General features: G+C 29.6%; 14 protein-coding genes and 2 non-coding genes across 45 annotated transcripts; 9 read left to right on the top strand and 7 right to left on the bottom strand.

Annotated features, from left to right (window-relative positions):
* Positions 1-3,229: 3,229 nt before the first annotated feature.
* Positions 3,230-3,301, top strand: TRNAP-UGG. Its single transcript has one exon. It is a non-coding gene; the product is annotated as a tRNA-Pro (tRNA).
* Positions 3,302-4,504: 1,203 nt separating this feature from the next.
* LOC113852995 (keratin, type I cytoskeletal 9) lies at positions 4,505-7,299 on the bottom strand. The gene is made up of 4 exons (XM_027483425.1): positions 6,989-7,299; positions 6,648-6,898; positions 5,053-5,278; positions 4,505-4,712 (listed from the first exon to the last, which is right to left on the bottom strand). Exons 1-4 carry the CDS (start codon positions 7,065-7,067, stop codon positions 4,600-4,602), a joined length of 669 nt encoding a protein of 222 aa, XP_027339226.1. The 5' UTR covers positions 7,068-7,299; the 3' UTR covers positions 4,505-4,599.
* Positions 7,300-13,812: 6,513 nt separating this feature from the next.
* Positions 13,813-16,933, bottom strand: LOC113849945. Of its 2 annotated transcripts, none has more exons than XM_027480213.1 (7): positions 16,779-16,933; positions 16,437-16,494; positions 14,762-14,821; positions 14,588-14,635; positions 14,374-14,436; positions 14,032-14,109; positions 13,813-13,948 (listed from the first exon to the last, which is right to left on the bottom strand). In XM_027480213.1, exons 2-6 carry the CDS (start codon positions 16,482-16,484, stop codon positions 14,056-14,058), a joined length of 273 nt encoding a protein of 90 aa, XP_027336014.1. In that variant the 5' UTR covers positions 16,485-16,494; positions 16,779-16,933; the 3' UTR covers positions 13,813-13,948; positions 14,032-14,055. The 2 variants fall into 2 exon arrangements, with proteins under 2 accessions (XP_027336014.1, XP_027336024.1); XM_027480223.1 differs by having other exon boundaries at positions 14,047-14,109.
* Positions 16,934-19,270: 2,337 nt separating this feature from the next.
* On the bottom strand, positions 19,271-25,266 carry LOC113862522 (putative beta-D-xylosidase). Of its 5 annotated transcripts, none has more exons than XM_027495619.1 (7): positions 23,429-23,527; positions 23,284-23,334; positions 22,444-22,725; positions 21,679-21,848; positions 21,137-21,585; positions 20,618-21,031; positions 19,271-20,291 (listed from the first exon to the last, which is right to left on the bottom strand). In XM_027495619.1, exons 3-7 carry the CDS (start codon positions 22,699-22,701, stop codon positions 19,696-19,698), a joined length of 1,887 nt encoding a protein of 628 aa, XP_027351420.1. In that variant the 5' UTR covers positions 22,702-22,725; positions 23,284-23,334; positions 23,429-23,527; the 3' UTR covers positions 19,271-19,695. The 5 variants fall into 5 exon arrangements, with proteins under 5 accessions (XP_027351420.1, XP_027351433.1, XP_027351407.1 ...); XM_027495632.1 differs by having other exon boundaries at positions 23,289-23,328; positions 23,429-23,501; XM_027495606.1 differs by lacking the exons at positions 23,284-23,334; positions 23,429-23,527 and adding an exon at positions 24,815-25,266 and having other exon boundaries at positions 21,679-21,899.
* Positions 25,267-39,298: 14,032 nt separating this feature from the next.
* Positions 39,299-41,351, bottom strand: LOC113852948 (chitinase-like protein 2). The gene is made up of 3 exons (XM_027483368.1): positions 40,909-41,351; positions 40,536-40,695; positions 39,299-39,980 (listed from the first exon to the last, which is right to left on the bottom strand). Exons 1-3 carry the CDS (start codon positions 41,279-41,281, stop codon positions 39,560-39,562), a joined length of 954 nt encoding a protein of 317 aa, XP_027339169.1. The 5' UTR covers positions 41,282-41,351; the 3' UTR covers positions 39,299-39,559.
* A 6,771-nt stretch (positions 41,352-48,122) lies between these two features.
* On the top strand, positions 48,123-56,996 carry LOC113852943 (calmodulin-binding transcription activator 5-like). 5 transcript variants are annotated; one of them, XM_027483347.1, is made up of 14 exons: positions 48,123-48,198; positions 48,352-48,487; positions 49,738-49,863; positions 50,299-50,414; positions 51,044-51,132; positions 51,326-51,371; positions 52,010-52,124; positions 52,528-52,644; positions 52,727-52,785; positions 53,452-53,841; positions 54,067-54,764; positions 54,982-55,528; positions 56,263-56,571; positions 56,648-56,996. In XM_027483347.1, exons 2-14 carry the CDS (start codon positions 48,424-48,426, stop codon positions 56,732-56,734), a joined length of 2,763 nt encoding a protein of 920 aa, XP_027339148.1. In that variant the 5' UTR covers positions 48,123-48,198; positions 48,352-48,423; the 3' UTR covers positions 56,735-56,996. The 5 variants fall into 5 exon arrangements, with proteins under 5 accessions (XP_027339148.1, XP_027339149.1, XP_027339147.1 ...); XM_027483348.1 differs by having other exon boundaries at positions 48,129-48,487; positions 49,738-49,812; positions 54,067-54,809; XM_027483346.1 differs by having other exon boundaries at positions 48,129-48,487.
* Positions 56,997-61,856: 4,860 nt separating this feature from the next.
* LOC113852949 (GTP-binding protein SAR1A) lies at positions 61,857-64,495 on the bottom strand. Its single transcript, XM_027483369.1, has 3 exons — positions 64,055-64,495; positions 63,846-63,977; positions 61,857-62,416 (listed from the first exon to the last, which is right to left on the bottom strand). The coding sequence occupies exons 1-3, from the start codon at positions 64,181-64,183 to the stop codon at positions 62,096-62,098; spliced, it is 582 nt and encodes a 193-aa protein (XP_027339170.1). The 5' UTR covers positions 64,184-64,495; the 3' UTR covers positions 61,857-62,095.
* Positions 63,093-63,216, bottom strand: LOC113853406. Its single transcript, XR_003502578.1, has one exon. It is a non-coding gene; the product is annotated as a small nucleolar RNA snoR83 (small nucleolar RNA).
* Positions 64,496-66,867: 2,372 nt separating the features above from the next.
* LOC113852950 (60S ribosomal protein L29-1-like) lies at positions 66,868-67,578 on the top strand. Its single transcript, XM_027483370.1, has 3 exons — positions 66,868-67,012; positions 67,114-67,217; positions 67,351-67,578. Exons 2-3 carry the CDS (start codon positions 67,116-67,118, stop codon positions 67,429-67,431), a joined length of 183 nt encoding a protein of 60 aa, XP_027339171.1. The 5' UTR covers positions 66,868-67,012; positions 67,114-67,115; the 3' UTR covers positions 67,432-67,578.
* A 1,546-nt stretch (positions 67,579-69,124) lies between these two features.
* LOC113852947 (dihydrolipoyl dehydrogenase 2, chloroplastic-like) lies at positions 69,125-74,885 on the bottom strand. 2 transcript variants are annotated; one of them, XM_027483366.1, is made up of 15 exons: positions 74,422-74,885; positions 74,088-74,234; positions 73,843-73,977; positions 73,629-73,737; positions 73,093-73,217; positions 72,749-72,874; positions 72,591-72,671; positions 71,765-71,827; positions 71,612-71,686; positions 71,452-71,530; positions 71,266-71,366; positions 70,968-71,081; positions 70,297-70,410; positions 69,818-69,889; positions 69,125-69,717 (listed from the first exon to the last, which is right to left on the bottom strand). In XM_027483366.1, the coding sequence occupies exons 1-15, from the start codon at positions 74,710-74,712 to the stop codon at positions 69,670-69,672; spliced, it is 1,680 nt and encodes a 559-aa protein (XP_027339167.1). In that variant the 5' UTR covers positions 74,713-74,885; the 3' UTR covers positions 69,125-69,669. The 2 variants fall into 2 exon arrangements, with proteins under 2 accessions (XP_027339167.1, XP_027339168.1); XM_027483367.1 differs by having other exon boundaries at positions 69,125-69,721; positions 74,422-74,764.
* A 6,806-nt stretch (positions 74,886-81,691) lies between these two features.
* LOC113852945 (serine/threonine-protein phosphatase 4 regulatory subunit 3-like) lies at positions 81,692-100,184 on the top strand. 20 transcript variants are annotated; one of them, XR_003502466.1, is made up of 25 exons: positions 81,692-82,034; positions 85,376-85,456; positions 85,780-85,879; positions 85,989-86,073; positions 86,186-86,235; positions 87,467-87,546; positions 89,720-89,779; positions 90,556-90,655; positions 90,744-90,821; positions 90,980-91,047; positions 91,170-91,238; positions 91,338-91,415; positions 91,502-91,597; positions 92,842-92,912; positions 93,091-93,253; positions 93,528-93,605; positions 93,693-93,786; positions 95,826-95,924; positions 96,971-97,204; positions 97,298-97,412; positions 98,182-98,313; positions 98,392-98,499; positions 98,570-98,673; positions 98,754-98,858; positions 98,949-100,083. XR_003502466.1 is itself a non-coding variant. In XM_027483356.1 (25 exons), exons 2-25 carry the CDS (start codon positions 82,029-82,031, stop codon positions 99,484-99,486), a joined length of 2,616 nt encoding a protein of 871 aa, XP_027339157.1. In that variant the 5' UTR covers positions 81,703-81,874; positions 82,014-82,028; the 3' UTR covers positions 99,487-100,114. The 20 variants fall into 20 exon arrangements, 14 of the variants coding, with proteins under 14 accessions (XP_027339164.1, XP_027339155.1, XP_027339154.1 ...); XM_027483356.1 differs by lacking the exon at positions 93,091-93,253 and having other exon boundaries at positions 81,703-81,874; positions 82,014-82,034; positions 96,984-97,204; positions 98,949-100,114; XM_027483359.1 differs by lacking the exon at positions 93,091-93,253 and adding an exon at positions 82,989-83,039 and having other exon boundaries at positions 81,705-82,034; positions 96,984-97,204; positions 98,949-100,184.
* A 1,554-nt stretch (positions 100,185-101,738) lies between these two features.
* LOC113853051 (outer envelope pore protein 16-2, chloroplastic) lies at positions 101,739-103,501 on the top strand. The gene is made up of 7 exons (XM_027483496.1): positions 101,739-101,876; positions 101,959-102,010; positions 102,216-102,293; positions 102,478-102,509; positions 102,610-102,643; positions 102,870-102,937; positions 103,358-103,501. Exons 1-7 carry the CDS (start codon positions 101,739-101,741, stop codon positions 103,499-103,501), a joined length of 546 nt encoding a protein of 181 aa, XP_027339297.1.
* Positions 103,502-125,088: 21,587 nt separating this feature from the next.
* On the top strand, positions 125,089-130,839 carry LOC113852695. Its single transcript, XM_027483039.1, has 3 exons — positions 125,089-125,346; positions 128,804-128,891; positions 128,999-130,839. Exons 2-3 carry the CDS (start codon positions 128,862-128,864, stop codon positions 129,431-129,433), a joined length of 465 nt encoding a protein of 154 aa, XP_027338840.1. The 5' UTR covers positions 125,089-125,346; positions 128,804-128,861; the 3' UTR covers positions 129,434-130,839.
* LOC113852693 lies at positions 125,092-126,659 on the top strand. The gene has a single exon (XM_027483037.1). The coding sequence runs from the start codon at positions 125,124-125,126 to the stop codon at positions 125,892-125,894; it is 771 nt and encodes a 256-aa protein (XP_027338838.1). The 5' UTR covers positions 125,092-125,123; the 3' UTR covers positions 125,895-126,659.
* A 2,586-nt stretch (positions 130,840-133,425) lies between the features above and the next one.
* Positions 133,426-134,330, top strand: LOC113852694. The gene has a single exon (XM_027483038.1). The coding sequence runs from the start codon at positions 133,449-133,451 to the stop codon at positions 134,208-134,210; it is 762 nt and encodes a 253-aa protein (XP_027338839.1). The 5' UTR covers positions 133,426-133,448; the 3' UTR covers positions 134,211-134,330.
* Positions 134,331-137,886: 3,556 nt separating this feature from the next.
* On the top strand, positions 137,887-138,749 carry LOC113852985. Its single transcript, XM_027483415.1, has one exon. The coding sequence runs from the start codon at positions 137,935-137,937 to the stop codon at positions 138,616-138,618; it is 684 nt and encodes a 227-aa protein (XP_027339216.1). The 5' UTR covers positions 137,887-137,934; the 3' UTR covers positions 138,619-138,749.
* Positions 138,750-144,179: the final 5,430 nt, after the last annotated feature.

The following is a 144,179-nucleotide window of genomic DNA, read 5'->3' as shown; positions in this document are numbered from 1 at the left end:
GTTTCTATTCCTTTACATTATGTGACGGGGAAATTTAATGATAATAATAATTTCTAAAATTCACGTATCAGTTTAAAACATTGATCTTCTCATGCATTTTATATTCTTCTAAGTGTAAGTAACCAAATTGGGTTCCATTGCTTGCACCGATGGGCCAAATAAAGGACCTACAGTGATGTGCTGAGCAATAGATTACAAAACTAAACATAATATTATATCTTCATCCAAAATCTTAAGACATGATTCTGTCATCTCAGTTTATTTTTAACTGATATCGTCAAATCAGCCATTTGAACTTATTAGTGGTTGAGACTTAAATTGATTCGGGAAGAGAGAAATAAAACATGGCCAAACACTAATAATAGACATTTGGCGCTATAGTTACGACAGAACATGTGTTATCCATGGGTTTAAGCGCATCAGCATTTGAGATTATTTAAAAACAAATTCTTAAATATTAATGTCCAAATTAAGCTTAGATAATTATGGGTAAGAGAATTGAAGTACAGATTTTCTAAGAAAATGAAACAACCCATATATTTCAAATGCAAAACTATTAAATATAATGTTTTGTCAACATCTATCCTAAAACTCAAGTTAAGGAAATTAAAATTCTACAAATATTTATGATAAACGTATATTCTCAATAAAAGCTTTTTACTTTTATTAACCAACGGTTAAATATGATATCCTAACAACCTTTGTGAGTCCACCTTTTCACCCAAGTCCACCCACAATTTTGCCAAATCACTTTTGAAGCTTTCCACTTCTCTCTCTTCTCAATCAATTTCAAGCTCAAATCTTGAATTCTCACCTCTAGGCTCCTCTTTTCCTCCTCAAGCTTGTTCATTTTACTAATTTTCTCCACGTAGCCTTTCATGCTAAGAGCAAACTCCACTTGGGGTGCAAGCCATGACAAGTCAAATCCAAACACCTGAACTTCATCCCACAACAGTTTAAGGCAATCACATGCGTCCTCATTCATTTGTGCCACCTTTGTGGTCTCAAGGAAATGCAAAACCCTGCCAAGTGCATTAAAAGCCCAACTTGCATACTCATTAGTCCTTTTCCTTTGGCACTCTAATAATAAAGGATGAACATTGCAAACTTCTTCTAGCAAAGGAACATACACCGTGTCTACTAGTCCCATCCCTTTGTAGTCCACTTGTTCACCATGAACTTCAAAATTTGCTAACAGATTTAATTTAATAACGGTATTAGAATCTGCTCTTGGGGAATGGAAGCATGTTGGAGAATCAGGAATTGGAGGAGCTGAAGGTTGAACAGAAATACATGTAGCAGCTTCATGTGATTCATGGAGATTCTCATAAGGAACAAGGGGAAGAAAACTCATATAATCAAAATAATCACTGTGCTCTTGATGATGAGGATCAAAATCATTGGAATCAGCTTGAGCTAGGTCCCTTCTCTTCAACTTGAAAAATTCTAATATATCTTTATAGGCACTTCTTAAAGCAATTCCTCTACGTTTCATTACAGGATCTATTGGAAAAATCTTGTCTATAGATAACATCATCTTCTGCAGTAATATAAAAAAGAAACCAATGTAACATGCAATGTAACGCTTACCATAAATGTTGACCACATCAATCAAATTAATTGGGAAAAAATTAGCACACGTTACCTCCGTAAATTTCTTGTTCACGAGGGTCAGCTTCGTAATCTTTATGATACAGTATAATCTTACTCCACAATCTAGAGTTAATAGAGACAAAAGTCTGTAACATGTATTATATCACTAGTACTTAGCTGTTTCAGCTTTTCCATTCCCTCACCTTGAATATGTAAGTGACATAATGTGTACACTTTGAGTGTAGACTCCAATCCGCGCTCATGCAGAAGCTATTATTGGTAGCATTGTTACAAACGTGAATCCAATGTCTATTTAACGTGGTTCCAAATACGTTAATACAATGACACAAATATAAACAACACCTTCTCTTACTTAAAATAAAAAGAGCCTGAGAAGAGTGGGAGGAGAACACTTCAATTCCCTCTGTTTTTTGGACAGGAAAATGAAAAATCTAAGTTTGATGAACACAGGAGAATAATGTTGAGCAAATCAATTAAGTAATGATGTTACCATTTTGAAGAATTCATGATCAGCTAGACAATATTAGTCAGGGAGAACAATTTGATTGTCTCCCTTCGGTAGTTATTGAGAGATCCAATTGAATATATCATGAAGGTTCAACTTTTCTGTAGCTGGTGATCAACGGTGCTACTCAGGTGTTCACGAAACCATCAAATTCCTTTGCATGTAAGTCAATTAATTACACTGCTATCATCATCTACATGTTCACCTAATAATAATAATAATAATAAGAGCCTGATACGGGAAAGGTTGATAAAAAAAAGTTACATGGGATTATAGTAGTTGCGTTTCCAAAGGAAAATGATACCTTTTCAAAACTAATTCGATGGCTGTTTACATTTTTAGATAACCTGCAAAATTTGTCATGTTTAGGGGACTACGACCACGAAGTCAAGGACCACCAACATGCGCATTGAAAAGAAAAAAGAATTTGAATTTGAATTTAAGAACTTAATATAAGTTGTACGATAATAATTTTTTATTTTATTAGCCCAACCACCTGGGTAAATTAATCGTTTTCAATTAAAAACTTTAGAATTCTTAATCTTCCTTGTCATACACGTCATTATGAGAATAGTCCTTTGTAACATTGGACGGTTCTCTTAATCCTGCATGGTTCGTGTTGCATCTTTTTTAATTTTATGAATCATATGATATTATTTAAAATATTTTCATAGCATTGCTTTTTTTTTTCTTTATTTTATAAATCATATAAATTATTTTATATATATATATATATATATATATATATATATATATATATATATATATTCTATCAAGAACACTTTTCTGGTAATAAACAAAAGATCATTTATAAGCGGAATAAATTAAACATTTTAATAATGCTACAACTGTCACCAAAGGACATGATAATTTACAAGGATATCACCAAGCTACACAAGTCTAATTTAGAAGAACCAAAATCAAGATGTGTCTATGGGCTTACGTATAAGGAAATAAACTATACAACATATTGAGACTTCATAAATAAATTAAAGCTAAAAATATAAGGTGAATAAAAATAATAATAATAAGAGATGAGTGACCCTTCTCGATTGTCTAAGGCTTGGCGTACGATTTTAGTTCAATTTAGTGAATTACACTAATAAATGAGGGCATTTGGTCTAGTGGTATGATTCTCGCTTTGGGTGCGAGAGGTCCCGAGTTCGATTCTCGGAATGCCCCTGATGACGTGTTCACATTTTTTGTCAAGAACGATAAGTTTAAGTATGGTTTTTTGTTTTGTGGACTGCGTTGGTTGGGTACTTTTCTGGCTTCTTCTCAAACTCATATTCTGGTGTTAGCCCAATCCATTTGCTTAAACTCTGATTGAGCAAATGGTTTCTTTGGACCAAAACAGAATCCGGTTTCTATAATTCGCGAGCACAAAGTGACAAAACACGCTTGCATTCAGAGAACACGTTAATAAATTTTCAGCTCTTCGATTTTAGGTTGAATCCCAAAATTCAATTATACATTAATTGTGAAATGTTACAAATGTCACACTATATTAGTTGTGTCTAAAATAAATTAATATTTAACATAGTTGACATTGTGTGGTTTTAGGGACTGTAATAGTTTTTCTTTATATTTTTATAATATTATTTTTTTCTTTTTATAAAGATTTATTTAGAATTTCATCTAAATTAAGCGTAAATTTTGTTTGAATCCATTGTTTTATTTTCAGGATAACTTTTTTTATTTATTTATATTCACTAAATTTACCTTAAAAGTCGAAAAGCAAAAATTGAAACCTTTTATTACAGTATTAATAATTTATTTTTCTCAATTCACTTGCTCTTTAGAGAAAGTTATGCTAAGTATGGCAATCAAGATTTGAAGGGATTAAATTATAAACAATATTTCGCTGCATGAAATCTAATTCCACGTTACTTATATTGTAAAAGTTATTTTCATGTTATGTTTTCTCTCTCTTACCTTCATGTCTTTATTTTTTAAAAATTCATCAAAATTTATATGCATATTAGTCGTACCAAATAACTATACTCTTAATATATTTATTTAAGAGGGCTCAGTGTCGTTAGACTAAAAGACCGTTTGTCTAAAAATAAATAGAAGATTTAGAACTTTGTCTACAATTTTAGTTTCTTATACTTGTTACTACGCGATTTTGACCTTATTTTAATTTAAAATTATAACATTTTAAAAACTACAAACACACTTGCACAGATACACACTAATTAGAGTCATTGGAACCAAGGTATCAAAATATAGGGCCGTTTGCAAATGTAAATAAACCTGTAATTAAACTAAAATATGCATAGTTGTTCGCTTGTTATGACGATGGGTCTTACACACTAAAGTTTATAAATTATTAGTGATCAACAGATACTACAAAGTCCACATTTTCAAATAATCTCTCTTGTATAAGCATTAGTATGACAAAAAACAAAAAACACTAGTATATCAGTGATTAAGAACACATTAAAGTGACAAGCACAAATAATTCTTCTCATATAATATTATATAAAAATCAAAGACATTATGATAAAAGGAAGTCCCATTAGAACATAGCTAGTGGCCTTTGGAGCTTTGCTTTCTTCAGTCTGAATGTGCTCAGCTACGTTGAAGTCTCCTGCAAATGCAATTCCCATTTATCAATTATTATGTGAATTAAATTGCGTAGAATATATTTTTAATCCTGCAATAATTTTTTTTACTAGTTTTAGTCTTTATCTATTTTAAAATATTTGATAATAGTCCTTATTCGCCATTTCCTAAGGATGCAACATGCATGTCACATTAAATTAAGGTCACTAACATAACAGGAGACATATCATTATTAAGTGATAATAGGAGACATTTAGAAAAAAAAGACTATATAGGAATCAAAACTAAATAAAATAAAAGACTAAAATTTAAATTTAACTAAGGACTAAAGTATAATTAAACCAATTAAATTTAAAGCATGTTACCTCTCTCAGGGCCATAACCACATGCAGCTTCAATTGTTTCTTTGATGTCCTGTATCGTTGCTCGGTTGTAAAATAAGAAGTTGCTGAAAATGTTATCCAAGCAGCTAAGGACCAAGTTTGTCTCTGACAGACATGGTCCTTCACAGAATTCATTAGTTTTCTCTAAAGGCACATTCAAGTTTCCATTAGCGTTCAATCTACACGATTCTTCACAACTCTGATAAATCTGAGACCCCATCAAATCAATAAACACTTAGTGAAATATTATAATTATGTTGTACAGATACAAGTGATCATATATGTACATAACAAAATTTTATAAACATAAAAAAAGAACACATAAATTTCTGAACATATCATAATATAGCATGAGTAAAATATATAATGCCTACTATGAATAGAAATTAACAAATTTACATCGCTGTGTTGTCTTCATTATTTGGGACCTCTCCCAAACTCAATGTCACTACCATGAATTGTTAAAATATGAATGAGTCTCATTGAGTAGAAAAAACAAAAATGAAAAAAAAAATTATTAGAAAAAACGTAAAAAGATACTCGAGTAGAGTACCCAAGTAGTCAAGTACCCCCTAATAATAGTAATAATAATAATGCATACTTCATAATTGATATATATTCATGTATACCACACTCTATACTCATACCAAATAAATGTAAAACTCACAAAATGAAGTACTCAGACTTCAAAAATTCTAGTAGTACTCTTTTGTAAGTTTTAAGGGTAAATTATACTTTATTCTTTATTACTTCATACTTTTCTAACTTTTATATACCACTAAACCTTTTCTCAAATTTAATTTAAAATAAAATTATTAAATTTCTTAATTTAGATCCAGTTTTAGGTTTATTAATGAAGGTTTCATCTGTAAATATAATTTATCCTTTATTACTTAAATTTTGGAGGATTTAACAAAATAGTTTTGTTTACTAAGTTTAAACATCTAACTTTTTTTTTAAATTACACATTCTTATATTAAAGTTATAAAAGTACAATAAATATTTTTTTACTAAAATTTTACTATTATTAATTATTTATATTTAGCTCTTAAGATTAATGTTAACAATTTTTTTAACAAAATTATATATGTATATATGGAAAAAATCTTCTTACACTAATATAAGTCTAAAAACTCTTATACTCAATCTAAACCTTTCATTTAACTTACATCTACCGGCAAGTGAAATAATAAATTATAACTTATTAGATACAAGTTAAATAAAAAGTTTATATTTGACATAAAAGTTTTTAGACTTATACCAGTGTAAGGCAAAATTTAAAAAAAAATATTTTATCATATGTTTAAATTTATCGTACCCATAGACAATGAATTAAAAAATACATCCTTAGTGACTTGGGAGGAAATAAAGAAAAAATTTGATACATGTAATGAGGAGAAAAAAATGAAACGAAGGTAGAAAAAAGTATTAAATGGGTATACAAATTGAGATTTAAAATTTTGAGGGAAAAAAACCCTCAAAAAAATCAAATTCTTCTTCAAATTACTCTTTTTGCTTACATGCACTTCAAGCCTCCTAGAAAGGTAAATAGAAATTTCAATTTGAAGGGTACTCACGTATTTATCATTGAAACAGAGCAAAGCTTTGGAGATAATTTGAGAAGGGTCACCAACCCCACCACCACCACCACCGGCTCCAAAGCCACCAGCGCCACCGCCACCGGCTCCAGCCCCACCACCACCCCTAGCACCACCGCCAACTCCACCCCCAGCACCACCGAACCCACCACCAGCGCCACCGAACCCAGCCCCAGCACCACCAAACCCACCACCATTTTGGGCCTCGGACCCATCATCATCAGCATTTCCTATCAAAGTATGGCTTAAATAGGCTTAACAAATACAAAGTAATTTACACCACAAAAAAATGAACCTGTTTAATCTTGTTAATAACATACCAAAGTTTTTCCCAAATAGACACACATAAAGGAGAGCAAAGGTTAAAATCCAACGTCTAACACTGACACTGAATGCCATTATCGATGCTTAAGGATATGATCTGAATTTCATATTAAAAAAGTTTTGAATTGGTGCACATTATATAGAAACAAGGCAACGTTACCCTTGTTTGCACTACACTTACTAGACATATAGTTAGTTAGTTGCTAAATTCCTTGCTAATTCCAATACATTACCAACCACTACCATTTGGTTACTTGATCAACTTAATAAAGTGAGCGTGCGTATGAATGTTCCTGTTCCTTGCAAATAAGTCTATGACATGTTTATTTCTAATGAAGCTTAACCCCCAACAGGTTAAACGGTTTTGAAATAATTAAGTGAAATGAATGAGTTTTTGCATGTGGCACACAATAATGGGTGTAAATGTTGGGTGGATTAATTTCATTAGAAAGGGAAAGTAGTCAAAGGGTTTGATGCCAGTCACGATTAATATTTATGAAAGACAAGACTATAAAATAAGGACAGGGAAGTGGTTGAAATGCAAGCCACCAACTTCTCTTTGTTATTAGTCCCATAATCAAACCTAAAATTGTTTCACTTGCGTTGTAATACTTTCCTTACAATTGTTGCTGTGGAAAAACAAAAGCATTTGCTTATTTCTTAATCACAAGTTTTGTGTTCGGTTTCATAATTTTGAAATGTTTTTTAACAATGATTCAGTAAGTTTTAACGAATGAAATTAATGTCGTGCATTAACTTTACAGAGTAGTTTTTCAAAGTTTCCCATGTGACAATGCATGTCTATAACACACAACAATGTAAGGAATAAAAAGGTTTGTCCTTGAAGTGTGATTAAGTTTTTAATTAATTTTAAAATTTGTATTAAATCTTTATAAGATTTTAAAATTTAGTCCCAATTGCATGCTTACTTTGCATCTCACATGTCTAATTAATAATGGACAATAACTTTTGATTATTGTTATTGGGTTGCCACATGCGGTTGTGCTTATTTTAATCTTAATTTGTCTTAGATTTTAAGTATAATCCTTCTGGCTTTGTATCAACCTAAGAATATTAATGATAAAACTTAGAAGAGGGAAACCATATTTGAAACCTAGAAAAGGTTTTGAGTCCAAATTAATTGGTTGATGGCTCAATCATCAAGTTTATTTATCAAACAAATTATTTTAGAAGCAGTTTTATTTATGAAAATTTTATTTTTTTTAATTGTTTAAGAGTTCCAAATTCAAACTTAAACAAGAGCAGGGAAAAAAAAAACATTGAGGTGAAAAAATTTATGCCAATAAAAGTTAATCACTTCTTTAATTATTGTGGCAAGATGACTAAAAAAAGGCCAGGCAAAACGCAACATTTTTCCAATACTTGTCTCACTTCTTTGCATTTCAGTCTTGCTTTCAAAAGATAGGTAGAGTAGATGAGTTTGTGAGATTAAAATCGAGGCAAGAATCATCTTTAGAAGATATTCTCAAAATCCTTCGCGCCTATTTTACATCATTAGTAGTATACATAAAATTATATTTGAATTGTCTCTTTGAAGATTAAATTTGTTCCAAGTCCTTTTGTTTAAGTTGCCAATTTGCAAATCTGTCTAAAAGACATATTCTTAATGGTGTTCTAATGGTGAATGAAGGCGTGGATTATTGAGAAAAATGGAGGAATTGGATTATTGTGTGCATCAATCTATTCTTTATTTGTATCACTTTTTTAATTGTACTCTTTCTATATGTCTCAGATCCATAAGGAATTATACAAAACTTTAGCTCACTTTTTTATTTCCTAATGTGGTCAAAGGGTTGATTGGTTTGTTGACAAGCAGGGGTAGAGCCAGAAATATGTTTTAAGGAAGCTACGACTACGTATAATTATATAGTCACGGTTTATATCTTTTACTAGATAAACCCTATATATATATATATATCCACAAGTTTCTAATTTATGTTGGATATAAATACATTACTAAAAATATGTGAATTACAGATAATTTTTTTTATCTATAATACAAATGGATTTATAAATGAAAAATTAAAAAATAAATTTTTTAAATATTTAGAAAAATCTATTTGTATTTAAAGAAAAAAAATATGTCTATAAAATCCTATAAATATAGGTAGTTTTTTTTTTCTTTTTATATCACAGACAGATTTGCATAGATAAAAGAAATCGCTTCTAATATTATAGACAAAAAAATTAGTCTATAATTTTAGAGATGAATTTTACAAATTAATTTTTTTTTTGTATTACAGACAGATTAACAGATAAAAAAAATTGTCTGTAATTTTATAGACAAATTTTATAGACTGATTTTTTTTCCTATAACAGACAAATTTACAAACTGATTTTTTTATCTATAATTTGAAATTAAGGCAAGAAATATTAGACGCAAATTAAATCTGTCTGTAACTGCATAAATAAAACACAATATTCTATGAATTAAGTTATAGACGAAAAATTTATCTATAAGTCAAATAATAAAACGCTACGTTTAATCAATACATTTACAGACAAAAAAATTTGTCTGTAATATGCAAAATAAAATAAAAGTACATCTCCTCCTTCTTCTTCCTCATTTCTTTATTTTCCTCTCTCTGGATATCTCTATAGCATTTTTGTTTCCTTGCACATTGCTCCAATTTGCAAACAAATTGTGCTATTGTATTTTTGGTATTATACTTTGACTTTTAATTAGTTTTATTTTTTAATTTTTGGTGTACCATATAGACTTATTTATTATAAATTATTTATTACAAATGGATCACACGAGAGAAAGTGCCAATTGTGAATGTCTTGTTATCAAATTAAAGAAAGGTAGAATTATGGAGGAATAATGAGGTTGGAGCAAAAAGAAAAAAAGTATTGGAGTGTGAAGAAAATAAAATGTTTGAGAAAGGAAGTGGAAGAAAAAGATGTGATTGATGGAGTAATATAAGAACTATAAATAAAATAATTATAAATTAATTTATTATAGACAAAAAATTATATTTATAATTTTATAGACGTTAAAATTTGTCTATAATAATAATATATTTAATTATAGATAAAAAAATAAATTTATAGACAAGTTTACAAATGAATTTTTCTGTCTATAAATTATAAATGAATTAAAAAATTTGTCTATATAAATTACTGACGTCAAAATTACAAAAAAAATTTTTATCCATTTACAAATTCATTTGTAATATTAAAATTTGTCTGTAATTATTTAAAATCTGTCAATAAATTTACCTATATAATATAAAATTATTGTAGGGAATGAGTGTTAAATTCCTTTTTATACAATAGCATAAAAATATAATAATATGGGCATGATTATGGCACCAATTCGTCATCCCTTCCCACTACTCATGTTTGGAAGGAATTTTGATATTAGAAAGATTTGAAATTTAAAGTTACCCATTTTCATTTATAATACGCTAATGATACCATATCAATTAGTGAATGTAAATGAAAAATTTTAAATTCTAAAAGCAGTTTTACTTTAAGTCATATACAATATAAAATTATTTTTAATTTTTTTATTAAATAATTATCTTATTTAATCAATCTAAATATATATTTTTTTCATTAAATAGAATTAATTTTATATTTTAATTTTTTCTTAAGTCATATTTTTACTTTTAATAAATTAAATAACTAAATATTTCTTCAATTTATTATACAAATTTTTACAATATCGATATATAGTTTACATTATCTTCAATTGTCTAATAAATCATAAGAAAATTATGTATAATTTATGCTATCTTAACTTTTTTTTCAACGTGAATCATAATTTAAATATAAATTTAAATATTTTATTTAACTAATATATTTTTTTAACAATTTACAATATGATTATATAATCTTTCTTCACTTTCCGTATTATTTGTTTCTCGTAAGATACATGTATAAACATGTTATCTTATATCTTAAACATTATAATTTTATAAAAATAATTTTAATCTCAAAATAAAATTTTTTTATTAAATTTAATTTTAATAAACCAACTTCAAAATTTTTATGATAGAATTAGTTTGCTTTAAGTTCCCTATTACACTTGTAGATACTAGGAGTGAGAAATCAAAACTATTTTTAAAATAATTTTCACTTTACTAAGATATCAGTTAATATTTCAACAAATAAATTTTTTTCTTTAAAAATAAAATAGCAATAATTATTATTTAGGGGTTAAATAAATATTTTCAAATTAAAATAAATTTACATAATTAATTTAAACTAATTGTTATTTACATAGACACCTTCTCAACACTTAAACAACTCCTAAACTTATTTTTTATTTCAAAAATAGTATTATTTAAAAAAAATTCAAGGTTTTCTTACATAAATTTTGATGACTCCTTTGATTTTTGAAAAATATTTTTTATTTTTAAGAGATTTTTTTTAACATGTTTTTACCGTACAATTGCCACCTCTGATTATTACAAAGTCTGGATAAAAATATAGGTAATATGGGGATGATCATGACACCAATTAGTCATCCCTTCCCTCTGCCCATGTTTGGAAGAAATTCTGATATTAAAAAAATTAATAAATTTAAAGTTATCCATTTTTATTTATAATACGTGAATAATATCATATCAATTGACGAATGTAAATGAAAAATTTTAAATTCTAAAAGCAGTTTTAAGTAATTTTGAACTCGCTTCAAGCCTAATGGTTAATTTTCATGAAAGTAATTTTATTGGAATGAACTTGATAAGATATTCCTTTTAATGGCCTCAAATTTCTTAATTTGTAAAATTGGGGATATTCTATTAATTAATTAGGTTCGTCAGTTGGAGCTAATCCTAGAAGGCTAAATACTTGGGCAAATACTATTCTATGAGAAAAAGGTTAGTTGCATAGAAAGGTAAATATTTGTTTCCTGGACGTCCAATTGCACTTTTGAATTGTGTTGATAAATCTGCCATTGTATTTTCTATATTTGTTTAAAATTCCAAGAAAATCTTAAATACACTCATGGTTATTCAAATTATTATAATTTCTATGGGGAAGTTATGAGGACAAGAAAGATTGCTTATATTAGCTGGGATAAAGCCACCAACCAAAGGCAAGTGACAGTCTCGGAAAAAAGAAGAAGAAGAAGCTAGAATGATTTAATTTTAGACTTATGGGTAAACAAATTCAGAATTGTAGCAATTTCTTGTTGAAAAAGAAAGTTTTTTGGTGTAGTATATTTAAATGCAGATGGGAAGAGTTGAACAATAATTGGTGGAATCCTAAAGTTTCCTCTATATGATGGAAGGAGTGGAAATATAAAACCAAAATAGTTTCAAGAAGGAATAGCTAAGAAAATAAGGGGTCAAGAAAGAGGGGAACTTTAATTGGCATGAGGCTTGCATGTGGGTCAATGAAGGTTGAAAGAGTTATTCATGGGAAGATAACCATGCTTGTGTAGCCCATACAAGGGGATTAGACATTAGTGTCATGATGGTCAGATTTGGAAATAGATATAGAGAAGGCGACTCTCTGTGTGAGAGGATGAGTTACTCGCTGATTTAATAAACTTCTGGCTTCAGTCTCTGTTTGCAAAGAAAATTCTAATGAATGGATATGGAAATCAGCAACTCACAAGCTTTCTTTTGTGAGATCGACTTATTTTCTCCACGAAGTCAAGATAGTGGTCATGCTTTTATTAATCCCCTTGATGAGACTTTCAAGAACTTTTGTAAGTATTTTGCTCCAAATAAGGTGCTAGTCTTTTCATGGCAGCTTTTGATTGATAGTTTGCCTACAAGGATCAACTTGATTAAGGATCGTATCAGATTTGTTAGAGATTATGTGGTAATCATCAAGAGGCATTGTAAGCACTTTTTCCCATCTATCAATCTTACGGGATTTGCTCCTTTTTTTATGCTTGGGTTGGATATTTTGTTGTTTTTGCTTTCTATTGATAACAATGAGCATCATCCTGGCTTGGAGAGAAGAGAAAAGATTTGATACACTTGGTGACCCTTCTAACATTCAAATATCTGGAGTTTGACTCATACTAATATTTCATTTAAATTCAGTGTTTGTCTTAGCTTCTAGCTAACGTAGGTGTTATATATCTTCGTAGAGGGTTTGCTTGTAATTGTAAGGATTGAAATACACCTTATACTCCATTTAATAATATTGTCATTATTTGCAAAAGAAAACGATAAAGATTGTGATAAATGTTATAACAAATTTAAAAATAATTGACAGTTATAAATTTACATTTTATTATTAAAAATGCTTTTGTTAATCGTTATTATACAGTAATCAAATCCTCTTTTTAAACTAAAATTTGGTTACATATATTATTAGCACATAATAAAAGTAAGGGTAAGTTTATTGTCACTCTTTTTAAAATAAATTTTATTTAAAATATTTTCTAATTAAATTCATTAATAATAAAATTTTAAATAAAAAATAAATTAGAATAGGAATAAATATTCTTTAAAAGTAATAACTTTATTAGAAAAATTAAGTTCAAATACTTCGCGACCAAGTATTGGCGCATAAGAAACTATACATGATCTCCCAATATAATAAAAATCTTAAAATGCAAATAATTGATGCATTCTCTAGTCTTATTGAAATGGAATGTCATGTCATGATAAGAATTATTGTATGGTTTAGAATCACCACGTGTTCATGATTCAAATTAATCATGATATTTGATCAATTTTTTAAATTAAAAATGAAAAAAAAAAAAACTGTCATTTTATGAGTGACCGAAACCATCAACACCAAATCCCACGGCCATACAATAATTTGACCATGTTATGAGCCGCATTCTCCATTCCCTCTTAATGGAAGAAACAAAAGGAAAGTGAAACATAGTTTTTATTGAATTGCTAATAGAAAAAAGCATCAAGCGAATTGTAATATACATAAGATCAGGAACATTATGAGATTTGTAAGAGTACAATTGAGCGAGCAAATCCTGGTTCCGCTTCTTAATGCTACTCTCTCTGCATGACAACAAATGTAAAATTATTGAACACATGCATAGAGTTATAATTCAACACTGCATATACTATTAAAATAAGAGTACATACTATTAACTCACGAAATCATTTCAACCAGATGTGCACGCAGGTCGTCTTGGTGGAAGCTGTTGATGTGGGGTTCTCTGTTTTAAAAAATATAGAGGGAAAATGGTTACATGTTTAAAGAAAATAAAATCGAACATAAACTAAAAGTTATTAGTACAAAACACCAAAATATGTGGATCTGGATCTGGAAAGGGTGCAATTAATTGATGTAGCACAGAGTAATGATACTAGTTAATACTTTGTATTTTTAAACTATATATAATTTGTACAAATCACAAAGTGTTAATATTCTGCGTTTGACTGGTTTCTAGGGGCACTAAATCCAGATACAAAATGTGTACCTGTAGCTTTGGTCGCAGGGTCTCCACGGCTGCTGTAGATTGTTGATTCACTCCAGCACCTTGCTGTTTAGATTAGACACCAACAAATTATAATTATGAAAAAATTAATAATCAGATTTTGGCATACATTTCACTGTTTAATTTATTTTGATGGTTTAGGAATGATTAATATCAGAAGTCAAGTTTGTTTTAAACATATGAATTTGTAAGATACCTTGCATAATGCCCAGTCAGCCGAATCAAAGAATGCCCTTTCATTATCCTTTTAACCCCAAAAAAACGTAAACTAAATTAAATTAGATTCTATTGGAACTTGTCAATCTGAAAGTAACATATGGATGTGTTGCGCATTGTCTGAAAAAATATGGTTTTTCTTGTATGGGCTTACTTTGGAGATCAAAGGCTTCTTCTTTGGGACAAGCCCACCATACTTCTTTCCAGCAGATGGCTGATATTAAAGTGTTAAATCCAACCAAAAGAAATAAAAGAGAATGTTAGATTATATAAAATTCACTAGTGACTACAAAATATATATTAAAAATACAATAGATGTTACACTTTGAATTTTAGGGCCATGTCTCACCAACCACCAAATGAAATTGTCTTCAATAAGAAAAATCATGATATCACATATTAGTTAGTGCAAGAAAAAGGTTTTCATTATAGAATAATCAAAGTTGGTCTAGTGGAAAAATGATTTTACCTAAGATGTTATGCATTTGGACTATTAATCTGAATCATAAATACATGTAAGGAAATAATCCAGGAAGTTCAACTTACATATTTTTCCACTAGGACTAGGTCGTGGTAGTTCTGGTTTTCTAATTTACATAAAACTAGTCATTACCCACCCATACAATACTTAAACGACTTCATGAAATGTTTCTAATAAAAGAATGCATTTGACTAATTCTACCTTTAACCTAATAAGAACCTAATCTACCCTTTGATATCATCAAATTCAAAAGAATATCGAAGTTAAATAATGGTGTAATTCAGAACGAAATTCTTTTCACTTTACTAGAGAGAGAGAAAGGATATTCGAGAAGAGCTTAATTACATTCTTTTTTTATTATTATTAAAAAAAGTGAATTGATGATGGCCATGAGAACCTCATGTTTGGGAAGAAACGAAGTTCACATGATTTGCTTGACAGCCCAACAGCCAGTGAGGCTTATTTTGTTTTGCATGGTGAGTTTTATAAGCTGTATCGTCCCATATTTTTAACTTTTAGGTACAGTCCCCTCAAAACCTATAGCCGACAATTTTGGATCCCCTAAAATATCTCCACGCTAAAATCTCCCATCTTATTTCCTTTTTATTTTAAATCCAACCTTTACTAAATTTCAAAGTTGTAAATACTAAGCATTTCTTAGAGACACTTGGAAATAATCAAAACAATAGATGAAATAGGTGGGAATTGAATTCTTATAATATTCTATTGCCCACATTTTATTTGTTTGATATGACTGTTACCCACAATTAAACATCCAATAATAATCGCAGAAAAGAAAAGAAAAAACTTAGGTACCATATGATAAATGCAACAAAAGTACATGGTACAAACATGATGGAAATTGGAAAACGAGTACATTGGTACAAGGCAATGTACACAAAGGAAAATCGACACGTGCAGTTACGTCATTCAATCAGAAATTGACAGCTAGATTTGCCGTCCGATTTTATTCCCTTTTAATTTTTGGTACATTTGCTTGACGTGTGTTAGTCCTAGTCGCAAATTTGCAATGCCATACCACACAACATTAACATTATTCACCCTTTTCATGGTTTAAAAAAATTCATAATTATCACTTTGCACTAGTTAGAAGTTGCTGTCAAAGAAAGCCTTCGTTTTCCTAATTGATAGTACCCACTAATCACAAATTATTGACAGCACCACGTAATGCAACTGTTTTTCATATTCATAGGTCGTATATAATAATGTCGTCATATTATAAGAAAAAGAATTTGAGGGTAGAAAAACCATGACGATATATAAAAATAATAAAATGAATATTAAAAAAATATAAAAATTTGTGAATGGTTGGAGTTTGGTGGTGTACCTCAGCTTCCGGGGCAGCGAAATAGTCTTCCCCGTTACACCCTGCCATCGCCGTTTACCTATTCAACAAAACGAATTCATCACTAACATATCATAAGAAACTAATAATATATTCAAAGTTAAGCTATTAATCAATGAAATATAGAAATGTAACCTTTAATTCGAGTGCAAAGAGAAGAACAGAGAAAGAGAGAACAAAGAATAAGAACTCTCACAATCAAGCAAGGAATCGCTAGCTACAAGTGAATGGTTTACAAGCATACCCGAATTGTAAAAACAATGAAAACACAAAAAAAAAAATGATACAAAAAGAAGACATAAAAGGGAGGGTGCTGAGAAATACCTTGTGGAAAGAGGAAGGTAGAGATGCAAGGAAGAGAAAGCGAGAGAGAAAGTGTTAAAGGGAAAAAAGAAAGGTAAGAGACGATGAGCTAGAAGAAGGGGTTTGAGTGAGAAGGTTAGATAAGAATATGCATCCACTACGCATACCAAGAGATTTCATTTATACGAGGAGAGGCTAAGAAATAAGCTACCAAAAAGAATAATTATAATAATATTAATAATGACCATTTAATTTTTGGATCCTTTATGTCAAATATCTGAGTCTCAAACACTTTTATGTGAAGGGGTTTACGTGGATGTTTTGTAATGGCTAGTGAGTATAATTTTAAATTTCTTCGGGGAATATTGTATTCTAAAGGGGACAAAATAGAATTAAATAAAATAATTATTCTTGTGTTTCATTTTTTAAAATTCAAAGGGCGAAGAAGAGGGAGTGAGAGGTATGTTACGATTGGATGTTATAGTTTGAGACGTTAGAATATCAACATCAATTGGTCCATCTCATACCCCCCAACGTACAATTTTCTCATGTGCTAATCATCCACATTACCGACACTTTCCCGCCTACGAATTTACGCTATGTAATATCTATCAAATTATTTCCCCCTTTTTATTTTTTATTTTTACAATTTCTTCTTTATCGTTTCTCCTCTTAATTTCTGGTGAATTTCTCATTCATTGTTGTATGCTCCGCTCTCGCACTTGTTACTCATATTCTCTAATGTTCATAGTTATTTTGACTTTATTAATTTGTGGTGAATAAAGTATGCTCATAAATTTTTTAAAGGGCTGAGTTTCCTAGTTCAATCTTACTAATTATCTCTATTATATTATACAAACCTATATACACTCCTTTTATATGATTCAAAGATTGATATTTATCATGTTGATTTGAATTAAAGAAGCAGTTTTGAATGCGAGCCTGAACTCGGACCCAAAATTGCAGACATTTAGTGGCTCATGGGTTGATGATTTGAGTAGGATAAATTTAGATTAGCAGCTGTATTTTCCCATTCATCCTCTCCTGTTGTCTACAATGAATAAGAATTTGTCTTTCGAAAAGTTGAGGTAAAGCTTTTTCATGGTATAATTCAAAAGGTTTAGAGGTGGAAAAAATAATTTAATAAATATACTTTTATGAATTAAAGTAAATTTTAAATGATTATGTATATTTTCGATTTTATTGGTCTTAGTTCTTAAGATTAATTTCAAGTATATAAAAATAATAAAATTGATATTAATAATTTTCTTGTTTTCTAATGTCAAAATAATTATTAAAGGATATATTCAAAGTCAGATAAATTCTTTTATGTAAATAATATAAATATAGATTGACATTTAAAATAAATCTTAAATGTAATATTTTCTATCTAGGAATGGTCAAAATAAAATTAGGTTTTCTCATACTCTTTCCTTATATGATTTATATTTTTAATTGAATAAAGAAAAATATATTTTTCCTCAATATATTTAACTAGTTTATATTTTTTCGTAATATTTTGTGATAGTTATTTTTAAATATTGGTTGCTAAATAAATTTAGTGCTTATAAATATATCTTAATTAAATTTTTATGTTCAATTTTAAAAAAAATTTAGTTGACATATTAATTTTTTTTCATTTAGTAGAATAATTTAATTTTTATTAAAATTTTAAAAATATTTTTCTTTGCTATTATTTAGAAAAATAAATTTAATGCACTGTGTCTATAAAATAACATTATCAACTAACTTGACAATTAAAATCATTACATACTTTTAATCATATCAATTTATGTATCAACTTTTATTTTTAATTAACTTTAAAACTTTTAACTAACTTATCATCTTTTCTCGAACTTATCCTTAGTTACACAGCAAGATCCACCAGCTATTTGTAAAATTATGATGTGATTGATTTAATTAGTACAAAATCATTGTCTTATTCTAATCCCTTGTTTTTAATAAACTGCAAATGCATAGCTCTCACTATTTAAAGAATTCCATTACAAGTAAACTATGTACGTGACGATGATACTTTACCGGTGGCGATATAATCGCTTTTACTTTAGTTTTTAATACAAATTTCGATAAAAATGCATCTTTGGAAGCGCTGCGTAACTCGTGAAAAACACTGACTGATTCCTAAAAAATAAGACACCTGAGCTATATCAAGTTATCAACACACGAGTATTTATTTGTGAAATAATGAGCCCAAGTCAACCTATAAAAGAGAGTGTTATTTGTTTTTTATTCAAGCTATTATTCCCCAAAATCTAAACTTTATTTTTCTTAATTTTTATTTTTATTTTCTTTTTCAAGCAAACGAAGGGCCCAAAAAGCCCGAACAAGCCCAAAATGCTAGTTCAAGCCAGCTTATTGTGAGGACGTAGCCCAAATGTCAAGAAACAAATGTGGAGGCCAGCAACAGCACTGAACCTTAACACATTCATTTTAATACATTTTTTTCTTATGAATTAAAATTGTAAAATTATAAATAAAAATCATTATATTAAGAGTGAATCTACGTATTTTTATAATTTTTAATAAATTTTAGTCACTTCAAAAAAATATGTTAAACACGAGCATTCAATTTTTAGACGACAGATTGAATGAGAAAAAAAAAAAAAAAAACTAAGTTCAACTTCCAAGACCCTTTTTGAGATATATGAAGTATGAACAATACACTTGCCACTATAACTGGTTTACAAATTACAAATGTCACCACTATTTCCTTATTTTACATTTGCAGTAAGAATGGCAACTATGTTGCAGTATAATTGACTTACAATTACAAATGACCACCTATTCCTTAATTCTTATTTTACATTTGCAGGCACGCCACTTCATTTTTTATTCTTCGTATTTGCAACTTACTAAGGAATCATTGCTATTTGTAAAACTTGGGTGTATCTGTCAAATTTGCTTGACAGTTATTCTTCTAGTGTTTGATTTCATCCAGAGTTTGGACAGAAATGGAATGTTTGACATCACCAATGTGGAGTTCATGCTCACCCATTGGGATTCTTCGAATCCCAAACTCGTCCACAATGGAAAGGTGATTGCAGACATGAACACCAACTTTGACTCGTTGTTTTGAGCCAGCAGGAACATGGGTCTTGTGGAAGCCGACCAACTGTTTAACTGCAGACCATTTTCCAGGTGGCGGCTTTGAGAAAATGAGAAGGGTGTGGGTCCCATCCATTGACCCTTCATTTTTGACATCAATGTGAAATGCCATCTCCAATGCATCACAATTGGCATGGCTCACCCTCACTGCTTTGCTTGAAAAGGTTGAGTTTGAGAGTGCTTGGAGGCTTACTAAAGGCACTGAGACCTGTTTTGGTCCAAGTGCTAAGCTTTGAGAGAATCTGGAGTAACTCAGGCCATGCCCAAAAGGGAACACTACTGGACCTTTGTAGAATCTGTAGGTTCTTCCTGGGTACCCAGTTGCTGGGTTTGGACGCATATCCATGTTTGTCATTGGCACTTTTGCCAAATACCCCTGTGGGTACCATGTCATAGGTAATCTTCCTCCTGCAAGATATACCAAATCAAAAGAATAAATCACATGTTGTTGAGAAAAATTAATTTGAAGTTGTCAAATATAATTAAGATATGTACATAACTCATTTAAATTACAAATTTTTATTAAAATTAACGTGTGTATTTTTATTAGAAGGTAACATAACTAATTTTCTAAATTTTAAACAAATAAGCTTCTAAAGTTGTCCATTCTTTTCATAGTTTAATTTAGAAAATTTATAACCAATGTTATTAGAACACTGATTGGCCGGATATTTGAATTAAACTGCTTGTCTATTCTGTGATATAATAATAACGATGATGAGTGGCTACTTTACCAGGGTTACTTGTGCCGAAGATCACATCAGCTATAGCAGTTCCCCCAGCTTGGCCAGGATAACCGGCCCACAAAATAGCACTTATCTTGGGGTCATTTTTGGCAAATGTAACATCAACTGGGCCACCAGACATTATAACCAAGATAACTGGGCCTCTTGAGGCCCTGGCGACCCTAGACACAAGCTCTTGTTGGTGGCCTGGTAAGAGCAGCCCAAGTCTGTCTCTTGTTTCAGCTTCTATGGACTGGTCAAGGCCCATTACCAGCACAGTGGCGTCAACTCTTCTGGCTACAGTTTCGGCTGCTCCAAATAGTTGGTTTCCACCGCAAGCCACTTCCCTACATCCGACCTGATGAACGGTCTTGACGTACCTCGCAATCCCTTGCAACGGCGTCGTATAACCACATGCCACACCTATCCCCAAAATACAAAGACAAAGAAATCACAAATTAATATGTGATACGGTGTGTTTCTTTTTTGGCAATGAGAGATGTAATAAATTAGCGGTGATAAACTAACCGGCATAGTTCCCTATCATTGTAACAGTAACATCCGAATTGGGTCCAATGACTCCTACGGTGCGGTGTTGCACAGGGGATAGTGGCAGGGTGTTTCCTTTGTTTTGTAGAAGGACAATACCCTGTCTAGCTGCCTCGAGGGCCAGTTGTTGATGGGCCGGTGTGCACACGTCTCTTGGGCCCAGGTTTCCATATGGTTGGGCCGATGGTTCCCCATCAAACATGCCCAATCTCATTTGGACCGTAATAAGGTTGGCTAAGGCAAGGTTAAGATCGTTTTCGGAAATGAGCCCTCTCCTAATAGCAGAATCGGTGTGGAGGGCCAAGAATGGACCACAATCGAGGTCCAGGCCTGCTTTTATAGCCTCTGCGGCTGCCTCTTCGGGTGTTCTCGTGTAGTGTTGGTTGTCATAGAAAACCCCAACTGAGTCACAATCCGAGACTATGTACCTATTTGATATGACCAAAAAAAAGAAGGCATGTTAAGATTGGTGAAAGTGAACAGTGAAGGTGAAAATGAGTGAAATTTGGTATTGGACTTACCCATTGAGGCCCCATTGGCCACGAATAGTGTTGCGAAGGAGTTCAGGATCAGCACACGTGGGCCTGCCATTCACCTGATTGTAGGAACACATCACACTCGCCACCTTCCCTTCTAACACACAGGCTTTAAATGGTACGTCATAAGTGTCCGCTAAATCCTGCTTGCTTACCTGCACGCCCATCAATACCCCAAGCCATTTTTCATCATCATAATCATGCTTCTACTTGGGCTTTTAATATTTGCTTTGCCCATACCATACCACACCAACAACACCAAACCGTTTTCATTTATTTATTTTCCATTAATGTCGCATCGACACAAGGGACACCATGATTAATAACAGCGAAAATAGAATGGTTTATGGTGCGTAAGTAGTGATTTGGTAGTTTGAATGCCATGGTTGTGACTTATCCTAACTAATTTGCAAGTGGGCGCAAGTCCTTGTCATCAACAACTAGCATCGGTTCCACTTTAGCAAAAATGGCGTTAATTCTTCTCTTACTTTACCAAAGAAATGAGAAGGGACAAAAACAAAAGAGAGATCCGCTATATATAGGCTTTCTTGCTGGAAATAGTAGATAGGTACACCCATGTGGCATGAGTGGCAATTCGAGAAGGCATGGACGCACATGAAAAGTGAGCTCAATGCACTCATCATAGCGTAATCAACTTCATGCCTAACGACCATTTGGGCTATTAACTAATAATTATTAATACTAAATTTCTTATAACGAAAGGAATGAAAATACTTGGAGCATACATACCCTGGCGTTGAAATGGAACCTGTCCATGCCATTCCAGTTATCAAGGTCATAGGCAGTGTAGTGTTTGCAACAAGCAGCAACCTTGAGGCGGTTACCGCCACCGTCGCCTTGGAGTCCTTGGACATAGCTGGCGGCGTATTTTGCGGCCAAAACTGGGTCTTCTCCGGGAGTCTCTTGACCACGGCCCCACCGTGGGTCACGGAATATGTTCACGTTAGGACTCCAATACGTCAAACCTGCCTGTCCCCCATTGTACATTGCTCTTCCTTCATCGGATACCACCTGCGTTCCATGTACATAAATTCAATCTTCTATCAATATAATTATATTTTATAACGCTTAAATTTACACTAGTTGCATTTGCTTTTTAAAAATTAACCCATTATTTTTTCAAATAAGTTCAACTAAATACGTACCTTTTATTCATTATAATAAATATATATCTAATTTTATTTTTAACATATATTAAGTATTTGATTGTTTAAGCATGACGGAATCTCTTCAATTTTTTTTTAAATATAAATATTTATAAAGGGAATTTAAAAGTATGCGCCTCTTAAATCTACCTCCGTCACTTTGAATGTGCCTGGTGAATATTTTACTTGTGTTGGAACTGTTCTGGTTCAATTGATCTGTTTTTTTCGGCTCTTCTTTCTCTATTCATGTCATTTCGCTAAATTAACTACAGGAATTAAAACAAAGTAGTTTTTTATACTAAGGGACAAACTAGACACTCCATTGTTGACATTTTTGGGAATCCAAACGTCAACTAATATATCCAAACGAATACGGAAGGGATTTCTTTATCAATATTACTTTATCTTAAGAGAAAGAGATCACCTAACCAATAATATCGCATCTTTGGCTAATGCGACTAGGCGATTACTGGACCTTGTAGTTGCAACAAAAGCAAGTTATAATGATGACTTTATACATCAGATATAGCCCCAGGACCAAAACCAAAAAGAAAAGAAGAAAGACGCACGTAGTGGGAAGGTTGACGCAAGTTTTTGCTACTTGCAAGTAGAGTTATTAATGGTGGGCAACATCAAACACCTAGTGTTTGGTCAATTATTCACCAAACCAATAATTAAAGATGCAAAGATGATGAATTTTTATGCTTCACTAAACGCGTCAAACATGCAAAGATGATATAGATTTTTATGCTTCACTAACCGTAATTAAGTTTGTATGGAAAAATCTTTTTTAACCGAAGAAACAATTTGAAGTATGAAAAAGATCTACTAATTGCCACCAAAAGTGTAATTAATATTATTCCGATCTGAGTACATACATATTGAATTAAAATGACGTGAAGAGGGACTATGCAACGGGAGAGAAAGAGCAAGGACAACCAAAACCGGCCACCCTCCCTCTGATGACGTTGTTGCTTTCGTAGTTAATGAAACAATAGCGTAATGAACTATCTTTTAACCTCTAGTAGCTGACAAAGTAAGTTGGTGATTTTTCCACGCCATCATTTTCTAAAACATTTAAAATGACCCGATTGACTAATTTCACATATATTTATATTTCAAATGCATGCAAGGCACATGGAAGTTGGGACACAATTCGTCAGCTTCTATGTAAACCACCTAAAACAGGTGACTAGCGAGTAGCCAGCAGCACCATATTTTTAATAATATTTTCCCTTTTTTCATTTCTGTATGCATGCACTAAAAACAATTGTCTTCGTGATTGGAAAATAAATACAAATAATTGATTTATAATATGCAAAAACTTTTTTTTTGTCGTCTGATAAAAGACCTTCTGTTGTTCTTCAGACGTTTTTGTAATTATAATTCTAAAAGAAGAAAAAAAAATCTTGAGCTCCGTTTTCAGACTCCTTTTCATTTTCATTGAGGTCCCAGGACCTGATTATATTATTATTACTGAGTCAAAGTACGAATATGTATTATCTGAAAATAAAAGAAAGATTGAAAATTCATAAGAAGAAACTAAAATAATTTTTTTATAAATTAAAACCAAGCTGTGGATTCATTTGCTTAATTTAATTATAGAACATATAATAATTTAATTTATCTAAAGGTAACATAGAATCAAAAGAAATAGATAATTGTGCGTACTTTTATACTCGTATATATGTAAAAGTCGTTTACCCAATTGGCTGGTGTATGTATTCCAAAGACAACATGAAATATATTAGTTGTGAAAGATGAATGGATAAATGATTAATTTTATCGTGAATGGCCGAAAAAGAGAACGAAGGAATCCACTTTTGATTATTTATTAGCCGACCAATGGATGAAATGAAAAAGTTGATGTTATAAGTTCATGGGATATGAATATGAATATATGATAATAGAACAAATATAATTAATCAATCAATGAATGAATCAATTGATCTCACCTGTCCAATTTCTTTCCACAGTGATTGATTGAAGGAAGCAGCGGTTGTGATGACTTGAGGGAAGCTAGTGGCGCCAGGGAAGGCCCCACCGAACTTGGTACCGGGCCCCACATTGGAAACGCCGTGTAGTGCTTCTGACCACCACTCATAGCCTTGGATTCCAAGCCTTGGCACCGCAATGGCATTGTTCACCACAAGCCTTATTTTCTCAGGCAATGTGAGCCTTCCTATGAGGTCTTGCACCCTCACGTGTATAGGCACGTTTGTTCTACAAAACTTGAACCCTCTTGTTAACCCATTTTTAGGGTCACATGCAAAGGGCACCCTCCCTTCCCCTACCCTTATTAAGGTCAGTGTCACACAAATCACTAACCCAAAAGCCAATAGGCTTTTGCCATTGCAATAACCCATATAGATTTTGAATGAAAATGTGGTTTGATGAGAATGAATGATTGAGTGAGGAGCGAGGGAGAGTGGGTTGTGTATATATAGAGGGGAGTTGCGTCTTTTAAAGAGTTTGGGTAACTATAGGGGGCAAAGAAAGAACCTTTCATGATTGGATTTCCACGTCGATTAATTGAACGATTAATTGGATATATAATATTCATATGTATCAAGCTTATAACGAGTGGGAACTCAACTTGAATGCTTATTTACTTCATCGGGAGAGAGTGAGTCATTGTAACACGGAGTTAGGCTCAGTGGGTGGTGGCTGGGTTGGTCCCTCTGTGGACTACTAGCATCGTAGTAGATGCTAAAATAAATTAATTAAAATATATTATATGCCATAACATAGGAAAATAAATATATAAAGAAAGAGAAACGTAACAAAAAGTAAGAGAGAGAAGGGGTGTGATTAATTTTTTTTTTCATATTTTATTTACTTTTAATCTTTTTTGAGAAGTGCAAGTTATGGACATTCACGGACCAAGGAATCTCTGGCTTGCTTACTTGTACCGCGAGCGAGCGAAGATGGCATATGGCTAGCTTTCTCGTGTTGCATATTCACTAGTTTTTTTAAAAAAATCCACAAGCTAGCTGGTTATTAGGCTTCTATTTTGACTATCAAAACAAATGCTACGTTCTCAAGACTTAAATAAACAAGCATAATTTTTTTGACATAAATACATTAGAAAAATAGAGAAGTCAAAATATTTGACTGTTTCTGAAGGTTCTCTCCACCAAGTACAATGACTTCACTTGAAGACTGTTCAAAAACCCCCGTTATTGGGTGTTTACCAATGATCCATGAAATAACGCTATCAACCCCCCGTGATGTTACTGGAATTGACTAAAGCACCATAAAGGAATATCAAAACCCGTGACTCTATTTGCGGAAAATATATGTATTCTTGTCATGTTTTTACTGCGGTTTCCATCGCCCCCATGCCACTTGCAAGTGCTTGAAGTGGAATGCTAGTTCTTCTACTTTTTATATGTATTTTTCTATTACTATTTCTACCAATGTTTAGCGCACTTTTGATCAAGATATGTCTCACTGTTTTTAATATGTAAAATACACAATAACTTCACCTCATTTCAATTTTTTTAACAACTCTGATTATTCTGCACAGGTGGGTGAGAAGTACAAGGCATCAATATCCTAATATGAGTATTACGGTCAAGTTCTTTAGTCTTTACTTACCCCAGAAAAAAAAAATGTAATTAAGCATCAGTATGTTGTGATACATGCATGCATGTAAAAAAATTCCATGCCAACTTGTAAAGGGCCCACGTTCTTTGAGAAGTATATATATATTGATGAGCATATAGACATTTTGTGTGTGTGATTGGATAAGGAGATAGACAAATGATACCTATTTTGTATATATTTTCAAACGCAATAAGAATAATTGAGAATAAAGTATAGCTCTTCTAAATTTTATTAATAAAGTTCCAAAATAAAAAAATTATATCATTGACCAACAAATTTATTTGAAAGGATGCGAATATCCTATCATTTCATTTTTTGACAATTAAGAAAAAAAAAATGAAGCAGGAGAAAGTGGGCTGATTCCAATTGTAAACTACATATGTGATAGCCTACCAACTGTCTTGAGAGTACGGCATGTGAGGTTCATAAACAAGATTCCCATTTCCACATGCTACCATTGTCTCAGAACAGTTAACAAGTGTTTAATCAAAAATGGAATACAATTTCTGGTGGTAAATTAATTTCAAGTGGTCATCTATGTTAAATATTTTATCAAAGCATTATATACATAAGATTGCAAAATCATACTCATTAATTAGTGAACCATTCATGCTTGAATGTGGCGAAATAAAATCTTTTTCAAATGAAAAAATCAGGAAAAAAGCGATGAGTGTACGTAATGGTTTGTTCCCTTTACTTTTTCAGTGAATACGGGTAAATAACCTTTCCTAGTCCAGACAAATAACTATAAGCTACAGGTAATTAAAAGTAAAAAAAACTTGTTGTTTGTTTAAACTTTAAAAGTTAAAGTTTTAATAACTTGTTAATTAAGACTGTTTGTTTAATATTTGTTGTTTTTAATTTACATAAAAAATATTTTTTGAGATTCTTTTCCAAACATTTATTTAATTATTAATAAATTTATAAACACATTCTCACACAACACAAATTGAAGGGCAGTAAAAATAAGAATGATTACTTCTGTGAAACCTATTTATTAGTGACTAATATAGATCGTAACTACCAAACTCTTCATGCAGCTGATGCCAAACCAATCTAGCCTGCAATTAATATACTATTAATACATATTACAGAAACGATAGATAGTCCATTGATTCGAAGGGAGCATCATTAAGATTGAACTTCTATCCTTTAAAAAATCATGGAGTATTTTTTTAAGATGTTGTTGGGTCTTGTCATTTTCCTTAATTCTGAAAAAATAGCATATGTGATCCCCTTTTTTTTTAAGATGAAAATATTGTTGGAGTGACAAAATTTTGAATATTTTACAACATCGAAGACGTTAGAAATGAATATTAAATCCTTGATATATGTCATCTACTACCAGCACGAGCTTTTGAGATAATGAGTTTGTAACATAATATCAGCAATCAGTTTGTACCTTTTCTGCGTGTTATGTGAGCAATTAATATAATAAGCTATACACTAATTCCCTTTCAACATCACCTTGTTTCCATTATACCAAATATTTTCTCTCCTTTAAATGCCATCCCGTTGTCATCATTATTTGTGCGCAATACGGATACAAAAGGAATTTAAAAATACAACTTTGCAGATACTTTTTAGTATTATTTTCGATAAAAATTAAATTTTATTTAGGTAAAAAAATTCACATTTTATATTTTCAAAAATTACTGATAAAATTACAATTTTAATTTTAAAATAACACGAAAATCATTTGAATAACTACACATAAACTTTATCTTTTATCTAAAATTACTATCCCGTCATCTATGGTTCCAGTTAAGCGTAAAGAACTTATTGTGTTGATTAGTGGGTAAATGAAGACAACGCTTGAACAAATGATAAGGGCCCACCAATGGTTTCTTGAGGGAAAGCTTCAATTTGAAGCACAGCATAAGCAATTATGGTAAAATTCTTTTATAGTTGAACTTTTGTCGTGAGTTTTTGGTCTGTGTATTCATCATGCATGTTGCATGTATAATCTTTCGTGACTTTAACTCTGATCTCTCGTCGAACCAGAAATGGAACAACAGACAATTAAGACAAGCTATAAATGCTACCAGGATGATTGGAAAATTTTAGTAATGGTATCTTAGCATTTTAATTATATCTATTTTCACATACTAATAATAAAGACATGGTCAATATAAATGTGAAACAAAAGGAGAGAAACTCTTATATATCTATACGTGAAAGTTAACAACATCATGTAAAGTAAAAATAACAAAATCTTATATGCAAAATCATATGATTTTGTATGTAACATACTTTTTGATAAAAATTAAAATATAAATATAAATATTACCAATTTATACTATATATAATATTATATTTGAAATTATATTAATATAATGCATCACAAGTTTATTATAAACTCACAACCTATATATTATATTTGAAATTTTATTAAGTAAAGATTATATCAATGGAAACAATCATATCAGCTCAAACTTTTGTGTTCTATTATTAAATGATACCTTTTTCCTTTTTTCGTTTGCATCGTATGTAATCAATTTCAACCTTATACATTTTTAGGCTGAAGGTAATTTTATAATTTCTAAATGCTTGTTCAGATAAAACTAGCCAAATTTTGTACAAAATATACGTGTTTTAATGTAACTAAGAAAATACAAGTAGCTTAGGATATAAGTAATTAAGATTTAGGACAAATAAAAGGAACTTTTGCTATAAAAAGCAAAGCCAGAATTTGATAATTAAAAAATAACATTGAAAAAATACCAAAAAATATAACATAAAAAAATTAAATTATAATATTTTTTAAATATAAAAAATTAACAATTTTTGTTATGTGTTTCAACAAAAAAGACAGTATGCTAGGAAATACTCTCACTTTTAGGTTTAATTAAGAGTCCTTTATTTATATTTTTATTTTCCATTTTCCAAATACTATAAATCATTTTTTAAAAATGTAAAGAAATTATCAGGATCGCAAAACTTCAACTCCCTTTAGCATCGGTGCATCTAAATTGAAGTCCACCAAATCGTCACATACAATATTCTAAATTTGTAAATTTTACTATCAAACAAAACATATGAATGTTATAATTTTTGAAAGACTTAAATTTCTTGTACTGATTAATTATTATTCTTGGTATAATGTACTGATATTGTTAAATTAAACGTAAATGGAAGAGAAATTAATGTCAAAGACCAATAAAAACCAATGTTTAATTTAAAAGATATGAAAGATTGGAATTATTAAGATTTAGCATACAAAATTTATGGAGAGGAATAGCTTCAAACTTTACTTAACAGGCAAGAGACGAAAAAATCTTTAGGAAGAATTTTATAAGATAAATTCTATGGTATCTTTAAAAAAATTTAGATACCGTACATAAAAATTTCAACTTTTTAAATAATAAATTTATTTAATAATAAATTATTATGTTTGCATCAAAATTAAACAAATTAAAATTAAAAAATAAAATAATATTATTTTATTAATATATTTTTTATATTTTTAATTTTATAATTATTAATATTTAATAATTATATTAATATATTATGTCATAATTTTTTTATTTATAAAAAATAGAAATTATATTCTATTTAAAATTAAAAAAAATTATACATGTATTTAAATAATAAATTTATTTAATAATAAATTATTATATTTAATTAAACTGAATAATAATTAAGTATTTAAATAAAAATAAAATAAAATAAAAATTAAATAAATTAAAATTTTAAAATAAAATAACAATATTATATTAATATATTTTTATATTCTTAATTTTATTATTATTAATATTAAATTATTTAATTATTATATTAATATATTATGTTATAATTTTTTTATTTATAATAAATTGAAATTATTTAAATATAAATTATATTTTATTTAAAACTAAAATTTATAAAAAATTAATAAAAAGTAAAATAAAATATTTAATATAATAATAATAATAATAAAATCATGTAGTAAATAATATAAATAATATAATTTTAAACAAATTATATATAATAATATATATTTTGACTTGCTATATAACTTTTTTTATTAGTATAAATTTTTGGTACGATACCCATAAAAAAATTTCACAATACCACACCCTGAAAGTTATGATCTGAACGACTATTACTTGCTGTTGAATAGTCATTTATTCCTATAATCAGAACAGCAGTAAATAAAGTGTTATTTGCAAATAAAATAGAGAATGATTGTTATTTGCTATTGTCTAGTTTTAAAAAAAAAAAAAAAACAGACGGCTGTTCCTTGCATTATTTTTTTATTTATTAAGTAAAATAAATGATTTCTATGTTATTAATGTTGGACCGATTCAACCAGTAATTTTATTTTTTGTATCAGTTTCGAGAATAATAACTTTATAAAATTAAACAAACCAAACAGCTGATTAATTATTGATTCAACCGATTTTGGTAAAATAATGAGGAAAAGAGAATTACCTATGAATTTAACTAAGGTTGTGGTATTTATGGAGTAGGGGCATGAGTGAGTTACAAACGTGCGTCTACAAGACAAACTATACAATCACTCTGACTGTTATTGTGAATTGGAAAATCTTTTAAAATCAAATGTTGAAGACAATTAAGAGGAAGCAGGAGCAAGAGACAAGCTTCTTGGAGTGGAGTTCTTAATCAGGATTAACCCAATTTAACTAATAGGCTTCGTTACATTAATTATTTTTGTTTTTCTAGATTAGATAACACCTAATTTTAGTTTCCTAAGTTTTTTCCTAATCAATTAAGTCTCTCAATTTTTAAGTTTTGGCAAATTTGGCCTTCATCTTGATCCATTTTTTTATTTAAAACTTTCAATTTTTCATTTTTATTAAAAAATTGTATCAACTAAATTATTTCTTTTTCGAAACATATCAATCAAAATATCAAATTTAATTTGACCAAAAATAAAAAATTTCAAAATTTCTTCTCCTCAAACTATAATTTCACGTTTTATAATACTCATCAAATTTTATCAATTTTTCACAAACTTTACTTTTAAACTTTTAAAATTATTCAATTCTAATTTCATTACAAATATCCTAAAAATTAGATTAAAAATAAAAATTTAAGAGTTGTAACTAAAATAAATTAATAAAATACTAAAATTGTATAATTTTAAAAATAAAAAACTTAATCAAATAAAAAAAATAAATTAAACAGTCCAAAGTAAAAGAAAAAAAATATAATTAAAACAAATAATTTTAAGTAGAATCATTTATTATGCTAAAAAAAATTTTAACCATGCTAACCTTTTTTAATCTTCTAGAATTAAAATTTCAGAAAGTATTAATTACTTACAAAAATAATTTCTAAAAACATCCATAAATAATCTCCAAATGTTAATTTCCAGAAGGATCATGCAGAAAGAAAAAAAAAATTAAGCTATTATGAATCTCAACTCAATGGTGAATCTCAGTATTGTCCAATCCATTTGCAATTGGGGGGTCACTTCAAAAGAATTTCTTTTCTATGATATGGTTATAAGCATATCCACACAAATGATGATTTTACGTAAGTGTGTGTTTGGTTCCTTCTTGCATCAAAAAAGTGATGAAAATCAAGAGTAAGGTTATGTCGGGTGGACCATACTGTTTAACAGAATTAACAGAGACCATATAACGAATTCAATTATATGTCACTAACGGGCACTCAACTATTTTTTTTTCTCTTGAAGGAACCAAAAAAGAAATATTAATCTCTTTTTTTTAATACGAAATCATCTTCGTATCTTTCACTCTTTCAATGTTGAACATGCATGAAACAATCTGAATGTCTTATTAAAAAAGAAACAATAATATCATAAGCCTCTCGTGTGTGTACGTTGTTAATTAAAAAACAAAAACACTACTTTAGTTTTATGTGTGTCTAAAGGAAGGAATCGGATAACATTGAAGTATCAAAATAGTGGTAAAGAAGGAAGCTTGGTGAAGAAATCAGTTTGCCAAGATAGTAAGCAATTTGAGAGTCCAAACGGAAAATATTAATCCAAAATTTTAAAGTGTATATATATATATATATGAACCACGTTTCCAGATAAGGATACATTATAGTGAGTAATAGAACATCCATTGAATCTCCTTTAAAGCAATAATTTAACTGATTGTGTAATATTTATTTTATAAAAACATGTGTATGTATGGTTTAAATTCATCACTCTATAATTAGTGTAAATTTGTTACGCTAGCTACAAGATAAATTATTAAAACTAAGAGATATGAAAATTAAGCATCATATTGATGTGGTGACTACCAAGAGGTATCCATAGGTAGTATCGTAGTCACTCTTGCGTACAACTTTCATGCATGTTGTGTTGGCTATGTCTGGCGGTGTCCAATAAGATAGAATGAATGAAAGCGAAAAGGGGAAGTGGATAGACTGTTGAGGTGGCAAACGCAATGGGCCTGAAAAAACCCAACTGGATCATAAATAAAATGGACCCACAAACCCTATCCATTGAAAGTGTGGATTTTGACGAAGAGTTTTAGATTAGAACAAAATATTATTAGCTTTGAATGTACCAAAGAAACCAAATCCATCTTTTGATTCATGGCTTCTTGGCCGGTTCATATCAGATAGATGAGAACCAGATCCACCTCAGCAATGAATGGATCACAGAAATGCTGCTCTAACAGTCTAAATGAACAAAGTACAAACAGTGGCATGGTATAAGCATGGTGTAGTTGCTGATTTTTCTGGTATACATTCTTATCCTTAAACCAAAGTGACGTGAAGACTTTGCTTTTCCTAAACAAAGTTAACCAATTGGAAGTTTTCTTGAAAGATGAAGTTAAGTCATGTTAAAACTTGAAGGATTAATAATTTATTAATTACATGGTTTGAGTTATCAAGTATGAATTATTATGATCACAACTTTTCTTTGATCCCAAACTTAGAGCTGACTTTACAAAAGTTGCATTGCACCTACCTAATTTTGAAGCTTTGCCCTATCATATGCAGTTACTTAACTTCACCATTTTTTTTGTGGTTCCCTGTTCAATTGTTTATTTTCAATTTCATATGCAAGTGTTTATACAAACTGCAGTCATAAAATGCAGCTAAAGGTAGAGGAATTATTGATTTCCTTTACTATATTCCAATGGAATATAGTGGGGCCCTTCTTTATGAGAATTGGAACTTAAGTCTAAGGATATATTGCAAGGAACACCTTTGTGAGGGTCAATCAAATCATGGTAGTTAAAAGATTGAAATTATGGTACCTTATACAAAGAGGATCACTTTGAATAACCAATTGGCAAGAACCTCTGCATTATCCTGGTAGCTAAATTTTATTCTACGCGACTTCATTTTTCAAAAATTTTAAGCTTCTAGATGTTACAGGTCATGCTAATATAATAAAATATTATCAGTTCTTGATGCTTGTCCTCAGGAAATGATAAAGATTTTTTATGAATAAGTAGACAATTTGTTGCCAGAATTAAATCCTTGATGAGGTAGGGGCAGACAATAAATGGTTAGTTTGTGACTTCCAGCACATTTTGGATCTTGGATTTCTTGCAGTTATCCATTATTGCTCTGATATTATAATTAAATATCATTTTTCCCTCTCTCTTTAATGTTTATCTTTATTTTTATTTTGTTCAATTTGTTTATTATTTTCATATTCCGTTAATTTTTTTTATCCTTATATTAGTTATATAAAATTCAAAATTTGATGAAAGAGTGAAAAATAAAAAATAAATTCATTTTTGTTTGTCCGTGAGCTATCATCCATGCTTATAAGAACTTATCAAGTTTTCTAATCCTAGTTTAGATACATTGTAATTGTGAGTTTATTTACAATTTCTTAAAATAAACTAACTCGCATATACTGTTTAAAGAATGATACGAACTTGAGAATTTTATTAATATGTAGATGTGACAAAATATATTCAATTTACTTAATTCTCGATTTTATAAAGTCACAAATTTCCTTAATTCGCCCCCACCAAACTCACTAATTGTGATGTGAGATGTCAAGAATAAGAATAAGGAAGGCGATTTAATTTGTTAAATTATTCATGGGTCATGGTAATTAGTATTATAAAGATATTAATTAAAGAAATAATAAATAATAATTTTTATTAAAATATATTAAAAATTATAGAAGTGAGTATATAAAAATATATCTAATGAAATATTTTTATTTTAAATTCCTTAGTGCTTACGGCAATTGTTATCATTTTTCTTTCTTTATTTACTTATTTGTTTTAAGTTCAAATATATAAAAATGAAATATTTTTTTATTTTTTATCTTTATTTTTATTCATATTATCACCACTCATCTTATTTATTTTTCTAAAATGATAACTTATTTTATCTAACTCTCAAAAAGTATCGAGATTTGTTGTCATGAGCAGATCCTTGTCTTTTGATGAATAATATTTTTCTTGAAAACCAAATAAGGAAAATGAAAAAAAAAAGAATTATTTTATTAAAAATGAAACTTCTAATTGTTGTTCTTAAAGACAATGATTAAAGAATAAAAATATATTTTTATTAAAAATTAGAATATTTATTTAATATTATCAATATATTTTTAATAAAAAATATTTTCCAATTCGTTTAATTTTCTGTTATTAAAATCTCTATTTTCGTTTCTCTATGTTGCTTTCAACAACAAAAAATTGGTCAAATAGTATTAACTTGACTCCTACAAGCAAGTGCTTCCGTGTCCTCCCAATCCTTTTGTCGTTGGCAACGTTAAGAACACAACTGATTTTGGGATCCAATAAACAAGAATCTTGGGCCTGCACAACCCAACAACATTTGTATTATCCACTCCGTTGATAGAAAAGAAAAAAAGAAAGAAGTAATAATAATAATAATAATACCAACAACACCTAAGAAAGTATACCTAAATTATGGCCTCAGCAAAAGCCATCTCATTATATTCCATGGCAATGGACTGCACCCTTTGTCTTGCATTGAGTTGGAATAGCTGTTGAAGGGGAAGTGAGTCCCACTCTGGCTTCCATGCACATACTTTGGTGGAACCATAACTTGGTTCGAGACTATATCTGTATGTGTGAATGACACAAAATTCTCGTTTAGAAGAGCTGATCCAGCTGTGTTCACATTTACAGCACCAGAGGTGGTGGATATCTATAACAGTCACCCAAGTAGATGTAAAGTATATAACATTATTGTTAAAAAAAGAGCACTGTACTTAAAACAGATATGCTTCAAGCACCACATAGCTGAGAATTGTTCATTTGAAAATAAAGTAAGAACATGTATGTTTAAACTTCCAAATAAGAATGTTAATCATATCAGTGGTCACCCTACCAAAATGTAAAAACGGCAAAAAGATTATTTTGATTCCGAAGAACTCTGAAATCCCGGTGAAATAATTTTTAAGCTCAATCTAACAAAATCTATATTTTAAATCACTCCCATAAGTGCTCAGCAAAACGATAGAGACAAATGTCCATCAAAGAGCTGCCAGTGTGAAGTGTCCAAGTATAGCCCTAGCCATGGCAATGAAACATGGGAAGTGTGTCCACAGATATACTCCACCTTCGTTTATTCCCCAAATATTAGTTTAATTAAGGGTATGTTTAGGAGTGGAATTTTGAAGATAAATGGACTCAAGCACAAATGCTTTTATTCTAAATAAATATTCTCTTAGTTAATAATTTTTAAAAATAATTTGATAATTCATTTTCAATAAATTTTGATTCCTAAGCCTGTAAACTTTCCAATATTTTTTTTTCCTTTTTTAGCTATCCTTATTAACTAAATTTTGTATCTTTATCTTCTGCTTAAATTTCTTCCCTCTCCTTCCTTCTCTTACCTTTATTTTCTTTAAACCAATGCATTAAAATGCATAGATTATCAAAGTGAATTTTATCCCTGTTTATAATTTAATTTTATAGGTTTATGCATGTAGCCAAAATATATCAACAAGTTAAATCTTTAAATGTTCAGTTTAGGTAGAATTCAGATAAGCACTTATAGAAGAAAAAGTAGGAGATACACTTAATTATTTTTTAAAGTTAAAATAAAATTATATAGTTTAACTTTTAAAAAAGTTGAATGGAATTTTTTTTTTTAAATATTAAATTGCATAAGTTAATTAAAATTTCTAGGACAAATTTAATTTACCTTACTTTTTTTTATTTTCTCTTGTTAAAAACATTTATTAAAAAAATATCTAAATTAAACAAATCGAATTAAACTATTGCTTACAAAGATAGCCGGCAAAGAACACCAACAAAAATAATTCATGTTAAATTGCTAAGTCCAAACCTAGTTAAACTGTTATTTATAAAGACAAACAATGAAGAAGACCAACAATAATATCTAAGACTGTCTATTGGATCGGGTTAAACAGTTTTGGGTGTAATTAAACCACAAAAAGTTCAAATCGATCTCTATATTATTAGAGTCGTAATCGTTCGCTTAATGGGTCTATTATACAGATTTTGGATTAGCGAATTTCGGGTTAAGCATGTCAAACAAGCAGTTTGGGCCAAAATCATTTATTTATCAAAAATCTTACAAACACAACACTCAAAACACATTCAAATCAGCACATACCTCACCTAAAAAACCCAACATCAAATCAACCGTTCCAAAAAAAAAAACATTTACCTTTCGTACAGCTTCTCAAAAGTGTCACTTCGCAACCTCTTCCTAAACAATCCGTTGGCACACTGACGATCCTTCCAGAGTTCCAATCCACCAATGACGATTCCAGGCACAAAAACCCTTGGGTGCTTCACTGTCAACTCCTCCTTCCTCTGAGGAAACGACACTGACATTATACTGTATAAAAACAGCAAAAACTACTAAAGGGAACATATAAATTCTATTGTCCAACAACAGCTATCCATACATGTCCATGTCTTTATCTTTCCACTCTTTTCCTTCACCTTCTCTTCCTTTTGAATATCATCTTGAATATAGAAGGTTCATTAAGATTGGACCTTTTAGCCCCACCCACCAAACACACCGCTATTTTCTGTGTTTATTTTTAATATTAATTTAATATGTAATCAGGTTGTTTCGAATCTTAATTTTCTTATCCAAATTTAACCATTTTTAACTATATAAATTCGTTTTTACTAATCTGAATTTCTCCTAAATAAGTCGACTGACTCTATTTGTGTTTTAGACATTCGGTTAACCCGATTTTTTATGGACTTCGCATTTTTTGACAGTCTTAATGATATCCTTGTTAAAAATGCTAAATCTTTTTTATGAAAACACTAGGATAACTAGAGATAAGCAATTAATTTAAGGTTGTGGTTTGATAGAGTGATATGGAAGGTTCATTGAGATTGGACCTTTTAGCCCCACCACCGCCATTTTCTATGTGTTTATTTTTAATATTAATTTAATATGTAATCGGGTTGGTTCAGATCTTAATTCTTTTATTTAAATTTAACCATTTTTAACTATATAAATTCGTTTTTACTGATCTGAATTTCTCCTAAATAAGTTGACTGACCCTATCTATGTTTTGAACATTCGGTTAACCTGATTTTTTATGGACTTAGAATTTTTAGACAGTCCTAATGATATCCTTGTTAAAAATGCTAAATCTTTTTCATGAAAATACTAGGATAACTAAAGGTAAGCAATTAATTTAAGGTTGTGGTTTGATAGAGTGTTCCTTAACAGCAAACTCATGTTTGCATGTTATTGGATGCCTGAATAGACCAACAACTTCCTACAAAGATGGAGGGTAAACAAACCAATTCATTCCACTTTGTTTCCCTTACGTAATCAAAAGAACTTACGAGAAAACAGTTCTTAAAAATCTTCCAAGCTTAAAAAGACAAAGGTTTGGGCCTAAAACGTCTAACAAAAAAGTTTTGGGCCTAAGAAGTATTATGTTGACTCCTATTTCTCAGGGTACTGCATTGTGACAGAAAAAAAATGGTACTGAAGGCATTGCTTGATTTGTTAAGATAAATGAGTTTGGGCATTACCCAAAAACTAAAAAGGTAAACATGAGTTTTGACCAAACAAAAGGTAAACATGTGTTGACTATCTATTTACATGGACATGCTAGGTCATACTAGTTAGACCCTAGTGATGACTAGTGAAAAATTATGTTAAACACCCTACGCATGGGAGAGCATTTTCTCTTGTGAATAGGTTATGTGCAAATTTCGTATTTATATATATTTTCATTTATTTAATGTCTATCAAGAATAAAAATACAAAATTTATATATAATCTTATTAAATAAATTTTCAACATGAAAAATTGTATTCAGTAAGCATAGATCTACGAGGAAGTCATACATTCTGAGTTAAATGTTGAAATATAAAAAAATAAAACAGTTCAAGTTTGAAAACACTAACGCCAATGCTTAACACACATCAGGGAATCAAACGAACATTTACATATCCAAGATAAAAAAACTGATTTTGATATCGTGCATTACCAGGAAATAACACCGAGAAAGGAAAACTTCCCTGACATCTTTTTCAAGACTAGAAGAGGCTTGCACAAATCATTGTAAAAAAAGTCATATTTTCTTTTAATTGTCATTAAATTATTGATTTTGTTGCAATACGGTTTTTTATCAACAAATATCTTAACATGAGTGAACCATCTTCTCATTGAATAAGAAGAATGACGTTACAATTTCATTAACAAAATCATAAAATATTTAAATTTAAAATTATAGAAACCTGCATAACTTTTCATTATAAATTAACTGTATATAAAGATTAGTTTTTGTTACATGGGAAAAGAAGAACACTGCATATGAAGATTTAGAGAGAGAGAGAGAGAGAGGTTCAACCTATGCAATAATAGATTGAAATCAGATTATTAGAATGAAACTTTGTACCATTTTGATCAGCAAATTCATAACATACAAATATAACAAAATTTTTCAGACAATCCATAGTGATCAAATATTCAATTGTATACATTGTGCCAAAATATATTCAAAATTATACAAGAATGGACAGAAAATAACAGAAGCCAAGATATATATAGCAGCTTAATAATCTATACACATTTAACTATGATTGTCCACTCCAAGCTCATTTCACTCTCATGTGAAGGCAAAAGTAGTTGAAATATTCTCTACTAGCCCTCCTTTATTAAATTTTGCAGGATTCAAGAATGGACCAGCAAGAATCACAACAAAGAAAAGCTCAATTTGTAGAAGAAGATGGTGAGCCAGTGGGCTTAAAAGCAGCTTGCTCAGCACAAGAGAGCACTTCATTAGGCCCTGCCTCTTCTCTGCCAACACCCATGAGATCAAGGTAATAAAGATAATGGGAAATAATATTGTTCATTTGGTCATTATCAGATCCTTCGCCACACGCTTGATCACCATATAGCAAATTTATGGTGGCACCAAATCCAGGTACCCTTTTGGACAATGTGTCATTCTTGGTGGGTTTCCAGCTGCCAACAAAAACATCATGGGGTGAAGGTAGGTTTTTTTCAGGTGGGGTCATCCACTTCCATATTGCTGCCTGAAAGGCCAGGGTAGCATTCTGTTCTATGTATTCAGGATGGTCTAATAGATTCACCTTCAAGGCTTCCCCAATTTTTCCATAGTTGTAGTTCCTGTTATGATAAAGACATCAAGAAAGAAAACACAAGGGGTTTTTATCACAAATTGCATATGAATTTGGTGAATTTTTTGCATTTAATAATTTACCAACTTATGAGAAGGAAAAGAGAGTGAAACAAATATGTTTTATCAATGAAATGGAAATATCAAGAAGCACTTCCTTAAGGGACTTGTATGAAGTGTGTTTTTCTTCTGAATTTGAATCATCTCATGTTGTTGAATACACGTAATATAGTTATGTTGGAGAAGGAAAGATATAATTTTTATCAAACAAAACACACCATGATTGAATGTAGAATCCATTAATTAAATTTGATAAAAATTATGTCTTTCTTTCTAACATGATCATATCATGTTCCCAATATGAGAGGATTCAAATCTATTTCTTTCTTAGTAGATCAATAAAAATTTCTGAAGATTACTAAAACCAGTCTCTCAAATTAAAACAAAATATGTCGAAATAAGAAAAAAAAGAAATGATACATCGATGCTGGATCAGAAACAGGGTGAAACTAAGGGATACTCAAGAAATCTCAAAATACGAATACCAGAAAATTGGCAGGGCTCCACGGCCGTAGTATGCCACACCAGGAGTGCATGGGTAGGTTAATTTATAGTTTTCATCACAGTAGTATTTATCAGGACTCAACTCCTTGTTGTAGCATAAGCCCCAGGCCAAGGGTCCCCCTGTAGCCACCCCATAACCACCTGAAATATTATTTCAAGGAATTATTACTATACAATTTCATGATCCTTAAACAACACCTTACTTAAAATATCTAAGATATTGAGATCATGTAACTAAGCCATAATTCAACAAGAAAACATAAAATTATAAGAAAAATAAGGCACCCCCAAGATTTAATATCATATATTATATCATAATTCATATAATGTGCCAAATAAATGTGTCACACTTACAAGAGGTCTTGCTACCCACATGACCAAGGAAAGCTGCAAGCTCTTTCATTCCACTGGTCTTGCCTCCAGTGTTGCCAAACCCAAGAGGCTGATACAGCGCTGCAGCTGTAATAAAAGAACGGTAGTCCCAGAATCCAACAGCATGTGCCACTGGTGAATTGCGCTTTGAGAAGAGGTTCTCAAATTGGTAGGTCTGAAAATAGTCAGAAATAGTATCATTGCAGCAATAAACAGACCACCCTTTACATTCCCACCCTTTGTCACATAGCTTCTTTCCCTTCACTGTCTTCACCAATGTCTTCACTGATGACTGTCCATTCCCAACGACTAACATTGATACAATACTCAACACAAAAACCCATGTTGGATTCATCTTTCTTTTCTTTTTTTTTTCTTCTCTTGAATACTGATATGTGGTGTGTTTAATCTGAGTTACATATAGAGGTGGACGATATTTGTGGCATATAAAAAGAGGGTTCTAGAGATGATGTAATGTGGAGTGAAAGGAATGGAAAGCGAATGTGTAACTTATTAGGAGGAAGAGATTTTCAGGTTGGAATTGGTGGAGCTTTTGCTTCCATTTTCATTCACGTTTGAGTAGAAGGGAAGTAAAACTTGAAGGTACGTAGGGGTTCCATCTAATTAATGTGCACTTGATTAACCCGCAAATAGCATAAGCTACTCCAAGCATTGGACCAAAGCCCAAAAGTGTGGTTTGTTTAGATTACCACACATAATTTGGACCTTAGTGTAAGAAGGGGTATCCTTGCTCAATTGGGATGTTTACTTTGTATAAATGTAAGTCCAAGACTTAGCCTTGTGCGTCCTTTGAGTAAAATGGTAATGCCTCATCTAATGCAAGCCTATCACTATATGCCTTATTGTAATTTTTTTTAAAGATCCAAAGCATGCACCAGCCACCCCAGAAAGGGTAAAAAGTAACTTGTTAGAGGATGAATCCTTCTACATCAATATCACATTTGCTGTTGAATAATTGTGTCATACCCGTTACAGATTCAACTAGAAACAATGAATTATATAGAAATGCATGAGCCTATAGTTAATGCAAACAATGAAATATTTTGGGCTTCAAAGACTCTCGTTTTTTTTATGTCCTTAAACATGCAGGTTAGGTTCCATTCCAAGTTGTGTACGTGGGATTAATCTATAGTTATTAGCCATAAGATATTCGTGGTGTACATCAAAAAGTTAAAATGGTCAACCTATTAAATATTGATTAACTAACTAACTTTTAGCTACAAATGTTAATAATTTTTTGAAAAAAATTAGCAGTGTTTAATTGATATAGAATAGCTGTTCGTGTTTCTTAAGCTAATTTATAGCCAATGTATTACTATTATGTATTAAAATATTTAGAGAAAGTCTAAAGAATAAGTTTTCAACTTTGTCGGTAAAAATGTAGGAAAATTGTTAATGCACTGAAATTATGTAAGACAAATAACGCATAAAGTAAGGGGCATCTTTAGTTTGATATATAACTTGTCTCTTCCTTTTTGGTTCAGCACAATCTTCTTTGGTTCAGTTCAGCACAACATAATTTTTTTGTTTATACTAATAATCAATTGTGTTTTGTTATATTAAAAATGAGATACAATCTTAAGCAAATTTTACATTTGATGTTAAGAATTCAAATCTTGAAATTGTTATGCTAAGAAAAGTTTTACCTAATAATTTGATTTAAAAATGAATCTCACAAATATACCAGTAAAAAGGCTTAATCAAATTAGCGAAAAAAAAAAAGGCCTAATCAAAGAAAAGAAGAAAAATTATTTGTTTAATGTGAATTTGGTATTGTTCATCAAATACAAACGAAGCATTTAGGTCTCTTTAATTTGATCTGAGAAAACAATTTTTTATTTAATTTTGTGAATATTATAAAATGAAATATTAATAAATATCTTTAAAATTCTAATTAACAAAACAGTTTTTTATGAAAGATAAAAAAAAAATATAATATTTTAGAGATTTCATAACTTATTTAAACCTAAAAAAATGTAAGATATATTGTGAGATTTGATCATATAATCTGTTGTATTTTCACAGTTCTTCTTTTTTTCTTTTTTCTTTTTTTTAAATGAACCCTATAAAATTTTAATTGATTTTGCATTTTTGGTGAATTGAACATTGAAAAGTGGTTTGTAAGTACACTTTCGGAATTTCTGCATAGTTAGATTTCATACAAGACAAATGCACAACTCTATATTCAAATATTTTACTTAATTAAAAATAATAATAATAATGGAGATAACCTTCGATCAAAGTATGCTAACTGGAAGAAGTTACATTTCGAAGCACAAATCTGAAGACAACAAAAGAGAAACGATTGTTTTTCACTTTCTAGAAAATGTTTTCTGTGATTTTTAAGATTTTAAAAAAAAAGTCATTATTTCTATTTTTTTAAGATTTCAACTGATTATTTAAACAAGATAGTCTTTTATAAGGATTTGGCACTTGGCAGCGAGTTATTTAAAGGTGATTAAGAAGAATTTAATATATTATTAAAAAATTTAATTATTTTAAAAATAATTCTACGTTTATATATTCTTAATATAATAAATATTTGTATTTAATTCAAATATCAATCCTTTTAGTCTTTTGTAGGAAATTAAAACTACAATGTTTTTGTATTTTTGACGGTCTAAACTCAAATAAAATTTTTATACAAACTAAAATAACATAATTGTGATATTTTCAAAAACCGAAAATTTATTAATTTGTTTATCTCTTTAAAATTTCTTATGAATTTCTCTCATATAACCTATTTTAATGGCAAGTCATCTTTAGAACAAAAGACTACAGATACTGTTGGAATGGACAGCGTAACAAATGGAGAATACTTTTGGTAGTGTGTGGCTGTGTTTGAAGTTTGAAGTTAGAAGCAGAAAGTCCCATGTGGAAGGGACAAGAAAACTAATTTCAGCAATTACGGAAGGGAAAGGGAATCTGATTTGGCCTCACTCATTATTGATTTAATTGTAACTTTATATTAGCAAACTTCAAATAAATCCTTTATCATCTAAACTTTCTTGTATTTAAGATCATGTTTATTTTAATAATTGTTTATATAATATTAAAAAGATATTTTGAAAAACTTTATAAAGGTGATAGTTTATAATTTTTTACGAATATTTTATTATAATTATTATAAAAATTTATGCAATAAGTTCTTATGAATAAGAGTTTATTTACAATACCCTAAATTTATAATTTTCTATTGAATTATGACAAAAACAATAATATAATTTAAATATGTATAACCACTATTAAAATATATTTTATAACTGTAAAAAATTATAATAAGTGATTCTTTACTCTGTTAAATAATGCCTATTTCAAAACAAATTTTAAACTATTAAATTATAAAAATTATTATATTTTTAAATTAGCATATGTTTTGTTATATATATATATATATATATATATATATATATTGGATTCACTTATTTTTAAAAATAATTTTTAGTTTGTTTACTTAATTTTAGACTAAATTTTGGCTTATTCATTCTATTTAATATTTTTATAAATATTAAATTTTATTAATTTATAATTATAAAAAGGTAAAATAAATTTCTAAAAAGTACTTGATATTTCGTTAAATAATTTTATTTTAATGTATAATATATTTTTATAAATATAAATAAATATTGACTAGAAAATAATATACATATAAGTGTTTAATTTAACTAAAATTAAATATATGATTATAAAAGTAATATATTGTAATTTAAATATTATATTAATATAATTTATTAAACAAAATAGTCAAACAAATATTTTTAAAATAAGTAAATTGTTTTCTCTCTCTGTGTGTGAGTGAGAATTGATGTATCAAATAACAAATTAAATAAGCGAGTGAAAATTAATCTAAAACTTTTGTTAGGATGTTCAAAATTCAATTATATCTCTTAACTTGATTCAAAGTTTCAGTACTTTAATTTGATTTTATGTCTCTAATATAAGAAAAAATCTCGCTAATATCTAAAAAAAATGATACAGTAGCATATTTATAATACATTTATTTGTTGATTAGATAAATGTTTTAACTTTTAAATATATTTTAAAAAAGTATTATTAGTCTTTTCATATATTAAATCATGATTTAGCGTCGTCAAGACTAGTTTAAATGGATACACAAGTTTGTTATCTTTGTTTTTTTAGGGTCCACACGAAATATAAAAATAATTCAACAGCTCATTTACATCATAATCTTGTAAACATGTACATAATATACATTTTAAATTATTTACTGTTAAGTATTATATTAATTAACATCTTATGCATTTATTATTCTCTATTAAAAAATATTAAGAGTAAAAGTGTAAATTACAAAACATTAATTATTCAGTTTATTAAATAAAATATAATTATTATTTTTAAATATCCATAGGTTGTAGAGAATAAATTATGTTTTGATATACTCACATTAATTTGTGGCTCCATGTTCAAAAGCTTTAGGGACGTTCATTATAAGTGGGATCGAATATAACTTCATATCCATTGCTAGAACATATAGATAAAATTGAATATCTATATATATATATAATGTCTATTTTCATAATTTAATTGTACATATAAAAAAATTCGACATTTGTATCTATAATTTTAGAAGATGTTACTAAAAGTGACCATGAGTATCTTGTAAATTTATTATGTCACAATCTAGGTCAATATGGTACCATTATACTTAGGTCCCCCTACACATCTTTGTACTTAGGTCAGCAAAGTCTTTTAATGTGGAGAAGGGAAGTTTGGATGCTTTGTGAATCAAATAGCAGAATTATATTAAGAGATCTTTTAGGTGATTAATGGAAATTCTTATTTTGACAGCATTGTCCAATATTGTAGTTTTTTTATTAAATAATTTTCTGTCTTTCTCTGTTACTGTACATGTTAGAAATATAGAAAGAATGACAGATCATTTAGCAAAGTTTGCTTTCATTAATTTTAATTTTATTTTGGGTTGAAAAAGACTCTTTAAAGCTTTATTTATTACTTCTTTTTCATGACAAATATATACAATGACTTTAATTAGCCAAATTTTCTTCCTTTTGAATTTATATACGCATATTCAAGAAACATGAGAGTATAGAATAAACTGTCCATCCCACCAACACCATTAGTCATAATAATAACTTTTTTTTAGAAATACTTGCTAAGAAAGAAGGGAAATAAAATATTAAATACAAAATATTCAATATATTATATCTTTGAAAAAATATTTTATTTAAAAGAATATTTATTGTTACGTATTTTGTTGTTGTTTTTAAACAATTATATTTTTTCCTGAAATATTATTTATTAAATATTTAAGTGGAACTTTAATCAGTAATTGGTTAAAGATATTCAAAATTTAAAACATTTACAAATAAGTTGCAAAAAATAATTAAATATGATAAAACGTGCATTTTAAATTCTATAAATTTTTGAGAAAATGTTTTTGACATATTTGTTAGTAAGACCTTAAAGATTAATGTGCGCGTGAATTTGGAATGAAGGTGTAGGTAGGGTGGCCATGTGTGACGTGTGTGAGAAAGGGTCACTAACGTGAAACTCGAGACTCGAGAGAGACCCACAGCCACAGTTGTGTGTAAATCAATCGATTCATTGAACGAAGACGGTTCAGCTGTGTCAGTCACATCTAAGTTTCGCCTTTATTTAAAACTATAATTTATTAATATAAATTATATTCAATATTATTGTAAATTATACAAAATCAATTTTAATTAAAAAAATATCATTAAAAATACTTATATTGTTAAACATTAATTTGTATGGCATCTAAATATCTTCCAATCAAAACCCAACACGCGTTTCCTCTCTTCAACAGCTATTTCTACACTTTCACACATAACCAAACCCATCAAGTCTAACTTAGAACATGCTTACCTATTACTTCTACATATTTTTTTGTATTCATTCAAACATAGTGAAGTTTATTTTAATGAAAAACATGTCAACTGAACTTTATTTTAATAGAAAACTAAACATGCATTTAATTGTTTGTTGCATGTTAACTTCATAGATCCTCTGGAATCAAATCAAGTGTGCGTTTTGTTTCTCTTGTAGGCTGTTTATTTATTAAAACATAACACCTAAAACTAACTAGATTAATTATTAAGACAGGAAATTATGAGAATACTATGTACATAGTAAAGAAAAACTATAAATTCACTACTTCACAATTATAGCTAGGTTAAAACTCATGATTAATTGATTATATTAATTCCTGCTAAGCCTGTTTATAAAAATCTCTCTTACTTATGGAAATCATCTTTTGCAATTACTATTTTTGTTTTTCTTCAACTACCCAATTTTTGTAAAAAAATTACTTTTAATTTTTTAATCAATAGCTTTAAGAATTACCTTGTTGAAATATATATACAAAAACTTTAAAAAGAAACACGAATTTGAGAGACAAATTTCATTAAGTCCTCCAAAATTTATGAAGCATTTTTCCTAAAAACTATTGAGAGATTTATTTCATGTATATATACAATTACCTACACTATACATACCCAAAAATCAAAGTGGGGTTAATTTATCAAAAATTAAAAAAAAAAACTTTATTAATATCCTCAGAACGAACGCTATATTAAAAGTCGCAAGCAACCCTGTGATTTTGACGAGGAGAACGTAACACCATTCTTTATTAATCTTACCTTGATTCGTGCTGTTCTAATGTGCGATCCCTCGTCTATGCAAAGTTTTTCCCAACGGATGATGTTTATGATTTTCCTTGCAGAATGAATGTGTTAATAATATCGTTACTATTTTAAATATTGGCACTCGAAAATTTCTTATTTTTTCATTTATATAAAGAAAAATAACCATTTTAAAGTGTAACTAGGCAAAGAGAAGAAAAACACTGGGGAAAAAAAGAGATATAATAAAATAATATGATAAGAATAAAGAAAATATATAAAAAATAGGTGCCAGAGAAAATTAACATAAAAATATAATTTTATATAATCTAATACTAATCATACACATATTTTTTTTTAAATTAATACTTAATTTATTTAAGAAAATATCTAAAGAACTAATTTTTTTAATTTTAAACAAATATAAAATAAAAATTCATTTTTAAATTTAATCTTTTTTTTTTAATTTTCTCTACAGCTGAATAAAAATGTATATTACTTCATTTTCATTTTCTTTTCTCATTATCCGAACAATAGCACAAAACAAAAGGGTCGTTGACTGACTCTTTACTCAGTTCTGACTCCCGTTTCTCTTTCTTCCAATTCAAACAGACCCTCTCGCAATCAGGTAAATTTCTCACCTTTTCTTCTTTTTCTCTCCCCCCTTTTCTTCTTTCACCCTTTTCCTTTTCTCCTCACAACCTTGCTTCAATATTATCCACCCACGTTGTTGTTCTCTTTTGTTTGATCATGTCTTTGCTGACTCTTTGTCTTCTTTAAGGTTGTTGGTAGTGTAATTGTTGTTAGAGAAGAAGTTAACAAGGTGATTTTCTCGTAGCTTTCTTCTGTTGTCATGGCACACAAGTTAACGGGGCAGCTTGTGGGTTCAGAGATACATGGGTTTCACACGTTGCGTGGTACATGCATTCTTCTTCTCTCAACTCTCTATTTCCATTATGCTGTTATTTAGTTCAACCCCAAGCTTCATCAAGTTTCAATTTTGAGAATCTCCCTCTTCTTCTCTATATCTCTCTATCCTACTTTTTTTTTTTTGGTGGGGGTGGGGTGGGGGTTAGTGAAGTTTAAATTTTGTGTGTAAATTGTTGTTTAGTTGTAGCTATAGTTGGCTTTTCGTTCCTAAAGATGCTAGTGTGTAATTTTCAATGCAACCTTGGACCGAAAAAGAAAGTGTGGTTGTTTTGGTTGTGGATTGTTTCTTCAGGGTCAAGTGTGAACTTTTGTAGTGTTTATGGAAGAAAACAAGGGGATATGGGGTTTTGAATATTATTCTGGCATTGGTTGTTGTTTAAGCTTGACAGGCTTCAAACGTTTTCGGAGAGAACCAACTACCAATCAGTCTTTGACAACTTAATTAGCAAGTCCTTTTTTTGGTGTGTGTTGTATCCATATATTTGAAATTACTTCTGAAATGTTAATAATAAATTCTATGTATTGTGTTTGCTATGACAATAAGACCTAGTTTGGGTGAGCTTCTAAAAAGAAAAATAATATGAAAAATGAATAAAACTTATCTCATAATTGAAAAACAACTTTTTTCTTGGAGTTTTAGATCAGTTAAACGAGAGACCTTAGTTGATTTTAACTTATGGAAAGTATTTGATTTATTTTACAACTTAATTTTTTACTCTTAATTGAAAAGTTTATCCATACTGGGCCTAAGTAGAAGCATAAAACAAGCTGTGAAGATGGTTTCTTGTATTAAGGTATCTTGTCTAAGATTTAGTAGTTGTTACTTTTTAGTATGTATCTCAGACAGTGGTGGCTGCAGAATATATTAATTTTGTGAATTCTACAAAATGCTGCAACATATAGCTGGAAGGTTAAATCCCCCTGAGATGTCACACTAGAATATCAATATTAGTTTCTGTGGGGCCAAGCTGGATGGGAACTAATGAAAGGAAGTAAGAAGTTAATCTTTGGATGTGACAGTGTGGCTTTAACTTTTGGTTCAATGTAGTATGGAAATTTGTACTTTTCAAGATGGGATTTAAAGAAATCTGACAAAATATATATTTGCTATGCATTTCTATTCTAGTTGCTTCATACTGCAATCATTGTGACTACTACCAAATTGCTTGGTCAATGGTTGATATTAATCATCTCTGTTGATTTGTTGTTCTAAAGTAATTTATTATGTATGGCCCAGATCTGGATGTTGGGAACACTATGGAAGAAGCAAAAGGCAGATGGCTTCGTCCCAATGAGATTCATGCCATACTTTGTAATCACAAATATTTCACGATCAATGCCAAGCCAGTGAATTTGCCCCCAAGTAATCATATGTTTTTATTTGCAGCAACTTGACATTTGTAGATTGGATATGCATTTTCATGTGGACTGTTTCTCATCATATTCATTCCTGTCTTTTTAAGTTTAACTTCTTTTTCTTAATTTCCATGAAATGTTTCTCAGATTCTGTTTTAGATTTTGTAAAATTGTAGATCCTTCTATTCTTGTTGAAGCATGCCTTAACAAATAGTTAAATACATAAAAGAAAAAGTTTTATTCACCCAATTATGCACTGCTCAAGTGCTTATGTTATGAATATAATGCAATATAAAATCTCAATGATTTTCAGGCATTCTTCATAGATCTATTAATAGAATATTTTAAGTAGTTTTTAAACATCTAAGTAACAAGTGTTTGCTGCATTGAGAAATCCAATCACCAGTGCTAATGTCATGTTATTTTTTTGTTTGTAAAACAGGTGGTACTATTGTATTATTTGACCGCAAGATGCTTAGGAATTTCCGAAAAGATGGGCACAACTGGAAAAAGAAAAGTGATGGGAAAACTGTTAAAGAAGCCCATGAGCACTTAAAAGTGAGTGGTTTCATTTTCTTGGATGTTTATTTGAAGTTGTGTTAGCAAGTGGCCTCATGAGTTAATGTTAGGGTAATACTCAAAATGGGTCTGGGTTATTGGTGAGGGGTTTGGGTAGCTTTCATAAGATCATAGGTTCAATCCACCTGCCACCATTTTACTTAAATAGGTTATCTTACAATACTGCGAGCTTTCTAAAGCTCGGTTGTGTACATTGCCAGTTTTATTGACACCATTTTCAATTCTACATGATTTCTTCCACAGTAATTTGTTGTTGGGATTTTTTAATTTCACTAGGCTTAGATATCACTCCTGTTTGATTTACAAGTATGAATTCACTGATTGGATACCATTTGATCTATATAACACATTGTTGCTTTATACATCTCAGTTTGTATGCAAATGCAATTATTTAGTCACACTTTTATCATTGTTTCCGGGTAACATTTGGGGAATAAATTATGTCATTTCGCTTAATGTTGTCACCATATTACTCTCTTTAATTTCTATCTTAACTTTTCTTCCTCCTGTTTTTGTTATAATTGATTCTAATGTTTGGTTGAGTCACTAATAAGGCATGTATCTGATCTTTTACATTCTTTTGTTCATTTTTTTCCCTCATCAACCAGGTTGGCAATGAAGAAAGGATACACGTTTATTATGCACATGGCCAAGATAACCCAAGCTTTGTCCGTAGGTGTTATTGGTTGCTTGATAAGTATGTATATCAATGTTTTGCTTGACTCTTAAGGTCCCAATTCCAATATATCATGCATGTCTCTTTTTGTGAACTATGATTTAGTAACAGTGGTTATGTATTTCTTATACTTTTTTTTTTGTTAAACCTAGAATAAAAAGAAGTTTGAGAATAATAATGTGACTTACAATTGTTGTTTTGATTTTCTTTTCAGGAGTTTGGAGCACATAGTCCTTGTTCATTATCGTGAAACACAGGAGGTTGTGTTAATTATTTTCTTTCTTCCTTTCTCTTATAAATTTAACTTCACCTCCAAACAGTGGCCTATGTATGCTATGCGTATGTTGCTTGGCCCAATAAGAAGACCATATATGTTTAGTTTTTCATCACATTGAATCATTAGTCAGTTTGTGAACCTTACATCAGTAATTTAGTTATAGTCTTTTACACATTCAAGTATGTCTGGATGCAAAAAACATGTCTGTAAGAAAAACTTTTCACACTAACAATGTTTTTCTAGTGGTCTGGTTGGGAATCTCATTTATTCTCTATGAAAACTACACTGGTTCTATTTATTTTTCCTTTTGGGGGGAGGGGTGGTGTAAAGCTTCTTGTAATTTTTTTGCCTTGCATGTGTTTAAGGGAATCCCAAGTCAAGAAAAAGGTCCTCTAAAAGTGAATTTTGTCTCTAAAGTGAGCAAGTGGTGTATCCACCCTTAAATTTTATTGGGTTAAGATCATACTGTAATTTAAATCAAATCAAGGGTGGATACACCCTTACTTTAGAGGAGCCTTGCCTTGAATCCAACATTTGATGTGTCAATGCTTTACCATTTGAACTTGTTCTTGTATAAAATTTTGCTTTCTAACCTTCATTAGGTGGTGGTTTATGATACAGTTGCAAGGTTCTCCTGTTACGCCTGTAAATTCAAATTCAAGTTCTGTCTCTGATCCAACTGCACCATGGATTCCATCAGAAGACTTGGATTCTGGGACAAACAGTGCTTATGTTGGTAAGAAATAACATTTCGATAATTTCAGTCTATGTTCTTACAAGTTATACTCCTAAGGCTATCAATATGAAAGGCTTAATACATTTCTTTATAATATTGGGATGTTATATTTAGAAGATGTGTTTACTAGGAAGAAATGAAAAGCAGGATAATTAATTAAGAATTGAGATCGAAGAATATGGGCAATGTGTATGTGTTTATACGTGGTGAATTTTTACTCCACCCATTCTGCCACTTTTGTGTTGTGCTCATCTTTCCAAGGGAAACTGCAAATATGATCCTATTTAATTGGTTATGGCCCATATATAGTTGGTTCCTAACACTGCTGTCATAAATACTGTTGCTTTCTTTCCTTGACTATGTATTTATATTCTCATTCCTTTTCTGTTTTGGAGATAAACAGGGCTTAATGACAATTTAACAGTCAAAAGTCATGAACAGAGGCTTCATGAGCTTAATACACTTGAATGGGATGACCTAGTGGTTTCAAATGTCAACAGCTCTACCACTCCAAATGGAGGTAATTGATTGTGCTTTTACAGAACTAGTTGCTTCTTGAGAAGGAGCCTTATTATTTTATGTGCTGAATTTACTTTTGGCAGGCAATGTTCCATGTTTGTATCAACAAAATCAAAGTTTATTAAATGGAAGCTTTGGCAATGTAAGATAATATTTTCTTTCTTTCATTTGGGATTTTTATTATGCTCTATGTTGTGATTTTTCATTTATGTTTTGTGGAAGGGGTTGTGGGGCCATTTTGAATTTTCTTTTATATAGAAAAAGAAATTTAATAAGAGAGGAAATAAGTAAAGCACAACTATGGGGAGGGTAAGATATTATTTGGAAATAAAAAGAGCGAGGAAAAAGAAAGGTTCAATGTGGAAAGGACAACCAATCTCGGTGTATTAAAAATTGAAACTCCCTTGAAACGGCCTTGACCAGCATGCCAAAGAAAGAGCAGTAACACCAACCTATTCAAAGCAAATCTTGGGGCAAAGGTAGAACCTTGAAATGCAGGCATTTTGTTCAGCACACAGCCAAAAAGTCAAGCCCCCCACCCCCTGGTTGGCAGTCCTTTATTTTTGAGTGATCCTTTTTAAATTATATGTAATAGTATCATCAAAAGAGATGATTTTATATCATTTATTTGACAAAAGATTTAGTAGAGGCTCAAGCATTCAGTTGCATTTGTGATAGTTGCTAGTTAGAAAAAGTGTGTAGCTGATAATTATATTCTTATGCTTCCTTCTTCCTCTTCTTTCTGTCTTTCTAGTGCTACTTGCTTTGATAGTTGCTATGGTAACCTATGTAGGGTTTTTATTACCAGGTACCCAGTAATCTGTCTGCAGAAGTTCATTCTTATGGTAATTTAACTCTGCCAATTTCTGGGAGCAATAGTGTTGCTTACAGTTTCCAAGAAGATATTAATCTTCCTAAGAATGTTCCCATCTCTGCGGATGGTGTTGAATCTGTTGATACCGTGGGCACTTTGGTCAATGAAGGCTTGCAAAGTCAGGACAGTTTTAGAATGTGGATGAACGTCATATCAGATACGCCATGTTCCCTAGATGAGTCACCTCTTGAATCATCAATTTCTTCTATTCAGGAACCATATTCGTCACTGGTGGCAGATAATCTGCAATCTTCTCTGCCAGAACAAGTATTTAATCTCACTGAGGTGTCCCCTACATGGGCATCTTCCACCGAGAAAACAAAGGTTTCCTTTTACTTCTCATATGTCTAATTGTTTGTAATTATTTTCTGTTGTAATCATATCCTTCTTTACTACCAATTGTAATATCTAGTTTCTTAGTTGATTTCTCAGAATTTTGTTCAATCTTGGAGACTTGGATTATATAGTATGGCTGTGGAATTCCAAACCTTTTAACTACCGAACCTAAAAATGATAACTAATCATTTCATGTTCGTTTACTTCTTGCAGGTCCTGGTAACTGGATTCTTCCATAGTAACTACCAACACCTTGCCAAGTCCAATCTACTTTGTGTCTGTGGTGATGTAAGTGTTCCAGTAGAAATTGTTCAGGTTGGGGTTTACCGATGCTGGGTATCTCCACATTCTCCTGGATTGGTGAATCTCTATTTGAGCTTTGATGCTCATAAGCCGATTAGCCAAGTTGTTAATTTTGAGTATCGTACTCCTATGTTGCATGATCCCACTGCTTCAATGGAAGAGAAACACAACTGGAATGAGTTTCGACTTCAGATGAGGCTTGCTCATTTGCTCTTTGCTACAGAAAAGACCCTCAACATTTTCTCGAGTAAAGTATCACTTAATGCACTGAAAGAGGCTAAAAAATTTTCCTCTAAAACATCATTTATTTCCAGAAATTGGCAATACTTGATGAAGTCTATTGATAACAATACAACTCCATTTCCACAAGCAAAAGATACCTTGTTTGAAATTTCATTGAAAAACAAATTAAAGGAATGGCTTTTGGAACGAATTGTCTTAGGCTGCAAGACTACTGAATATGATGCGCAGGGCCAAGGTGTTATTCATTTGTGTGCAATGCTAGGCTATACTTGGGCTATTTCCTTATTTTCTTGGTCAGGCTTGTCGCTGGATTTCCGTGACAAATTTGGATGGACAGCTCTTCACTGGGCAGCATATTTTGGATCGTATGATACATGGATACTCCTCTTGTTTGAACATTTAGCTATGCTGCATTGTATTACCTAAAGAAGATAAACTTACACAACATAAACTATTTGATCTTGTAATGAAATTAGACTCAGTAGGTTATCCATATAGTAATACATATATACAATTTTTTCCTTTTATAAGGGGCCTGAACGATCTTTCATTGCTTTTTCTATTTAAAATTTGGGTCTGCAGGGAGAAAATGGTTGCTACTCTGTTGTCTTGTGGAGCCAGGCCAAACTTGATCACCGATCCAACTCCACAAAATCCTGCTGGATGTACTGTTGCTGATCTTGCTTACACAAAGGGACATGATGGCTTAGCAGCATACCTTTCAGAAAAGTCTCTGGTTGAGCAGTTCAATGACATGAGCTTAGCTGGAAATATCAGTGGCACACTGGAAACTAGTTCAACTGATGCAGTAAATCCTGAGAACCTCACTGAGGACCAACTGTACCTAAAGGAGACATTGGCAGCTTACAGAACAGCTGCTGAGGCTGCAGGACGCATTCAAGCTGCTTTTAGGGAGCGCTCACTGAAATTGCAATCTAAGGCAGTTGAATTTTGCAGCCCAGAGGATGAAGCGCGCCAAATAGTAGCAGCAATGAAGATTCAACATGCCTTTCGCAACTTTGAGACAAAGAAAATGATGGCTGCCGCTGCTCGGATTCAGCATACATTCCGTACATGGAAGTACCGTAGAGAATATCTCCACATGCGGCGTCAGGCTATCAAAATTCAAGTAAGAGCTACACTTCATGTCTGTCATTGTGTATTGTCCTGAGTAACCATGTCATACTGAAAATTGATGTTATCTGATTGAATCAATTTTTGGACTGCTCAACTATCAGTTCATGTCAGTTGGCACATATCTTATCGTGTTTTGTTCCACAAGTTATGAGCACATTCATGCCCATCCAAGCACTTTTAGTGACCACATATTTGAACTTGACAAATCAATTGCTTATCTTCCTTGTTGACTTAAGTAATTTTTACCAGTTTGTAAAGAATCTAGCACAATGACCACAGTATATAGAGTTTATTATACATTTGAGAGAATGTCGATGCAGTATAATAATACCAATTGAACATTTGATCCTGGAATCAGGAACGGACTTCTAAGTTAGTTTCCTTCCCAACTAATCATAGGTTTATTGAGCAGAACACATTCACATCCCTGCCTTGGCAGAGAGACCATTGAAGTGTTTAGTGTAGATAACAACACGGATAATTTATATATGCATCTATCATTTGTGTGTCGATGTGTGTGCAAATTTGTTTCTTCTTTCGTTTTGCTTTATCGTGGCTTATTAGAGGACCACTGCACTGAGTATATATTGCAGGAGACACATCTTCTGGGTACTACATTTAATTGAGACCAACAGATTGAGTGATTATTATAATTTACATCCTGGAAAATATTTTGTTTTTGGGTCAAATCCTGGAAAAGATTAATGACACATATTTTCAATACAGGCTGCTTTCAGGGGTTTTCAAGCGCGGAAGCAATATTGTAAAATCATATGGTCGGTTGGGGTGCTTGAGAAAGCAATCCTGCGATGGCGTTTAAAGAGAAAAGGATTCCGTGGTCTCCAAGTTAATGCTGCCCAAGAAATGGAAGATGAGAAGCAGGAAAGTTGTGTTGAGGAAGATTTCTTTCGGGCTAGTAGGAAACAAGCTGAAGAACGAGTTGAACGGTCTGTTGTTCGTGTACAGGCCATGTTCCGGTCTAAGAAAGCACAAGAAGAATATAGAAGAATGAAGCTGGCACATAATCAAGCAAAGGTGACTAAGCTAATGTTATTGCTATGATTTTATTTTTTGAACATGTGTGTTTACTTGATTGATATGCTTTGTGCAGCTGGAATTGGAATTAGAAGAATTCCTCAATTCTGAAGTTGACATCTTAACACCGAGGACAACATTCCCAAAAGATGGTTCCTATTAAAGGTTTTTACTTTTGGGATGTCGCAAACTCTGTAGAGTCCTGTAACAATTTAGTTATAGTTTCGTGTCTTTTCTTGTATAGCACGTGGACCCTGTAAATTCCTTAGTGTAGATCTAAACCCATGAATGACCCTTTCAATTTGCTTTAATATCTTGATGGGGTTGTGTGTGTGTAATTAAGCTCTCTGGTCATGGTGGATGCCTCTGATGATTGATCAAGTTTGTAACACTTAAATAACTAGCCTTCTTAGAATTTGAATAGACATACTTGTTGTCATGATTCTTGTATGTAATAATTAGGAGTCCATTATATGATTGTTGATGTATAAAACATATAATGCCGTACCCCGGCCTTAAACCTTTCGTGAAGCAGCTAATATCTGTTTTTAAACGAAGTGCCTCTGCAATGTTTCATGTTTCTAAAGATTTGTTCTTTATTTGCACTACACTTAATTCAGTAATACAGAACCTTTAAATCTACTTGCATTATAACATCATGAAATTCTAAGCTTCAAGTATGGATTAGTGTAATATTTTTAAATCAATTTAAGAAAAATATCAAATGACTTAATTGTATTTATTTATTTTTTTGTCTGCATAATGTACTTTATTGTAATTTTAGTTTTTTAAATTTCAGATGTTCATATTCAGGTTTTCACTTTAAAATTTTATTTAATAATTAAGATAAATATAATAAAAATGTAATATATCATTAAATTATACAAATTTGTAAATTAAGAAATATATAAATAATTAAATAAAAATAAAAATATTTTTATTTTATTTTTATACATTTTATGGCACCTTAGTTTGAATAAAAAAAAATTAAGACATTTAATATAAATTAACACGATTGTTGAAAAGTTATTTTTCTAAAGGAAATGAGGGAAAAAAAGAAGAAGATAAACTATTATTATCATCTAACACAATGTTAGCTTTAGAATCTAGCTAAGCTTGTCCAACTAAAATTACCTTACGCGGGCTAATATGTGTGGTTTTAGGGTTAATTTGCTTGATGTGACTTCATAGTTCTCATCTTTTTCAAAAATAGACATATTTACTTTAGTTATTTGTAGTTAATTATGATTATTATTTTTGTTAATTTAACATATATTTTGAATAAAATTTTAACACATCTTTAAAATTATGGATGAATTTTGACATTGTGATTCATTATTATATAAAGAGTTCTATTTGAAACAGGGTACCACATTTGTAAAATATGAGGATCTAAGTGCATAAATTAAAAAGTAATTCGATAGGTCAAATGACTAAAAAAATCCTATTCAATCATTCTCTCTATATTTGTAAACTGAGACCATACTTTATCAGCTATGCAATCTTAGTAGTCAAAAGTCAATCTAGACTGCAAAGTTAAAAAATAAATAAATAGAAATTAGCAATTCTCGTAACAATTTAAAAATAGATTGCATAAACATTATTACAATAATCATTAATCAAAAAGATCATATTTAATATAATAAAAGAACTACGTAAAGCACAATACAGCACATGAAAATTAGAAGATAAATTTTTTTTGAGTGATCCAGAATCATATATTGGTGTTTTTAATATTGATATTACTTTTTTTTTTTTAATGAAATTTCTGAAATCTATATGATATCTTAACTCTTCAGTGTAAATAATGTCTATCTTGTTTTCCTATACAAAGAAAGGCACTTTTGCTAGTGACTCACCAGAAAGAAGAAGAGCATCCAACTCCTCCTTTGATTCTGGGAACCTTTCCTGATCATATGCATCAACCATATGCACTACATCATCCACCTTCATGGTGTTAAATTAATCTATTTTTTTGACATGTGGATTCATATAAAACTATCAAATTAAAAGAGCAAATTAAGAGAAATTCTTGAGAAAACAACATTCATCTAACTAAAAGCATAATATGTGTTGTGTATAACCTCAACCATACATGTTGTTAAAGAAAAAGTCGTGTAGTCCTAGCTTGGGAGAATGTTTATGCTTAACTAGTACCTCATAGAAGCCTACATCCTTAACTCAAGAGAAAGGGTGACCCTAAATTGGATGAAAGATTACCAAGTTTGATATTTATTTATTCGTAATTAAATTAATAAATAAGTAATTAGTAACTCACTGTTTGTTTAACTAGCTACCTCTTTTACAAGAGGGGTGTGAATGGAAATGCAAAGTAGAGAATTATTCACAAAATGAAGTATTGTGAGGGTCTGCCATCTGATTGCATGCGATTGGCTGATACGCGTCACTGAGTTTGACAGAGCAATAGGAAACGCTTGCGTGTAATTAAAATGATTCCAAGTGCCCATACACAAAAAGAACACAGTCAAACAATGTTTCTAAAATCAAACTGATAAAAGTATTAATTTACCGTTTATTAATTTCATTGTAATTAAATACTAATTGAATATACTATAACATATATAATATAAATTATAAAAAATAAAAAAAACTTAAGGTTTTAAATTAATAAAAAGATCATGCTAAACAATTAAATAATAATTTATATGTAAATATTATACATGATTTTTTATTTATTTTCAAATAAAACAAATTGAAACAATGAAAAAGATTATTTTTTTAAAATTTATTTATTTTAGCTAATTTTGAATACTTTTTAACTAGTTTAATTAATTTTTTATCCCGACAATTTTTCAAATCATGGAAAGTAACGTTGATCTAACTTCCCATTCTGGCAATTAGGCCAACAACCCCACAAAAGATGATGAGAAAACAAAATTACTTCGGAAAGTTGTTTTCTTGACCTAATAAAAGTTATCTTCGTGGGTAAGCAACCAATAATTAAACGCCTACGTAATTCTTTCGGAGATAAATAATTTTTTGTAATTTAAATTTTATAAGTAAAAAATTTATATATTATTTTTTGTTATTTTCAATTTTGTATCTTTTACTATAATATGTTATAATGTTAGTTTTATCTCTTGTGTAATAAATAATTATCTAATTTAGCAGGTTTAAATTATTTTTTAATTTTAATATATTATTTTTTTGTAATTTTATTCTATATAAGTTTAAAAAAAATTGTAAATCAATTTTTATAAAAAAAATATTTTCAATTTTGTCCATGTGAAGTTGACATTTTGATGTTAATGTTAAGTCACAATTTTTCATTATTTTTTAAAGAGTATTTTAGATTCTTCAAATAAGTTTTCTAATTTGTTTTATATTTTTTTACATTTAACTTTATATCTTAATTCATCATTACATGAGCATCACTTTAAATATTTTTATCTCTAATATCTTTACTTTTCTATTCTATCATATTTCATAATAATACTCATTTACTCTTCTATTATTCTTATCTTAATATCTTGAGTATTAATCATGTCCTCTTAAATCTTGTTCAAAAGTAATAACTTTTTTTCTATTATTGATATATTTGTAAGAAAATTAGAATCACTTTTTAAATCATAATTGTCATAATCATTTTTATATATTTCTATAATCACATATTGACTATCTTAAAAAAAATTATTAAAATAAGTATGATAGAAAAATAAATGAAGATTATTATAAAAATATAACAAAATATGCATGTAATGATATTTGAAATGAAAATACTATAGTTGTTGCTTATGTAAAAATGAATCAAGACATAAAATCTTTTCGATATGGTTCTTCTGCAGGTTTAAAGTAAAAAAAAAAAATTAACTTGTATAATGAATCTGAACATCATAGATAAAAAGTATGAAACAAAAATGTTACTTGACACTAATATAAAAATGTCACTATAACGATAAAAATAAAATTTAAAATAAATTTTTATATAAAAATTAATATACAATTTTTTACTTTAAAAATATTAAATTATTAAAAAAAAGTCTTGTAAAGAGACTATAACAACTTAAATCTATCACATTGAACATTAAATAGCAGTTTATCACATAAAAAAAAGCTAACGATGTTATAATAATGTGCACAATTTAAAATAAACTTGAGATTGATACGTAATTTTTTTATTAACAATAACTAAATTATAAAAAGAGGTTCTGTATAGGAACTAAAACGTTATTTTTTTTATTTTTTTTTAACATTTTTTTAGTTTTAATTTAAAAATGTAAATGATTTGGTTGATGTTAAGATTTACAAAACTAATGAATAAATTAACTAAAAATTAAAAGCTATAAAAATGGAAAATTGAATTAAAAGTGTTTCATAAAATTGATTATTAAATCAATTAATAAATATAACATAACAAAACTATTATTAAATTTTAGTTATTATATATATTCCTAAATGAATTCAATAGAAAGGTCACTCACTCTTATTACATCAATGTTGAAACTAACAAATATTCCAAAAATTGAGTCCCTTTTAATTTAAATAACTTTACTAAAAATAAAAATTTAAATTAGAAAATAAATATACACACTTGGTTCAAACAAATAATTAAAAAAATGTTGTTTTGATTTTAAAAAAAGCGTAAAAGTTAATTATCATTATTATAAAAATGTAATTTAAATACATTGTCAATACAAATATATTTTACACTGTCGCTCAATAATGGGTTGTTAATAATGGGTTCTCATATTAACAAGAATAGTTAATTTGTGTAATAAATAATATAAAAATCATATTTTCAATGTATTCTGATCAACTAATAATATAAAATCTTTATCCTGCCAATTCACTAAAATTAATTTCTTATTAAAATATATCAAGAGTTATCAATTTTTATCTTAATTTAAACTTAAGTTTTCATTATGTTTTTTTATTTACCACTTTTTATTATATCACAATGTTATTTCCCAGTATTTATGATATCTTGTTTTATTATATCATAATAATGCTATTTACCAATTAGAATGTTGTTTTATTTGATTTCACAATATTTATGATATCTTAATTGTAGTTTTTTTTTTCGTTGGTGGAGTGTCTCTTTTCATCCTAATGTGTAACTTCCCAGAACTATGAGTCCCAAATTTAAAACAATGATCAAAATATAAAACTTTCTTACATAGTATAATCAAATTAAATTTTTAAGCAAAAATTACATTTCTCTCTGTTCTTACTTGTAAAAATAAATCGGATCACAAGGTTGAAACAAGAGAAAACTCTGCTAGCTTTCAGACGTAAAATAGGGAAGGAAGTGGACTAAGATTCTTGCAAAATTATTTTTGTGCCCAATCATATCATCCTAAACAGAATTTAGTATTTTAAAGGAGAACATTCCCCCAAAAAAATCTTTGAAGATACAGAGTTTATCATGTAATATTACTGCAGTTGTATCAAATAATCCAATCAAAATGATCAAAGGCAAAAACAAAGGTAAAATCTCTTCTGATGTAACTGCAGAAAGGGCTAGTTTGACAAGGGAAAGGGGAACAAAAAATGATGCTGAACTCTACTTGATATACTGAGAAAGCCACTGGAAGCCTTCACCATACCCCATCTTGCGAACAATGCTGCACATGAACACTTCGAGAGGTCGAAGGTTGGAATCTGTGAGGTTGATCTTTCCTTTGCCAGTGGTGAAGTTGGTCAGGCCTAGATGAAATCGTAGTTCATCTTCTGAAGCCGCATATGGGATGTCAATCTTGTTGCCTAGCACAAGGAATGGAACATTTGCCAAGGCTTCATCTGAGAGCAAGGCATCAAGCTCCTTCTTAGATTCTGCGAACCTCTCTTTGTCGTAGGCATCGACCAGGTAAACAACAGCATCCACCTGGAAAGCCAACATGGGTGAGAAAAGAGAATTCCATAGCCATATCCAACGACTCTATGCAGCATTGGAGTCATTGCAGCAGTTTGGGCAATGATAAGTTAAAAGCTTGGGAACCCTTTGATTTGAGAAAATGTTTTTGTCTTTTCTATTTTTACTTTTATGAAAATGCAACCTTATTTTCACTTTGTTTCCTAATTTCAAAAGTTTGCGTAAGAAGCATTGAAAAGAAAAAGAAGCTATTTTGAGTTCAAGCATTTGACATACAAACTTTTGAAACTGGAAACATTAAACAAAGTGTAAACAAGGTGATACTTTTGTAATTAAAAGTGGAAATAGAAAAAATTTTCTCATAAAGGAATCACCAACCTTCGAGTTAAATTACATAAAAGGCAGAAAAAACAAATGAGTGAATCTAGCATATAGCAGATCTGATGAACAGAAAGGTGATGCACCTAGATACTAAGCAATAATTACCAAACAAACTTCAAGATTTTGTTTCTAGATACTCCTCTCAAGGAGAAAGGAAATGTCAATTTACTACTGTGCTTCTGATGCTTAAAAAGGATGGTTCATTGTCTTGTAAAGTCTAACAAATATCCCTTTACACAGATCTATAAATTTGTTAACGGTTCCTCTTCTCGTGTTCTTCTTTTCTTATTCATTAGAGGAAAACAGGACATGTTTGGAAGACAACTAGTAAACACCTCCAGAAAGGTTTAAAGGGGTGCTATCAGCGAAACTTCCACTGTCAATATTTGCCTCCCATGAATCAGATAAATACAAAGAGCTTCATCTGGGATTATGAAGGCATAGATCACTTAAGAAAATCAAGCAAATAGTTGTGTCACAGTACATTATTAACCACGAGAACACATAAGAAAAAGTAACATTCAAAGATTTACAAAAATATCAACAATACATCAATAAAAAAAAATCACCAGAACAAGCACCTCATCTGAAAACCCAGCACTCCATATGGAAAGTGAATACTGATGAACAAACCACTGAAGCCAGCATGCAACTAAGGGAACTATGTTTAGCGGAGAAGTCATACCCAACAAACATATTAGATGCAATATTTAGAAATACTATTAAGTATTAAGAAATAAATACGATACAATGAAGTTAAGAGCCTATAGGAGCTACAAGCACCAGGGCTTTGAACATAATGATAACATCAACATAACCTAGTCAAAAGCAATTGGGTCAACAAAAAACAATTACAAATACCAAAAACCTATCACCAGCAACACACTCCATCCCATCCAACTGAAAAGCAAATAGGGCACTAAAAAAAAATAAACACTTGAAAATCATTCACTATCTAAATTAATATCATATTAGGGACAGTAAATGATGATAACAAAGTGAAACCAAATAGAAAGGCGAATAATATGAGAAATTGATAATGAAGGAAAAAAAAAAAAACCTTTGCATAATAGTCTTTCCAGACTCTGCGGGCAACTTGATGACCACCCAAATCGAAAGCTTTAAACTTGATCTTCCCAATGCTCAATTCCTCCGAAGTGGGGTGTTGGGTCGGCTGGTGCTGAACTAATCTCTGAAATCGAATTTGAAATGAAAATAAAAAACCCATTTTTATTTTGTGAAGGATGAAGAGAGAGAAAAGGAAGGTACCTCATCTTTGAGCATGTGAAGAAGGGTGGTCTTGCCGGCATTATCGAGACCGAGGAAGAGAATCTTAGCTTCTTTCTGCCAGAGACCGAGGGAAGCCAGAATGCCATAGAACCAGTCGAAGAGGAACATGATTCTGTTCCGTTCTGTTCAGATCCAAACCCCAGAGTGGAAAAGAGAGAGAAAGAGAGAGAAACGCAGATCGGAGGAATAGGATCTCACAGTGAGAGAGAGCGAGAGATCCTAGATCACGTGTCTGCTCATGTGGTGAGAATGCAGCTCTGTTTTTTCGTTTATTTTTCTTTTATTTTGTTTTGATTTGCTTTGATTAATTTGTCACAGTATTTCTAAGCCTTTCCTTTTCCAACAGGACACACAGAGGAGAGGACCATGGTAAGAGGTAGGTGGTTGGTTGGCCCTGTGAGCTCAATTGTGTGAGTAGGTGTGATTTTCATTCACACCCTTTATTTATATATACTTTTATGTTTTTCTTTTTCTTTTCTGCTGATTAGACACAAATCATATTTATTTTATCCTTTTCATAGCAATCTAGGATTTTAATTATTTTTTTTTTTTTACATTCAGCTTTGTTATATTTTTTTTACCATCAAATCAAGTTTATAAATAAAAAATAAATGATCATTTAATGTTTTTAATAATTTTGTATATCATCTTATAGTATTATGAAATAATTATAAATCTTCCAATTTATGTTTTTATAAATTCTCTTTATTATTAACTAAAAATATATTTTCTTTTTCCAAAATAAAAAATATATGATATTTTATTTAATATTCATTTTATAAAATAAGGAGATGATTAATAAAATTATATATAAGGGAAGTAAGAAATTTTTTCTATTTTGTGGTTCAAACTTAATTTGTTTGTATAAGTATATTTTTTATTTAATGTTGAATGTGATGATGATCTTCATATTTTGTGAGTTAAATTTTAGAAAGAAAAAAATGATATAATAATAACTCTTATTTGAAAGGTTTTAAGTGTAATCAAAATTCTTTATGAATCATTTAAGCTCTCTTGAATTACCGTTTTAAAATATTCTTTAAATTAAAATATTTTTTCAACTCTCATTTTCACCCTTCTTATCTTTTCTTTTACCTGTTAAACTTTTTATTCCTTTGTTTTTCTAAATTTTCAAACAATTCTTAAACTATTAAACTTATTTAGTTAAAAGCTGTGTATAATTGTTTCAAAAAAATTATTGTGTGAATATAATTCAAATAAATGTATAACTTAATTTAAACCACAATTTTTAAATCAAAACAAATGCTTTTCTTTAAAAAAATGCACAAAAAATAAGCATTCATAAGGCAAATATAAATAAAATTTGGAATGGTACATTATCTCATAATAAACCAAAATGTACGAATTTAACTTAGAAAAAGGGTAACATAATATCAGTTTAAATTTAAAAAAAAAAGCCTAATTATCATGTGTTTCAACATGTTTTGGATTAAAAAAAAATCCTAGTTTTTTTTTATAGAAAATTCTATAAAAATAACCAATTATTACCTTAAAAAAATCATTTTCAAACATGCATGCTTACTTATGATCATAATATTAACTTTCATAATTTCTTAATTATTAAAGTTAAGTTTGTCACCCTATAATTTATTAATTAATTAATAGAAAAAAGTAATGGATGTGAGATATATGACATTGATCTATATAAATTAATAAAAATATATGTAAAATATTTAAACAAAAAAAAAATACTTGTAACTCTTATTTAATACATTTTGTTTTATTTATATTTTGAATGTTTTGCACAATTTTCATTACAAATAAACTTGCTCCAAAAACATTGTTGCATGTGAAGAGTTAGGCAAATCTACCAAACCTTCTAATTGCTTTCTTTATTGTTGGTTTCCTTCATATTTCAACATTTGATATAAGAGTCTTAGGTGATGATTCAAAGGTGGCTGCTCTGAGGGAACATTTGATAAGGTAGTCTCACGTTATTGGTTCAAAGGGAGTTTAATATTCTCAATAATAATAATATTCTTATTTTCACTCGAGTAGCTCTAGTTTTTTCCTATATAAAAAAATAATACAAGTGTAGTTCTTTTATTTTTACTCTAGTTTGGATCTTTGTTAGATCAAAAGTAAGAAAATTTCAGGGATTATTATATTTTTAAAATTATTTAAATATTTTTTATTTTGTTCTCTATTTTAAATATTTGTACAGGAATATTGAAATCAATTTTTTAAAATTTTTTTTATAAATCTTAAAAAATAGAAAACAAAAAAGGCAAAGATTTCTAATTAAAAGCGAAAACAATAAATATAAATAATTCAAAAATAAAAAATAATTACTTTCTAAAAACTTCATTAAAAGTGCATTAAACACAGTAAAATAGATATTTTATTTGTATACAAACAGGTTGTATATTTTAAACTACCCGTAATGACATTATACTTCCAACGTACCCTGTTTCCTAAGCTCATGATTTGACCATCAAGTGAAAAATTAAAAAAAATTCAGAATTTTTAACTTGTTATATTGTTAGTTTAAGAGCTCTTTAATTACTATAAGTAAAATCCTATTGACAATAGTAAATAGGGGTGAGAACCCTAATATTAGCAAACAAACCATATAATTCAGATCATAATACATGTATTTAAATACATATAGTGTAATAATTTAAGTACAAATGTTTTTTTAATTGCTTTCAGAGATATAATTTTAAAATATATAAAATATTATTTTAAAAATTTTATAAATTAATAACCTTATGCTATTTGTTATTTCATTTATGGATATAGATTTTGAACCTGATTTTGCTTTTACATGGAAAGCTGCAGGGTATTATCGTCATTAAGCGGAGAAATATGTAAAAGGCAAAAGGGTCTTCGTGTCAAAAGGTCATTTATATAAAAGGCCATCTTCGAAAACCCAAGCCGGCCGAACAGCACCTTCACTTTTCATTTGCAATTAGGGTTCGTATCTTCGATTTCTCTCGCTAAATTCTTCCAACTGCGCGTTTTAATTTGCCCCTTCCCTTTTCGCCTTCCTCTAATTGTTTGTGCGTTGATTGCAGAGATGGCAAAGTCGAAGAACCACACAGCTCATAACCAATCCTACAAGGCCCACAAAAATGGCATCAAGAAACCTAAGAGGCATCGCCACAGTTCCACCAAAGGGGTAAATTTTTTTCGTTTTTGGCTTCTCTTTTCTACTGATACGTAGATTTTTTTTTTTCAATTATTGGGTAGTTAAATTATATTTAGTTTTTTTAAAAATTATTTTTATTTGTATTTGTTATCGGGAATTGTAGATGGATCCCAAGTTTCTGAGGAACCAGAGGTACGCGAGGAAGCACAACAAGAAGAGTGGTGAAACAGCCACAGAAGAGTAGTGAAGGGGCATTTTCAAACGGAACTGTTAGGGTTTTTTTAAGCTTTTTTTTAATGGTGACATTTTTTTCAACTTAATCTGCAGTATTATAATTAATTCCTTCACAGAGAATGCAATACTGTTAGACCATTTTTCGTGGTTTCTGTTAAGAGGATTTTTTATCAATGGAATATTAAGGTGTTTGTGTTTTCAGACACTGCTGCGGCTATGCTCATGTCAGAATCTTAAATTTGCAGCTTTTGACAGTTGAAAGAAAGGGAGGTAGCTTTTGATTTTAATGGTTAGAACTACATTATACCTCTGGGTTTACATTTAATTGGGAAGAAACTTAGATTTGCATAACTTCAACATGTACCCAAAATAAAATTGAGTGAATGGAGTTTTGGAGATACCCAAACTAACTTAAGCTTAGATTTGCACTACATCAAGAATGGTTGTATCTAAATTGATCCTAATCCTTTTCATAATATTTTTTCGTACAGAATATTTCTGTTATGATGTTCATCATAGGCTAGAGAATTTTTTGGGCAATTTCCTCCAATAGAAGTAAATGTATAGGTTCACCTGTTTGGGCAGTTCAGAGAATTTCCTAGGACATTATTATAGTAATGAGTGGAACCACCATTTACAGAGGTGGTGGGTTTGAATTTCGTTGGGAAATCTTTCCCCAAGAATTTAGTCGGTGTTGACTCTAGTTGTCGGATCGAAGTTCCTATTGTACGAACTTAATTATTTACCAAGGGGGAATGAGAAAGGGGCAATGCACTGACTGAAGATTGAACCCCAACCTGCTTTTGGGAATGTCTCAGCCTCTTTTCAATTGAGTTGCTATTGGGGGAGATGCTACGTTGAGGGGACATACTATACAAACCTTTGATAGAAGTCGCAACCTCTTAATTTACCAGCGCAAAGTTAACTGCGCTTGATGTGGTTGAAGATTTATGGGTAATGGATAAGAAACTCAATTTTGTACACTGTTAAAATCGTTATAATCTACGAACTATCCGGACTCCAATCCACCTTTTCAGTCGATAGGATTTAGAACTGTCCTTCATTAGTGGCTTGAGAGCCTGAGAGGGAACTGTTGTAAAATGGTTGATTTGGAAGTTGACGGCAAATGTGACTCCTAACCTTGTCTGAGTAACCAATATGGGGTGTTCCTATATGAACAAGAATGGATGGTAAAAGATGAACTTATACTGTATCTATATGCCGCACCTGTTTATTTTAGGATTTGGTAAAACTTTGGAAAAATTAACTTAAAAAGAATTAATTGTATTTGAAGAGGATTGTTAAAGAAGATCAATTTTATTTGAACAGGAAAATAAAATCACTATCGAAATATATTTTTTTTTTTGGGTTTAATAGTACACTGATTCAGTTTTATTTGCTAAACAATTATAAATTACTTCTCTCAAAACTTTACGTATTTTAAAATTATTTTTTTCAGCATCTCTAAAATTTGCTAAACATAAATTTTAAACGTTTTTCAACCACAATGTAAATTATGAATTCTTTTGAGCAATAGTGAAAAAGATGTCTCAATGGATCATCTCTCTAACTTTCCCACATGATCCAATCTTTGTACGATAAATCGGAATTTATAAATAGTGCATGAAAAGTACATCTTATTTTAATCTCTCTTTTTTTTCAAACAGTGCAATAAAATAAATTAAATGGATTAACATATCGGGAACCAAGGTGGATAGTGCGTGACAGCGTGACCTTGATTATATCAGGAACTCATGGATGCTCTGAGGTTCATATTGCCATGGCAATAATTTGATTGGAAAGACCGATGCCAGTTTGCCAATAACAGCATGGAGACAGAACAAAGAAATCATCAAGCAACGCGTAGTGGATTGCATTATTGTCAACACGGTTATTTCTCGAGAACCTTACAAGAAAATTTTATTTCATGTACGGGTTCAAAACTGGAATACTCAGAAAAACAGGCCACTCTGAAAGGCCTCCTAAAACATGAAGCATCTACACCATAAATTTAGAGGAAACGTGTTTCTAAAGTGCAAAAATAGAGATTATAAGTATTTTGGTGGACAATAACAGTGTCCCAAGAAAATAATATATCATCACCATCCATTCTCAGGTCATTGCCAAGACTCCTTCAAACGGTTCCCTCTTACAGGATTCTAAATGTGCCGAAGCATTCCGCCAGAAGATGTGAGATATTTTGAAACTTTCTAGTAAAGGCAACGTTCGTTAAAAAACATTGGGAAGATTAAACTGCAACCGGTTCCTTTACTGGGCCAGAAGCTTGTGCCTTAACCTGCCTTGGTAAGTGGCAACACGTATTTAAGCACCAGGCACAACAACCTATATGCGTGAGTGCAAGTTGGAAGTAAAATAGCAAATTATGGGTATCTCACCTTTGCTGATTTGAATAGCTCATCAAGCACCTCAGACAAAGTCGGATGAGCATGAACCGCAAATTTTATATCCTGCATTGCACGACAACAACGTTGGAATTACCTAATAGACAAGGATAGAAACTAGAAAGATTCTTGTGGCTATTCACATTTATTTTATCCACAAAAAAATAGACTAGGGGTATGTTTTGAAGTTCAATTTTGGAGGAAAAAGAAGGGAAAATTTTCATTTTTCATAAATATTCTCTAATTTCATATTTTTTAAAAAGAAATAAAATGATAAATTAGTATAAATTTCATGTGTTAAATTTTTATTATTATATAACACTTGATTTAATATAATATTTGCCCTCTCCTTCCTTTCTCTCCCAACCCAACTCTTAATCATACCCTAAAAGAACCTTCTTCGTCAATATAGCACATGCAGCATAAATAACTAAAGGCTCTCTCACATTTGACAGTTTGGCAGGAAAATTTACTTGAATACGTGTTCCTAATGCTATTGCATTGGATGCCTCGTGGATAAGATCAGCAGCATGCAACCCAAAAATATGAACCCCTAGAATCTCTCCATTGTCAGGTCTGTATATCAACTGCACGAAAACAGCTAAAATATAGTTAGAAATAACATTGGTATCACCAAAGTAAATCTTCGCGTCGATAATTCATGTCAGCTTCTAACAGTCAGGTCCAATTTGCGTTAGATTATTTTTGGTTGACCAAGAGATCCCTATCTGGATCTAAGGGGAGAATGGGAAAATGGCATGTAGAGGGATCAAATCCGTCATCCATAGCAGCATCCTGATGTTTAAATACCTAGTGAGTCAAGGCTCACTGGTTGTTTAGATTTTGGAGAACCCATAATCATGTTTGGGTAGTTCGACAAAATCAATTCTCACATTTTCCAAGGTTGGAAAAATGATTGCAAGATCAAGACTATAAAATAAATTTTAGCACGGAAGACCCGGTAATTTTCCAAATATATCCCTATAATCACGCTTCAAAAGCCATTGCGCCTTATGATGCTCAAACCAATTTTAAAATCAAATCCTTTATCACCATTTACCATTTCCTTTACAATCTAACCCAAACAAGCACTTCATAAGCTTTTGTACAACACAGTATTAAGAGAAAGATACAGAAATATAACCTTGGCAAGACCCTCCCCTTCGTTTTCTGCTAAAGCCTTCGTGTTTGCTTTAAAACTTGTTTTGGCAACACTTACTTCAAAGCCCTCCTTTTCACCTTTCTCCCTTGCTTGAGGCTGCATATAATATGTTTGATCGTAGTACATGAGTTCATCTAAGTGGATAAATAGTAGTAATAAATAAGGGGAAAGGGGGTGACAGAGCAGAAGAACAGAGGAGGGGACATTTAGCCATGTGTATGAAGGTGAAACAAGCAGCAGGTGGAGGATGAAGCATAAACCAAAAGAAAAATATGATTACCTCAGTCAATCCAACCATGCTGATTTCAGGATGAGTGAAACAAGCAGCTGGTATGCTTAAATGATTAAGCACATGATCTCTTCCAGTGACTTGTTCAACCACTGTCCACAATCTTTTCATTTAAGTAAATGGAAGCAGGCAAATGACTTGAATGTTCATTGCAAAATTACATAGCTTGCTTCTTACCTGAGATTCCTTGTGCGCTGGCAGCATGAGCAAGCATCATCTTGCCATTTGCATCACCAATACAATACAAATGAGGGACCTATCATTCCATACCCTAAATCAGTAACAATAGGTCAGCCCAAGAGAAAAATAATGTGTGCATGAGATATTTGAAACAAACCAAGTTTCCATTGGCATCAATTACTCGCATGCATTCATCCACAGGAACAAAACCACGCTGTGTTACAACATTAATCTGCAGGAACTTGTAAAGTATCAAATCACTTCCTTGGGGAAAGCATTTTATCCTAAAAACAATGTTCAAAAGGCATACATTCTCCAATCCAAGACCTTGGGTGAATGGAGCCCTTCCAGTTGCTATTAGTGCAGCATCCACCTATAGCAAAGCATAAGCAGGTCTTGAAACAATTCAGTAACTAAATATGTCAGGTAAAGATGTGTGGCTATGTGTGTGTCTAACTGTGTATTAAATATGATCTATAATTGAGATTTTTCATGTAGTTTCAATGTTACTACACTTGTAAATCCTATACTTAGCACCACAGATATTCATGTATTTCAGCTTGTACTACTAAATTCAATGGATATACATAAGCTACTAGTCCTTACAGGTAAGCACAGTCAACTGTAAATTTAGAAAAGTGGCAAGGTGGAGCTTTTAGCACCACAGATGTTCATGTATTTCGGCTTGTACTACTAAATTCAATGGAGATACATAAGCCACTAGTCCTTACAGGTAAGCACAGTCAACTGTAAATTTAGAAAAGTGGCAAGGTGGAACTTTTGAACATTAACCACTTTTGCCCCCAACTATGCAACAGTCAAAGAATTGTCTGCCCCAGCATAGCTACATGCACGTGTACAGTTCTCTCTATGCTATATTGAAGATGAGTATATTAACCACTTCAGAATTTTTCAAACGTGATCAGATTTCATTACAAGGTCTCATACCATGAGAGCATGCTGTATTAAGAGAGTCCTAATAAGTATATGACAACAGGTTACTACTAAATATAAGCTTGTTCCATGGTCACAAGTTTTCCAATCAACCTTTGCCAATTAGTATTTCAGGGGAAGAAGTTTTAACAGTTTAAAACAAAGTGATTAACTAAAAGCTTTCAGGAAAAAAGTTAATGTACCTCTAAAGTTTCCTTTTGTTCCTTGGTCTTCGCATCAATGAGCTCAATTGTGACAGGTTTTCCATCTCTTGCAGGAGTGACCTATATAGGGAACTTGATGACTATGACAATTCAAAGTAGCTACCCAGAAAAAAATTATAGAAGAAATTACCAGAGACCTTAGATGCAAAAACCCCAGTATGATAGTCAATATTCCGGGGGTTAATGAGAACTCTCTGAGCCAACTTGCTAATTTCAGGATCAAATCCAGGCATGAGCTGATCTAAAGCTTCAATAAAAGTAACCTGCAGAGTACCATTATCGTCAACTATATCCCTTCTGCATAATTAGGCTTCTAAATTTTACAAGTAATGATTTATTTTTCTTTCTTGTACTAATAAAAACAAAATTATGAAAAAAAGAAAAAGAAAAAGGACATAGTATAAAATGTCCTTCAAATGTCATAAAACACTAAAAACAAGCAAACAATGGAGAAAGGAAAAAAGTATCAGAAAAGTGCTACCTCACTTCCAAGTGCCGTATATACATCACTGAATTCAAGCCCAATATAGCCACTTCCTACAATTGCTATCCAATCAGGAACAGTCTCCAGTTTGAGAGCATGGTCACTGGTAATCACAGTCTTCCCTGAGTGCATTTGCTTGGTGAGTTTTTATTAATGATACAAAATAAATCTTACAAGAAATAAAAAAAGAGAAAAACAAGACCGACAGTATCAGTAGAGTACTAAACAAAGATTACCATCCCCTTATGCACATTTCATTGTAGCCTAATATACTATCAATCCAAACATATCTCCAAAACTAAATTGATCACTTCTTTTTATCTATTGCATGCTGTCTATTCTCTGGTCCAGTCTTATCACACTCTACTTTTGAAGCCACTTGGAGCTTGACATGTTGGTTGTCATAGACGGTTTTGTATATACCATATTCTTGTAGCTGGAACACATGCCTAGAACTAATCCTCACCGAGTGGTGCTAACATAAAACAACTGTGTCGTGAAGAAAAAAGATAAATATGTAGCGTGTGGTGTACCGTCAACTTCAATGCCCTTGGGAACAAAGGGAACAGAACCAGTAGCAATGATGATGTCTTTTGCAGTTACCACATTGTTGGAAGAGCCAACTTTCACCTTTTGAGGACCCTGTGTTAATTCACAAATAAGCCAGTCAATGAAAAGTGTTGAAATCTCCATTGGTAGTTTTGTGATTCAAATTCAAGCCTTGGCGCTCATAACAATGTCATTTACCAAAATGGCTCCAAAACCAGTGAGGATGTCCACTCCAAGTGCTTTCAATGAATTGGTCAAGTTGCCACGGATTTTCGAAGCAAGATTATTAGCATGATCAGCCACTGCTTGTCTGTCATACCCAGCAGCAGAAACCTGAAATACCAAAAACCAACTAATCACACAACTAATCTCTCTACCATGAAGCAGACTATCTTCTAAACACATTTCGACACATCTTCCATTCTGATACAAAATTTTTTTACCTGTAAGCCGAGCGACTTCAAGTGATGATCATCCCGCAACTCTCGCATACGACCACTAACAGCCAAAAGAGCTTTAGAAGGAACACAACCTCTGTTCACACACGTTCCTCCAACCACGTCTCCCTCGACAATGGCCGTTTTCAAGCCCTGCAAAGTCCAAAACCCTCACAACATAAAACTTACAGCAATTCGCAACTTCTTCATTGATTAAATTAAGCAAAACTTAAAACAGCTGACATCAATTCAGCTGATTTTTCCAATTCGATACAGAGAGAGAGAGAGTAAGCTTTCGTTTCGACAATCAAAATTTTGGAAGAGAAAGCAATTAGTGCACCTTCTCGACGGCATGAAGCGCGGCGCCGTGACCACCGACGCCGGCGCCGATGATGAGCAACTCGTAATCAAAGGAGTTGGAAGGGGTGCCGTTGTCGGAAAGCGCAGCGGATACTGCGGTGGAGTGTGAGCGACGGTAGTAGTTGAGGGAAGTGGAAGTGAATGCCTGGCGCCTAAGACCGCAGAAGCGGAGATTCAAAGGCGCAGAAGTGCGAGTGGGGATGGGAAAAGAGTGGCGTGACTCCCAAATGGAAGCAGCGTAAGAGGAAGAGAGCGAAATCGTTGATTGCATTTGGGAAACACAGAGAGATCTGTGCGCGCGCGCGAGTGAGGGGGAGAGAGATTTTGGAATAGTTTGTTGATTTGCGAGTTAGACAGAGGGCGGAGATATCCAAAAGTGCGGTGTGGGCGGATAATTTCATAAAACCACCGTTTTGGTAGTTTGTTTGCTATAGGTATCTTCCTAAAAATTCATAACATGTACTCACGGACTATATAATCATTATTTATATTTTTTAAACTTATATAAATAATGTGAAGTGTTTTGGCAGTTTATTTTTTTTTATGAATTTTTATTTTAAATTTACTAAAATATGAATTTTTTATAAAATTACATAAATATAATTTTTTTAATGTCAATGATGATTTTATTCGTCAAATAATTAATTATGGTTAAAAATCGTTATTATTATTTTAAATACATAAAATAATATACTTTTATTCTTAAAAGTTATTGTTAGTGAGATTTGTAAAAAAAGATTAAAATGTAATTAAAAAACTACTATTAATGACTTTTGAAAAATAAAAAGTTATTCTTAAAGTCAAAAGTTGCTACTTATGAACTTTAATTCTATTAAATTATTAAAAAAATATTGGGTAATATAAAATCTTTGTTAGTATTTTTTAATTGTAAAGATTATAAATACTGCAATTCGTACCAATAACAAATCATAAATAAATTTTTTTAAGTATTTGTATCCTTAGTTCCATTATGTGTTTTTTTTTTTAAAAATAAGTATAACAATGACATATTTTAAAAGTGAAATTGTAACAAACATGAATGAAAGTATGTCATTTATATGCAAGAAGAATATGTGTATATTCTATAATGTATCATTTGAAAATTTGAAGTATTGACTTAGTCAATGGATTAAAATTTAATGTCTAAAAACAATGAAAAATATTGTGTATAAGTGTCCAATATCAATATTTTATAATTTCATGAAATATTATACAATTTTAATAACTAATAATGATAATATTGAATAAATATTTTAGATACATTAGTAGTGTCATCCCTCAACTGATATCATTAAGTTATATGTTATGTTTCAAAAACAATGAGCTACAAAAAACATATGTGAGCACCATGTCAAAAAGAAAAATAGAATAGGAACAAAACAACACCGAAAATGATGATAACAACTTTAAAAAAAAATATGCAACGTCCATTTGGGGAGTCACATCTTGATGTTATGCATGCATCTAAGTTTTTAAAGTTTGCAAACTTAGGTACGTAAAATTTATAATTATGTTGGTGAATTTAACTTTATTTTTGTTAATTAGTTTATGATTGTCATGTTAATTTATTTCAACCCATTTTCTCAATGAAATGAATATGCGTCAAATGAGACAACTACCATGGTGCAGTCTTTATCGAGGGATAATCATAGTTGAAGGCGTTATCCCCATTCTTTTTGGCCTAACTCATAGTATGGAGTAATGATGATTTATTTGTTCTAATGTTATATTATTGTTCTTCTTTAATATTAACATAATTGTCTTTTATATTAATGTGTTTATATTGTCATGTTGTAATTTTTTTAATTATTCGCAGTTGTTTATTTAATATTAAATCTTATTTTATTGCATTATAGACATAAACAAAAGTGGTTTAACAAAATCACTTACAACTTAATTTAAATATAGAAATTACAATAACCATAGCATAAATAAACCTTAATATTCAATTATATTACTAACACATAAATTAAATTATAATTATGGATAAAAATATGACTATTCGTCTTCTCCCTTTTTTTCTTAATTAATGAATGACTATATTTAACAAGACATGTTTAAAGGGACATAATGCGTGCGAAAGAAATATTTGTTTTTTTGGTTGACTTGTATCATCTCTTACTCCTTAAGTGGCTATGTTCTCATCTATTCCACCATCATATGTTTTGCTTGGGGTCTGCCACATGCATGGATGGTTGGGTAATTATGTCATCTTGTTATGTCAACTCCCACAAGTAGATTGACATGGATCATTGCTCACTTTGTGAGAATATCGGCTGAGAAGTATCCACATATTGTAGTGTCACAAGTTATGATTGATACACATCCTCCTTATCTACACTTATATTTTGCATAGTTGCCTTTTCATTTAGGTCAAAGTGACATTGCAGATTTTTCCAGGAAGGTGAAGCTTTATCTAAAACAAAATCATATGTTGAAAGAAATCTACGAAAAAATGTACTTATAATGCTACAATCAATAGACCTTCTACCTCGTTCCTCCGTGCTCATATGTTGAAAGAAATCTATGAGAAATTTCACTTATATTGCTACAATCAATAGACCTTCTACCTCATTCCTCCATGCTTCTCAAAACACAATGGACATCTTTTTTACTTATGGACATTCGTCCTTTATGTTCTTGTGTGGGTTGCTCATTCCATTGAAAGGGTTGCTACTTGTTCTTTTTTGATGACCAATAGTACTCTTCATTTAGTTGTACATAAGTTGGTGGAATCCCTTGTGGCTAGGTAGGTAGTGCATTCATGAGAATCTCTTCATATTAGTTCCATAGGCAACAATTTTTTTTAGGATGATGGCTCCTCCATATGTGGGGATAACCATATCCAATCTATTGCATATAATATGTATCATGCTCAATATTCATTAGAATAATAGAAATTCTTGGTTAGAATTCTTTTTAAGATATATTCACTTCGATGCTCCCCCACTGTTACCCAATCATCGTGTATGAGTCTTTAAGTCTTTGGTTCTCTTACTTTTTCATAAGTTTTTGCATATTACTCTATAACTTTAAACAAATCAAGGAGCTAACAATTTACCACATTAGTCATTCACCTTTCACGTCTTCTGGAATTACAACATGAATTTCATCATCCACATATGATGCCCATTAATACTGCAGCAAATAAAATATCTTAGTTTTATAATCATATAAAAAATTTGTAGAGAAAAATCTAACATATAAATAAGAATGTATAAATTTTTACCTCACGAACATCTATCTGATCTAGTGATAACTTGATATTTCCAAGATTTCTAAACTGAGTATTTGCTGGATATTGCAACTGTCTCTATCTAAGAGCAAGTAGAAATATTATTGGTCCACCCAGGATTGGAGCCAACCACGATAATTGATGTCATGCCCATACCCATAGAACTATGAAGCAGTCACAAATTTCTTTAGCATCGTGTCATAAACCACAATATAGCCCTCTATAAAGAAATGACTAACAACCTCACTATAATTACCAATTTGATTAATATTTGTCAACAAATGCAAGAATTTTGCTAATACTACGGAGTTACTTTTATTCAGCATCATAGCATGTCTCAACAAACAAAGTATATACTCACGAGCACGTTCTTAAATCCTAATATTAAAATTAATAGGAAGCCAACTAAAGTGTTGTGTTAGCCACTTTAATATAATTTATGATCTTTCAGTGTTGTTTGATTAAGGTGATGCATTGTTGATCTAATGTACGAGCAACGTAGAAATATCTTATAATGTTACTATGTATTCTTTATCTAGTAAGTGAAATGTATGTATTTCAGGCATTTACTGTTTCACAAGTTTGAAAAATCCAATCAAAGTCAAGATGTCGTAAAATGTTATTTTTTTTGCATAGATGATATTATCAATAAGTAACGAGACTGTAATAATCTCATCACATATTACAAATCATAAAAAATCAATCAAGTAAGTAGTTTAACATAAATAAAATTTACAATAATAGTAATAATTTTTTTAATATTAAATTGTTATCGCAGTTGTGAAAATCAAGATAGTTTGATATATGTTAAAATTTTATGAGTTTTGCATTTTTAATGGTAAAATAAAATTTTATAAATAAAAAAATTAAAGTTTTGCCAATCATGCTGGCAAAATTATGACACATGATAAAAAAATATAAGAAAAAAATTAGTTTTAAAAAATTATATTTTGATAATTTATTAAAAAATAATATTTAAATAAAAGTACCACCATTGTCTCTCTTGCCATAACTACCACTGTAATTATTGCTATCTCATGAAGTGGGAAACAGATATTTTATAGTTTTGGTAGAACTTACAATGTATTTTTGTTTAAGTAAAGAAATTTTTAAGCGAAAATGCACTCCCTCGTCCTCTCGCATTCCCAGCCCGCCTCTCTCCCACCCCTCTCTCCCTCAAGATCAAGAATAAAACTGATGAGAGTTAAAGAATTGATAATTGAGGAACTTTTAAGAACGCAGCGATAAAAGTATGAAGGTTGCGGATGAAGAGAAAACCTTTGCTAATATAAGTGTGGACAACCATCTGGGAGTTAAATTTTAATTAAAACTTATTATAATTTTCGAATAAGTAAATAAGAGAGGAGCCTCAAATCGTGAGGATAGAGGAGAGAACTTTTTCCAGTCTCGTTAATTATAGTGTTTTTTTGTTGCGTAAGAATTTAATGACATTATTTTGTTAATAATATATTCTATTATATAATTAATGATTAAATTTTTTAAAAAAAATTTAAAAATTATGTAAATTTTATTCTTAATTTAATATATTTATAGTTTTTAATGTTTTTAACTAATAATTAATAGTTTGTTAAAAAAATATGTATATTAAATAATGCGTTGTCAATATTACTTCTTTAGCTATATTTGTTTTTTTTTCTTTTTTTATTTTTCACATGTTTAAAATTTTTTATTCATTCATCTAGATGAAAAAAATATAATCCGAACAATATTTTTATCAACATTTTCTTTTCAGATAATTAATAAAGAAACTTATTACTATAATTATAAAATTTGGCTTTTAAGGGTGAATTACGGTGCGGTGACTTGGTTGACAAGTAATAAGAAGATTTAAATTAGTTTTGTATTTAAACTGGTACAAACTAATTTGAATCAGCTTAAAATTGGATTGAATTAGTACTACGTTATTAAATTGAACTAACTTTATAAAAGACCAATGCAAAGATGCATTGCTAAACTGATAATTTACGCAAATAATATCAACCATGACATTTTAAGCAATTTATAATGCTTTTGTTTTAATGTTTATTATATACGTAGAAGTTTTAAAAAATGGCAAATAGAAAACAAAAAAGAAGCCGTTGAATTGTATTCAAGCATGAGTGCTTAGACAATTCTGAAGAAATAAGTAAGATTGTGCAATATTTTGTATTTAACGATCAAGTATATATTTACACTTGCCAAATTGTTCAGAGAAAGGTTCTTTCAAATCAATTATAAACTTTTAACCCTTTTTTAGTTTAAGTAAAAAATAATAGTTACGGAATAAAAATGACATGTTCTTAACTTGTTTTATCCTAAATGATGTGTGCTATGCTTAGTTTTTTACCCTTTAATTTTCTTTTTACTGTCACAAAAAGTATTTGACACAAATTTATGTATCACGAATTCATGATTTATATTTATTATCCACAAAAAAAATAAAAAAAAATTAAGTATTCTTATACTTAATAAATACAAATGATAACTCATTGATTAATTTCTTTTGATAATTTGACTCATTGATTGAACCAATAAATCGGTGACCACAGGTTGCAAAATAGGCTTACTCACTCAACAGTTAATTTTAATGATTTAAGTTGTTCAAGGTAATTCACCTTATTTAATCTGACATTCCTAACTTGTGATATGAAGTGGATCAAAGTCTTCCAACTTGTCAATTTTTAATATTATTTGGGTTCTTTTTATAATATTTTAAAACTAAATTCCATGTATTAATTTTTTTTAATAGTTATTAACGTATTAGTTTTGTAAAATTAATTACAAGATTTAAAATATATGTTGTTAAACTTTATTGTTAACCTTTATATATAATTTATAAATATAAAATTAAAATAAGAGCATTTTTAGAAATCTTCTTAAATAAGAGCACTTCTAAAAATTTACATTTTCTATCATGCTAAATAATATATTTTTATATTCAATATTTATATTAAATTTGATATTAATTTAAAATTTCATAATTTAATAATACCTGTGAAATAAAAAAGTCACTAATACATTATTTTTTAATAAGTTAAACAAAAGATAAATATGTAGAAAAATATTAAATATTCTCAAAATTTTATAAAAGAATTCATATTAGACATTATTATTATTTTATACTGATCCATTATTAGAAACTGCAATTCCAAATTTATCCTTCCATTGTTTTGAGATTAAGTTGTCCTTCATTAATCTTTAGTAATAAAAGCAAATAGGCTCTATATCATATTTAAATATTTCTTCGTCAACTTTGTGATTTAGGAATGTCTTATTATGGGGTAATTAAGAAAATGGCCTTTTATATATAACAAGATGTTCCTAATTAACCTTTTCCTGGAGCTTTATACGACTTTCATAGGGTGATGGAGGTATGAAGGTAGAGTCTTGCTTTCATTCTTTCCTTTCCAACAGATACATGCTTTTTCTTTCAATAAATCCAATAAATCTTTATTCAAAAAATAAATCTTTAAGAGCTTATTATTTTTACTTTAATATTTTTTCTCAATTTTCTATTTTTTGTGCTACTCAATTTGCTACAGAATACTCAAAAAATGGAATGCGTTGATTTTTTAAAATAAAAAAGTCAAATAGTTCCATTATTTTTTTATGGCTTGACTAAATAATTAAATCAAATTTAAAAGCCACTCAAGTAATTAATATTTTTAACTCTTGTTTATTTTAAAGTTGCTAAATTAGGTTTTATACGCTATAGTGAAAATACATATTTTCATATAAACATGTAGTTTTAAAAATATAAACATACATCTTAATTATATTTAGTGATTAAAAATTAATTTTATTAAAATTAAAATTTTCCTTTGGTCAAATTAAAATTAATTCTTTCAAATTTCAAAGTCTAAAGGAAACGAACACTTATTGACTCTGTTCGTAAAGTTTCTTCGTATTTTTCTCAGGTTTCTGTTATGCTTAGAAATGGACACTGGACACGCAAGGGCACTCAAGTCAATGGTGCATTCGTAATTTCAGTGGGAAGCCAGTGGCATTTTCGGTAGTCCATGAATGCGTTATTGTTTTCTACTCCTCCTTTTGCTTAATCGAAAGTCGGGGACACAGTGTTGCGCGGAGAATATTAAATAGGAGAGAGAAAGAAGAGAGAGAGACTGGAAAGTTCACGATGCTACGTTAATGGCGGTTAGGGTTTCCTGTTGATCCCCCAAAGCTTGATTCCCTCGCTGTAATTGTTTTCTCCTCTCTCGTTCTACTTGCACTCAAAACCCTAATTTGAAGTTCACCCCCCAAATTCAGTATCTCTGCTTTGGTTTTTTGTTTTGAAATTTTGGGTTGTTGTGATGGGCGCGCCGGAGAAATCGCAGACTATCGCAAATTCGATGCAGGCAAGTATGCTCTTTGTGTAATTGAAAACTTTATGCGTTGTCGTCGATTTTAGTCAATGCAATTTTTTTTCGTTTTGCTATTCGTTGTGCTTTGAGTTCGGGCTTCGGTTGATTTATTGGTGATTTGGTGAGCTTGTGGCATTTGTTGTTGACTAAGTATTACTGCTTGTAAATTGAGTTGGATTGTTGGACTGTGTTTCCTTAGCTATCACTCGGTTCGTGTTATGCTTCATGCAATCGTTCTCTTGCTTGATATATTTAGAGCCATGACATTCTAAGAAGTGGAGGATAGTGCACTTGCTTGAATATGCATTTTAACTTGCATATCTTTGTTGTAATGAACTGATAATTGTTTGATTCCACTTGATTTTTTTATTGTTAACAAAAGAGCTTAAATTTAAAAGTTTTTTACAATATCATCCTGTGATATAATGGCAAAAAATTTAAAGAGTTAAGTTTCGTAAACAATGGTTGTGATAGTCAAACCCTTTCAATGATTAAAAAATGCGATTGGATGACTACTTGATATGAGGCTTGCTAACAGGTGCTTTTAGAGTTAAAATGTGATTGAAAAATCTAATATGATATATTAAATGCCCTTGTGCTTTTTAGGGCACTTGTTAACAAAACCCAATTGACAATGTTAAGGAATTATTCAACGAAAGTGGGTCAAAATTAAATCCTTCTAAAAGCTGAACTGAAAGGTGAAGATTCTGTTGTTTCTTTCATAGTAACCATCATCCATTTGGAGGTGTTTTGGGGTTGTACTACTTATGCATTTTTACATTGTGGTTATGAGACGGTCTTGTACCATCAAAGTGTATGGTTTGAGATAATTGGATAAGCTTGGACTTGTTTGAGTTTGAAATGAATTTCTTGATGGCACAGGCCTGGATTTTGGTTACAATATGGATACATTTTAGATTTCTTTTCTTTTTGTCTTGAAAATTCTAGGTTGCCGGTAATATGCTGCCATAGAATTTGGAAAGTTGCTGCTATGTCACGGTACAGTGAACTAGTTTTTGTCAAACTTTTACAGTCTTTTCATGCAGTTACACTTACTCACTAAATGTATCTGGTTTCTTCATTGAGAGTAAAACGTGCCCCCCTTCTCTACCTTTTTCAGTTATATCAAGCGTTACATTTAAGCACAAAAGTGTGATTTTTTAATTTGCTTCCTTGACTTTTTTGCATTTGTTTCTTCTGTATGCAGCTTGTTGTGCTGCATTTGTTGCCCCTTTTTTTGTTTTTATGAATCAAATTCTACTACTAAATTGTAATGACATAGTGGAGTGAATTTTAATAGGGAGATATACTGCATTAGGATTAGCAATTTCTGTTAGCGCACACAGTTTTGTCAGTTTTTTCTCAAATCATTAATAATAGTGAGAACTAATTTAAATTAAAAAAACTGCATATTCTATTTTAATATTTAAAGTTTCTGGTCCTTAATTGTATTCTTGCTTTTGTCTCTTAACATTTCTTGCTTAACACTGCATATTTTTCTCATGTAAACTGTTCATTCATTCATTAGCATTAAGCATTTATCGAACTTCTTAATTAGGCCATAGCAGCATTATAGCTTTGTTGCATTTTTGTGGAGTGGAGTGTCCACTGTGGCTGTGATTGAGATAAGAGCCCTAACACAATCATTGAAGACTAGGGGAATGTTTAATGGGGAATATTGTTAGCACTCAAACTCCTATTAAGAAAGTGTATAACAGAAGAAATAGAAGGGGGCCCAAAGGATCATATGGGCAAATTTCCTAATCCTATTGTGTAGAAATGAGAGTTCTATGCTAGATGAGTGGTTATCAATGAAGCATGGACTTTGACAGGGACATTGGACACGATATGAACACTCTAGCACAGCTAATGTTTAAAATATAGGACACTAAGACAACATATAACAACAATAAGTCTCACAAAAAAAATATATTTTTAGTTGTACACCTATTGCAAAGTGTTTGATGCATGTTAAACAAGTGTCCAAGAGGTGGTAATGTCAGAAACATGTCCAACATCATGCCACTTCAAACTAGAAAGGTGTCTACTTCATTTGTGGTTACGCAAGACAAGACAGAATTAAGAAACCAATCATTAGAGGGAAACTTGGATTATCCTCCGCTGCAGAAAAAGTGGTAGGGTCTTGTTTTGTGTGGTTTGGGCATGTGTGGAGAAGACTTGTAGAAGCATTTGTAAGGAGATTGGCTAAATGGTAGATAATCCAATAATTCGGGGTAAAAGGAGATTGAGGAAACTGAAGGTCAAGCCATTGAGAGGGATTTATAGGTAATTGGTCTATCTTTGCATTTAATGTAGGCTAGAGATTTATCGTATTGTATGCTACATGTATGTTATGCTACATGTATGTTTTGCTACATGTATGTAGCTGACCCCAACAAGTGAAAAAATGCTTAGTCATTGTTATTGTTGACGGAGTAGAATCACTTTTAAAGTGTACATATAGATATTTTTAATGGGTTTCACTTCAAAATCGAGTCTGATTAACAGAAAAGCTAACATTTTGATTTCTCTCAAAATCAATTGTACTCATTGCATAGTTATTCCCTCAACTCCTAAAAAAATAGTTACTGTAGAAACCCATTTTACTTGATGAAAATGTGATTTTGTGCTGTATTGAAACAAGCACTGAAACTGTTCAGAGCTATAAATAGAATGAGTGAAGGTGGGATTGGGAACGGCAGTTTCCGAGGGAGAGATCATGCTCTCAAATCCTGGGTATTCTTTGTAAGCATGCAGAGACTTCTTTATTTGGATTTCAGTGATTCAGCGGGAGAAGAAGGTTATTCGATAAATTATTCTCTATTCATTCCTTATGTTTCCTCCCTGTTGTGAAGTGATACCTAACACAACCGATTGAATAACTTTGCATTGAGGATATGTTGAAATTGATAATCCTGATTTTTTGTTGGTGATGTTTATTAATTACTATAATCCAGGGATGGAACTTCATTTTTCAGTAATGTGTGTTTTCTGTTTGTATCTTCTAATTTTACTCCTTTGACATGTAATGTAAGAGAAATTGAAAATTGAGGGCAAAGAAACTGTTTTTCCTTTTTGATCTGAATAAATGTTTTATACTCTTGATTTTAGTGATTCAGTCATAGGAAACCATTATTTCCACAACATCTGCAGTTGGGCTTTCTAAATGAATATAGTCCATTTATTTCTTTGTTACCTTTGAGTTATGGTGGAATACATGTTATATGTTTAGGAATAGTTATAAGGAATGTATTTTTTGACAACATTCTTTTATTGATATCTTGATTGGTTGTTTCAACTGGCTTATAGCTGTCTCTCTTTTTATTGGATTGCAGCGTGTCAAGCTTTACCGTCTGAATGATAATGGGAAATGGGATGACCAGGGCACTGGGCACGTCACTGTTGATTATTTGGAGGTTTGTACACTGTTTGGTAAAGCTTTCATTTATTACTAACATGTATATCATTATCACATGTGAGAACTGTTGTTCTGGGGCATTGCATGCATGACTTACTCTTAATGTCTGGTTATGTGTATGCTCAGAGGCTTTTACCTTTCATTTTGAATCATAATATCCTTAACGATTGGTGACACTATATCTTCTTCCCTCCTCTGCATAATGATAATTGTGTGATTTGGAGTTAACAATGCAACATGATTCTAATATTCAACAGAAATAACTGGTTGGTCGCAATTTTTGTATTTAGAAGGAATGAAAAATCATATCTTATAATGCAGAGGTCAGAAGAGCTGGGTTTATTTGTTTATGACGAGGAAGACAATGAGACCATACTTTTGCATCGCATTTCTCCTGATGATATTTATAGGAAACAGGAAGGTGGTTTTTATACTCCCTTAATAGTGACTTGTATTTCATTATTTATTCTTGAAATATGAGGGTTCATTCTGTGTGTCAATTTAATGGTAGAAGTTCTTTTGTTATTCAGATTCAATTATTTCATGGAGAGATCCAGAATATGCTACTGAACTGGCACTTAGCTTTCAAGAACCTGGTGGTTGCTCTTACATATGGTAGCAAATAACTTTAAAATTTAATTACTTCACATCTTTATCTAGGTTTTCTTCTTTTTGCTGTGGAATTGATTTTAATTAATTAATTAATTCCCATGCTTGTTTTATTCAGGGACAATATTTGCAGTGTGCAAAGGAATATGCATTTTAATACTTTAAGTAGTAAGTAATGCAAAAATTGAATCTTATTATTTCCTCTCTTTACTAGAGATTGTTCACATTTGTTGTTTATTAAATAGGTTTTGTTACTTTCAATTTATTGTTCTGTTATTTCAATGCTTGCTTGGTTGTTAGTGATAATTAATTCTTAGGATTTGGTTTTTGTTTATGCTACAACAATAACATTTTTTGTTTTAATAATTATTTATACACTATCTGACGTACTGATTATTAAGTAACATACCAAAGATTATCCTTAAATGCATGATCTTTGGGGATGACATAGTATTAGTTGAGGATTTGAAAGAAGAGGTTAATGCTCAATAGTGTTGTTAAAAAACGGCCATGGCAGATGTCGCTGGCAGTTTCCGCCCAAATCACCACAACCATGGTGGAAAATGGTGGGCCCATGGCAGTAACTGCGGCTGTGGTAGAAATGACAGTTTTTTAGGGAAAAAACGAGTTGGGCCTCTGACCTGACCTGGGGTCCAAAGTGACTGTGAACTCAACCCTAAAAATTTCTATCTTCTTCCTTTCATGTGATTTGCATCTCTGTCTTTGTTCCAACATCTCTCTCTTTGTCCTTAACATCTCTGTTCTTTCTCATCAACACTATACCAATGGAAATTGTGGCTTTTCGCACATGTCTTGGCTGCTATTGTGAGATTTTTTGAAGATCCAAAAATGTCCTAAATTTTTAACGTTGCAGAACCATGTATCCGGGGGATTTTGGGTCAACTAGGAAAAGGCCTTAAAAATGGGGGTGTGTGTATGTGTTTGCCTTATCATTGCGAGTGGTCTCCTTCCTATGGTGTATAATATCTATGGGTATGACTATGACTGTATGGGTTCTAGACCTGTGAGTTCATGCAACCATTATTTTGTGTATAGGTTGCATGGTGTTTATATTATCTGGATTCTTTGAAGATTTGTCTTGTTTTGATGCTCCTAGATGCGTGTGTGTTTTAGACTTTTAATGGGATAAAAAAGAGGGAAAAATGGTTTAATTGTAAAAGGATGGTTCCAAAATTCGATCAGTATATCAGCGGAAAAACTGTCATTACCATTCAAAATTTATACACTTTCTGAATTTGTAAATATTTCTAGTCATAGCCTGACAGGGAAGGGTTTTGATTTTTGAATTTTCTTATCAACCATTTATTAAGCTTTATTTGCAGAATTATCTTGTTTGATGGTTTATCGACTTAGTCAGACTACATTCTGTATGTTTCAGGTGAGGCATTTCACAGTGTAAACAGTGAGTTAAGGGAGTTGCCTGCAGTTGAATTGTCAACGCTTCCTTTGATTGTTAAGGTTTTGGCATATGCTTTAATCCTCTCAGTTATTTTGTTTCTACCTTGTTATTATTTATTGTTTTGCAATCTCATCACATGTTCTTCCAATTTTTTATCTTAATTTTAAATCTAATTTATGTATTGTTGGCTTTTTGTTGAAATCTTCCAAACAACAATTCTGAATAAGTTTTGGAAGTACTTGTTTCAATTGCTATAGAACAACAGTTTTTTTAATTGAAATCTATCTGTTCAAGTTTTTGATTTACTTTATTGAACAATTTGCTGTGCAGCTATCATTGGTTTCATGTAATTGCTGCCAACATGTAGCCAATTCAATCCAGAATTCTGATCAATTTAAAAAACCTTTGATAAATCGTCACTAACATTGGATTCATTACTTTTTTTTTTTTCTTCCAATTTATGGTGTTCCTTTTCACTTCTACTAAATGAAAATTTTAATCGCACAATCCATCCTGCTATCACTGAGCTGTGGGTTTACTATTTTTAAGGCATGCCCTAGGCCCCTAGCTAACTCTTGGTGAATTCTTAACATAAAGTCTGGTGCAGATCATCAGCTATATGGCCTAGTCCGTAAGCCCAATTGAAGATCATTTGTCAACTTGATGTTAATAAACCTTCCTAAACAAAGAAATGTCAGCCTATAATTATAGTTTCTTTTTTTTTTCCTGGATAAACATAGTTTGTTAAGAAAGAAATAAGATATACAAATGCTATATGATAATAAATCCTCGAAAGGAACACAAGGAAGAAAGGAAACCAGAAGCAAAAAGAACATGAAATTAAAATGCGACATGTCATCCCAATCTTTGTGCATCAACCAAAAAATCCCCTAATCAGACCTTTAGCAGGACATCACAAAGAAGCTAAGTGAACTGCTAAATTCCAATTGAACTCCTAATGCATCACTCAACTAGGAAAAATTCTAGCATTTCTTTCATATACACCAAACAATTGCAAATTGAGAAATTTTTTTTTGTAGCATCTCTATTGGTGCTAAGACCTCGAAAATTAACCCATGAACTGCCAGATATCCTTGGTGCTAACCCAATCTTCACCAACACCCCCAATCAAGTCAAGAACTACTGAGCATTGCTTAAACAAATGAGAAGCATTTTCACAACTTGATCTGCACAATAACACAATAATCAGGAGACAAAGCAATTGGAGGTCTTTGAATTTGAAGTAAACCATTGGTGTTAGTCTTGGTTTAGAACAGCAGTCCAAACAAAAGATTTATCCTTTGGAGGAGCAATTGGTTTCCAAATTGGCTTATCTAAAAGGGAAGAATCATCATTGGGAAATGAAGTGACAAACTGAATGTGACATTTGGATGATAATAAATGCAAGGTGTCAAGTGACCAATAGCTCTGCTCTGAATTAGATGAGATTTGGGTAGAATCTAACAAGATCCAAAGAGACTATAATTCAGAGACTTCCCTATCATGCAAGGTTCTAAAAAATGGAAGGTCCTAGTTGAAGAATAAGTCTGAATTATAGGAGCATTGTACAGATTACAAGAAACACGGGAACATTTCCCACCCATTGGTTCTCCCATAATAATGTGGGAACCATCACTGAAACAAGGAAACAAAAGATTTTGTAGAAGCATGATCTTGAGAAATCAATTTCCAGGGGCTAGCATTTGTTGCTTTAAACACTGAATCGGCGACTCACTCATTAGAATGCAAACCATACTTCTGTTAACTGGACGCCTATAATTAGCCAGGGGCTAGCATGAATTGTCCTATAATGATAAATTGAATCTTTAATCTGTTATAATTATTGAAAATTATATTTCCTATATGCAATGAAATTGATCAATGATTTTTGTTGTACATGGACACCAATATGTATGTATTATTCATGTGGACCTTTTTGCCAATTCATGCATGAGTTAACAATGTGGTTTAGGGTTTAGGGAGACACTCACATTTGGTATGGATTTTTTGATGATTTTGTTACAAACACACCTATTGGTGTTGCCTTTGTTATATTCCTTCTCTACTGATGAGAAAGCTATTTCACAAAATTTATGGTGGAGAATTACAATACTTCCATTGAAGGAGTTGAATTTAGTATGGTGCTCTATATTTATGACCATTCTTTGTTGTTTAGAAGTTCACCTTTTTCTGTCAAGCTCTTATGAAATTCATCCTCTTTTCTGTTCACAGATGGTGGGTGAGAGTGGCATTGCTGATCAGTTGCGGCTTACAGAACTAATCCTAAGTGATGTAAGTAAAATAAACGTCTAGTATATGTGCATGTGATATCTTCATTGATTAGGCTGGTAAACCTCATTCCGCATGATTTAGTGATTTCTCACTATTGCTATATATCATCCATTAATTAAAGTTTCTGCCTTTTGATTACAAGCCTTTCATTATTGGTCCTTTTTTTGTGATAATTTATGGTAACATATATCTGTGTGTCTTGAAATTGAGGAATATAGACAGCCTTCCCTTTGCTTTCCACATTCATATAGGGACTGAAAGGATAAGATGGTGTAGTCAAGTATTTAAGCCATCCATTACTTTCATTTATGCGCTGTCTCTAGATTTTTGTTGCATGAGGTGTTGACTTTTGTTACCTTGAACATCATATTCCCTGAGGATTACTATGAATTATATAAAATTTGGGGTGAGTTTCTTTTATGATTTATTGGAAGAAAAGTATAGTTCCTGATGATATTGTCAACTAAGTTATCAATTTGTATGGTATTGCAGTTAAGACTTATGTCATATTGATGACGGTTATGCTGTTATTTCTTACTTGCACCATTATATCCTAATGTTAGTTACTATCTACCAATGCCTATCTTGTTTGACAAATAAGAATGAGTATTGAGTCAATTCTAGTGCACTTTTTTGTTCTTTATTTTGAGATCTGAACTCTGCACACATCGCATCGATCATTTGTATGTCTTGGAAATTATAATCTTTGTAAATTCCATTTTTTTTCCTCCTTGTATATTTTGGATTTCCCTTTTTTATTTATATTTTCAATGCAGCAAGACTTTTTTAGGAAGCTCATGGAACTATTCAGAGTTTGTGAAGATTTGGAAAATATGGATGGCCTTCACATGATTTTCAAAATAATCAAAGGGATCAGTCAGTATTCAATTTTATGCCATTTTACTTTTAACCTTTTTTTTGACATTTTTTTTTTCATTTTTGATGAGTGTTTGTTCTCCTGCAGTTTTGCTTAATAGTACACAAATTTTTGAGCGAATATTGAGCGACGAATTTATTGTGGACATTATTGGTGCCCTCGAGTGTAAGTTCATTGTGTGATTTTTTCTTAACCAAGTAAAATGAGTGTTTTGGTATTTAGCCATTATATATGTCCATGTTTTGCATATATGTGTGTGTACTTGTAGTGAACAAACACTAAAAATGAGTTATTTTCTTGAATATCTTGTTATTTTGTTTCAGATGATCCAGAGGTTCCTCATGTTCAACATCATCGTAAATTCTTAATGGAGCATGTTATTTTTAAGGAGGTATTTTTTTTATCTGGTTATTCATTTTATTTTGGTAGAGAAGTTTGGTGGAGGTAGATCTGTAGATATATCCAAGGAAATTTCACTTCTTACTCATAGTGTTTAACTATTTTCTTTTGTAGGCCATACCTATAAAAAATACAATTGTGTTATCAAAGATACATCAGACATATAGAGTTGGTTTTTTGAAGGTTTGGCTCCTACTAATAAGCCTTTTATTGCTGTTTTCTCTTATTTATTTATTTATTTCTAATTTATAATTGGTCCTTTCCTTCTTTTGTTGCTTTTAGGATGTTGTTTTGGCTAGAATTTTGGATGAGGCCACTATTGCAAGTCTTAATTCCATAATACATGCAAACAATGCCATTGTAAGATTTTGATTTGTATGGAAAGAAGCCTACTCTTTTAATATGTTGATTATTATCTTTGGTTTTGACTGCTCTGCTATTTTTAGGTTGTTTCTTTATTGAAGGATGACAGTACATTTATTCAGGAGTTATTTGCTAGGTTAAAATTGCCCACCACCTCTCCTGAGTATAAGAAAAATATGGTAAGTCTTTTGTTTCTCTTAGCCATTACAATACTATTCTACTGCTTCCAGCATGACAGTGTTATTTCATAACTTGACACTTTCCCCTCCTGGGGGTGTGGCTTATTATTTATGTGTGCAGTCAAATTTGATGAAATTTTATTGATAGAAGAAATGGAATTTCAGTGTGAGGTTATCTAATAAATGGTCCTGTTGTTCTGTACATGAATTTTTTATTCTTTTTCCTCCTGAATTAGTTGATTTGTTTCAAAACTTCTAAAAACATGCATTTTGTAGATTGCTTATCTCGAGTGGGGTTGTTATTCAAGGTACTAGTACTGTTAAAATTACATGAGAACATCTTTTTCATTTAGTTTTTAATCATGGCATTGTGTGCGCTTCAGATCAGAGCTAGACTCAGTCTGATTTAATTGAAATTCCTGTGCTTTAGTTTCCATCTTGCTCGTTGCATTACATGTGCCATCCTTAGGTGTAACATGCTTTTAATAATTAGACCCTTGTAATTTGTAATATTAAATGTCTTCTTTAATTGGAAATATTAGAATTGGGAATAGAGTAGGCCAAACACAACTGGGAAAGCTAGTTTGGAGGTAGGATTGCACAAGTCATTATAAGTAGTTCTTAGGCCATATGTGTAGCTGAGGACTTGTATCTTAATAGTTAATACACATCCTCATGCCAAAGACTGAACATCTAGAGCATGGAATTCACAGGATTGGGATAACCTGTGATACCATATTAGATTTAAGAATGGATTGGGCCTAATTTGACCTTGAAGTCTAGCTCAAAGGGAGAGGATTGTCCCAGTCATTATATGAAGATCTTAACTGGAAATACCACCCAATGGTTCATTTCATCTCTCATTTTTGCCTAAGCTTAAAGGAAGCAAAATATTAGAAGTGTTCATGAAGGGATGCTTGCTTTGCGCATAGCTTATAACTTTAGAACATTACCAAATTTTGATTTTTCCCCTTTATCATTTTATTTTTCTTACTGGTCATGTCGAACTAGTTTCACTGTAAGAGTATGACTGGTGGGGGCAGTGTTTGAACAAATAAATTGTTACTAGACCTGAGGTTGAGCTTTGCTTCCTTTCAAAGTGAATCATGCCTGCTTGACCTTTTTTTGTTTGTATGATTTATGATTATAGAGTTTTACTTATCTTGTATTGTTAAACTGCTGTAATGTTGATGCCATCTTTTTTTTATGCTCATGGTTGACCTTAATGCTGACATGATGGACAGGTCCATTTCTTGCATGAGTTTTGTAGTTTAAGCAAGAGCTTACAGATGGTACAGCAGCTTCGGCTTTTTCGGTACGTAGCATCTGGAGTGGTGAATCTTGACTGCTGACAGTTGACACACAAGTGTCAGCCTGTTATGCAGTTTGTGTTCTCCAATTGTTAGAATCAGTTGCTATTGTTCAATTGCATTCTTGGTAATTATTTAGGCAGTGTGATATTTCTTCTGAAGTTTGTTATTTTTCTTAAGAAGTAATTTTGATCGATCATCTCTAAAACGGATACTGCTTTCTTGGGAGTCTTCACTGGTGGAGCTGACGGTGGAGCCTTGCATTTACTTGCAATTTTTCACACTAAAATTTTGATTCTTAAGCTATTTCATACTTGTTTGCAGAAGATTTGATATCTTTTGTTTGGTAATTTCACAATTCTTCTCTTAGCAAGTTCGTAATTATAACACTAAACATCTTTTGAAAACAAATTCTATATATAATTATTCAAAGCCATATTGAGGTGGCCATTTAAAGAAATTTTGATCAGTAAGCTCGATTTTTTTATGACATGTTGCACTTATACCTTACTCTTCTTGAATTTGTGATTACTTTTTAAATTTTATTTTGCTATACATTCTAATTTTGAAATCTTATTAATTCTCGTTGGTTTTTCAATTTCAATTTTCAATGTTTGTAGGGATCTGATGAATGAGGGCATCTTTGACATCATCACTGACATCTTGCAAAGTCAAGACAAGAAACTTGTGCTTACTGGGTACCGATGCCCCCTTACAGTTTTAACTATTATGTTTGGCATTCATTATGATTAATTACTAAGAGGAAAATGTCGTAATGGTTGCAGAACAGATATCCTCACACTCTTCTTGAATCAGGATCCTAATCTACTGCGGTCTTATGTTGTTGGGCAGGAAGGAATTACCCTTCTTGGACTATTGGTAAGTTTTCGTTTGCAAATGAGGTCAAATGTTCTTTTTAGATGAATGCATGTGTAAAGAGATGAAATTGAACAACCTTGTTAGGGTGTGTGTCTAATAAGGCATTGTGCTTGTGTGTATATGTTGGAGATGGGTTGCTTGATTACTGATGTCTTTTTGGACTGTTATGAAGGTATATGTTGTACTAGCAAATGCAATATATGTCTCATTGTGTGTGTATATGTGTGTGCGCTTGCATGTTTAAGCCTGCTAGGACTGTATTTATTTTAAGGATCTGGATGAATACTGACTTACATGGTAGTTGTAAAGGTTGATTTTGGAGCCAAATGAAAGGAAGTATAAAATCACCATGTGTCTTCACATAACAATTTAAGTTTGGGGTAGTTGGCTCATGATACTCTGCCACTTATCCCCACTTATTCAAATTTTCAATGATAATTTGATATGACTTCTTTTCAAGCCAAATTTTGTACTGAGTATGGTTTGAACAATAGCAACAAGACCCAGATATAAAATGTTGCAAACATGAACCTCTCAGACTCAAGAAGGAGCACAAGCCCAAGCAACAAATAAAGGTTGATTGGTGGCCTTTGGGGTTCAAACGTGAAGTACAAGTTTATGCTGATGATTGGAGGCAAGTCACGACTAAATTGACCCCATTTGAACTCGAGGGAGAGTGTTAAAATAAAGAAGTGTCACATTGATTGAACATGAGATATGTAAATGGAATAAGAGCAAAGAGGTGTATAACTCCAACGGCTTTAGGCATTTTTGATGAAGTTGGTCCTCAAGCACAAATCCCACATTAAAGGCCAACCATTGTTCCTATGGGGTAGGACTTGGATTGGGCCTGTTTGTAAAATGTCAACGGATGGAGAACTAGTTTTAACTTACACAGTTCTAACTGAATGATTGTGAGTAGTGTTTCTTCCTCTATTTGCATTATGATTTTTGGATCTTATAAGGCCAAATTTAATAATTTTTTCAAAAATAGGAACAACTTGAGAGATTATCATGTAACCTGATCATTATATTCATTTTTATAAATATTTCATATTCTGTCAATTTATACTATCTGAACATACCTAAAGCTGTTTAACAGTAATGATGTAGAGGATAGTCACCTCTAAAAGCCGCCTAATAATAGGATACAGCATGCAGAGATCCGTACCTTCATGATCTGGTGTGGGGCTCGTGCTTCATTGTCTTTGTTGGGTTCCAAGGAGTATACCCAGCAAACTAGGGGACGGGCAAATTTAGCTCCAGTATTTATTTGTTTTTAAGTGAATTCATGCCCAAGGGCAGGGATAGTAAGACGGATAAGCTTAGCTAAAATGTGAGTTGTGTCTGACTGGTATCTCACAGTTGCTAAAACTGAATACAATGTGGATAAGGGGAAGAAGAGAGATTTGGGGTTGTGCTGAAATTGCAAAGGATGTTGGAAGCAGGGTGGACACTGATAGAAGCAGAGATAAATGGGACTGAAGGATACTGGGGGAAGACATTTAATCATCTGACTAAGGATTTGAGGCCTTTTGGCTGGAAGGAAGTGGGCCCATGACCTATTTCTTTTCTTTTTTTGACCTTTTGCTTTGTTAATTTTGGAGTGTGTTGTAAATCCACTTCTGCTTTTGATAATCGGTTCTGATCAGTACACTACAGACTGCAGAGAATAATTTGTGTTTAAATTCAATAAAATTAAGCTTTGATTTGGGTGATATTTTGGTATCTCACTACTAGTTAATGTGGAATTCATGCGCTTCTGCACCATGGCAACTAATAAACTAAGTTACAATTAGAAAGACACAGTAATATACATTAAATTTATGGAAATATTACATGGAGTCCTTTATTAAAAATAAAGGGCAGGTCAATGATTTTATGATCTTTAAGTTAAATGTATTTCATGAAGTTATCTTCAATAAAACTGTTAAATTACTGGAGATTCCATTGCTTCCCTATCCAAGGAAATATGCAATGTGAAAATGTGGATTCTGAATTTTAAGTATTTTCGTTAAATTAAGTTCTGTCATGTACAGGTTAAAGGAATGATAACAGATTTTGGAGATGATATGCATTGCCAGTTTCTTGAGATTCTCCGCAATCTGTTAGACTCATGCTCATTGTCTGGAGCACAGGTTCCATTTTCTGCTATTTTTTCTGATCTGTCAATTATTTTCGTGCTTTGTAATTGATTTTTTACTCAACTAAAATGCTTCTTTAGATAGACTAGGGGTGATCACACTCTGGGTTTAGTAAAAAATAAAATATGAATTGATTAAATTTAATTTAGTGTGATTGGACTGGGTCGGCCAGGTTTTTTTTTCAACTAACCCAAGTCAATAAAATTTGGTTGGGTTGAATTGGGTTATCGACTTGTATTTATTTATTTTACTACATTTTTTTAAATAAACATTTGTTAAAAAAAGTTTACTTGTTAATAAAATATGTTTTATAGCTTTAAAAAGAAATATTTGTACTCAGACTAAAAGAATGGAATATCTGTAAAAAATCAAATAAAATAATCAAGGATAAATTCTGTATTATATATTTATATATGAAAAACTTCAAGATATTAATAAAAAGTTAAAGATCTAATTTGGACAAGCTTCTAGATAAGTCTTTATAGGAGAAGAAAATTAATGCAAAAAATAAATATAATTATCTCATAAGTTAAAAATAACTTATACTCCTTAAGTCTTAGAGAAGTTAGATGAGAGAACTTTTAAACATAAGTTGATTTTAATTTATGGGAGGAGTTTGATTCGTTTTACTATTTAACTTTTTACTTCTATAAGTGCTTATTGATAATTTTATCCAAACTGAGTCAAATTAACAAAAAAGAATATATGCTGTACCCTTTTGAAACACTTATTTTCTCTTCTCAATCTCATTGCTCTATTTCGAAGCTATTGATTTGAGGTTTGTTTCACCGTTGTCCTCACTCCTCGCCATTGAAATTGGGCAAGCTTGTTTGTTGAAATTCAATGTGTAATTGAAGTCTTTCTTCTTTATTTTTGTATTTGCAGTCATTGCTCGATTTTAGTTGTGCAGGTGTAGAATTTTGAAAATTGATTGTCTTTAATAATATATGTGCTGAATTCTTTTGAAAAACTTGTTCATTAATGTGTCATTTGACTCATTCTTGGTTAGTTAGATAGTTATTACTGTAGTAATTTTTCAGTTTCACTTGACAGAGGGATGCTATTATTGACATTTTCTATGAGAAGCATTTGGGTCAACTGATTGAAGTGATAATAGCATCATGTCCTTCAGAAAAAGTTGTTCATGCAAGCAGCAAAACAATAGATCCTGGTCCAAGAATTAAGTATGTCAGTGGGGGGACAAAGCCAGAGATACTATCAAACATATGTGAATTACTATGCTTTTGCGTCCTCCACCACCCATACAGGATAAAGTATTTCCTTGTTGCTTTGCAGTAATCAAAATTACTTTATATTGCTGATCATTTAATGTGATTGTGAACGTGAGTCTCTCTTACTGTTTGCAGGTGCAACTTTCTTCTTAATAAAGTGATTGATAAAATTTTGTTACTGACACTGAGAAGAGAAAAATACCTAGTTGTTGGTGCTGTTCGGTTTGTTCGTACTATTCTCTCACGTCATGTATGTACTATAAACACTTGTGCAGATTCTCAGTTTTGTTTATGTCAACTGCCACAGTGAAGTACCCCCGTCTCCCTATTTGACATGCAACCATTGACTTTTAATTTTAGGTTTCACATGGCTCCCCAGTTATTTCATTCTTCCAGCTTCTATACAAACCACCTTTTTGTTTGGAAAGTTCTTTTTTCTTCTGCAGTTTCTTTTTAGCAAAATCTTGTTATCACTGATTAAGCTGTACATTTTGGAGCTTATTGCTCTCTCTTATTGAAGTGGAATTTATTTGCTTACTTTCTGTGTACTTATCTGAACAATTTACTTACTTCATGCTACCAACCAGGGTTTAATGGGTAGGTCTAAGGGAATTTTCTGTCATCTCTATAAATACATATGATTAGATCTGTGCAGTAAATTAAGAATATAACTAGGCAATGGGACCTTTGAGTATGAAGTCCGCAATGCAACTTTTGGGCAATTTTATTTACTTTGTTATTGCTTTTTAGAGTTGCTTATGTTGGTACCTTTTAATGTAAATTTTGATCTCTAAATTCTTTTGTATGACTTGTTCTCATCGTATTAGGTTTGAAATTTCAAACCTATAGGTTATTTGGTTGAATCTTTTTCTGTGAAACTAGTGTTTGTGTTGTTTTTAGCTACAATTGCTTAATCCTTTTTCTTTAATCCCTTTATATTGTTCTTGTTTCTTGTAGATATGTGATGGGTTGCTTTCAAATGCACAGTACATCTAACAGTTTGGAGTGTTTTCCTGCAGGATGAGCATCTGATAAATCATTTTGTTAGAAACGACCTTCTCAAGCCAATAGTAGATGCTTTCATAGCTAATGGCTATCGCTATAATCTGCTCAATTCTGCTGTTCTTGAACTTTTTGAGTATATTCGGAAGGTACAATGCTTTTATATGTATTCATTGTGGATATTAATATCTCAAGCAATTTTGTATTGATAACATTGTATAATGCAGGAGAATCTTAAACTGTTGCTGAAGTATATTGTTGATTCTTTCTGGGACCAGCTAGTGAAATTCGAGTATTTGGTTTCCATTCATTCACTGAAAGTAAAATATGAGCAGGTATTTTCACTTTGCTTTCACCCACTCCTTGCCCAAGCACATAGTTCTGAGATTATGTGCTTGCTTGCAGTTTTTGGATAATGATGGGACAAAAGGTACTGTTATTATCAATGACCGAAGAAGACTGGATGAGCGCGCTCCAGATAAAGAAGAGGATGACTACTTTAATGACAGGTATATATCTTCTTCCACAAGTATTGTAGGAGATTTTATTCTACTGGTATTGGGTCTCTTGACTTTTGGTGGTTAATCAGTGATGAGGAGGATACAACCTCTACATCAATTTCACATAATCATAAAGGGCAGCAACAACAACCAGTGTTATCCAATGGAGTTGCTGCAAGCAACTCACAATTAAGGTACTTGTTTTTCGTTGTACTTTCTAGTCCATTACTCTGATTTTCTCAATATCTGCTTCTGTACGGTAATGCATTTCTCATGATTTTCAGTCCAAGGTCTGGTGGGCTGGTTGACTATGATGATGATGAAGATGATGAAGATTACAGGCCACCGCCAAGGAAGAAGCCTGAGGTTTCAGAGGAGGATGAAGGGACAGTGGAGTCTTTTAGGCTGAAAAGAAAATTGCCTTCAAAAGATAAAGAGGAGACTGAACTTGTACGGAAGCAAAAATTGTCTAAAAATTCAAAATCAAAGGACAGTGTTTTTGCTTCCTTGTGTTCAACGTTGAGCCATGCTGTGCTACCTGGCAAGAAACCTGCAAGTAATATTCATACTGGTCCTTGGACAACAGATGGGAACGTGAGCTCAAGTGAAGGTATTCAAGAAAAGGAGCCAGATGTTTCTAGAAACTGCTGTGAGAGTAGCAATGAGACAGCTGAAGTAAACCATGTAGAGAAAGAAGCTGCTGCTTATAGAAATTTTTCTGATGGCTTGTATGGCACTTCAGATAATGGACAGTTGGGTGGCGAGGAACATACATTGGTTTCACCAAAATCCTCACCAGAGATGACCGTAAGTGGATCTTGAGATTTTAAAACTATATATACAGAGAGGCAAATTGTTTGTGCTAGTTCACCTGTGTATTTGCCGGTGGCAAAATGGTTGCTGTGCCTATGTGAGACAAGGATCTCTTTCTACTAAGGGGTAACATCTGATTATGATTCTGTGGACGTGTGGAGATACTGTACAGTGACACTGAGAGGCGGCAAGATACTACGCAACATCTTGGATCTGCTCCTATGCTTTAGTAGGTTTTTCGGGCTTTTGAGCTAGTATCGTGTAATATTTGCTATTTGCTAGCAATAATTCTTGTTTTTCTTCCTTCTCAACATTACAGCTCATTTTTCTTTTCTGATGAGGACTCTCGGTTGAGAAGGTTGATCTTGTTATCATTTTTTTCTTAAAAAGTTATATTAACTTCTTGAGAGTGGGCGCCAATATTCGCCCAACACAGGTTTTACTTTTTCCCCCCCCCAATTTTGTGGTGGATGTGATATAGGGCCAATTTTTCACAAATGTAGTAAAACATCATCCGTTGTAAATCTGTATTGAACTGTTACGCATGCATTGAACTTCCCATGCAGTTCTGTTATCGTAACTAAATTATGTTGGTTAATTTCGCCTTAGATTCCTTTTTTATGTATTTCGGCTTTTCCGAATATGCCGTTTTTAAGGAAAAAATTAAATAAATTTGCTTGATAGTATTAATGGGGTACATCCCATCTTCACTTCCGTTTGTAATGTGGTAGTATAGGCTGCAGGGACGTGTATGCAATGCCAACGTTTAGCTTTTGGGCATCGAAATTACCTGTAATTGTCAGGTTACCTTGGACCTTGTTATTATTGTTGCTGTTATTGCCGCTGCTGCTCCTGCATAATAATCCCAACAATTTTATCCATGGCGATTTCCGCAAAACAGTGTCATGAAGGAAAGTTGTGTGTTCATGCCTATATTTTTGGTATAAAGTATGAGAAGAGAAGAAAGATATGAAAAAAGAGAATAAAAAAAGAAAGAGAAAAAGAAAAAGTGATCGTTGAAGTAGTTCGTCTGAAAATTCTTGACTAATGGTGCATAGACGTGATGCTTGGAGGTGGAGGATGGAGGTGGCGGTTTCGGGAACAATCATTAAGGTTAGAAAAATAGTGAATTGTAAATTACAATACTCAGTAAAACATTCTGAAATTATTAACTTACCTAATCATCAATTTTTCAGTTGATAAAACCTAGTATTGATATCTTTTTTGCCCAAATAGGGTCAGAAATGAGGCAACCATTGTATAATCCGAGGAGTAGGTATTTTCTATTTCAACTTGCCTTGGGTAATTGATCGAGACAGACGCAAGCTTATTTTATTGTGCAAGTTCTGAACCTCCCGAATAACAATAAGTTATTCACAAACATTGATAAGATCCATTTTATTCGTTTTAGATGAATTTGAGCTTAAGGGTATTAGTTAGCTGTTAATTAAATGTTTTTAATAAATTATTATTATATAAGAATTTATAATATTAAATTGATCATAAAATTCATTAAAATAAGCTAAAAATTATTTTAATAAGTTATATAACAAATATTTTAAAATAATGTTTTAAAAAATTATAAGAAACAAAAATTATTTTTATAAGCTTTTTATGAATTATTTTAAACGTCCCCAGAATTATAATACTGAGTGAGTTATTAAATATTTTAAAAAATTGTTTATAAATTGTTTAAGAAGAGTTTTTAAGGCGAAGTATTGAATTTTTAAACCGTTAGAATATTCTTAAATTACACATTATACCAAATTTCGTCTGCTCGTCAAATCTTAAAAAATATAACGAAGTTTAAAAATAGAGATCAAGACCAACAAAATTATATGTATCCACATATTCATTTATAGAAAAACTTGTTAATTCTACAATCAACTTTGATTGCAAGTGCAGAAGAGGACTGGGTCGTAGGCATTACCCCTGATTAGTAGCTAGAATTAGTAGTAGCAGAATCAGCGAAAGCTGAATCTAACCTCATCACCATCGTGTCAAAATCTGTTCCAAATGGGTTGCCACCAACTACGCATTCTCTTTGTTTTAGAAATGCCACGTGTGGATCATCTGTACACGTGTTCTCTAACCCCCTACTCTGCTTCTTACGTTGTTTGCTTTTCTTCTTCTTCTCTCCTTCCCCCTTTGTTGCTATCATTACCAATCACTTGCTTTTTGTCTGTGTCTTATGAAGAGAGTATTTGAATGGTATTAGGAATAATCACCTTAGCGAAGAGTAATATAAAATATTACTGAAGATGAACCTTAACACGAGCAGTAACTTGGAGACTCGTTCTCTTCTTAATGAGATTTGTAACTTTGATAAGAAGGGTCTCTTTGATCTTGGACACCCTCTTCTCAACCGCATCGCTGAGAGCTTCGTCAAAGCTGCTGGAGTATCCTTTCTCTCTTTCTGCTTTTTTCTTCATCCATGCATGTCCAATCAATTTTCTTTTTTCATTATGTTTCCTCTTCCAGATAGGAGCGGTTCAAGCTGTGTCTCGTGAGGCTTATTTTACAGCCATTGAAGGTGAAGATTGAAATACTCTCCCACTTGTTTTTCAACTTTAATATTGCTAATAGTCATTATTATATAAATAACATGCAGAGCTGGACGTGATAATTTGAGAGTTATGATTTGATAGGAAATGTTTTATATGTTTCTTTGGTATCATGATTATTTATCAAAACCAAGTGAAAATCATGTAATGATGAGGCAATGCTGTCCATGGTAGGTACCGGTGTGGATAACAGTGGCGGTTTGCCAACAGAAATATCAGGCGCCAAAAAAAATTGTTTGCCTGGTCTAAGAGGTATATATGCCATCACTTGCTGTACTCACTATGATGCACGGATCCTTCAAAATTTTCAACGTACCCATGTTTTACTTGTACCAATTACTCATTGTGTATCTATTCTCAATCTCTTTGCTGGGAGGAAAAGTTTAAAATTAGCAAAAGTATTAATATTTTTCTTCTTTTTGTTTTGTGCATTTAGGAGAGACAAGTAGCAAATCTGTTGAGGCCTTGGTGAGTTTATTATAACCTTATAATATTATCTATACTTTTTCTATCAGATGAAATTTGCGCTGTATAATTTTCCTGTTAAATGGGTTTCCTTTTTTCTCAGGTGAAGAAAACCGGCAAGGAGTCCTTACAATGGGGTAATAAATTATTCCTTCCACCTACCTAGGACACAACTTTCTTCTGTTGTGAATTTCCTAACATTTTCTACTTTTCTCTTTGCTCTTGTTCTGTGTTTATTCTATTTGATGCAGTGGTTTGGTTTTTGGTTCAATGAGAATTACTATATGAAATTGCCACTATTATATTCACATTTTTAAAAGCAAAATTTCCCTGTGGGGGCTCATGAATTCTTTTGAATTTCAGGAGTGGCTGCAGGAATATATTCAGGTCTCACATATGGGCTGAAGGAAGCTCGTGGAGCTCATGACTGGGTAGTACTTTTTCTTTTCCGGTGTTCATTTAATGGGTTTGAATTTTAGATCTTAACTTTAATATCTTGCACTTAGATGTGGCAGAACAACCTGCTTTGCGTTCTTAAGTAGCACGAACAACATTACATGTTTTTGGGATATTATGATCTTTCTATTACTTCATCCCATCTTGTCGGCCATTTTGTCCTCTAAAGTTTCCATATCTTTTCAATTTCTGTGAATGATAAAAGTGGACTTTTTCTCACTTTCTCCTGAATTTTTATTCTACTCAAACTGGATAGACTTTATTACTGTATTAAAAAATTAGGCTTCATTTAAATGAAAAAAAAAAAAGAGTTGTTGAAATTTTGAAGTATTCTGACAGTATCTTAGCAATATGAATAATAGCATTAACATGATCACGTATTCTGTTTGACGCAGAAAAACAGTGCAGTTGCGGGAGCAATCACTGGAGCAACGCTTGCACTTACATTGGAAAACTCCACTCACGAACAGATTGTGCAATGCGCTATCACTGGAGCTGCTATCTCCACTGCAGCAAATCTTCTCACTGGGATTTTCTAAATGAGTGCTCTGTTCAGATTGGCTTCTGAGATTAGTAACCTTTTTTCTTCTGAATTACGACAGTTACTTATGCATATTAAGATGAACTTGCAATAATTTCCTTTTTGAATTTTTAGTTATCACTGGTGAATTTCTTGTCAAAGTATTTTTAGTCTTGCTTGAGTAAATCTATATTTCTCTTAATAACTTTCGATATACTAGAAAAGAATATAAACTTCCACAATTTTAATATGGGAAAAATTTAACTTATTTGGCAGTTATTAACAGTTTGCTGTGGCTTATATGTCTAATTGTTCTATCTGGCAATAGGATTTTGCGAATTCGAAGTTAAATCTTAGTAGTAAACATTTTATAATGAGAAAACATGACACGTAACTTCACATGACTCAGTCAAGGGTGACTCAGATTATTGTGAGAACTACACCGTGATTCAGTTAATGCTAATCTTCAGTTTGGTTGGAAACCATTTAGAAGCAACACCTTAATGCTTTGTTGCATGAATTTCATCTTAGGATCATGTTTATCATTGTTGATGTACAGATATGCTAAAAAGATTGACGTATGTGTGTCATACGAATACGGGTACTATTCGCTTGCATTCATATGTTGGATATATCTACTGTTATTTAATTATTAGTGATAAGTTTTTATATTATATAAAATTTATTGAAATTGCAAATTCTTATTTGACTTATATAAAAAATATTTAATATGCATACATAAATATAATTATATTTTAGTTAATATATATTACTGCTTCTGCATTTTAATATTTGGTTGTTTTCAAATAATTATGTATTGTATAAAAAATAAATTACGATAAAATGAGTTTATTTTTTATTAAAAATTAATTTTTTAATATTATTTATATAATAATTAATAAAATTTATTTTAAATAATAAATTATTAATAATTAATACTTTTAGGAGGCCTCAAGCAAAGGTTTTAGAAGCCATATGCTATTTTAACTTAACCTGTGCAATGGAGAGGAGGTTAAGTAAGGGGAATGAGTTTTTTTCTTTTTTATTTTCTCTTCAAAAACCAACTTCCAATTCAAGCGAATAATCTGAGAAACTTAAGCGTGACAATATATCTATCCTTATATTCCAACAGGAAAAATTAGAGAATTTAGTAAACAAAAAATGGTAGGGAACAGATGCCGCGTTTTTTAGTCTACGATAAGGAATTAGAATAGCAACAATCGCGGAAGATGCACGCTTCGCTCTAGCGACAATGATGTTATTCTTGGCATTTTATAAAGTGGAAGAAAGCTTTGCAAAACGAGACACACAACACACCTAAGAGTAACCTTAAAACCTTATTGTAGCCCATGCAGTGTTGACGAAAGTTCGACCATGGGAAACATTCATAGTGGTGTTAGAAATTACAACGAGAGTTTCGCACTCGACGATTCCTCAGAAGTTGTGTTGCGGAAAACAAAGAGCCGCAGAGGACGCGAAGTTGTGGACACGTGGACCGCAGAATACTCAATAGTAAGAACAACCTGCGAAATAAGTTTCACGAAAACCAGCGAAACACGCGAAGAAGAAGAGGTATCGATCTCAATCCACGACCGTTCACCTGGTCGTGCAAACGACGACGTTGAGTTCAAGATTGACGTGTCAATAGTTGATGGTCTTCTCTTGGGAAACATCGCTCTCGATGGACCAAGAAGCATGCAACAACTTCCCCCATGCAAAACCCCACTTCCACGTGGTGGGGTTTTCAAGTCCTCTTCTTTCTTATATGGACGTGACACCGAACGCAAGGGTCTAATTGTCGTTTTGAGGGCAAAGTACAACGACGATGATGAAGAGCTTCCTTATTTGATCACCGTGAAGCACTTTTATGTTTCTGGGTGTTCTTCTCAAGGTGTCTATGCTGTGGCAAAGGTTCGCATCAATGATAGCGGTAATGGAGGTTTGAGCTTTCAGATAGAGAAGCCTATTCCGCAATCTAAACGTCACTTGCAATCCGTGTTTGATAATGTCAAAGGAAATGGGTGGAAGATTGATCCCAATAGTTCTGATTTTGCAATTGAAAACCCAAACAAAGGCAATGTTCCGGTGACTTCCCATGGTGGTAACAACAATAATCATGCAAATGGCGATCCTTATTCTTTTAGCATGAGTCGTCACCAACAGATCTCGTCCTTTATCAGCTCAAGTGGAGTCACTAATGGCGATTGGAACAATTCCCTGATATTAAATCGGTGCAATGTTTCGTTTGATGCACATGGTAAATTGAGGTTTAACTAGTTTAGAAAACTATGGTGTGATGTTGTCTATATAAAGTAAATAAGGTATTTATACCTCATTACAGTAAACGCTTGTTGAGCAAATAATGTTTTATGAATGGTGTATCATGGAATTTTAGCGTGTTAACTTTAAATTGTATTACAAGTTCACATTTCTGTCCCTGATATTTTTAAATTTAAGACAAATGAATGCAAATAGCTAGAATAATTTTTTTCGATATTAAAATCAATTAATCCATGAATTGATGACATTTCACATTTATTATATCTATAAATTGAAGTTGGGTTTTTAATTTTGCTTACAGTTATGTTAATCTAAATTCATCAATTAATTAAATCATTGAATATTATATATTTTATTTGTATATTATAGTAATTTCTTTATTAGATATTATGAAATTAATTTATTAGACCTTTATTTAGGTTTTCTAAATTAATGTATAAATTTGATTCTTGCTTAAGTAATTTTCAATTTTTCAATTTTTCAATTATAAATAAATACATAAATATACATATTTAATTAATTCAATTTAACTATTTCTTGGGGTTAAACAAAATTTTACTTTATACTCCTCTTTTTTAATCCTACAAATCTCTCTTGATTTATGTAACAATCACTGTTTAAAAAATGAGGTTTAAAGATTGAATTTAGTGAAATTTCTCTTTTAATAGAAACAAAGTTGGATTGAGATTTTAAATAATTATTTTATTTTTTTGTGATAAATTTAGAGAAAAATAATTTTTCTCTATTTTTTACTCAAAATATCTCTCTAAATATATGAATAAGTGAGAATGAAATATTATTAAATTTTGAGGGTGCAAATGTTATTTTCCTTAATTAAAATCAAATTTAAAAAATTAGAAAAACTAGTCGTGAATAAATTAAATATAATAAGTAAAAATGCAATATATATATATACCCTTTGAAAATGATATTTTTAATGTGAAAGTAGGAGAAAAAACCTTTGGTTATTATATCTTAAAGTATTACTAAATAGCACAAATTTTTAGCATAAAGAAGTACGAATACAACATGGAATAATTTTATTGGATTAAAAATAATTTATAAGATAAAAAAAAGAAAGAGAATGACGAAAATTATCAATGGGACATTAATATATTTGTTCACCAAAATTGTTTTGTACTGTTTATAATTTTATCTCTTATTATAAATGGTCAGAATTAAAATATTTAAATAACATAAATATTTTAAAAAGTTACATAATCTTTTTAAGTAATTATATGACCTTTCAAATTTTATAATCTTGATTATTCATGTATAGTTATATGTTTTAAATTTATATAATTTATTCTTATGTAAAATGGTTTTTCTTATTAAATACATTCTTCTCTTTACATAAATATAATATTCTTATTTTTTAAGAAAAAATATTTATTTAATTTAAAAGAAATTTTGATGCTATATTATTATTTTTATATTTGTTTCTTCTTATTATATACATTATTTTTATTATATTCACGTTTTAATAATTTTAAAAACATATATAATATTCATATTTTTTAGATGAAAAGAATATTTACTAATTTAGTTAATTCAAAAGGAACATTGATACTGTATTATTAGTTAAATATGTTTTTCTGTTCGCTTTCTTCTTATTTATATATATTATTTTTCTTATCTTTCATATTTTAATATTTGTTTATAAAAATTATTATCATGTCAACGAATCTCCATGGCTCCTAAATTTACAAAAACGTTATTAAATCTATATTTAGTGGTGATTAAGTATAGGATTCTGATTTTCATTCCTTTCTTTATGATATTTTTTGTACTTTCATTCCTTTCTTTATGATTTTTTTTTACCTCTTTTTTGGTTTTTTAACTATCCCGTCATTTATCACACATTTTATTTCCTCAACCCCCCTCCCCCAATTTTTCAAACTCTTCCTTCTCACACACTCCAAAATAGTTTGTATATGCATATTTATCCTTAATTTTATGCAGCATTTTTTCCATGGTTCGATGCTTAAATTAGCAGCACCACACAACGGGAAAGATTTTTTTGCGTTATTCTCTCTTTTGGGACGCTCTCTTATCTTGTATATATTCTTTTAAGATGGATGGGTCTCAATCATGTTGTGACAAATAATTTGATGTTAGGTAGATTAATAAGGTTACACTATTATATTAAAAATTGATAAATTATTGCACATATATTATTAAATTAAATAAATTTTTAAATATATAATTAAAAAAAAATTATATGATTATTTTTAAATTTATAAATTGATAAATTAAAAAATTAATATTTAACTATTAATAATAAATATATTAAAATTAAATGAAGAAACAATTATAAAATTATAAATAAAGTTAAAAAAATAAAATAAAAATAATATTAAATTAAAAAAATGAAATTCTTAATGTAAAAAAAAAAAGTTGACACGATGAAAAGAAGAATTAATTTTTAAAATATTTTTTATTTTAAAATTTTCTAAAATACTTTATTTTTAAAATTAGTATTTGCAAATTATTTATAAAAGTCGATTTATAATTTTTTTAAAATAAATATTGTAATTATTAATAAAAATATTTTATTATGTTAAATATGTTAAAAAAGAGATGCATTTTTTAATTAAAGAATTATAATTTTTTAAATATAATTTATATCAAATTATAATAAACATTTAATGCATAAAAAATCACTAAATATATAGCAGAAGAAAACTAATTATTAAAAGTATGTAGGTTTTTTTAAATAAAAGCATTATCTTTTTACAAATTAATTATATCAACTTCTTATTTTTATAAAAAAAATAAAATTAATTCACCTAAAATGAAGACAAGCCCTTTTAAGATATGCTTTGCTTTGTTTTAACGCTATGAATTTGCGCGTATAGGTTGGCAGTTTCACCTATAAAAGAGCAATGGTGGAAGGCCATGACTAAGTGTGAGCGCACAGATAGTAAATATACAATAACAAGCGTTTCAACAATGGGAGAGAGTAAGAGTATTATTAGGCTCAAGTCTGGGGGTCCTCCATTGGAACTCCATAGTATTCCCATGGAGGACCCAACAACGGGTAACGCAACCGGCGTGTGCTTCACATACAAACATGGTTGGAGATTTCTTTCTTTGAAAATAAATCTGACAGCCAAAGACAATCGTGTAAACAAGGTAAGCCTCGAAATCTCCGAAAAAAACGGTAAGGGTTCTTCTGCCAATATAAACATGCAGGTCATAAAGAATGACAAGTACGGTGCTTTATGTAACATGAATAGTGAGCTTCTGGGTACTTATAACTCATCCAAGAATCACTTTTGCGTGCCACCTTTACCGAACACAGAGCTTTTTTATTACATTTGTCGTGAGACTGGTTCAGGAGGTTATTTTTCTCTGGAAAAGAACGTCAACTACGGGGTTGTGGAGAGAGTGAAGGCCACGCACGCCTTTATCTTTGGCGATGGGGAAACTTTGAACGTCAAAATAAAAATAGCACATGACAAAATAAATGGGTTAATTGTTGAGGTGGAAGACCCTGTAAGGCTTACAACGGATTACATGATTCGTGTCTATTCGAAAATCTTGGGGAAGATGGAAAGTGAGATGAAAGCGAACACCCAAATTCTCAGTAGAAATGGCACGTGTCTACCTAATCCTAATGCCAACAATAAGGAGCTTGTCAGCGAAGGAAGGAAAACGATACTTGCCGAGTGTCGCAGCCACTTATCCCCCACCCCCACTCACGTGACAAAGGACGAAAATTAAGAAAATAGGATTGAGAAAAATACATAAATAAATCCTTGCCAAGGTTTTATTTTGTTAGAAAAAAAAAATATTTGGGAAAAGCTATTAGCACACTCCCTAGATTGTTGTAAAGAACTGTACTTCAAGTTGAACGTTTGATTTTATAATAAATTTATGAAGTTGTTTACATTGAATTCTTACGATGAGTAAACAAATAAATTCAAATGAATAATTTAAAAATTAAATTTTAGATTTTTCTTAAGTGTGATTTTATTGTGTTCATGACCATTGTCGTAACAAAAAAGGATGAGCAAAAATGAGTAGAGAAAGGATTGTAGTACAACATTAAGACAAAGCAATAAAGATTGACATAAACAAACGTTTGAAATTAAATTATAGAATACAAATGTACAATTTTTATGATCAACACAAATAATAGGTAATCTCTTGATTTTCAATGTCTAGTTTAGTGTAGAACTTTTGGTGTACAAAGATTTTGAATACACTGATTTTTGTGTAAAAGTCATAACTCCTAAATTATAAAATGAAATATTATTTATAATAACATAATCCAACAGTTTGTTTCCTGCATATATTTCTTTGTCACTTCCTTTCATATGTTTTGCGTAAATACTATTATTGTCTTGTTTTTGTCAGTGTTTTGTCAGTGGAGTCTCATTATCACAACAATTTTAGTCAAAAGCTTACAACTTTTCAAGAGATAGTATTGTATCTCTTCTTTTGAAAAAAAGAGAACTTATTTTATCTATCCAAGCTTGGCTAAGGACTTTGTCGATCTTATAACTCAGAAAATGTTTTTCTTTTTAACAAATAGAAGTATTTGTTTGACTCTTTAAAAAAAATTAAAAGATAATCGGTAAAAAAAGATATTTCAAAAACCCACTTTTGAAGGGTGTGAAAATCTTTGAAAATGAATTTAATTTTTTATGAAAAAAATATTGTTAGAAGAAAATATCTTTTTGAAAATCATTTAAAATATTTTAGTATTATTTAAAAAAAACTCCTTTTGAAAGTATTAAAAATGATTTTAAAACCATAATTTTTAAATAGGAAATTCACATATTTTATACCTATATATTTATGATGAGTAAAACACACTCTAGCTATTGACTAGAAATTGTTAAAAATATATGAGAGAAAAATTTACACAGAAGTAAAAATTATTAAATTAAGAATGAGACTTACATAACTTTTGTGATTTTTAATAAATTTTAACTATAATAATAAGGAATGTTTAAAAAATAATGTATTGTTAGCATTTTTTTATAATTTTATAATATACTAATATTAGGAAAAAAATACAAATCATGATTATAAATAATGTATTGTTCATACACTATTTATCACATTTTTTTTAAGTCTTTGTGTATTAGTTATAGCTTTCTTCTTTTGATCTTTGATTTCAGCTTTTTTTCCATTTCTTTTTTTCATTTTTTTCCTCCCCCTCCCTCATTTCCCAGTCGAACACTTAATATGCATTCTCGAATTCGCTAATTTTATTGCCATGTAGTTGTTCTCATTGCTGATGCAGTCTCCTCCTCTCCCACTATCGCTTTACTCTCCTTTCTTACCACCTCAAATGCTGCGTTGCTCTTAAAAATCCTCTCATAAATTAACAACAACCCCTCCTACATTGATGATCAGTCACTAACATTCGTCGTGCACAGGGACAACAATAGGTAAATTACATGATGAGTACTCACTAAATTTATTTAAAACGGATAGAATATTTATCTGTTACATAAATATGTGTATAGGTATAGATAAATATTCACAAATTTTAATAAGAATAGATATCTAAGTACTCACCTTGCTTCATACCTACATACATATATATATATATATATATATATATATATATATATATTGTGCTACTTATGTAAATTTTAATTTATACTTAAATTCTATTTTACAACTATGTATTAAATTTTTATATTATTATCTTACTTATGTAAAGTTATATAATATTAATATAAAAATAATAAAGTAAACTAAAAAAAATATTTTGATTCATATTTTTAATAAAAAATTTACTATTTTATATCATTTAACTATATTACTATAATTTTTATTATATAATTCATATGAGAATGACTTTTTAAAAAAAATTTATTTATATGACACATATAAAATATTTTTATTAATAAAATTATATTAATATTTAAATTATATAGTGAATAATAAATAATAAATATATTATAAATATTTTATAAATTTTATGATCAGTTATTATTATTGTAGGTTTATTATTTATTGATGATATTTAAATTTTATTTTTTATATTTTAATTTAAAATAATATTTTTATGTAACATGTGCACTACAAGTACAACTATAATATATTAAATCTAAATAATATTATTCTTATCATTAATTTACATTTAAAGAAATTTTTGAAAAGATATAAAATATAAAAAATATTATTAATTTTTTTATTATTTTTTTCGGATAAAAAAGTATAATTATTTTTTATATATACATATATTTTTTTATTAAAAAATTTTATTATGACCATTTATTTTTTATTCAAATTTTTTCTTTTAAAATTATTATACATTATAAATATTTAATTCATTAAAATAATATTTTAAAAAATTTATATTTTTAACAAAATACTTTCGTGTGGTACATGAGTTAAAAATACTAGTATTAATATATATATATATATATATATATATATATATATTATGTTATATTATTTTAATTAAATCAATTATTTTTCTTACAATTTAAGATTTAAAAGTTTTAAAAAAAATGTGTTATGTGTCCACTTCTCATTGTCGTTTGGTACTTGAACTTCTTTTCTCTAATCCTAATCTCATTCTTAATGTCTGTTTCATTTAAACCTGTTGTAGTAACCATGAATCCTTACTTGCTAGAGCTAGTTGTCAATATTGACACAAGAGGTCACTAAGTTATTCCACAAGAAAAGTTACCCATTGTGCAGATCTATCTCGTCGTTACTTTGTTGTTTTCATTCAATCAGGTCTCATACAAGATAAGGGTCATTGTCGACATAAGTATTTAATTTTGCTTATGGTTTCTAAAAATTTTAATTTAAAAAATTATTATTTTAAAATACATTTAGCACTTATAATCTTTGAATATTTATTTTCAATCTATGCTTGTATCTTATTTAGCAACTACATATTAACATTTTTATTATTATGTTACTTATGTGAAGTTATATAAATATATTTTTCTTTATAAATATTTTTTCTCAAATAAGCGCGGGTAATGAGTACAGGTATTCAAAGAGTACGAGCACAAAGATTAATATTTATACTCACACATGTATAGGGCTGGGTACAAATATTTTTTTAAAATGCAGATATGGAGATTAGTACTATAGTATCCTAATTATACCTTATCAATGGTCATTCCTAACTATGCGGAGTTTTGAAGAGAAGGAAAAAAAAAAAGATCAAGAAAAAAAAAGAAATATTAAAGATGAAGATAAAAAGGTAGAAAAAATTGAGGAAAATGCTGGAATTAAAAATCTAATAATAAAAATAATAAACAATGTTAAGAAAACAAAGAAAGAAGCAATGAACAATGTATAAATAATACATGTGATAAAAAATAAAAATATTAACAAATATAACATTTTTAATGATAAAAAACTTATTTTAATTTTTTTAAAAGTTAAAAAATAAAAATAAATTAAAATAAAGTTAGAGAAGGAATTTGAAATTCTTTTATATTAAATTGTTTATTTTTTTAAAAAAATGAGAAAATAACTAAGAAAGTTCAGGTACAATTATACAATATATACATGTAAGTTTACAATTTTATAACAAATAAATGACAGAGAAAACACGTTACTCCCGCTTAATAACGTGATAGTTATATTTTATTGTCGAAATATTTAATAATCCTAACATGCATCAGGTATTTTTAATTTGTCTTTGTATATAAAAAAATTCATAATTTAATCTCTAATCATAAAATTGCGTAGCACATATTGAAGTACATGGATCAAATTAAAACTTTTATATATATATATATATATATATATATATATATAACGTGACATCAACAAGGAAAAAGATATATAATGTTATAACACCGTTATAATGATTTAAATATCAAGACTAGTTTTAAATTTATATTATTTATTCTTAATTTTTTATTTGATCTTTTAACTTTTAAAGTTTTAAAAATATTTTAAATAAATATCTTTTTATTAAAAATTAATTTTTTTTGTAATTTTTTCATTTTTACATCTTTTTACTCTTCTTTCTCTTACTCTCTTGAAAATATTCTACACCCCCGTAAATCTCTCCACACCTCGACCAAGTTGTCCTTTGCATGCGGGTTGGTCACACACCAAACGGACGAATCCTAAACTACGCATTTCAAACCTTTCTCATAGAATTGAAAGTTTACTTCATCGTTGCAAAACTCCATCTCAAATCCATGTACCTTTGAACTATCCTACTGAATAAAGAGGAAAACGGAAAGAAATAAGAAGACAAAGAGAAGAAGAATAAAGAGGAAAAAAAAAATGAAGAGAAAAAGGTAAGAAAAAATTATAAATATAAAAAAATAAGATAAACAATATAGGTGACAAAAAAATAATTTTTTTTAATAAAGTTAATGTTTAAAAAAACTATTTAAAATATTTTGAAAGTTAGAATATTAAATTATAACTTTTAAAAAGTAAAAGATGAAAGTAAAAAATTATAAAAATTAAAGGACCAAAACTATAATTTTATCTTAAATTTTTTATATGTGAACAATTAATGTGAATACTCAATTTTATCCGGGTCCATTTTAAAAATAAATTTTAAAATAAAAAATTAAATATAATTTATTTTTTTTTAAAGAGGTTAAGAAAATAGAAAAAACTAATTTAAATTTAAAATTAAATTTAGAAATGGTCAAAGTAGTTTGTAGATTTTTTATTGGTTATCAAAAAATAAGGGAACCTTTATTAAAAATAAATAAATAAGATTTAGGATTTTTAAAAATGCCTATAAATAAAAAGGTTAAGTCTTCAGAGAGGGAGGGAGATGGATACCTTTTATTTTTATGAGACTTCTTTGAGAGATATTTCTAGAGGAAGCCTATGAAACAAAGAGCAAAAGAAGGAGAGGGGATCAGAAAAAACTATCTAACAACGCCAAAAATCATAAAACACATCTCGAGATCGATTACAGAGAACAAATTAAAAGGGAGACCCAACTATGAGGGGAAAAAGAAATAACTTTCATCAAGTAAGTATTTTCCATTTTATTCTTTGGTTTGTTTCTCATCCTCCCTTTATCTAATAAAATTTTTTCTTCTTTGTTCATTTTCCATCGAATTCTCCTTCTTTGTTCGTTTCTCATCCTTTCTATTTTATTAAAGATTCTCCTTCTTTGTTTATTTATTTTGTATGTTCTTCTCTTTTTCTTCATGATTTAACACTTTTTGTAAGTGTAATAAATAAATAAATAAAGAAAAAATTTAATAAAATTTCTTTTTTTTTATTTTTTATAAATTTTAATAATTTTCTAACCCTAAATTACTTCTCCCTCAGTCAAACCCTAAAAAAATAATCTAAATCTATGAATTTTTTTTTTAAACTCTGAGTATTACTTTTTTGCTAACCCTAAAAATAAACTATTTTTTCTAATTAATTTTTTTTTTGCAAATCCTAAAAATAATATTTATTTTTCTAACCCAAAACCATTCAATTTTTTGTAAGGTCTAAAACAAACTATTTTTTTAACCCTAACAATTTTGCAAATTATAAAAATTTAATTTTTTCAAATCTTAAAAATTTCTTTCTTTTCGTAAATTCTAAAAACCCTAATTTCTTTGCATATCCTAACCTTAAAAAAAAACTTAATTCCTAAATCGAATAAGAGTTATTTTCTCATCATTTTTGTTTGCTCTTGTATTTATTTATTTGTTCTATATGTCTCTCGTTTGTTCCTTTTTTGTGTGCAAAAATCTCATATTAAAAGATACATCAATTTTTCATTATTAAAAAAAAAAAGTCTTTTGAATCTATGCAACGGCCAAGTAATTTTAACAGAGTAGAGGATCCACCTTCAACGTTGCTTGGATCGTAAGGGTTTATCGAGTAGTCGAGTGTTAACTTGAACCCTGTGCATGAGTAGATTTACTTAAAAAAATAATAATAAAAAAAAATCAAGTTTTTCACAAAAAAAGAAGGAAACTTATTCAAAAAATAATTTTCAAAAAAGAATTACGTAGTAGCTTTGATTCTTCCATTGCATACTCCCTTAGTCAAACCCTAAAAAAAAAATAAAATCCAAATCTATGAAAATTATTTTTTTTAAACTCCGAGTATTACCTTTTTGCAAACCCTAAAAACAAACTATTTTTTTTCTAATTATTTTTTTTTTTTGCAAATCCTAAAAACAATATTTGTTTTACTAACTCAAAACCATTCAATTTTTTGCAAGGTCTAAAACAAACTATTTTTTCAACACTAACAATTTTACAAATTATAAAAATTTAATTTTTTCAAATCTTAAAAATTTCTTTCTTTTCGTAAATTCTAAAAACCTTAATTTCTTTGCATATCCTAACCTTAAAAAAAAACTTAATTCCTAAATCGAATAAGAGTTATTTTCTCATCATTTTTGTTTGCTCTTGTATTTATTTATTTGTTCTATATGTCTCTCGTTTGTTTCTTTTTTGTGTGCAAAAATCTCATATTAAAAGACACATCAATTTTTTATTATTAAAAAAGAAAAGGAGTCTTTTGAATCCATGCAACGGCCAAGTAATTTTGACAAAGGGGAGGATTCACCTTCAACGTTGCTTGGATCGTAAGGGTTTATTAAGTAGCTGAGTACTTAATTGAACCCTGTGTAGGAGTGAATTTATTTAAAAATAATAATAATAATAAAGAAAAATCAAGTTTTTCACAAAAAAAAGAAGGAAACTTATTCAAAACACAATTTTCGAAAAAGAACTACGTCGTAGCTTTGATTTTTCCATTGCATATGGCGGGAACTTGACTCGTCAAGTCTAATTTTTTTAAAAAAGTTTTCAGGTTCAAAATATTTTTAAAATTGTTTTAAAGGAAGATTAATTTCTAGTACATTTTCTTTATAGAAATTAAAAAACAAAATTTTTATTTTATTTTAAAAATAAAAAAAAGTGTTAAGATAAGTTTTTTTTACTATATATTTCTTTAATACAAAAAAAGAATAATATTTTTACAAATAACTCATTCCTTTAATTCAAATAATTTTTATTGTGTTTTCTTATTTTTTAAAAAATAAAATTAAAATATTTCAAAAAAAATTGTAAAAATTAGAAATAAGGCTAAAAAATAATGACAAATTTAAAAATAATAAAAAGAATATTAATTATTTTCCTTTAGAGTGAAATAAATATTTTTAAGTAAAATAATTTTTATTCAATTAATTAGAATGGTAATCGTTTTAATTAACGGACATCGTAAGTGTGCTAATATATTTCTTACACGTAAACGACTCCCAAGCTCAAATTTGGTTTTGAAGATTTTTTTTTTTAAAAATTTTTCAATGTCTTTTTTAATAAACTTTGGTAGCGATTCTTTATTATCACCATCCTGTCGTGACCCCGATATTGACAATTAAATTACAAAAATTTACTTATATGGACTAAATTAAATCGTGATATATTTAAAAAAGAATAAATTCATATTTTAACCTGTTTTCATATTGTGAATTCCTAGGTTTATTTAAAGTCTTATGTATTTTCATTTTATCAAGTCTGAAGTTCTATTTGAGGAGATAAATGATTCTTAACCTAATTAGCCTATGTTAAAATATTTTTGTAACCTATTTAAAAAGCCTAGCCTAGTGTAATCCTAATGGACCATAAGTGTAGTTTTCTTGTTTAATATTTAAGAAGTGGATAAGTGGTATACCAAATTAATATGCTTTGAATGATAAAATTAAGACTATAATATTCAGAATCTCATGCCATGCAACTAATCTTCAAGTTGTATCATTATTAATCTTCATGAAATATTAGCAAGAGATAACATAAGCAACAATAGACAAGGAAAAAGATAAAAACCAATTATTATATTTCAAACTTAATGCTTGCTTTACATAACAAAACCAGTCATTATATTTTCTTAAGGCAACCCTAAACATGAATTGAATACATTTCTATATATATAAAAAAATAGATACATATGTATAATTAGTAAATTTTTTGTACATAATATAAGCATTTTAAATTTAAAAATTTTAAATAAAAATTAATTATATATTACACAATTACTTTTAAATTTAATAAAAAATATAAACTAAAAAGAATGAATGTTTTCATTAATAATTATACTATATATTTATACTAATTAAGACAATCATAAAAAAGATAAAAATTTTAAAATTAAAGCAAGAAATTATACAAAAATAAAAATTAAAATAATAAATAATATTAAATTCAAGTTTTTTTAATTGTTCAATTTAAGAAAAACGACGTGTACAATAATTAATAGTGAAGAGAATTTTTTTTGAAAAACTCTTTCATTAAGATATTATATAATTTAACCATTAAATTAATTATTAAAATTTATTAAGTAAAATAAGAAACACATGTAGAATCGATTGATACCGAGTTTAAGATTTATAAATATAAAATTTACTAATTTAATTGTTGAATCATTTAATATTATTTTTATTTTTATGATTGCACACTTATAATTTAAACATTCATAGTTATATTATTTAAAATTTAATATTTTTATATATATTTTAAAAATATAATAAAATATTTATTTTTATTAAATTATATATATATATATATGTGTGTATATATATATATATATATATATATATATATATATTGTTGATTGAATAGAATATAGAATATATTTTTCTAATCCAAAAGGAATGTCGATTCTATATTATCATGATAGAATAATCAATTGATTATTATTATTATTATAATATATATATATATATATATATATATATATATATTTGTTTTCTTCTTGTTATAGATATTGTTGATTGAATAGAATACAGAATCTATTTATCTAATCCAAAAGGAATATCGATTTTATATTATCATGATAGAATAATCAATTTATTATTATTATTATTATTTTATATATATATATATATATATATATATATATATATATTTGTTTTCTTCTTGTTATAGATATTCTTTGAGAGTATATAATGTACCAAAAAATGAAGAAAAAAGTATCGGTAATATGACTAACGACCGGAGGAAAGAGAGCACTGTGTGTGATACGCTTAAACTCAACTGTCCACTCTAATTTTATAATGTGGCATTACATAATAATTTTAACTTTGTCCAAAGGTGAATTTTAACTTTATCCAGCATTTTTTCCATGGTTCGATGCTTAAATTAGCACTACCACACAACGGGACAGATTTTTTTTTGCGTTGTTCTCTCTTTTGGGTCACTCTCTTATCTTGTATATATTATTTTAAGATGGATGGGTCTAAATCATGTTATGACATAAATAATTTTATGTTAGGTAGATTAACAAGGTTACACTATTATATTAAAAATTGATAAATTATTGCACATATATTATTAAATTAAATAAAATTTTAAATATATAATAAAAAATATTTTATATGAATATTTTCAAATTTAATAAATTGATAGATTAAAAAAATATGATTATATTTTTAAAAATAAATTTTATATTAAAAATTAAATAAATAAATAATTATTAAATTAGAAATAAAGTTAAATAAATAAAATTAAAATAATATTAAATTCAAAAATGAAATTCTAATGTAAATAAAAAACAGTTGACACGATGAAAAAGAAGAATTGATTATGAAAAGCGTTTTTATTTTAAGATTTCTAAAAATACTCTATTTAAAAAATTAGTATTCGCAAATTATTTGTAAAAGTTAATTTAATTATTCTAAAAAATAAATATTGTAATTATTGATAAAATATTTTATTATATTAAATATGTTAAAAAAGGTGATACATTTTTTAAATATAATTTATATTAAATTGAAAATAAACATTTATGCAGAAAAAATCACATAATATAACGGAGAAGAAAACTAATTATTAAAAGTATGTTGGTTTTAGAAAAAAAGTAAAAAATATATCTGCTCACAAATTATATATACAAATTAATCATATCAACTTATTTTCTCACCTATAAAAGAGCACACGGATTGTAAATATACAATAACAAGCGTTTCAACAATGGGAGAGAGTAAGAGCATTATTAGGCTCAAGTCTGGGGGTCCTCCATTGGAACTCCATAGTATTCCCATGGAGGACCCAACAACGGGTAACGCAACCGGCGTGTGCTTCACATACAAACATGGTTGGAGATTTCTTTCTTTGAAAATAAATCTGACAGCCAAAGACAATCGTGTAAACAAGGTAAGCCTCGAAATCTCCGAAAGAAACGGTAAGGGTTCTTCTGCCGATATAAACATGCAGGTCATAAAGAATGACAAGTACGGTGTTTTATGTAACATGAATAGTGAGCTTCTGGGTACTTATAACTCATCCAAGAATCACTTTTGCGTGCCACCTTTACCGAACACAGAGCTTTTTTATTACATTTGTCGTGAGACTGGTTCAGGAGGTTATTTTTCTCTGGAAAAGAACGTCAACTACGGGGTTGTGGAGAGAGTGAAGGCCACACACGCCTTTATCTTCGGCGATGGAGAAACTTTGAACGTCAAAATAAAAATAGCACATGACAAAATAAATGGGTTAATTGTTGAGGTGGAAGACCCTGTGAGGCTTACCACGGATTACATGATTCGTTTCTATTCGAAAATCTTGGGGAAGATGGAAAGTGAGATGGCCGCTAGCACGCTCCCTAGGATTGGCAAACGTCTACCCCGCACCAAAGGCATCGATAACGAGTATGACTACGACGACGACGACGACCGCACAAGCATGAGAGCCACTCTCCTCAGTGACCCTTGCAAGCCACACGTGCAATATGAATTCAAAGATAAGTAGTTGAAAAGAGAAAATTGATAGATGTAATAAACGATGTAACGTGTCCCAAATATAAGAGTGTGCAAGTTTTATAATGCCACAAAAATAATTTTATTTTAAGTATATTAATGAAATTAAGATATTATATTAAAAATTATGTTCATTTTTAAAATCTATTTAAAATATTTTATTATTTTGAAAAACTGCTTTTCAGGATATTAAAATTATAATTTTTAAATAGAAAATCCACATAGTTTATTCATACATATGATGAAATGGGTAAGAAGAAACTTTTTAACCTATTTGTTATTCATTAAAACTTATTAAAAATATAAACGGTTTGAAAGAGAATAATTAAAATAAATTAAAAATGAGACTTACATCAATTTTGTAATTTTTAATAAATTTTAATTAATAATTAAAAATATTTTAAAAATAATATATTATTAACACTTCTCTTCTATGATTTTAATACACCAATATTATAAACAAAATATAAATCACAATTATAATACCGTTCATATACTGTTTATCATCATCTTCCTTGAAGTTTTTAAATACTAGTCATCATTTTTTTCTTTAGAATTTTAATTTTAGCTATTTTTCACTTTTTTTCATCATCTTTTTTCTCCTCTTTCCTTCTTTTTCCATCCAACCCAACGCATTCTTGATTCCACCAACCTTGTTGTCATAAGATTTAGCTCACTAGTTTTACCGTCTTCTCCTTTTCCATTGTGGTGTACTCTTCCTTTTCCTTTACCACTTTGAATGTTGCATCACTCTCAATAATCCTTTCATGGATAACAACAATTTCTCTTGCGTCAATGAGGATACGACATTCTTCCCTTGGTGTTGCTACAAGAGAGATTGAAGAAGAAGATGGAGGGAGGAAGAAATGAAGGAGAAAATTAAAATTAAAAATTTAAATAGAAAGACAATGAACAATGCATAAAAATTAACAGTGCATGTGGTAGAAAAATATGAAAAAAATATATTAATAAAGTTAATATTTTTAATAAAAATTAATCTATTTAAAAATATTTTTAAGAATTAAATGATTAAAAAGAATTCAAATAAAGTTGAAGGACAAAATTGAATTTGATTTTTAAATTAAAAAGATAAACATTAATTTTACCTTTTTATTTTTTTTAAGAATACAATGTTGTAGTTTTTTGAGAAAAATATAGGTGGAGATTATACAATATATAGATACATGTAATGTTACAATTTTATAACAGAGAAAACACATTACTCCCCCTTAATTACGTGATAGTTATATTTATTAATCCCAACATGTATCAGATGTTTTTAATTTTGTCCTTATATATAAAATAATTCATAATTTAATCTTTGATCACAAAATTGTGTAATATATATATATAGAAAATGATTTTCTTGTACTAATAAGTTTAAAAAAACTCTTACATCAAATTTAAACTTTTTATTTAACTTAAATTTAACAACAGTAAAGTAATAAATTATAACCTATTAAATTTAAGTTAAATAAAAGACTTAAATTTAGTGTAAAAATTTTTAAATTTATATTAGTATAAAAAAATTCTACTCCTATATATATATATATATATATATATATATATATATATAAACACGGATTAACGCCCCATCTTCTTCAAGAAAAAGATATACAATGCTATAACACCATTATAATGATTTAAACATTGGGACTAATTTTAAATTTTGGTCAAATTATATTATTTATCTTTGAAATTTTTTATTTTAATCTTTTAACTTTTAAAATTTTTATCTTAGTTTTTTAAGTTTTAAAAATATGTTATATAAATATTTTTCATTAAAAATATTAAATTTGTTAGAATTAATATTTATCATTTTCTTTTCTGCAACCTTTTCTTTTGTTTTTTTAATTTTTTTTTTTACTTTCTTCTTTCTCCTTTCTCATAAACAATCCATACTCATGAGTCTCTTCGCACACACCAAACGAACATATCCTAATCTACGCCACGCGAATCTTTCTCCTCAAATTGAAACCAATGAAACGTTACTTCATCGCTGCAAAACTCATCCTTCAAATCTATCCACCTCATATACCTTCGAGTACTTAATGAAGAGAAAAAAAATGAACCTGTAGATCTGAAAAAGAAGATAAACAATATATGTGAAAGTAAAAGATATATATTTTTTTCAATGGAGATAATGTTCTAAATAAAAAAAGCTTATTTAATTTCTTTTTGAATTTTAGAAGATTAAATTAAAACTTTTAAAAATAAAAAACAAAAGTAAAAAAATGTAAAAATAAAAGGACCATTAATATAATTTTATTTTCATTTTTTTATATGTAAAAAATTAAATTAAAAAAGTTATTTATGGAGACTAAATTAAATCGTGATACATTTCAAAGAGAGAGAAAAAAAATTACATTTTAACCTATTTTCAAATTGAGAATTCATAGGTTAATTTAAAGGCTTATGTTATGCATTTTCATCTTATCCAGTCTGAAGTTCATTTGACGGAATAAATGGTTTTTAACCTAATTAGCCTATTTTAAAATATTTTGTAACCTATTTAAAAAGCCTCGTAATCAAGTAGTATAATCCTACTTTTATAAAGTTGTGTAGTGTAGTCCTAGTGGATCATAAGTGTAGTGTTCTTGTTTAATATTAGAAGTGGATAAGTGGAATCCCAAATTAATATGGCGTTGAATAATAAAATTAAGGCAAATATTCAGAATCTCATGCCATGCAACTAATCTTCAAGTTGTATTATTATTAATCTTCATCAAATATTAGTAAGAGATAATATAAGCAACTACAGACAAAGAAAGATAAAAACCAATTATTATATTTCAAACTTAATGTTTGTTTTACACAACAAAACCAGTCATTATATAATTTTCTTAAAGCATAATAAATCTATTCTTCAGCATTGCACTGCATACATTTTTATCAGATAAATATGTATAATTAGTAAAATTTTTGTACATTGATTAAGTATTTTAAAATTAAAAAAATTTAAATAAAAATTAATGATATATTACACAATTACTTTTAAATTACATAAAAAAATATAAATAAAAAATAATGAATATTTTCATTAATAATTATAGTATATTTTTATAATAAATAAGACAATTATAAAATAAAATAAAATATTTAAAGTTAAAGAAAGAAATTATAGAAAATTTAAAATTTAAATAACAAATTAATATTAAATTCAAGTTTTTTTTTCCTTAAAATATGGTCAATTCAAAAGAAGCTACGTTTACAATGATTAATAGTGATGGGAATACTTTTTAAAAACATTGTCATTAAGATATGATATAATTTAATAATTAAATTAATTATTAATGTATATAAAATTAGTTTATATCGTGTCAAATTTTTTATATAATTTAATTTTTTTTATAAAATACAAAATTTACTATTCTAACTATTGAAATATTTAATATTATTTTTATGATTACACATTTATAATTTAAACATTTGTAAGCATACATGTTATCTAAAATTTTATATTTTTATGTATATTTTAAAAAATATGTTACATGTTTGAAATATTTATACTCTTGCGTTGATGGAATAGAATATATTTATCTAATCCAAAAGGAATACCGATTCTATATTATCATGATAGAATAATCGATTTTTTTTAATAATATTTTACATTTGTTTTCTTTTTGTTGTAGATATTTTTTGGGAGTATATAATGTATCAAAATATGAGCAAAAAAGTACAGGGTATATGACTAACTACCGGAGGAAAGAGAGTACTATATGTGATACACTTAAACTCAACTGTCCACTCTAATTTTATAATGTGGCATTATATAATAATTTTAACTTTGTCCAAAGGTGAATTTCAGCGTAAATTATTTAAAATTAGTCTATAATAGATCAATAGATAAATTATCATTGGGTATATAATTTCTTTTATGAAGGGTCAGAATAAAAAAGGTATATATTTAAAATTAGTATAGAGACTGATTGTATTAATTATATCTAAATTTGATTTTTAAATTCTAATTTTTATTTTGATGGTATCCTGTAATAATTCACGAGAATGTTGGAAAGTAAAACATTTTGTCTAGAAAATTGGATAATTATTTATATATTCAAACTTTTCCTCATTAATTATGATTAGTAAATGGGAAATTTCTAGAAAATCTGGAGAAACTTTAGTAATATTTTTATTAGTTTGCATTGGTTTATTAAATTAAATTCAAATTCATATTCTTTTACATTAATTGTAAGTAATCATACTTAAAATTTTAATATTTATTTTAATTTTATTTTATGTTAATTTATAAATATTTTAAATCTTATACTTTAAAACATAAAATGTTCATAAATAACTAATATCCACGAATCCCTTCATGATATGGGTTTCAAACTAGTTAAGTACTCCCACTAGTCTACTCTTTTTATAAGTAATTTTCAATTAAAAACTAATATATATTTTTTTTTTCTAAAAAATTATTATAAAAGAATTGCGGGAGTATATCCACCATAGAATGTGCTTAAATTAGCAGCATGACACGGGGGAAAGAATTTTGTGCGTTGTCTCATCTGGGTCACTTTCTGCTTTGCAGTGGTTCTTTTAAGATATATGCATTGCTTGTTTTTAACGCTGCGAATTTGTCCGTACGTAGGTTTAGCACTTTCACCTATAAATTAAAAGAGCAACGGTGCAAGGCCATGATGAATTGTGAGGGTGTCGAATAATAAAAGCAACAATGCAAGGGCCAAATAGGAGTGTTATTATGCTTAAATCTGTAGGTTTTCCTTTGGAAGTCAACACCACCATGCACAAAGGCACTGACAACAAAACGGGTGTGTTCTCTGTGAACAGATGCATGACATACACACTGGGTAGGAGATTTGTTTCTTTGAACATAACTTTGACGGGCAAGGCCGATCGTGTAAACAATGTACTCCTCGAAATCTTTGAAAAAAATGGTATGAATTCTTCTGCCCATTATACCCTACGGATCATAAGAAATGATAAATACGGTGTTTTATGTAAAATGAATAGTCGCCTTTCGGGTTTTTATGATTCGTATAAGGACCATTATTGCGTGCCACCATTATCAAACACGGAAATTTTTTATTACTTTTGTCATGAGAATCGTTTAGGAGGTTTTTTCTTTCTTGAAAAGAACGTTATCAATGAAGTTGTGGAGAGGGTGAAGGCCACACACGCTTTCGATTGTGGCGATGAAACTGTTAATGTCAAAATAAAAGTAAGGTATGACCAAAGAGTTGGGTTGATTGTTGATGTGGAGGACCCTGTGAAGGTTACGACGGATTATACTATTCATGTCATTAAAAGAATAAAACGAAAGATAGAAAGTAAGATGGAAGATAGCACGCTCTCTCTTTATAGAAATGTTAACCGTTTACCTCCGCCGAATGGGAATAATGAGAAGCTTGTTGATGATGACTACATGGACGATGAAGGAGATCAAGATGAAGACGAAGAAGAAGAAGATGAAGACTACTACTAAAGGATAACCACCATTTAATAGAGGATTGATTGAAAAAAATAATAGTTAAGACTCTGATAAAATAAATATATTTGTACTCCGTTTTAATTAAAAAAAACGCGTATGTAGTTCAAATTTTATCTGCTAATTTTTTGAATCCTTTTGTATTTTTATTTTATTTTATCTCAATAATAATGGTAATGTAAAAAACTAAATGGGATCCAAATAGAATATGAAACAAGATTGAATTAACTTGACGTGTTCACACATCAATGTCAACGTTTTAAAGTTTATATCCGAATAAACTTTAATTTTACTTTTATATTTCATTACTTCTATGATTTTAATATATATAATATTCGGAATGATATATTGAATTAACCTGATCTTGTGCTAATATTGTCCGATCATGATTAGATTAGAAATGCATTAGATGTGTTCAGTACTTAGCGTAAGGGTTGTGTTGAAATATACTACATCGGTTAAAAATACGATTATGAAGGGTAAAAATACTCTTTATAGAGTTGTCTGGGAAACGATTTTTTTTTTAAAGTGTTGTCTTTAAACAAAAACTCGTGATAGATAAGTAAGTTCTCTCCCCCGTAAAGAAGTGTTTTATCATAATTGTTAAAATTTTGTTGAAAAAGGTAATATATTTTAAAGAAGGTTGAGCTATTATTACCGATTATCAGTTGATTCTATTAGTTTAAGATTAAAACACGTGAAAAAAATCATGAGAGATAAAATAGTAACAGTTACGCAAAAATGCTAAACGAAGTTGCAAAAGGAACTCACAATAAAAAAAAAGTTAAAAAATTATTTATAAATAAAATTTTGTTTTATGTTTTTGGAGGTTACGACTTTTACTGTGCACTATACAAAAATATTTGTAAGTTAAAGTTCTATAAATTAATTAGAATTCACAACTTGAGATCAAGGACTTGTAACGATTGTGATTGAAAGTTGTATGTTTATATTAATTTAGATTCAATGCATTTTGTTTCTTTAAACCTTTATTGTATTGCAATTCTTCTTCTATTGCTTTTTGCTCTTGTTTAATTCTTGCCTTAGTTGTGATGTTAACAATAATATTAAGAACACACTTAGATAATTCAAAAAGGATTTAAAATTTAATTCCAAAACATTCTTGGATTTATGTATTTACTAAATTACAATATTTAATGTAAACAAAAACTTAAATAAAGGTGAAAGTCATTCAATAAATTTCACACAGAAGGTAGAATCCACAACATATTGATCATTTACATATATCATACTACGAAATTGCTAATTGTAATTTTTATATTAGATCTACTGTTACAAAATTTTTAATGTATTTTTAAACACACACACACACACCCACACACACACACACACACACATATATATATATATATATATATATATATATATATATATATATATATATCTTCTTTATCATTGAGTACATGCCACCCAGATACACACGAGAGAAATATAGAATGAGCATAGTTTTTATTTTAAGCATATTATAATGATAAATTTGGAGCATATAATCATAAAAAATTAATTAATATTAAAAATTAGCTAATAATCGCATAATAACAAAAAAAAAATTGGTAAACATAATTTTTAAAATGTTAACAATTCAAATTATTCATATACATTACTTGTATTTTTAATATATATATATATGGCAAGGTTCAAGTTATTTTATTTAATAATTCTTTATAAACACTACATTTTATTAATTCAACCGTTGAATAAAATTATATGTTCATATTTTATAATCAACATTCACTTAATTTATATTTTAAAATATATACTAGAAGTTAAAATAAAGTTATTTGATGAATTGTTAATTTTTTTTTATGATTTTTTTATAAATTTGATTTAATTGAGAATAATTTTTAGTTTTATGGTTAAATTGAAAAAAATCTAATATTTATAAATAATTATTGAGTTTTGTTTATAAATTTGATTTAATTGAGAATAATTTTTAGTTTTATGGTTAAATTGACAAAATCTAATATTTATGAATAATTATTAAGTAGAGTAATTTTTACGAGAGTTATTGTTGAAATAATTTGATACTCTAAGCATATGTGTTTATAAATTTTTATATTAGTTAAATTCTTTCATAGATATTCTTTTTCTTATGTTTGACATTTGAATAAAATTGAAGAAAAAATGATATCAATGTCCCACATGAAATAGAGAATAGTCCAAAAGAAGAAAAAAGCATAGGTGATCGTACTGTCTACGAGAGAAAGAGTTTCATACGTGTTATCCAGTTAAACTCAAGTGCTACACTCCAATTCTAGATACATAATCCCACTGTTCTTACAAATTTAACGATCGCACAAAACTAAAAAAATTCTAACAATTATTAGATCACTAACAATTTAATTGCATGTCGAGATCACAAGCATGAAGTTTCTCATATTATATAATTGTTAGCACTTGGCAAAAAATTTCAAACAGTTTCATACGATTTGGTATAAGATTAATTACAAAAACTTTTTAACGTATATCCATGACTCCTAGAATTATAAATCTAGAATTAACGGTAATTAAGCATATCCAGCTTTTTTCCATGGTTAATTAGATGCTTAAATTAGCAGCACGAGCCGGGGGAAAAAGATTACACTCTTTCTTTGGGGTCACTTTATTATATTCTTTTAAGATATATATGTGTTGCTTGGCTTTAACGCTACGAATTGAACATGGCTTCAGCACTTTCACCTATAAATGAGCAAAAGTGCAAGGCCATGATAAGTGTAGCCTCACAGATTAGAAATATGGGAAGCTTTGCATCAACAATGCAAGGGATTAAGAGTGTTATGCCTAAGTATGTGTCTAAGTGTCCTCCTTTGAAAGTCAACACCACAACGCACACTGACAGCATAAATGGCGGCTTCACTGATAAAAGGTGCTTCACATACACACAGGGTAGCAGATTTCTTTCTTTGAACATAACTACGATGGGCAACGCCAAAGGTGTAAGCAATGTACTCCTCAACATCTCCGAAAACAATGGTAAGGGTTCTTCTGCCATTTTAAACCTGCGGCTCATGAGAAATGACACGTACGGTGTTTTATGTAAAATGAGTAGTGACTTTTTGGGTTCATATAATTCGTTTAAGGATCATTATTTCGTGCCACCTTTGTCGAGCACAGAACTTTTTCAGTACAATTGCCACGAGACTGGTTCAGCAGGTTTTTTCATTCTGGAAAAGAAGATCATCAAGGGAGTTGTGGAGAGTGTGAAGGCCACACACGCCTTTGTCTTCGGCGATGGTGAAACTATGAACGTCAAAATAAAAGTAAAATATGAGAAAAGAGTTGGGTTGATTGTTGAGGTGAAAGAGCCTGTGAAGCTTACTGTGGATCATATAATTCATCTGATATCGAGAATCGACGGAAAGATGGAAAGTATGTCGGTCGCTGGCGCTCTCAAAAAACCCAACCAGCTGCTCCCATCTATAGACGACGAGGAAGCGGTGACTGTTGGGCCTGACAAAATTTCGGTGGCCGGCGCCGCCTTCAAAGCAGACGGCGAGATCCAATTTAATAATTGATTAAGTCTGAAAAAATAAATATAAGCGTACCTAGCTAAAAAAAATTATGAGGTTTAATTTTTACTTTATTTATTTATTTATTTTTATCATTCACTTTAAGGTTTTTACACGATAATTAATTAAGAAATCGAAAACAAGTAGTATCATTGATAGGGGATACTCTTGCTTAAGTTAGGTAAGTTTGCTGCGAGCAGTCGAAACTTTGAATATTTAATATATCTGCTATTCATGAATTAAATATGAGATCATTTGTTAAACTTAAAGAACTCGATCCGTTGTAAAAATTATGGATAAGTATATTTATCAATATATAATAAATTCTCAAAAACATCATCTTCCACGCTACACAATGATTATTAAAATTATTAATCTTCAATTATTTAGGTGATCAAGATTGACGATTATTAATGCACAAAGAAATTAAATATATAAAAAAGAAAGAATAAAAAAAAAAGCAACTAAGTAACAGTTAGGAGGTTTAGTTATTATGAACAAAGATGGGGAATTTTGACTTAGTTGTCTGTTTATCAATTATCAACTTTTTTATTTTAAATTCATTAATTACTCAATGATTATATAATATTGTTAGTATTTTTTAAAATTACATCTTCAATTATTATGCAAGATATAAAATTAGAAAAACATAATGTTTCAATAAGTTTGATGATTTAGTAACTAATTTAGGATTAAGATTAATTTTACAAAATCTTGAATTCAGTTTCTTTTATAAGTCCATTAATTGGCAACTAACTTTAATAATAATAAGGTTGATTCCTTGATAACAATTAAAGCAAAAAAACAAACGCTATGGCCTATGGAAAGAGAAATATGAATTCATTGAAGAAAACGAAATCCAGATAAAGCTCACAACATGAGGTCTATAAAATTCAAAATTTAAATATAAGAGAAAGAAAAAATAGGTCAAAACTTACAACAAAATAGACAAAAATGAAGCATAAAACGAATCTCTGTCAAAATAGTTAGGGATTGATTGTTCGATTTGAATTAGTTTTTCTTTGAAATTTCTTTCTATTCAATAAAAAAAAAATTACAGTTCATAAATTCAAATATATTTAATAAAATTATTTTTATTTTATTATTTATATGAGAGTAAATTAGAAAAAGAAAAAAAATTGAACATATATTTTAGGATATTTATCATTTTGTTTGTTTTAGTTTGACTTAACATATGAGAATTAAAAATTAAGTCAAAACTATCTAAAAGAATGTGATTGTTTAATTAATAGTTTTTTTAATTTCAATTTGTTTTTATTAATTTAGCGGTTAAAATAGTTTGAATAAGTTTATATATATTCTTACTAGTCTATTACTAACACTGTTGTAAGTGCTCTAAGGTTTAGATATCTCTTATACTCTTAATTAATAAAATTATGTGGCTTAATTTTATTGGTTTAATTAAATTATAACTTATTTTTATTATATTTATTTTTTATTGTAAAAAAATCTTTTAACATTTTTTTATTACATAAACGTCTTTAAAAAATTATCAAAGAACTTATAGCTACGATTCTGTTCTTCTTTTTTCGCTTAAGCTTTTGAATAACTTTTTTTTTTATTTCTGATTTTCTAGTTAAATTTCTTAGAGATGTTTGAATATAACTTAATTTTGTTGTTTTTGTGGTTTGGATTGAAATTTTAAAAAGTCAAAAACTAAAAATGGAGAATAGGGCAATGCCTTCAAAGGTTTTTGCATAATTTAATCCTTGCAACATGTAATTATTAATTAAAGCTTCAAAATTTTTCAAAGTTTCAAGGATGAGAGGTTTTTGAAAGAAGAGCAATATAAGTGATTCAAGGATTATTTCTATTTTTATCACCTCATTCAACTCTATCTCATGCCTCATTCTTTTTAAATGCATTATGTGTTGAAATTGGATAGTACCGTAATAAAAAATATGTGCTAAAAGAGTTTCCTAGACATGGAACTTTCCTCAAGAAAGTTGTGTATTATGAGTGTCGATTGTACAGAGTTAAATTCAAGGATGGTGATTTTGAAGATTTAGATAGTAGTGAAGTTCGAGAGATTCTCTTCAATGATGATGAATTTAATATTGATTTAGCAAATAAGAGAATTAAATTAGAGGAATTAGTGTCACAAAATAATGCAAAAGTAAAAGATATTTCGGAGAAGGGCTCTAGTGAAGCAAATAAGGAGGAATTTGTGGTTGATGTGCCTATTTCAAGTAATTGAATGGTGTATCATTGGGTAAAAATGACAAGGAAGAGGATGATGATGATGGCGTGGATGCTGATTCTTCGAGTGACTCTAGTGCAGGTTTTAGGGATACAGATTTTGGGTCTGATGTTGAGACACTTCAACCCTTGCTTCCACCATTATAGTTGATGTCGCTTATTTCTATTGCCTTTTACTTTGAATGAGTTTGTTGGTTGCCTTAATTGCCAAATTTTAAACACTTTGTGTGATGCTATTCACGTTTCGCTATTGCGGGTATTGCAACATTATCTTGAAATCATCTAATCTGAAGGCTCTAAGCTTGCATCACAATGTCTTAGGTGCTTATATTTATTCATGTGTTGCTGTAGGATTGCGTGAATAAGTAATTTGTTTATACTTAAAGGTATTAATCTTTTCAGCAAGATCATTTATAGTTGAAAATATATTATACTTGATATATTTGCATGTGCAATGATTGGAACTTGCTTGATATATTGACATAGCCTGTTTTTGTGATTCAAAATTTAGTAGTTAATGGATACACAAACACACGTGATTGGAAAAGATTTTATGATGAGATTTTTAATGGCAAGTATTATTTGATGTCAGTAAGTAGAAAATTAATGATAATGCAAATTCTATGTGATGATATTTTGAAATCTGAAGAGCTAAAAATATAAATGAACTTACATAAAGAATCAGAGATTGGGACAAATTATGATTATGAGGCAGAAAATATCGTTCCTTCGTAAATTGAACAAACAAGAGTTTCAGCATCAGAGTCATAGTTCTAAGTTATATGATTTAGGGTTTATAAAAAAAAATGTGAAAATGAATTAATAAATAATATTATATTTAAAATTGTGGTAAAGATGTAGACTTTATATTTTTAAATTTGATTTAAAATTTAGAAAAGAGAAATTAGTAAATAATATTAAATTTTAAATTAAAAAATCATTTAGTAAATTAATATAAATATCCTAGCTAAAAGATTAATAAGAAAATATATTTTTCTTAAATCCTTTAAATATAAAATTAAATTTATATGTTTAACCAAAGCATTGTATACCTCCTAAAAAAAAGAGCACCATAGATTTTGTCATCATGGAATTTCTAAAAGGCATAAGGGTTTTGATTGATATTTTACCTGGATTTTATTTAATAACTAAAAATATGAAATAATTCTACATACTAATACTATTTAAAAATAGAAAAGAGAACATGGACGGACATATGAACGGGAATTCACCTCCCTCCCTGTGTCCGTCTCTCCCTCGCTAATGATGATTTACACATATCGTTCTAGTTTATTGGACTGCATGTATATGGATCAACTCGATTTTGAATTTCAACAACACAAAAAGGCATAAAATATCATTAGAATAACTCTTTCTTTCTTTCTCTCTCTCAAGAATATTTATCTAATCCAAAAGGAACATTTATCATATATTATCATAATAGATTTATCAAATTTATGTATAAATTTTTATATTCGTTTTCTTCTTGTTCTGGATCTTTTTCATAATATTGACATTTAAATCAAATTTTAAGAAAACTGTTACATGTTTCACATGGAATAGATAGTAATACTCAAAAAGAAAAATTAGGTAATTTAACTATCTACGGTATCGAGGATGACAACACTACATGTCACGAATTTTATGTCACTTTCTTATCATGTAGGGGGTTCTTTTAACATATGTGCATTGCTTTGTTTTGACGCTACGAATTTTGTAGGTATAGTTTCAGCACTTCACCTATAAATACGCAACGGTGCAAGGCTAAGATTAAGTGTGAGCACACAGAATATCAGCAACAATGGAAGGGAGTAAGAGTATGGTGCTTAAGTTTGGGGGTTCTTCTTTGCAAGTCAACGCCACCACGAAGAAAGGCAAAGACAACATGAGTAAGTGCTTCACATACACACGTGGTTGGAGATTTCTTTCTTTGAACATAACCCTATTAGGCAACGCCGATCGTATAAACAACGTACTCCTCGAAATCTCCGAAAACAACGGTAAGGGTTCTTCTGCCAATTTAGGTCTTCGGGTCGTAAGGAATGACAGGTACGGCGTTTTATGTAAAATGAGTAGTGAGTTTTTGGGTTCATATGATTCGTATAAGGATAACTATTGCGTGCCACCTTATCAAAACACGGAACTTTTTCATTACATGTGTCATGAGACTGGTTCAGCAGGTTTTTTCAGTCTAGAAAAGAAGGTGAACAAAGAAGTTGTGGAGAGTGTGAAGGCCATACACGCCTTTGTGGTTGGCGATGAAACCTTGAATGTCAAAACAAAAATAACATACGACAAAAGAGTTGGGTTGATTGTTGAGGTGGAAGACCCTGTGAAGCTTACAACGGATTATATGTTTCATGTCTTTTCAAAAGCTGTGGGGAAGATGGAAAGTGAGATGGACGCTAGCACGCTCCCTGGGAATGGCAAACGTCTACCCCGCACCAATGGCATCGATAACGAGTTTGACTACGACGACGACGACGACAGGATAAGCAGGACACTTGTTGCCAATAGTTACCCTTGCAAGCCAAACGTGCAATATGAATTCAAAGATAACTAGTTGAAAAGAGAAAATTGATAGATGTAATAAACGATGTAACATGTCCCAAATATAAGAGTGTGCAAGTTATTATAATGCCACAAAAATAATTTTATTTTAAGTATATTAATGAAATTAAGATATTATATTAAAAATCATGTTCATTTTATTTAATTTTAATAGACCAAATTTTATTAGTTTATTTAAGATGAATTATTTACCTAATGAAATAATTTAGATAAATTCAAAAAATAAATAAAAGAAAAAATTTAAATAGATATTAATATTGTTAATTAAGATGTTTATAAATGAATGTTGATAAATATACAGGTATGTAAAATATATTATAAAGTTAAAGTTTTAGTTGTTATATTTATCAAATTATTCAAAATAAATTATTTATTTATATTTTTAAATATATTACACGTCAATATTACTTTTGATCAGATATTTGCAAGTGACTAATAAAAGTAATCTACTACAAATTAAAATTAATTTTTAAAATATTCCAAAACTGAAACTTCCGATCATCAATATTTTTAAATTATAAAGTTATTAAAAATATGGTTATTTTTTTTATTAATAGTTATATTATATACTCCACTCTACAACATTTGCATATGGTTATAATTCACTGGTAAATATATTGTGTATTGCACCGAGGGGGTATTTCTAAACGAAAAGAGTATGAATAATACAATTTTTATAGTACCTTTTGTAGATCATTCTTTTATTAATTAAATTTATTAAAAGTCATAAAATTATAAACAAAACTCTTTAAATAGAGTATGACTTCCGTTATTTTGCAAATATCCATAAAATTCAGCTAATAAACTTAAACATATTAAAAAATACATTGTTTTCCTAGTAATAACAATATAAACTAAATTATTAAAGAATGTTTATGATAATGCAGTTATAATTAACAGAAATTACTTATTGATGATTTTAAAATATCTTTTTATACTTAACATTGTGTTATAACAAAATGTATAAATGATTAATCAATTAATTTTGGAGGTTGTAAAAATGGGTTATATTGGTACATTCAGGTCAGTTAACTGCTTGCATCGAACTTTAGTAGGTTGAGAAAAAAAAAATGTATTCAATTTGAGTTTACAATTATGATGTTCAATGGCAGAGCCTTCGGGTGGATTGAAGGTTTCTGTGAGTTTAGTTTACATTGAATTTGATTCGATTGAGTTAATTTAAAAGGTATATATTTAAATTGAGGGTAGTTTTTTACGCATTTTTTATACTGTAATAATTTTTTTATAGTTTTAAAAATATTCTTAACAAAAATTTAAATTATTATATAAAAATATTTTCTGGAATTAAATAATGTTCAAGTTTTTCTATTTTTTATTTTAGATTTTGAAATAAATTTTTTTAATTTTATTTTCACCCTTTGTCTCTATTACATATTTTTCTTCTCTTCTACTTTATGTTTCGTTATTCTTTTGTTACCACCTCGTTGAGTATATTTTTAGTACAACTACTTTTTAACTATGTGAACTTTATTAAATATATTATAAAAAACTTGATTTATCATTAAAGATGATATGTTCATTGACAAGTAAACTCTGACATTTTTTTGGGAATAAGTTTTTGTAATTAAGATTTTACACTTTAGAAATTAGACTTTCACACTTCTATAAATTAATTTTTAAAAAACAAGTTTCTAAAATTAGGATTATACACTTTTAAAAATGAAAATTTAAAATTAAGTTAATTTCTAATTTTATATTTCACATTTTTAGAAATTAATTTCTAAAATTGCTAATTATTTACAAAATAAGATTCTAGAATTTTGAAAATAAATTTTTGAAATTAAATTAATTTAAATATTTAAGTTTTCACACGTTCGTATATTAATTTCTAAAATTATCAACTATTTTTAAAAAAAGATGTTTTCAGAATTAAGATTTTACATTATAAAAAAAATAAATTTTAAGAATTAAGATTTCATACTTTGAAAAATTCATATCTCTAGAGAAATAAATTTTCAGAAATAAGTTTCTGAATCTAAAATTCTACTCTTCCATCATGTTTCTAAACTTACATTTTACAAGCTTCCACAATTCATTTTTTGGAAGTGAATTTTAAACTTGAAATTTCATACTAAAATAAAAAATAATAAAAATAAATAAATAATTTTTTTACCATTATGAAGGATTTTTTAAAAATAAAATTATAAAAAAATTAATTGAGTGTGAAAAAAATATGAAAAAAAGCAACTTCCTCATCTCTTTTGTCATTTTCGGATTTTAGTTTATTTTTAACATATTTTTTATACAATATTTTATTATTAATGAAAATTCGCATGATTTATTAAATAAAAACTAAGATCCACATGATTCAACAATTCCATAAATTTCAATTGATAAAAAATAAAATGTGTTAATGAATGTGTTTAATATTTGTCTAGTATTAGTTTAAATTTTAAGTTGATATTAAAGTAAAACTTTTATTATATCGAAATGGCATACTAACAATAGAGGACTGCAAAGTTAAGCCTAATAACACTCTTATATACTCGCATTATTGCTAAAATGATTCCTATATGACTATCTTTGTGTTTTTTGAAACTAGAACATCATTCAACGAGTAGAATCAGTTGAGAACATTATGAGCTACAAAAGAGAATGACTCGAGTGGTTCTGCTCTATCATGACTATCTTTGTCCCACCATTCGAAAACTGTGAATAGACTTATTATTCTACTTTATTGGACTGCATTTATATCAATCGACTTACTTTTAATTTAGACAACAAAAAACAAAAACTAAATTCAACTTTTTAATATATATATATATATATATATATATATGAAGTAACTTTTATTAAATAATTTAATCTTAAAATCAACTAATCACATAAATTATATATGCAAATTTTAAGATTAATTCATGACTTTTTCATGTACGTCAAAATTAACACAATATATATTTTAAAAATTTTTAAAATAAAAACTATTTGATAATAATTATATAGATTTTTTACTTTCAAAAAATTTCACACAAATAATTTAAGCATTATATAATTATAATTCAACAGTTGAATCAATAAAAATAATTTTATAAGTTATTAAAAATTTAAGAGTGAATATATATATATATATATATATATATATATATATATATATAAACTAATTTTATGCAAACCATAAATTACAAGAAACATTTTTATCTTGTTTCACAATTTAATTTTGTCTAAAATGAAAATTATTCTGCCCATCTAAAAAAGAAATCAAGCGAATCAATAATTTTGATAGAGACAGCAAATTTCACATCCTTGTAATTTTTTAAGAATTAAAAAATAATAAAATAATATATATTAATCTCTCTAATAAAAGTCAGTAATAAAAATATGTTATTGAGATTTTAAAAAATAGAAAATATAATAAAATACACACGCACAAGTAAACTTGAATTTATTTTATTTTACAATTCAAATCAATAAATTTGGTTAAATATTATTAGTATTAAAAAATTTTAAATTTTTAAATTTAACTAAACAGACACCTATAATTTTTAAAATATACATAAAATTTGAAGTCTTATACTATATATAGATATAAGATATATGCCTTGCTTTCTTTTAACGCTAGGAATCTTCAGTCTCGCCTTTAAATGTGCAACGGTACAGCGTTAGGATTAATCGTGAGCACCTAAAACAAAAGACAATTTATAGGATTTACTAATTTTAAGACCAAAAAAGAGAATTCACTCATTTCAGTTTTAACAATGCAAGGAAATAAGAGTGTTATCAAGCTTAACTCTGGCGGTCCAGTTGAAGTAAATAGCACCATGCGAAGAGGCATTGACAAGAAAACGGGCGTGTTCATTGTGGAAAGAATCATCACATACTCATATGGTAAGAGAAAATTTTCTTTGAACATAACCGAGGTATGCAAAAACGACATTGTAAACATTGTATATCTCGAAGGCTCCGAAGAAACTGAGTCAGGTTCTTCTGCCACTTTGAGCATGCGGATCATAAGAAGCGACAGGTATGGTGTTTTATGTAACATGACAAGTAAATTAGTGGGTTCATATGATATGGTTAAGAAGAATTATAGCGTGCCTCCTTTGCCAGAATCAGAACTTGTTTGTTACTTTTGTCGTCAGAATGGTTCAGGAGGTTGTTTCAGTATAGAGAAGAAGAAGAGCAACAATAATTTTGTGGAGATGGTTAAGGCCACACATGCATTTGTTGTGGATGAAGAAACCATCAATGTCAAAATGAAAATAACAAATGAGGGAGGAGTTGGGTTGCGTGTTAAGGTGGAGGGTCCAGTGAAGCTTACAAAGGATTATGCCAAACTTGTCTTTGGGAGAATCGAAGAGAAGATGGAAAGTGAGATGGGGGCCAGTACTCTGTCTCTGTTTATAAATGCCATGGATCATCTTCCTCCCCCTAATAATTAATGGCAACAACTCCATGAGCTTGGTGGAGTTTGATATACATGAGTGTCTGAAATCATGTTTAATTGATTTTGATATGGGCAATTTTTCAATATTTAGGAGAGGGATTGAGAAAAAAAGAAAAAGAAAAGAAAAAGAAAAAGATAAGGGATGTAAACACAATAAATAAATAAATAAATGAGTTGTAAGAAAGTACTGTAGGAGTAAAAATAGAACAACTCATTTAGTTATATCCGTATAATAAGATGATGAGATAAGGACAATTTAGTTATGTATCTTTTGAGAAATTTGAATTTAATAAAATTATACATGTATGACTCTGAAATATTTGCCATGTGCTTGTAATTTACTGTTAAGCATTGCATGTATTGCACATTATGGGTATTTGTAAACATAAGGCAACGTTTGGGATAATGGATGTTGCCATGATTAGGATCGTAGAGCGGGTGGTAACTCAAAAAGATCACAAAAGTGTGAATTTTGGAAGGTGTTCACTAATTTAATTAAAACAAAAATATTTAATCAATCTCTGGCAATTTATTTATAAGCATCTTTAATCTAATTCAATAATGCAATTTAGAGTATGTTATTATAAATTAAACTTACGAGAAGGTATAAGATGTGTATCTGGTTGAGAGAAATTTAAATTTTTTGCCTGAATTTGTTAGATATCATCCTTACACAAAAACAAGTGAAGGAAGATTCCTCTTTATCTAACGATTAGAGTTTTTCTATAATTGTGTATCCTAAATTTTCTAATAAAAAATAATTTATATATCATATCACATGAGAACATAAATACTTCGATAGACACAATGTGAAAAGTATAGCTCATCAGGTAATATTCATCATGATAACAATCTATCATGTGTTTAGTGATTATGTAATCTTAATACTAATTCGCAAAATAGATTTAATAACATTTAGTATATTCTCTTTAAGATAAATTTATTTTAGTTATTAAAGATAAAAGAATTACTGCAAGAAGAATTTCTACAAGCTAGAAAACATTTATTATGGCCAAAGAAAATGTGCTCCTAATTAAGCAAAAAATCATATTTCATAAAAAAGATAGATAAAAAAAATACAATTAAAATAAAAAAACGTAATTTCAATAAATAGTTCATATATCTTAATATTAATGACAGATATATATATATATATATATATATATATATATATATATAATAACAAAATAAACTAGTACATGTCTCATCCTCTAGTAAAATAAGCCAATTAGACATTTTTTTAAAAATAATATAAAAAAATTACGATACTATAAAATTATGTGAATCTTAATTCTTATAGTTTATCGTTACATGAAATATATTTATCAATAATAAATCATATTAAAAAATATATTAGAGAATAACTAACATCTGTATAAAAGTAAAAAATAGCATGATCGTAGGGACAAGAATACTTACAAATATAATTCCACACAGCACGGGACAAGAGAAATACGAAATCTCAACCACACAAGTGTTGATTTAATTTTGTGCTTCTCTTGTGTTCCTTACTCATATTGTGGGTGGCCCTTTAACATGTTTTGCTTTCTTTTAACGCTATGAATTGCAAGGAATTATGTGGAAAGTGAGATGGAGAAGTTAAGGGACTGTAAACGTTTTACTTTTATTATTAATTATAAATCTGTCACATTTATTTTATTTTATTTTCTATTTTTAAAGATTTTTACAAGAAATATTATTAATTTTATTTTCTGTACAAATATTTAAAAATAAATAAAAAAAGTTCTTAATATGCTCTCACTTTTGCTAGGAAATTGTATCCGTCAACACTTCCAAATAATGACAACAATTGGGAGAATAAAGGTGGCAGCAAGCAATGGCAAAACCTTCCGTGTCGAAGTTAGAGTCATGAGATGTAATTGTTATCAATGAAGGAACAAAAATATATAGAGAGAACAATGCATGGGATAAGGAATCAGTCTCACGAGTCTCCACTTTGAGTTCAATAAAGGTGTTAAGCTTTTCTTACTTTTTGTTGGAACATTTGCTTTTCTTCTTTTTACGAGAGAAATATAGACCATAAGAAAAGACTAAGATTTTAAGAAATACACTTATCAATCTATTTACGGTAAAAATTGTGAAGTTGTAAACAAATAAATTTAAGAGTAATCTAGGAATTGGATTTTAGATATTTTTGGATTCTTTTAATTGTATTGTGATTAAAATGATTTAATAGGCGTCATGAAGTTGAGTATTAAACGAGAATAGTGAATAGTGGTAATAACATAAAACTGAATTAAATGTAAAAAGTTTACAAAAATATACTGAACATAAATGTAATTACGAGAACAAAAAATGTAAAATGGATTAAAAATTAAATGCAGAAATGTAAATGTGCAGGAAAATAACGTACGACTCATAACAACAGTGAACAACAACCACTGTGACTTTCTAAATAGCTAGTGTTTGGCGTGGTGCAAAGTTTCAGCGTGCAAAGATTTTATGTGCAAGTGTCTGGGTGCAAAAAATCGTTCCCTAGACAATGAAGCTTTGTAGTATTTATAGACAAATGATCCACCACTGTTCTCTTGTTTTCGCGGGCACTTCTTCATAATTGTCTTCATCATGTGCTTGCTTTTAGTTGCTGTTGCCTATTATCCACAACTACTTATGATCGTGCTGGAGATTGTGGCTTTTTAGTAACCACTATTACACATGATCGTCTCTTCGTGCCCACGATCTTTTTTTTGTGTTTTTTGACCTTCAAGTGGTGGTAACTACAGGTAATTGCTAGTAATTGCTTCAACCTTTGTTCAAGCCTCGTGTTTTTTTGTCATGTTTTCCCATTCCTTAAACTTTATTTTACATCCTGGCCTTAGAATAAATTTCATGTTATGTTTTGACTATTGTGGAGAAACCTGTCAAAGACCCCGTAGACATAGAATAATTTTTCCATAAGTTCTTGTTTTTCGAGTAATTCTAGGAGAAATCTGGGAGTTCATTTAGTCTTGTGAACTTAAAATATTTTTTTTCTGCTCATTCCTATTTTTCAAGTAATTTTGAGGAAAGTCTAAGATCTCACTCAGTCTTATAGACTTAGAATAATTTTCTTTACTTATTCCTAATTTTTGAGCAATTCTGAGGAAAGTTTGAGATCTCAGTCAATTTTGTGGACTTAGAATAATTTTTTTCTCAATTTCTACTTTTCTAGCAATTCTGAATGGAGTTTGGGTGCTCATTCAAGTCTGTTGACTTAGAATGTTTTCCTACTATTTCCTGTTTTTCGAGCAATTTTGAGGGAAGTTTGTGATTTCATTTATCCTTATGGACTTAGAATATTTCCTTTATTCATTCCTATTTTTTGAGCAATTTTAAAGGAAGTCTGTGTGCTCACTCAGATTTGTGAACTGAATATTTTTCTTGTCTATTCCTATTTTTTGAGCAATTTAGAGAAGTTTAAGACTTGACAAAATCCTTTAAAACACCTCAAAATATAATCTTTTCGACATAAAACTTCTTTGGACCCTTTGAAAGTCCTTGAAAAGTAGTTCTTCTCAACAGGAACTAGAGGACTTAGAATATTTTTGTTAGTTCTCTTTTTTCGACCTACTTTGGCTTATTTCATTTTGGAGCTTTAGAACTCTCCAAACTCCTTGAAAAGCACTCCTATTTTTTGACAAAAATTAAGGTTTCTCTCAAAACTTTCCAAAACTCTTTAGAATTAAGTCTTCTTTTCAACAAAGAATAAGACTCCTCTTCTAACCCTCTAAAACTCCTCAAAATGTAGTTTTTTTAGCATGGAAAAACTCTTCTCAAAATCCCTACAAAATTTCTCAAAAAGTAGAACCTTCAATAGGATTTAGGACTTAGATAATTTTACAAATCTCTGGTTTGTCAACATGGGAGCCTAAGATCCTTTGATTCTAGTCGAAAGCTATACCGTGCTACTAAACTTTGAGGTGTATTTCTCCTTGAGAGAGTATGATTTCTTTTTTACAATGAAAGTCTGATATGGACTTTATAATTTAGAAAAAAATTTCTTTCTCTAAACAGAACCCTATACACTTACTAATTTACTTCTCTAAGACTTCAAGGACATGGCTCTCTGAAACTGACCACGAAAGCTTTGATAATGGCTGCATAAATGAAAACGATAGTGGAACATTTGCGTCATTTACCTCTATGGTATGGTATCTACAGAAGTTTCAATTTTTTCAATTAATTTTTTCATTCCTTTTTTTTTGTAATTTCTCTTTCTCAGTGCGTATTTGGTTCTAATTATTTTAAATAGATAGTTATTTGTTTTTGTTGAATTTTTTAAGAGAAGTTTTGAAAAAAATGTTTATTTTCTTAAAATTAATTATTACCAAATGTACTATTAATTCCTAGTGAAGATTTTAAGTATCACTCCGGTGATGAGTCTGCTCCCATACCCATGTAAAATCTAATTAAAAATCAATAAAACATGGTAGGCAAAATTTAGAGAAGAGTTTAAATTTATTGTATTATTAGCATATATAATTATAAAACATATTCCTATTTAATCTTGAATTGATTATTTATTAACGAGTTTATTATTATATAGCAATTATATTAGAAATCCACCTTATCAAAGGATATAACAATTTATGTTATTATTGAGGTTATTATCAACCGGTCGAATTAATATTCTGTCTTTCTAAACTACATGACCACATTTTTCATTCTTCATCTTCTCTCCAAACGTGAGCTCATTTATATTGTGATTAGTTAAAAAGCAATTGAAAGAATAAAAAGGAGGTGATCCTTTCCTTTTTAATTTTATCTCATTTAAATTTTAAAAGGTAGAGAGATAAAATAAAGCTATATTTCTTATTATAATTTTCTCATTTTTAATATTAAAATATTTACAAAAAGAAAGGTGGTTCACAATTTTTGAACCATGTTTTCAAAATTATCCTTAAATCATATTTTATCTCTCATTATCTTTATTAATATTTATAAGAGTATATTATATATGTTTTTCTTCTACTTTCCCTTCAAACCAAACAAAGAGACCATCTCCCCCCTCTCTCTTGAACAAAACTAATTTCGGGGACAGTTTTTTTTTTTTTCCACTTTCCTCCTTTTTAAATAAAATAAAATCTAATTCAATAGCTTGAATAATTTTGTTGCTTTTTGTTTTAAAATGTTATCAAAATAAATTTTATCGAATATTTTTTTAATGTTCTAAAAAGTAAAAAGTTATTTGGTATTTTATACTTAAAAAATTGTTTTTGTTTCAGTTAACAACACTGGACTCTTTTTAAACTCACGTGCAACATTGTTACAGGGTTTTAGGTTAGATGAGGAAATAAAACAAAGGAAGAGACAACAATAATCTTAAATAAGATACTCCAGCAACAGCAGGAAGAAGCCAGTACTGCAATCTGAAGGTGGATAATGATAAAGTATAAACTAAGGGGTCAGAGAAGCTCTTTTTTTACCAAGAAAATCTGTACAAAAATTAGCCTCCGTGAGAGAATGGTTGAGAGAGAATAAACAATCCCTGGACAGTAATCATGGATATATATGGATGATAGCATTATGTCTGCGAAATTCTAAGGAAGCGTTGTT

The sequence above is a fragment of the Abrus precatorius genome, unplaced genomic scaffold (genome assembly GCF_003935025.1).
Source record: "Abrus precatorius isolate BTA unplaced genomic scaffold, Abrus_2018 Scaffold10, whole genome shotgun sequence".
Lineage (NCBI taxonomy): Eukaryota > Viridiplantae > Streptophyta > Magnoliopsida > Fabales > Fabaceae > Abrus > Abrus precatorius.
The sequence above is the reverse complement of the archived record's forward strand: the minus strand, read 5'-3'. Positions and strand labels throughout refer to the sequence as shown.

Bases quoted from the DNA above. Each gene is read 5' to 3' on its own strand.
- LOC113852985 (XM_027483415.1), top strand. From the start codon at position 137,935: ATGCAAGGAAATAAGAGTGTTATCAAGCTTAACTCTGGCGGTCCAGTT.
- LOC113849945 (XM_027480213.1), bottom strand. From the start codon at position 16,484: ATGGCAGGGTGTAACGGGGAAGACTATTTCGCTGCCCCGGAAGCTGAG. The intron at 14,437-14,587 runs GTATCTTACAAA...TAATCTAAACAG, and splicing joins CTGACTGGGCATTATGCAAG to CAAGGTGCTGGAGTGAATCA. The intron at 14,110-14,373 runs GTACACATTTTG...TTTTTAAAACAG, and splicing joins CCCTGCGACCAAAGCTACAG to AGAACCCCACATCAACAGCT.
- LOC113862522 (XM_027495606.1), bottom strand. From the start codon at position 25,225: ATGGGTTATTGCAATGGCAAAAGCCTATTGGCTTTTGGGTTAGTGATT. The intron at 21,900-22,443 runs GTATGTATGCTC...AAGCCCAAGTAG, and splicing joins GGTTCCATTTCAACGCCAGG to AAGCATGATTATGATGATGA. The intron at 20,292-20,617 runs GTAAAGTAGCCA...TATATCTTGCAG, and splicing joins CTTCGGCACAAGTAACCCTG to GAGGAAGATTACCTATGACA.
- LOC113852948 (XM_027483368.1), bottom strand. From the start codon at position 41,281: ATGAATCCAACATGGGTTTTTGTGTTGAGTATTGTATCAATGTTAGTC. The intron at 40,696-40,908 runs GTAAGTGTGACA...ATAATATTTCAG, and splicing joins TGTGGGTAGCAAGACCTCTT to GTGGTTATGGGGTGGCTACA. The intron at 39,981-40,535 runs GTATTCGTATTT...TTATCATAACAG, and splicing joins GGAGCCCTGCCAATTTTCTG to GAACTACAACTATGGAAAAA.
- LOC113853051 (XM_027483496.1), top strand. From the start codon at position 101,739: ATGAACCTTAACACGAGCAGTAACTTGGAGACTCGTTCTCTTCTTAAT. The intron at 102,510-102,609 runs GTGAGTTTATTA...CTTTTTTCTCAG, and splicing joins GCAAATCTGTTGAGGCCTTG to GTGAAGAAAACCGGCAAGGA. The intron at 102,938-103,357 runs GTAGTACTTTTT...TGTTTGACGCAG, and splicing joins CTCGTGGAGCTCATGACTGG to AAAAACAGTGCAGTTGCGGG.
- LOC113852945 (XM_027483351.1), top strand. From the start codon at position 81,990: ATGGGCGCGCCGGAGAAATCGCAGACTATCGCAAATTCGATGCAG. The intron at 89,780-90,555 runs GTAAGTAAAATA...TTTTCAATGCAG, and splicing joins CAGAACTAATCCTAAGTGAT to CAAGACTTTTTTAGGAAGCT. The intron at 97,205-97,297 runs GTATTTCCTTGT...TACTGTTTGCAG, and splicing joins CACCACCCATACAGGATAAA to GTGCAACTTTCTTCTTAATA.
- LOC113852950 (XM_027483370.1), top strand. From the start codon at position 67,116: ATGGCAAAGTCGAAGAACCACACAGCTCATAACCAATCCTACAAGGCC. The intron at 67,218-67,350 runs GTAAATTTTTTT...CGGGAATTGTAG, and splicing joins GCCACAGTTCCACCAAAGGG to ATGGATCCCAAGTTTCTGAG.
- LOC113852947 (XM_027483366.1), bottom strand. From the start codon at position 74,712: ATGCAATCAACGATTTCGCTCTCTTCCTCTTACGCTGCTTCCATTTGG. The intron at 74,235-74,421 runs GTGCACTAATTG...TGGACTTTGCAG, and splicing joins CGCTTCATGCCGTCGAGAAG to GGCTTGAAAACGGCCATTGT. The intron at 71,082-71,265 runs GTAATCATATTT...TATTATATGCAG, and splicing joins GCATGGTTGGATTGACTGAG to CCTCAAGCAAGGGAGAAAGG.
- LOC113852949 (XM_027483369.1), bottom strand. From the start codon at position 64,183: ATGTTCCTCTTCGACTGGTTCTATGGCATTCTGGCTTCCCTCGGTCTC. The intron at 63,978-64,054 runs GTACCTTCCTTT...ATTCGATTTCAG, and splicing joins TTCACATGCTCAAAGATGAG to AGATTAGTTCAGCACCAGCC. The intron at 62,417-63,845 runs GTTTTTTTTTTT...TTGGCTTTCCAG, and splicing joins GGAAAGACTATTATGCAAAG to GTGGATGCTGTTGTTTACCT.
- LOC113852995 (XM_027483425.1), bottom strand. From the start codon at position 7,067: ATGGCATTCAGTGTCAGTGTTAGACGTTGGATTTTAACCTTTGCTCTC. The intron at 6,899-6,988 runs GTATGTTATTAA...ATACTTTGATAG, and splicing joins TCTATTTGGGAAAAACTTTG to GAAATGCTGATGATGATGGG. The intron at 5,279-6,647 runs GTGAGTACCCTT...ATGGGGTCTCAG, and splicing joins TCTGTTTCAATGATAAATAC to ATTTATCAGAGTTGTGAAGA.
- LOC113852693 (XM_027483037.1), top strand. From the start codon at position 125,124: ATGCAAGGGCCAAATAGGAGTGTTATTATGCTTAAATCTGTAGGTTTT.
- LOC113852695 (XM_027483039.1), top strand. From the start codon at position 128,862: ATGTACTCCTCAACATCTCCGAAAACAATG. The intron at 128,892-128,998 runs GTAAGGGTTCTT...AATTCGTTTAAG, and splicing joins CAACATCTCCGAAAACAATG to GATCATTATTTCGTGCCACC.
- LOC113852694 (XM_027483038.1), top strand. From the start codon at position 133,449: ATGGAAGGGAGTAAGAGTATGGTGCTTAAGTTTGGGGGTTCTTCTTTG.
- LOC113852943 (XM_027483345.1), top strand. From the start codon at position 48,424: ATGGCACACAAGTTAACGGGGCAGCTTGTGGGTTCAGAGATACATGGG. The intron at 49,864-50,298 runs GTAATCATATGT...TTTGTAAAACAG, and splicing joins GCCAGTGAATTTGCCCCCAA to GTGGTACTATTGTATTATTT. The intron at 51,372-52,009 runs GTTGTGTTAATT...TTTATGATACAG, and splicing joins ATTATCGTGAAACACAGGAG to TTGCAAGGTTCTCCTGTTAC.